The 144,179-nt window shown below is 37.6% G+C and overlaps 2 protein-coding genes across 5 annotated transcripts in view; both read left to right on the top strand.

Annotated features, from left to right (window-relative positions):
• The first annotated feature begins 33,697 nt into the window (after positions 1 to 33,697).
• Positions 33,698 to 108,001, top strand: tulp1a (TUB like protein 1a). The gene is given in 16 exon segments (XM_056450021.1): positions 33,698 to 33,819; positions 37,712 to 37,746; positions 38,522 to 38,555; positions 56,013 to 56,147; positions 62,114 to 62,218; positions 69,192 to 69,308; positions 73,993 to 74,103; positions 82,034 to 82,090; positions 82,093 to 82,191; positions 82,305 to 82,387; positions 85,419 to 85,588; positions 85,679 to 85,789; positions 93,158 to 93,266; positions 93,353 to 93,451; positions 96,184 to 96,355; positions 107,488 to 108,001. Coding segments are annotated over 14 exon segments (1,521 nt in total). The 5' UTR covers positions 33,698 to 33,819; positions 37,712 to 37,746; positions 38,522 to 38,536; the 3' UTR covers positions 107,622 to 108,001.
• Positions 108,002 to 112,523: 4,522 nt separating this feature from the next.
• The window catches only part of tead3a (TEA domain family member 3 a), a 94,587-nt gene continuing 62,931 nt past the window's right edge, over positions 112,524 to 144,179 (top strand). For 2 of the 4 annotated variants that reach the window (XM_056449528.1, XM_056449529.1), the window contains exons 1-2: positions 112,526 to 112,756; positions 125,284 to 125,392. In XM_056449528.1, the coding sequence (XP_056305503.1) occupies positions 125,301 to 125,392 (92 nt within the window). In that variant the 5' untranslated portion in view covers positions 112,526 to 112,756; positions 125,284 to 125,300. Of the gene's footprint in view, positions 112,757 to 125,283; positions 125,393 to 144,179 lie in introns of all 4 variants that reach the window. The other 2 variants (XM_056449530.1, XM_056449527.1) reach the window with 2 other exon arrangements.

The following is a 144,179-nucleotide window of genomic DNA, read 5'->3' on the forward strand; positions in this document are numbered from 1 at the left end:
CATTGAAACCATTAGTTGTTCCTCACACGCGTGGCAGTCAATTTTCAAAATAATTAAACCTTTGAGACTGTGTGGATTAATACTGAATGTGTCTCGTTGTTATTACTTGGGGTCAGAGTTCAGAGCAGAGTAATATGCTGGTGTTTAACTGCATTCCTTTAATGCATTTCTGCATTGGGCTCTCACATACCCTGTGCGACTTCATATCCGTGGTGTAAATTTCTCTCAGTCTTGCACTGAAGCCAGTAGACCAATAACAACAGACTGGTTCACCGGACCAATCACCGATTAGCCTCATGCAAAAGAGGGTTTGGGAACAAATAATCACTAAACAAATCATATGGGAGTCGTTGGGATAATTAGGTAAAAAAATGCATATTATGAAACAACAAAATAGTTTTTTGACCTTGCATACATATCAGCCGGTTGATGGAGACCACCAAAACCAAAAAATGACCTTTTATAATGCATAATAGGGGCTCTTTAAATCAATCACAATCATCACTAACTGCAAATTTTTTGTTTTCTTTTATGCCCATTCACCATTGTTTGGACACTATTATCTGCTTTGATTGAGTATTTTGGATCAATAGCTAAATTTCCATCCAATGATGCAAAGAGAACAAAATCGTTGCATCCTAATTAGGTGGTGCCAAATACTAATAGTAAAATCAGAATTTTCTGCAGTAGGAGAAGCCACTGTGGGCCTATTTTATACCAAAAAAATTACTTTGAGATGATCTTTAGGAACTTTGAGCGCTCAAAAGGTAATAATATTGAACCACTGTCATAACAAACTTCAGCTGAGAGATTTTAGAATACAACATTTCAGATTTGATCAGTTTGCTGGATTGTTCATAAATGCTGTCCCATTGCACACATTTTTGTTATAACAAGATCAAAAAAATGACTTTGATGTGCATACTGGAATTTATTCGGTAAATGTGTTTTGTGCAATTTTTTTCTTATTGTATAAAAAAGGTGGTCCTACTCAGTTGTGTGCATAGGTTAATGTGCAGTTTTGAAATGCAACCCAGGCTCATTATTGATACGTACGTTTTTTTGCAGTTTTTGTTTTCGCAAATCCACCAGAGGCCGCTAACAACTGATTGACTGACTGACTGACCAACTAACCAATACCCCAACCTTTTCCCTAAACCCGACCGATAGTGTTTTCAAAAGCACCAATTGACCCAATCACCCCCTTCCCTAAACCCAACCAACAGTCTTTTCAAAAGCAATCCAGAAAAAGAAAAGCCCTCATGGCTGTCTGATTTTTATCACATTTTCAGATCTTACCACATTTTCACCCTGTTATTTACTTTTTTGTTTAATTTTTTGCCTTTTGTATTTGTTTTATCTGCTTTCAGTAATTGTTCTTTGCTGGACTTGAACCCCACCACTGCAGTCGACTCCTCTCTGCATCTCAAGTCCTCCGACATATGTGGCGAGTTTCTGGGCAAACTGGATATAGCGGAAAAGCCATCGACACGGAGGTAAGCAGTTAGCTGGTAGCTCAAAAAGAAACAGAAGCCATCTGCGATGTCATACATTTTTGCATTTCTTTTTAAATACACTGCAGCTACGCTAATTATTTTCTTTATTCTCTATTTCCACCTGGGGATACTCATCCCGAGGCTTCTAGAGAATATGCAGCGTCATTGATGCGATCCAAGACCTGTGAAGAAATGATGCCAAGGTCTCCATAATCCTGGATGAGACTGTATCCTGAGCTAATGTTGTACTGGCCAGTATGATCACCCGCCAGTGACCTACTCACACCTGCAGTTAACCACAATGGACGTCCAATGTCCTCCAGCCTCCGACACCTAGACTGCAGCTCCGCACAGAAAGTTTCAACATAGGCTCATTCTGAAAACGTAGTAATATACATTTCTGGAGATCGCAAATTATGTAGCCAGAGGTACGTAAGGAGGAGTGTGGGTCAGTCGATTGGTAGTTCATCCAGTCAGTCATTCAGTCAGTCAAACAATCAGTCAACAGCAACCTCTGGTGGGTTTATGCGAGAACAGTAGGCGCAAATGTCACTTGCAAGAGAAATTTGAGATAAAAAAGCACACACAGTAGGCTCTCGTGTGTTCGAGAAAACAAAAACTGCAAAAAAACATACCTCCTAGGATGTATTTTGCAGTGTCAAGTAATGTAAATAGAGGTACGTTTTCAGAATTAGCCTGGGTTGGAAAGTTTGGCCAGAGGAGAAATGGCTGTGCTGAGCCTGGTTTCTGGTTTAATTTTTCTTTATTTTTTTCAATTTGTGAAGTTTTGTTTCTCACCACTGTGGCCACTGGCTTGCTTGGTTTTGGACTTGTGGAGCTGTGCATTGATGGATTTGCTCTCCAGGGTTTGGACTTTCAGCAGCGAATTTTAAAGCACACTGAGCTGAACTAAACTGAAATTAAACTCTGAAATCTGGACTGACACTGTTTCAATTAACTAGAATTCTATGTTAAGCTGCTTTGACACGATCTACAATGTAAAAGCGCTATAGCAATAAAGATGAATTGAATTGAATACCACCCCATAGTATTTGTTTAAAGATAAAATGCAGCCATACATAGCTCTGGCTACATAATTTGCGCTCTCCAGAAATGTATACAAGGGAACATTTTCACAATGTGCCTGTAATTCAAAAACGCAGGCACATATTGACATTTCTATTTAGATAATAATGAAAAATGTGCATAGTTGGATGGAAAGCTAATGTTGCACAATCCAGCCCAATCCTATGAAAAACAAGACTGTTTTACATATTGGAGAAAAAGTCACTAATTCATACTTCACATTGCCATTTACACTAACACATACAGCTTTTCAAAATAAGCCATACTCATTTGAGCTGTTCACAGTACAATAAAAGTGCATAAAATTGAACTTTTTAATCAATATTCAAACAAACAACAAGTGCCGACACAGAAGGCTCTCCTGATTTTACTTCATATTACTTGAGCACGCAAAAACGCAAATATTTTCTAAGGATAATGGGGTAACACTTTATTTTGATGGTCCATTTGAGTATTAGTAGACTGTGTGCTTAATATCTGTTGATACTACTTCTTCAACAGACGTTTAACTGACTATAAGAAACTTTGTAAGTACATGTCAACTCACAAACCCTAACCCCAACCTAACAGTCTGCGTATAATCTAATGAGAATTAGTTGGCATGTAGGTGCAATGTAACTTAAATTTAACAAGAGGACCATTGAAATAAACTTTGTTTACAAGTTTCCATACCTACTGACCGAAAGTAGTTTCTGTTTTTTTTTTGCATGGTTAATATAAACTACTGCCACCTGCTGGTGTCAACTGTTATTTCCTTTTAGACATTTCAAATTTACTATTTGATTTGGTAAAATACTGAAATTATGAAGAGTGACATTACATATATTCAGTTTAATTGTACGTAGGCAAACATGTCAGTGTTAAATTTGAGCAAGTTTTAGAGGATGCAATGTTACTTGTGTAGTCTTCATGCAATTGGCCCCTTTAGGTGTTTTTTGTCTTAGATGTTCTGATTTGGGGCGACATGGTGGCTCAGTGGTTAGCATCGTCTCCTCACAGCAAGAAGGTCCCTGCTTCGAGTCCCAGTTGGCATTTCTGTGTGGAGTTTGCATGTTCTCCCTGTGTTGACATAGGCTTTCTCCGGGTGCTCCGGTTTCCCAAAGACATGAGCTATAGGTGAACTGAATAAACTAAAATGGCCGTAGTGTATGTGTGTGCATGTGAGTATTTATGGGTGTTTCCCAGTACAGGGTTGCAGCTGGCATCCACTGCATAAAACATATGCTAGATAAGTTGGCGGTTCATTCCACTGTAACGACCCCGGTTGAATAAAGTTATTAAGCTGAAGGAAAATGAATGAACAGATGAATGTTCTGATTTGTAATTATTGAAGTTCACACACGACTCCATAGCTCTGCCTTGAGAGTCAACCACCATAAATTATTTCACCAACGGTCCAGCCTTCTCCTGTTTAGGTCCACCTGACATATTTTTGAAATATGAAGCGGCTAAGTAGTTTTAAGTGGCATGCTGAAAGCTCTGCTGGAGTGCTTGAGAAAGTGAAGTGGTCCTCACTCTTTCCAGAGAGTGTGGTGGAGTGTATTATCATTGCTGTAGAATAACACACTGTTGCAGCTTAATGGATTGCTAATCCACAATAAACTCTACGTACATATTTGAAATTTAATTGGTGACAGCCTGTTTTGAAGTTGCTTTGGAAAAACTATTCTAAATGCAAAGACAGGAGAAAACAGCAAAAAATGCTTGTAATATGTATAACCGTTGATTTCAGGACTGTCAGTCAGTAAGACTAATTGTGTTTGGACAGATGGACAAATGTGACATGACTTCCGCTCACAAAAATATGAACAAAAGTATTTAAATAAGTAATAATTGACAACAGGCGGCACTGTGGCTCAACGGCCTCACAGCAAGAAGGTTGCAAGGAGTCCCGGCTGAGCCAGTGGACTGTGTTTGCGTGGGCTTCCTCCAGGTGCTCCGGTTTCCCCCACAGTCCAAAGACATGCGGTATAGGTGATTTGAATTAACTAAATTTTCTGTAGTGTATAAGGCCATGTGTGAGATTTGAGAGTGTATGGGTGTTTCCCAGTACTGTGTTGCTGATGGATGGGCATCCACTGCGTAAAACATATGCTAGGATAGTTGCCGGTTCATTCTGTTATGGCAGAGATGCCCAATCTAGAGCCCACAGTAGAAAGATGACCTATGGTAACCTTAGATTTGGCCTGCCATGCCAACTGAGAAGAGGAGAATTTTGGGGAGTGTTGGAGCTAATGCATTTAATTGTTGTGATTGCCAGCGGTGTTTTCTCCGCTGGAAATTACTTCTGGCTTTCCTAACAAACTACAACTCCCAGAACTCTTTGCTCCCATCAACGCCTGTAACAGCTGACAATAATTGGAACACTCACATACAGACACACACTGTAAAACCCAAAAAGTTAAGGTAACTCAAATTGTTTGAGGAAACTGATTGCAACAAACCATTTAAGTTCAAAAACTAATCAATGAGTACTGTGAACTAAATCCATTTAAGTAAATGAAGCAATTTGAGCACAGTAAAACTCGATAAATGAAGAGAACTCAATTGAGTACTGTAAAATCCAATCCAAGTTAAGGCAACTCAAACCATTTGAGGAAACCTATTGCTACAAACCATTTGAGTTAAAAAAAACTAATCTAAATGAGTACTGTGAATTTACTCTATTTAAGTTGAATGAGGTATCTAATTAACTAATTATTTTCAACACTGAGTTCAAAACTCTTTTCAAATGAGTATAATTAACTTTCAGTTAATTTTGAGTCAACTACACTCATTTAATTTGATAAAGTTGACTGTTGGGTTTTACAGTGTAGCTGTAGGTCATATCACTGATTACATGGACTATATACACCTCACTTTCACAATGCTGAGTCTTGTTTCTCCCATGAACATTACAAAGCTTTTTTCCTTATTTGTTTTCCCGTGGTTTAATTTTTTCTTTGGCTGCCTATAGCCTAACCTTTCGCCTGTATTTTGACTACGTTTATTGGATTTACCTTTATGCTCCTGTTTTGCTCCTGTTTTCGACCATTGCCTGTACAACCTTTCCTTTAATAAACTGCATTTAGATCTGCATGTCTGTTGTCAGTGTCCACTTTGTAACATTACTTTGTAACACTTTGTTTCCAAGATGGCGCCAATGACGATGGCAGCCTCCGTGTCGTACTCTGCAGTAGTGTTTGTGTTTTTGTTAGTTTGTCCTGTCTCGAGTCATATTCCTACAATTAGTTTCACCAGAGACGAATTGTTGGACATTCGGGCACATACACCACCGAATATTTTTTCATACCTGGATTTATCTGATGTTCTGTTGGACATTGTAGTCGGAGGAGCCGCAGTGCTACTCAAACGCTTTCAAGCGCGCAGACGAGGAAAGCGTGCAAGCGCGCTTGTGAAACTCAGACAGCGCGGATTTCGGACCGCGCTGCCTAGCATCTATCTGGCAAATCTCCGCTCTCTACCCAACAAAATAGACGAACTCATTCTCCTCTCTCAGACAAACAGGGATTTTCTGCATTCAGCTGCTCTGTGTTTCACGGAAACCTGGCTGAACGACACCATACCGGACAACGCGCTTTACCTACCGGGCTATCAGCTGTTCAGAGCGGATCGCGACGAAGAATCAACGCGGAAATCACGTGGTGTCGGGACGTGCTTTTACATCAATGAAAGGTGGTGTACAGATGTAACAGTTTTAAAGAAGATGTGCTGTCCAGATCTCGAAGCACTGTTTATTAACTGTAAGCCTTTTTACTCCCCGTGCGAGTTCTGCTCGTTCATCCTCGTCAGTGTTTACATTTCTCCGCACGCGCACAAGAGCCTGGCGATACAGAAACTAGCTGATCAGATCACGGTGATCGAGCAACAACACCCGGACTCTGTTTTAATCATTCTTGGGGATTTTAACAAAGCAAAACTGTCCCGTGAACTGCCAAAATATAGACAGCATGTTACATGTCCCACAAGAGACAGCAATATACTGGATCACTGCTATACTACAATAAAGGATGCATACCGCTCCGTCCAACTAGCAGCTTTGGGACACTCTGACCATTGTTTGATTCATCTCATTTCAAAATACAGGCAGAAACTGAAAACAGCCAAACCTGTATTAAGATTTGTGAAAAGATGGACTAACGAAACAGAGCGGGATCTACAAGCCTGTTTCGACCTCACTGACTGGAGTGTTTTTGAAGCTGCTGCAAACGATCTGGATGAGCTCACAGAGACTGTAACATCTTATATCAGTTTCTGTGAAGACGTGTGCATTCCTACCAGGACTCAACTCACATACAACAATGACAAACCATGGTTCACTGTAAAACTCAGACAGCTACGTCAGGCCAAGGAGGTTGCTTACAGGAATGGGGATAGGGCCTTGTATAAGCAGGCCAAATACACACTGGAAAAGGAGATCAGAGTCGCAAAAAGGAACTATTCTGAGAAACTAAGGAGTCAGTTCTCTTCCAGCGACTCAGCATCTGTGTGGAAAAGTCTGAAAAACATCACAAACTACAAGACACCATCCCCCAGCACTGTAGACAATGAACGACTTGCAAACGACCTGAATGAGTTTTACTGACGGTTTGAGAAAACCCCCCACACTCACTCTGAACTGCTCTTCACGCCACCATTAACACCTCCACCACCTCCCGCCTCCCCCATACCTGCACTACAGTTTAACAAAGATGAGGTGCGCCAGGTCTTCCTGAAACAGAAGAGGAAAAAAGCACCAGGCCCAGATTTTATAACACCAGCCAGTTTAAAATCCTGTGCTGACCAACTGGCCCCCATCTTCACCCTGATCTTCAACAGATCACTGGAGCTGTGTGAAGTGCCCTCCTGCCTCAATTGCTCCACCATCATCCCCATCACAAAGAAACCCAAACTTACAGGACTAAATGACTACAGACCGGTGGCAGTAACATCTGTGGTCATGAAGTCCTTTGAAAAACTGATGCTGGCCCACCTGAAGGACATCACTGAACCCTCACTGGACTCTCTTCAGTTTGCCTACAGAGTAACAGGTCTGTGGATGATGCAGTAAATATGGGACTGCATTATGCTCTGCAACACCTAGACAGACCAGGGACCTATGTGAGGATCTTGTTTGTTGACTTCAGCTCGGCGTTTAACACTATCATCCCAAAACTTCTCCTGCCCAAATTAACTCAGCTCTCTGTGCCCACCTCTGTCTGTCAGTGGATCAACAGCTTCCTAACGGACAGTCAGCAGCTGGTGAAGCTGGGAAAATTCTCATCTAGCATCCGCACAATCAGCGCTGGCGCCCCCCCCAGGGGTGTGTCCTCTCCCCACTGCTCTTCTCCCTGTACACGAATGACTGCACATCAAAAGACTCCTCTGTGAAGCTCTTGAAGTTTGCAGACGACACCACACTTATCTGCCTCATTCAGGACGGTGACGAGTCTGCTTACAGACAGGAGGTTACGGAGTTGGCTGTCTGGTGTAGTCACAACAACCTGGAGCTCAACACGCTCAAAACAGTGGAGATGATAGTGGACTTCAGGAGAAACCCCCCTGCTTTCCCCCCACTGAGCATCATGGACAGCATTGTGGCAGCAGTGGAGTCATTCAGGTTCCTGGGCACCACCATCTCTCAGGACCTGAAGTAGGACACTCACATTGACTCCATTGTCAAAAAAGCTCAACAGAGGCTGTACTTTCTTCGTCAGCTGAGGAAGTTAAACTGTCTAGTTTAGCTCAGCTACTAAATACGACCCTCCAAAGACTACGTCGAATAGTTCGGACTGCTGAGCGAATCACTGGTACAACCCTTCCTACTCCCCAAGAACTGTACTTATCCAGAGCGAGCAGAAGTGCTGCCAAAATCACTCTGGACCCCTTACACCCAGCACACTGCCTCTTTGAACTTTTACCTTCTGGTCGACGCTACAGAGCACTGCGCACCAGAACAGCCCGACACAGAAACAGTTACTTCCCTCAGGCAATCCATCTCATGAACACTTGATGATAATAATTGTGGAACCAACATCACTACTTGCAATACACTTTTATACACATATACACTTATTTAACAACACACTTTACATGCCAATTTGCACAGCTGCACATATAACGTTGTATATAGTAATAAACATGTACATACACTTGTCAATCTGTATATTTGCACTCACTACTTACTTCTATTTTTTTTTTCAAAATATATTTATTATCTGTTTTTTTTTGTCCTGTCTCTGTAATTCTGTTGCACTGTAGAAGCTCTGTCACGAAAACAAATTCCTCGTATGTGTGAACATACCTGGCAATAAAGCTCTTTCTGATTCTGATTCTGATTAATACACATTGTCACTACTAATTTGATGTAACATTTTGTTAGTTTGTTTTATCGTTCAGCTGCAAAAAAAAAAAAAAAATTATTAAAAAAATCAAATAAATGTTGTAGATGATTAAATTTTTTTTAATGAACATACTGTTGCTCAACAGAGAGCACAATTTAGAAGTCCTCAGTAAGCAAATCAAGGCAAATGCAGGTGCGGCTCTGCATTAAAAACTCATTTGTGTTTAATTTGAGTTTTGTGAGTTAATGTGATTGAAGTAATGTTTTCTCTTTATTTTGAAATGAATGATGAAAAGATGATATTACAGTAGAGTTAGATATATTTACCTTCGGCTCGTGGCCCTCAATCAAGTTTGGTTTTTGGCCCTTCATAAGAAAAAGTTTGGGCACCCCTGCATTATTGTGACCCCTGATAAATAAATGACTAAGCTGAAGGAAAATAAATGAATAACATACAATGGGTCATTGCATTAGTTGAATTACACTTCATTCATTACACTTCATCTCGTTCAGTGAGATCAGCAAATGTTTTTCGAGTCATTTCGTTCAGTTTGCCAAAAAATCTTTAGAATTTCGCATTTCACATGCATTTTAATGACAACATTGTTACATTATTTAACATTAATTAATGACATCTAAATTCATCTGCAGCTGTCAGTAACACAGCTGTGACAAATCAAACCTCTCAGAAAATTCATTCATTAATTTTTCTTCAGCTTAGTCTCTATTTCAGAGGTCACCACAGTGTATTGAACAGATGCCCTTCCAGCCGCAACCCAGTACTGGGAAACACTCACACACACACTCATTCACACACACTTGTTCACTACGGCCAATTTAGTTTGCTTAATTCACCTATATACCGCAAGTCTTTGGACTGTGGGGGAAGCCAGAGGAAACCCACGCGAACACAGGGACAACATGCAAACTCCACAAAGAAATTTCAACTGGCCCAGCCAAGACTTCAACCAGCAACCTTCTTGCTGTGAGGCGACAGTGCTAACCAGTGAGCCATCGTGCCACCCCTCAGGAAATTCAAAGTTTAGAACTATTGAATTTAAATCATGTTTATTTCTATAGCGCTTTTACAATGTAGATTGTGTCAAAGCAACTTAACATAGAAGTTCTAGTTAATTGAAACTGTCAGTCCAATTTTCAGACTTAGTTTAGTTTAGTTTTGTGTGGTTTTAATTTTCACTGCTGAAAGTCCAAACAATGAAAAGCAAATCTATTGATGCGCAGCTTCACAAATCCCAAACCATGCAAGCCAGTGGCGAGAGCAGCGAAAAACAAACTTCACCAATTGACAAAAGTGAAGGAAAAAACCTAGAGAGAAACTAGGCTCAGTTAGGCACAACCATTTCTCTTCTGGCCAAACTTCTTGTGCAGTCTACAGTACAAGTTCACGGAGCATATTAATTTATCATATTTTTTTTTTACAATTTGGAAACTTTTAATTATGGCAATTGGGTAACACTCTACAATAAGGTTCACTAGTTAATGCGTTTACTAACATGAACTAATCATGAACAACACTTGTACAGCATTTATTAATCATAATTGGACATTTACTAATGCATTATTAACATCCAAGTCCATGCTTGTTAACATTAGTTAATGCACCGTGAGTTAACATGAACTAACAATGAACAACTGTATTTTCATTAACTAACGTTAACTAACAGGAACAAATACTGTAGTAAACGCATTGTTTATTGTTTGTTCATGTTAGTAAATGCATTAATTTACATTAACTAATGAACCTTATTGTAAAGTGTGACCAGCAATTGTTACACGACTTTAATACATAAACATAAAAAAATTTAAAGATTACAAAAAAAAGAAGAAAAAAAAAATTACAGCCAGTGGCTTATATTTACTTCATGGGTGTTCCATTTTTCAACGAGTAATTTATAGAAAATAAATGTTTTTGAGCCTAATATAGTAAAGTGTATTAAACTATATACTATATATTAAAGTATTCACAACCCATTGTTAATGAATGCTACCGCATACTTTTGTATTAATTTTAGTCAAGTTATAAAATGTAAAAATATACATACTGTTGTACACACTGTAATTTCTACTACAGAAAAATGTGGTGATTTTTGAAGAAATATTTTACATCATGGTTGTAGACAAGTTTGTACAGTATTGGGTTGATTATATAGTAGCTGTTTTAGCATAGCAATTGTATAATTACTGTACTATAACAACAGTATTTACTATTGACCTTAGGCCCATTCCCAATTCTACCCCTTAGCCCTTCCCCTTAATCCTCGTTTTGTGAGTTCATGTGAAGGGGTAGGGTTGTCCCAATTCTTTTTGGATTGAAGGCCTAGGGCTTAGGGGAAGTGCTAGATAGCCCTTGAAACGAAAATTTTTTAGGACCACACTCAAAACCAAGGCTAAGAAAAAAGAGGTAGGAAATATTTCCAGAATACACCATCTACAACGGCAGCATGGCTGCACACAGAAGAAAGGAGATTAGTAATATTTGTCATTATTACATAAGTTTACATCAAGCAAGCATATGTTTTAACACATTCATAACCGCGTTTGTGTTTTACCGTCATGTTTTTTTTTTTCAAATGGTAAAATAAAAACCGCTATATTTCGCTATCTATTATACCTAATAATAACTCTTGTATAGTAATCCCACAACATTCTGTCACTCAATGACACTTGAATAGCCTGTAAGAAAAGTCTAGCGGCTGTAAATGAGCTTTTTATGTTAATGTTGTTTTTGTGTGTTTACATAGATGAATATGGCCATGGTGTAAATGCACAGTACAGTTACGAGCTTACTGCCATATTATATCATTATGATAACATGATATTATAGCCTTCTGTGATTTCCTGAAGATAAATACCAAAAAATTACACAACTAGAATAACTACAGCAGTCGCAATTGTCGATCTCATATGAAGCAAGAAATCGCAATGACATGATGAAGTGTGCAGGTGCTGTTGTGCTGTCCCATTTCTTAGGGGTACATTTTGAAGCCCTTTAAAAGGGTACAAAAATAGAATTGGGATTGGTCCTAATCTTCAAGGAAGAGCAGGTGATGCCATTTGAAACCTTTTTGGCTCAAGACTTCTGGTCTCATTATCTTATATTGTTTTAAAAAAAAAACTGCTACTAGATGTAGCAAAAAGATATATTTTTTTGTATATATATATATATATATATATATATATATATATATATATATATATATATATATATATATATATATATATATATATATATATATATATTGTACAGTCATAAACACTTTTTTTGTAGAGCAGATTCAGTGCTCAGCATAATTGAGTACACCCCATTTTGAAAATCTATATTATTATCCATTTCTCAGTAAATACATGTATTTTGATTCATTTAAACAAAACAGATTTATTAAACAGATATATTTTATAAAATAAGATTTTAGTCACAGAGTATCTTTAGAAATTGAAAGATAATATGATTCAATTCAAGCTAAATATTGCAAAGAAAAAATTACAACCTACAAAATGTCAACTAAATTTTTCATATGTTTTGCTTTTCTTGATTTTTCCTCTTTTTTAAATTAGTATTTAATATTTTTTCTATATTTCTATATAAATTTGTATGTACTTGTTTTGGAACATTATTGTAAGTTATTTTGATAGGTAAGCTCCAGATTTGGCTTCAGTATTGACTAATCTAATACACAAATATTATATTGGATATAGCTTCCTATTAAAAATATGAATTTGAATGAAAGATTTGTGAGGGGTGTGCTCATATATGCTGAGCACTGTAGGTTGACCTTTTTCTGTCATTTGTTATTCCTAGTCATTTCTCCCATAGGGAACTGAATCTGAAGTTCTAAAACAGTAGCAGAGAAGAACTTGCTTCCGCATTACAGATTAAGGTCAATGATTTCTATACTTTTTATGGTGGGTATCACAACGCAGCTAGCACACAACATCACAAGACGTTAATATTAGGTTAGATTAGGTCATGATGTCAAGTGACCAAAATTCAATATCTAGCCAGCGTCTAAGGACAACGTTATTTTGACGTCCAATAACAACGTCAAATTATGCAGATATTTGGTTGATTTTAGGTTGTGTTGGAAAGTGACCAAAATCCAATGTCTGATAGATATCATAGTGGTAACGTCCACACAATGTCAAGGTGCAACATGATTAGAGGTTGATATTTTGGTTGATTTTAGGCTGGACATTGATGTCGGCCTGACATTGGGTTCTGACATCAACCCAATTTTAATTTTCAAACAAAATCCAACATCCCCACGATCTTGGAGTACGTTCGGACACAACATCAATATGATGTCATGTTGATTTCTTGTGCCTGCAGAGAACAATTGAAGAAATATTGTTAATGTCTCTACTGGGGTGAAATGACTGTGATTTTGAGGCCTATTTTGATACAATGTTTTAAAAAATCAAGTAAATTTACGAAAAATACTGACTGCTGTGGTTACCAGGATTTTTCCGTAAATAATGCAGACGTTTTATAGAACTGTTAAATTTACAGAAAATAACCGTATTTCACGGACTGATACAATGTTCAGTTCACAAAAACATAGCTTAGTGCACAAAAATGTAAAGCCATTAAATACACTAATGTGATCATATGTGATTACAACTAACAAACTGATTTTCACTGCTTTAGTAACTACACAGTTACATTTAAACAAAAGAAGATGCAGTATAACATCAGATGCCTTTAGTTCATCTTGGACTTGCACACAGACGCTAAAGTCCTCCACAATGGTAACACACACAAAAAAGATTTTACAGTATTTTGCTGTTTTTTTCTTTTCTTGATTTTACGGAAAAATACCGGCAGCTGTGGTTGCCAGTAATCTACTGTTTTTAACATTTTGCATTCGTAAATTCAATTTACAGAATATTTCTGTTAAAAATACATTCAACAGTCTTGAGTTTTTTCATCGAGCACATTTAACGTCTCAAATCCAGCAAAATCCTCACTAGTGTCCTCACTAAAGAGAGTTGAACATTTAGGCAGTAATGAAGTTAATGAGATAATTAAGTGTCTAATTAAAGGAGGATTGAGAATTATTGATGAACAACGGTTAACAAGCAGAATCACTGAAGGAAAGAAAAACACAAATTACAGCCAAATCCAAAGATGAAATCAACTGAGAATAAAACTCTAAATAAAATAATAATTAATAAAAATAAAAATAATTACACAATAAAACTTATATTTCTCAAGATTTTAGTAGGATCAGGATCATTAAATAACTCCACAAACATCAGGAGCTTCACTTTTTACTTATCTTTGACTTTATTTCTGTCATGTGAACAAAAGCTCTTAATGAAATATCTGTTGTTTCTGAGGTCAGCATCTGCTTTAGTTGGGTTCTTCAACTTCTTACTTAAAACTAAGTTTTATTTTGGTTGCTATAATTAATTGTGTTAATCACGCTATTTGAATAGCATGAAAAGCCAAAAGAAAATATAATAAAAAGTCTGATGAGTTTAACTATCATGTCAATACCACCCTCACCTAGTTTAATAGCAGTAGTTTAATCCTCTATTTTAATTCAGTTGGTTTGGTGTTAGGTTGTTGCTTTATAGTTTTATTTCTTGTTTTTTCCTTCAGTGACTGTGCTTGTTAACAGCAGGTGTTCATCAGTGTCTGAATTCACTTATTTGTGGTCATTCACATTGTCTAGTGGACTAAACTAATTGACTAATTTAGGGACTAGTGAATGAGGGTGTATGGTGAGATTTCAGACACTCTGATAACTTTTTCGAAAACAAAGGTTAGATCTTTTACAGTTCTTTTTCATATTTCTCCCTGCGTTCGCGTGGGTTTCCTCTGGGTGCTCTGGTTTCCCCCACAGTCCAAAGACATGTGGTATAGGTGAATTGGGGAGGCTAAATTGTCCGTAGTGTATGTGTGTGAAAGAGTGTGTGTGGATGTTTCCCAGAGATGGGTTAGTGGGTTAGATGGGTTAGATGCTGGGTAAGTTGGCGGTTCATTCCGCTGTGGCGACCCCAGATTAATAAAGGTACTAAGCCGACAAGAAAATGAATGAAAATGGCCTTAGAAAAATATATTACTGGTGTGCACCTGGAGACAAAAAAATGACACTGGCATATTTCAAGACATCTCACCGCAAGTTATTTTGAGTTGAGACAGCTCAAACATGCAATTTAATCTTGAGTTGCCTTAAACCTTGTTTGTGAACCCGGGGGTAAGACCAATTTTGTTGACCCAATTCACTTATAAAGCATGTCTTTGGACTGTGAACCAGAGCACTCAGAGGAAACCAATGCTAACATGGGGAGAACATGCAAACTCCACACACAAAAGCCAACTGGCCCAGCCAGTACTCGAACCAGCAACTTTCTTGCTGTGAGGTGACAGTGCTAACCACTGAGCCACCGTGCCACCCCTTAATCAGAAACTGTAAACATGTTTTGTCTTCTTAGTCTTAATCATTTAGTATGGTTCTTAGTATACTTAGCTACTAGCTAAATTTTAAATATATAAAAGCTAGTAGCTTCTTATCATGCTACATTAGGTGACACTGCCACAAGCCATCAGGTTCACCTCAGGACAGCGATTTCCACTCAGCTGCCCGGTCAATGTAAAGTATAATAAAATGACCTGTCGTTCAAGAGCAAGATAAATACATAGCCGAGTATGTGTTTGGGACAGACTCAATAGTGTCTCTGTACAAACAACAGAGCAGCCGATTGTCCCAGTTATTGCCAGTTACTCATCGACAGTGGCCCCGCCTGCGAAACGCCGGTCAAGTCAGGACACATGTCTCTCTCTCTCGCTCTAACCCATTTTCTCAGAGGCAGAGACAGAGACTGGAGAAAGAGCTTCATCACAACACCACCCCAATTCCCCGAGGGCCTCATGTTGTTGCAATACTGAAAGAGAGTGTCATGGTGTTGCTTTGAAAGCTGCCAAACACACCCTACAAATGTGGAAAGGGCGCAGGTGATGATCTATAAAAGTAAAATACGCTGACGTTTAAGGTTTTAATATGGCGTTTTTATATGCTCTATAATGCTGGGGCCAGTGCAGGCTGTCTGTGTTTACTCAAATGAGTTAGTGTATTCTGTTTGTGCACTTACAAGGAGATATTTTTCCAAATCCTACAGCCCCAGCACATGTAAACATATGGAATATTTTTAAGACATATTTTGTAGGATTTTGTTGGCCAGCGTTGCGAAAATGGCCATATATTAGTGTGCTTTTTATTTGGCTGTTGAGGTTCCTTAAAGAGGTTCATTCACAGTGAATATTATGTTATTAATCATGTCATTTCAATCTCTTGAGACCTTTGTTGATCTTCAGAAGACAAATTAACACATTTTAAATGAAATCTGAGAGCTCTCTTGTACACTTTAGCCTGCAAGAGTCCCAAGACATCATCAAACCATTCCATGTGACTTCAGTGGTTCAACTGTAACCATTTGTACCTCTGAGAACACTTTTGGGTTAATAAATAAATGGTAGGGATGGTGAAATCTTGATTAAAAAAATGTGACTCTAAATTTTTTCTTTAATCATAGTAAATATAATGAGGTATTACAGAGTCCGAAAGTCTGTTAACTAAAATTTGATTTACTCACATACACTACAAAGGTTTTGTTGCCTATCCAAGTTTTAGGAACAACAAATTATAACCTGACTTCTATTTGATCATGTGGTTTCAGAAGTGGGTTATATGAAAGGCAAGGGCCTTTAGATTGTTTATTTTACCAAAATAAAATACGACCATGCCCTGATTTTTAATTATTTAATTAGGACAATTGCTTAGACAAAAGTCTTGTCACTTAACAGAAATCAAGTACAGTATAAAATATAAAGTCATGGTGCAGTGGAAAAATTTATTTATATTATGTATGACTCCCATGAGCTTGACTGCATCCATACATCTCTGCGATGACTCCAATAACTTATTATTGAACTCATCTGGAACGGCAAAGAAAGCATTCTTGCAGGACTCCCAGAGTTTATCAAGATTTTTTGGATTTATCTTCAATGCCTCCTCCTTCATCTTACCCCAAACATGCTCAATAATGTTCATATATGGTGACTGGGCTAGCCAATCCTGGAGCACCTTGACCTTCTTTGCTTTCAGGAACTTTGATGTGGAGGCTGAAGTATGAGAAGGAGTGCTATCCTGCTCTAGAATTTGCCCTCTCTTGTGGTTTGTAATGTAAATGGCATCACAAAACTCTCGATACCTCAGGCTGTTCATGTTGCCATCCATTCTGCAGATCTCTTGCATGCCCCCATACTGAATGTAATCCCAAACCATGATTTTTTTTTCTTCACCAAACTTGACTGATGTCTATGAGAATCTTGTGTCCATGTGGGTTCCAATAGGTCTCTGCAGTATTGTGATGATGCAGTTCAGCAGATGATCTACCTTCTGCCACTTTTCCAAATGATCAACTAAGTCAAGTTATTATTTGTTGCTCTTACAAATGGGATCGACAACAAGATTTTTGTCAGGTAGTGTATATTCCGTTCATAACACTGTTTGTTTAAAACAAATCGTTTTGTGTGAGTACATGGTTTAATTTCAGAGAATGAACACACAATCATTTTATTTTAAGGTATTCAATAAAGTTATAAAGACTAAAGAAAAATCCAATACAGTGATAGTACTGTATATACAATTGAAATTTGAATCTTTTTTTTCCAACCCCATATTAATTTCTTTAGGAAAAAGTCTTTTTTCTTTTAGTTTGGCTTGAATAAAAGCAGTTTTTAATTTTTTAAAACTATTTATAAAGTCAATGTTATTATGATTTTTGTTTTATTCTATAGTTAAGCCTTTTTTTCTTTTAGTATGAAAAAAATAAAAGCACGCCATTTCACAACACAGTGTGGGAATCAACACAATGCTTGTTCACAGTGAGAAAAACAAATTCAATTCACAACTTAAAACATTCTTGCCCACAAAAAAAAAAAAATAATAATAATCTATCTTGCTTGTGTATTTTAAATGATCCAGAAAGAAAAGCTTGACAAGCTGCTTCAGTGTGTTCAAATCAACACAATCTCACAGTAATTCGTAACTTTTTGATTTAGCGGCTAATACGTATGAACTCATATGATCTCATTCGTACAATTAAATACAATTTTCTCATCCCCCAATGACGGTTGAGTTCAAGGGTGGTGTTGGGTGCTACGTCTCCTTTTTAAAACCGTAAATTTTTTTTTTTTTTACTTACGTACGAATTAGACACTAAACTGACAAATTGTAAAACAATTACATTTCCTCATGAGATCAGGCTGATTTAAATATGGTTGAGCTATATAAGATAGTGAGCATCCAGAAGCAGGGTAGAAGTTTTATTTTTCTTTTGTAAAAAAAATAAATAAATTAATTAATACTTAAAAAAAATTATATCTCTAAAGATACAGATACTTTTTGCCAATAATATTGTTATCACAATAATAATAAAAAAAACAGATAATATCATGCTATAATATAATCATGCCCATTCCTAAAAAAAAAACAACATAATTGCATGTTTATTATGAGCAATTCAGTGTTTTGCAATTATAGTCAATTCACCATAGTTAACACGCACCCTGACCTGATTCAGAAATTAAAGGCGAACATGTTTTTAGTTTTTGGCACACAAAAATGTTTTTGGAGCTTTGTATTTTATCTAGTCTAGTCCTAGTGTTTAGTAAGAAGTTCTCAAACCACAGTTTCCTGACATCTCTGTTTATGTTACTTTAAATAAGCCAATAAAAGCACTTCCCAGCATGCCCATACTCTAAAGTATCTCCCTCATGTTCTGCTAACTGGCTGACATTAATGACTCACCATATGAGCTGATAAGAGCAGCAGGAATTGTATCGTTTTTCTAGGGAAACATTAAAGAAATGACTTGCGTCTGCACTTTATTATTATTATTAATAGTGAAGGCAGAATTATTAGCCCCCCTGTTTATTTTTTCTTCCCAATTTCTGTTTAACGGAGAGAATATTTTTTTTCAACACATTTCTAAACATAATAGTTTTAATAACTCATTCTAATAACTGATTTCTTTATCTTTGCCATGATGACAGTAAATAATATTTTACTAGATATTTTTCAAGACACTTCTATACAGCTTAAAGTGACATTTAAAGGCTTAACTAGGTTAGTTAGGTTAACTAGGCAGGATAGGGTAATTAGGCAAGTTATTGTATAACAATGGTTTGTTCTGTAGACTATTGAAAAAAAAAATCTAGCTCAAAGGGACTAATAATTTTGACCTTAAAATGTTTTTTTTTCCTTTTATTATAGCCCAAAAAAACAAAACAAAACAAAACAAACAAACAAACAAAAAAACAAATAAGACTAAAACAAATAACACATCATTTGGAAAATATTTAAAAAAGAAAAAAAAAATTCCAATGGGGTGGCGGGGGATCTAATATATCTGACTTCAACTATATATATATATATATATATATATATATATATATATATATATATATATATATATATATATATATATTTATATATATACATACACACAGTTATTTTTTTGCGTAGTCATTTGCATCAGAAAAGCAGGTGTGTTTAGTCAGTTGCGTTCAGAGCCTCAGCGACTATAAATATCTCTAGTTAATGAATAACCGGAGCTGCATATCTGAACTACAAAGGCCAACACAAATCCATCTACTGGTTTATGAGGCCTTATAGTAAGTCTGCTTTACATAGACACAACTGACAACTTCAAGTGGGACTTAACAGGGTTTAACAGGATCAAACGTGATCGCAAATGTTCGGTGGGTTGCATTCATGAGATGTGAAAAGAAAAAGAAAAAAAGTAAATATTGTAATTGAATTTAATTGCACAGTGTACATAGACATGATTCTATATACTTGGGGTTTAACATATTTGCGTACTACTCATAACGGCATGACAATTCTCTTTAGCTAACATTCAATTTTTCAGTAATAATCGTAGCGCCACCTGTTAGCAAAAGGGAAAATGACAAGCAACATTATATGCCAAACATGCTACAAAAATGCTAAACGATGTTAGCAACTGTTAACTAAGTGTTAAAACCTGCTGTATGTTAAGCATACAATATCTAATCTGTTAAAAACTTCACTTAATTGATAAGACTCCAAGCCTGAAGAAATGTATGAAAAAAATTCATTTCACATGATTGTTGTATCACACTGTGACATGAAAAAATGTGCTGTCAAATGCCAAAAATGCTATCCCATGCTAGCAACATTTAGCTTAAGATAAGTCTTCAGAAAGTGTAATGTTTCAGCTCAAAATACTCATCAAATAATTTTAATAGATTTAATGGCCCGTTTCCACTGAGTGGCACGGTACGGTACGGTTCGGTTTGGTAAGCATTTATGGCCATTTCAACTGTTGAAAGGCGTACAGAACCGCAACCTACCACTTTTTCGGCACCCTATTGAAAGGGAACCAAAACACAATAAAGAGAACCAAAAGGCGGAGCTAAATGCGCAGCTGAATCTGTGTGAGGATAAAGAATGAGCCTCCTCCATTTGGCCTCTTTACTTTCTCTTTACTTTACTCCTTTACTTTCATGGAGTAAGGAAATGGTGGAAACTCACTCCACTGAAGACATTCATTATAGCCTGCAAATTTAATTTTGTTTGTTAAGCGCAAAGGTTTCTTTCAAAACTATTTTAAATTCAGTTCTAATTGTTCTAATAATCCAGTAAACCAACAAATGAACAATATTAAGTAAGTGTGGTCAAAAAATTTAGTTAAATCTAATTGAGTTATATCTCCTATTCTTATGCCCCATATGGTGATGCATACATCTCCAAAACTTGAAAGGTGGAGAAATCTAAACTTGTTTTTATTAAAACAAATATAAATATAATAAATAATAATACATTTAATAGATACTACTACTACTAATAATAATAATAACATTATACAAATTCAAATTGTCATGAATAAACTGAATCCTTTTCAGACCAGCACACCCATGAAGCCACAGAATGAACAGAACAGAAGAAACAACGTGGCACAAAACATGAAAATTACTGTTGTGCGGATCTGAAAATAGCAACAAATCGTGCCGTACATGTCTTGTGCCTTATTGCACCGGGTGTATGATAGGGCCCTAAAGTCAAAATATCAAGTAAGGTTATTTGATATATTTGTTTTGGAGTTTAGTCAAGCCTCACTGCAACAATGAGTCACACAAATGCCATTACAAAGTTCGCATTGCACACACACACAGAGACGCACACACACACACACACACACACACACACACACACACACACACACGCACACACAGATGTTTAACTTTTGTTAAAAGATAAAGTTCAGCTCTGTTTTTGCAAATCTACTTTCAGTAAATGTGACAGGACACAAGTTAATATACACTGATGTATGGATATCCATTATGCTACTGTACAAAATAAACCAGATTTAACATCCACAAACTGGGGCTCTTGTTGTGTGTTTGAAGCATTCTCATATATACTGTAGTTGTACTGATGCAGCGGTGCTGACTCCAGCAGATGAATTAAATAGGGTTTTTTCTGTCTTTTCTTTATTACAAACATGCACTGTTTTAAAAATGTTTTAAAGTTCTCATTTTTGAGGTGCAGCTGATCACAGAGAGTTGGAACAGATCTTTTAATCCCAGTTTCTTTGCAAATCCTGTTTTGGGAACATGTTTATGTGCATTACTGCAGAGACATGTCAATATGCTCCAGTCAATCAGTTTGGTGGGAGGGGAAAACCAGACATTTCTATGTCACTTTGAATCCTATTTTAAAATCAGGAAATTTTAAAAAAGACACTTGTTTATGTCACTCCAGTATGATTGTGGATGCATTATTCTGTCCAAACATATTTCAAAGGTTGATTTTGCATCATAGGTGATCTTTAAATAAAGCAAGTAAACCTACTGTAACTTGTTAGTACCTTCTCTAAATGTCTATATTTAATATGTATACAGCAGTTAATATAAAACCAATAAAATAAAAGGCCACTTTAAATAGAAAGACTAAAAAAAAATCCTCTTAGGAGGAACGAGTGTCAAGGAAAAAGCGGCTCAGTTCAGAAGTTATAAACAATAGCAGCACAATGTGACTATATTGTGGACACAAACACGCGTGTGTGTGGATACAGGATCATCTGAGATGGCCTCGAGGGAGAAATGTGCACTTGTTCACCCTGCCCTCCATCTGCTCTTGGAGAGGACGCCAGCATGGCAGAATTTGCCATCTTTCAAGCGCGAGGAGCCTGTTGTACTGTAACTCATGACAAATCGTCTGAAAGCCTTTTATTAGAAAGGAGAACACCTCCCGTGTGTCTTTTGTTCCCTTTCATTATATCGCCTGCACTCCTCTTTGTTTAACACCCTCCCGTTTGTGTGTGTGTGTGTGTGTGTATGTGTGTGTGTGTGTGCGTGCGTGCGTGCGTGCGTGTGTGTGTGTGTGTGAATAAGGCACACACTGCCCTGTTCTGCAGTCCCCCAAAAGCAGCTATAACATTATCTGTAGATCAGTGTCACGGCTCTGGACCAAAAACACACAAACTATTTGATATTTTGTCTGGTCAACTTTATTATATTAGTAAATATGTATCCTTTTCTGTCATTCAGACCTGCAATACATTGCAAAAAATGTTGGGACAGGAACCGTTTAGGCACGTATTTAGGTAAATTGGTTAAATAATGATGTGATTTAAAACAGGTGATGCCAACAGGTAATCCTAATTATGACTTTGTACAAAAGCAAAATCCAAGAAATGTCTAGTCCTTTAGGAACAAAGGTGGGCCGAGGATCGCCAGTTTGCCAACAAGTACAGTACATGAGAAAATTATAGAATTGTTTAAAAACAATGTTCCTCAAAGAAAGAAATGAAGAGATTTGGATATTTCAATTTCAACAGCCGGCACTGCATCAAGAATCATCATTCATCTATAAGCGATATCATCACATGGGCTTAGGACTACTTTGGCAAACCTTTATCAAGTACCACAATACGTAGTAACATCCACAAATGCCAATGAAAGGCTGTACTGTACCAAAACGAAGCCCTATGTTAACAGTGTCCAGAAGCCCTATGTTAACAGTGGGCATCAAATTCACTGGGCTCAGAGGCATCTGGGATTGATCATCACACAGTGGAAACGTTTACTGTGATCAGTGGAATCAGGATTTTGGGTATTTTTAGGGAGAAATGGACTACATGTGGTCCACAGAAGAAAAGGCTCATCCAGACTGTTACCAGCAACAAGTCCAAAAGCCAGGGTCTGTCATGGGGTTGTGTAATTACCACTTCTGGTATGGCTCCAATAATGCTAAAAAGTACATTGAGATTTTGTTTTCCAGGGATATGCATATTTCATATTTCCATGCATATTTCAACAAGACAATGCAAAACCATATTCTGCACACATTATAAAGTTCTGACTGCGGAGGAAGAGGGTACAGGTACTTGACTGGCCTGCCTGCAGTCCAGACCTGTCTTCAATAGAGAATGTATGTTCCATTTTGAAGCGCAAAATACGACAACGAAGACCCCATACTGTTGGGACAAAATTACACCTGAAACTTCATCACTTGGTGTTCAGTCCCTAAACGTATTTTAAGTGTTGTGAAAAGGAATGGCAAAATTACAAAGTGGTAAATACATCACTGTTCCAACTTTTTTTTAATGTGTTGCAAGTGTCAAAATTGGAATATGTGTTTAATAAATAAATAAAAGATCACAAGGAACACATTAAACAATGTGCTGTTGTATTGTCTGTAATTAAATAAATTGCTATAATTCAAATGAAAACTGACAGGAATTAATATCAACAGCTGCATAAACAGATGATGTTTAATAAAGTTAATTAACTGTTTTGACTTGACGGTAAGAGTTATATGGCACCATTTTTAAACCTCAATGGTGTAAAGTAACAAATTACATGTACTCAAATGACTATAATTGTTTTTTGTTTTTTTTCAGGAATGTACTAAGTAGTTTTAAAAATGTCTTCTTTTACTTCCTCTTAAGAACATTATTTTTAGTGCTGTATCTGTACTTTTACTCCACTACTTTTCTTCAACCTACAGTCACTACTTTATTTTTTCCTGTCTATGGGGATTGGCTGAGTAGAAAAATCAGTCCTGTGATTCCTGTGCAATCTAATTGCACATAGAAAGTAAAGCACATACTGAACATTCTCAAGACACAGGCCCACATAAATGCAGCAAACCATTTGGAAGCATTAAAAGTGTCCAAGAAGATGTCCTTAATCGTCACACGCAATGACCAAGAGACTGTTTAGACTGTCACGGATGAGAGTTTAGACTTACACTGATAAAAATATAACAGATGTTTACTGTATGATGATTGATATATGAAATGGTCTTAAACAATAGCTAAATGCACTACAGAACATTACGTTTACACACAAACACACACACACATATGCGCAAACTGCATGTAAACGCATCAGCTTTTCACAGTGTAATACTCAATACTCACTACTCTTGAGTACTTTTTAAATGTCAAATTTTTACTCACTTTGTGTAATATTTACAACAGATAGTTTTACTCTACATGCACTACAGGTTTGGGTAAGTAATGGTTCTTTTACTTGAGTATGATTTTTTCAGTATGCTTCCCACTACTGTTAAACATGCGTTTTATACTAAGTGCACACTTATGCTCTGAGTTCAATGTTAATTCATTACAAATATACAACTTTCACAATAAACACTAAAAATTAACAAAAGACACCATTAAACATACCTTATACCTCTCTACAAAAGTCAAATATATATTTTTATAATACTGGGAGATTCCAGTACCTCCATTTTGAGTCTATTAAGTTATAATGTACTTAAATTCAATTTTTTGTATATTGCTAAACTGCATTTATTACTATAAATTTAAATTACATTTAATACATTCTCATTTGGATATGATATGTCTGAAGATATGTATTTTAAGTATGCTTAAAAGGCCTAGTCATTTTTCAAAACAGTTATCTTGTCTGTGCCATTTTAATAACATCTTAGGCAAAAATAATAGGCCTACTTTAATTAATGAGCCATAAAACCTTTATTAAACTACTCTGTTTTTTTGCCCATCTGAGCACTTAGGTTGAGCATATTTAATCCACAATGACCTTAATATATATCTAATTCTTTCAAGAATTAAATTCTAAGGGCCCTATCATACACCCAGCGCAATTTTGCCCTGGTTTGCTTCGACAAGTTGCTATTTTTAGTGCAACCTTAATTTTCCCGTTTTCCGCCTCGTTGTTTAAATAGCAAATCCATTTGCACCACTTTGTGGACTCATGGGTGTTCCGGTCTAGAAAAGAGGTGTGTTAAGGCGCATTGTTGGCAAGTTGCTATTTTGAGGAACAAAAATAGAATGTGCAATAGACCAACTGAAAGCAGGTCTAAAGTCCAGCGCAAAACGCGTTAGTTGTGCGCCTCGCTTACAAATTGCTTAAAACACGCAGGATTTACAGCAATACGTAAATATCTTTACAAAAGAAAAAGAATTAAAGGAATAAAGTTGTATTAATTTTTTAAAAATACTTTTTTGAACACACTTCTGTTAGGGAAGCAGACGGACAAACAGGGTGAGTAAATGGTTATAATGGTTTATTGAAACAGCGGAGCATCTGAAGGAAAACAAGGGGAATGTGAATGGACTCCGGGATGATATTATTGTCCTTCTCCTTAGCAGGATGGATGATAGGCAAAGAGGGAGACCGAATGCACACACCAGATGACTTGCGGGGAAGACAGACAGATGACACACACACCTTTGACTGGACGCTGGGAACACTGGACAGACTGGAGACAAACAGAGATTAGGTAAGTTTTCAAATGGCAAGATAATGATAGCGAATACTTGGAGTATCCACTATGAGTCCACTTTGTATAAACGAGACCGGACACTGACTGAAGTGAGGTGTGTGCTTATATAGTGCCAAGGTGATAAGGTGCAGCTGTGCGTGATTAATACTCAGGTGATGATGGGCGCTGTGTGAAATTGGTGGAAGAGCCTGGCCAATCCGTGACATTACCCCCCTCCCCAGGGCCCGCTCCTGAGGGCCTAAACCTCCGACGTCGTGGTGGTCTACCTCGTCCACGAGGTGCCGGGAACTCGGGGTGACTGGAGTGGAACTCTTCCATAATTGCAGGATCTAAAATATCGGATCTGGGGACCCACGATCTCTCCTCTGGTCCATATCCCTCCCAATCCACGAGGTATTCTAGTTGACCACCACGACGCCGGGACCGTAGAATATCCTTGATGGTATAAATGGAACCTTCTTCCAGCATCAGTGGGGGAGGAGGTTCCTCCTCGTGGCCAGGCTCTGTGGAGGGAATCAGAGGTTCGTGATAGGGTTTAAGGAGTGAAACGTGAAATGTGGGGTGGATTCTGTATTGAGGTGGTAGTTGTAGTTTATAGGTGACGGGGTTGACCTGTTCCAGAATGGTGAAGGGACCAACAAATCTGGGACTAAGTTTTTTGGAGGGCAGTCGCAAGCGGATGTCTCTAGTGGAGAGCCAGACCTTCTGTCCAGGATTGTAGATGGGACCTGCAATCCTCCTCCTTCTCTGACACCTCCTTGGTTCTGCGAACTGCCCTCTGAAGATGGTGATGCGATTCGTCCCATACCCTCTCGCTTTCCCGAAACCAGTGATCCACTGCGGGTACATCAGATGGTTCGCCATCCCAGGGGAAGAGTGGAGGTTGGAATCCCAGAATACACTGGAATGGCGTGAGTCCAGTGGTAGGTTGTCGCAGTGAATTCTGGGCGTATTCTGCCCAGCCCAGAAACTGGTTCCAGGAATTTTGGTGACCGTGACAGAAGGTCCTGAGGAATCGTCCCACTTCTTGGATCTTCCTCTCCGTCTGGCCGTTGGTTTGAGGATGATAGCCAGACGAGAGGCTGACGGTCACACCTAGGAGTTTAAAGAATGCTTTCCATAGTCTGGAGATGAATTGGGGACCTCGATCCGAGACTATATCCTCTGGAAGACCAAAACATCGAAATACATGGTTAAAAAGACTTTAAGCCGTCTCTAGGGCTGTGGGAAGACCTTTCAGAGGAATTAAGCGACAGAATTTTGAGAATGGATCTACTATACCCAGAATGCAGGTATTACCATCCGATGAGGGAAGGTCCGTCATGAAATCTACTCCTAGGTGTGACCAGGGACGATTCGGGATGGGCAAGGGATGGAGTTTGCCTGCAGGTAAATGGCGAGGACTCTTTGACATGGCACATTCTCTACATCCTTGTACATACCTCCTCACATCCCTTGCCATATCAGGCCACCAAAAGCGTTGGGATAGCAGCGAGAGGGTGTTGTTGGCCCCGGGATGCCCAGTGCCCAGAGATGTATGAGTGGAGTGGATGAGATCTACCCGTTGATTCTCTGGAACAAACTGCCGATTAGGGGGGCAGCCCAGCGGAGGTATGGAGTCAGGAGTGGCGACGGCTGGAGGATAAGACCATGTGATGGGGCAGACAGAAATGTGATCTGGAAGGATTTTGGCTGGTGTGTCAATGATTACTTGAGGATCGTGAATTCTGGATAGTGCATCTGCTCGGATATTCCTTGATCCTGGTCGATAGGAAATGGAGAAATGGAATCTGGAAAAGAACAATGACCAGCGGGCCTGGCGAGGACAGAGTCGTTTAGCATCTTTGAGATATTGCAAATTCTTATGATCTGTGATTACCTGAAAGGGGTGTTTGGCACCCTCCAGCCAATGTCGCCACTCTTCCAGGGCGAGCTTGATGGCGAGAAGTTCGCGATTCCCAATGTCATAATTCCTCTCCGCCGGGCTAAGCTTCCAGGAGAAATAGGCACATGGATGGAGTAATTTGGGAGTACCGCGGAACTGAGAGAGGATAGCTCCTACTCCCGTGGTGGAGGCATCTACTTCTACCACGAACGGTAGGTCGGGATCAGGGTGAGTCAGGAGTGGAGCTTGAGTAAAGGCCTCTTTGAGGTTTTGGAAGGCTGCGGCGGCCTCGGTAGGCCAGGATAATTTTTTTGGTTTGTTCTTGAGAAGGTTGGTTAGTGGAGCGGTGACGATACTGTAATTGTGAATGAAACGTCGATAGAAATTTGCAAATCCTAGAAATCGTTGAAGTTCTTTGATGGTTGTGGGTTCTGGCCAGGAGACAACAGAAGTGACCTTCCCCTCGTCCATACGAACCCCTTGATGATCTATGATGTATCCAAAGAACTGAACAGAGGGTTGATGGAATGAGCATTTTTCAGCCTTGAGATAGAGGTGGTGTTGCCTGAGGGTTCGCAGGACCTCCGCAACATGTTGCCGATGGTCGGCCTCATTCCGGGAGTAAATCAAGATATCTATATAGACAATGACGAAGTGATGGAGGAACTCCCGGAGGACTTCATGGATGAAGTTCTGGAATACGGAGGGGGCGTTGACCAGACCATAGGACATGACCAAATATTCGTAGTGGCCAGTAGGGGTCACAAAAGCCGTTTTCCACTCGTCCCCCTCACGTATTCTCACCAGATTATACGCGCTGCGGAGGTCCAACTTAGTGAAGATCTTGGCGGATCGAAGTTGTTCTAGGGCCGCAGGGACGAGAGGAAGGGGATAACGGAACTTAACAGTACCTTGATTGAGAGTTCTATAGTCGATGCACGGCCGCAGCCCTCCATCCTTCTTTGCAAGAAGAAGAAGCTGGATGCTGCGGGTGAAGTGGAAGGACGGATATACCCCTGACTCAGAGCCTCCTGAATGTATTCATCCATGGCCTTAGTCTCCGGAAGCGACAATGGGTAGATTCTGCCTCTGGGCATTGGAACATCTGGAACTAGGTCTATGGCACAGTCCCATGGCCGATGTGGAGGTAGCTGGGAAGCTCTCTTGGGGCAAAACACATCTTTGTAAGAAGTGTAGACTTCAGGAATCTGGACGGATCATTTCTCGACGGGGCTTTCAACTGACGTGACGTAGACAGATAGGGGTTTACGACTCTGTAATGGGAGATCGGGAAAACAGCCTGGTGTACATCCTTTACCCCATTTCTTTATTTCTCCTGTGCCCCAAGAGAGGATAGGATCATGCTTCACCAGCCACGGTCGCCCTAGGATGATATCCATAGTGGCGCCCTCCAGAACCAGGAATTGAATCTCCTCTTTATGTAACAGCCCGATTTGGAGATTGATGGATTCACATTTACGATGAATACGTGCCTGTGGTTGAATATGGTTGGTTATGGGTTGAATCTGGTAGATTTGTGTCGAGGCTTCGGTGCGGAGCTGGAGTTGGCGACAGAGGGCATATGAGATGAAATTTCCAGCTGACCCGGAGTCGATAAGGGCAGTGGCTGAAACAGATAAAGATTGGGTAGTTAACTGAACATTGGTAGTGAGGGGATGCATCTTTTCAATGTCCGAACTGAACACACTCACCGAGGAGCGTATGGGACGGAGTGGACAGTCCAGCCTGACATGTCCTCCTACACCACACTATATACACAAACCCCGTGTCAGCCTCCTCTGTCGCTCAGCGGCCGTGAGTCTACCAGATTCAATGATCATGGGTTCTGGTTCTGGAGGGATTACTGGCGCAGATGGGCGGAGGAGTGTTTGAGGTGATAGAGTTGTTCTCCAGCTGCTACCTCTCCATCAGAGCGACCAAAAACCTCCTTGAAATGTTCAGTGAAAATTTGAATGGAATTAATTACCGGCCCAGCTTGTTGCAAAATGGTCTCAGCCCACCGGAGAGCAGATCCAGAGAGAAGCGATATAATGAAAGCAATTTTAGATCGATCTGTGGGGTATAAAGCAGGTTGCATGGTGAATACTAGAGAACACTGTAATAAAAATCCATTGCACTCCTCCGACCCGCCAGAGTAGGGCGCTGGTTGAGCCATGGGACTGGATGAGTTGGTGGGCAACGAAGAAGTGCTCGGTGCTGGTGGTGCATCGGGAAGTGGTGCTGACGGTAGCAAAATTCTCTTCAAAGAGTCCACCAGCTCTTGAATGGGATCGGGAGTGCTCATGCTGTTAACTGTAATAGGTCCGGTCTTCTGTTAGGGAAGCAGACGGACAAACAGGGTGAGTAAATGGTTATAAAGGTTTATTGAAACAGCGGAGCATCTGAAGGAAAACAAGGGGAATGTGAATGGAGTCCGGGATGATATTATTGTCCTTCTCCTAAGCAGGATGGATGATAGGCAAAGAGGGAGACCGAATGCACACACCAGATGACTTGCGGGGAAGACAGACAGATGACACACACACCTTTGACTGGACGCTGGGAACACTGGACAGACTGGAGACAAACAGAGATTAGGTAAGTTTTCAAATGGCAAGATAATGATAGCGAATACTTGGAGAGTATCCACTATGAGTCCACTTCGTATAAAACGAGACCGGACACTGACTGAAGTGAGGTGTGTGCTTATATAGTGCCAAGGTGATAAGGTGCAGCTGTGCGTGATTAATACTCAGGTGATGATGGGCGCTGTGTGAAATTGGTGGAAGAGCCTGGCCAATCCGTGACAACTTTGTTATTATTGTTCATTTATTCATTTGCTGGAAATTAGAACTGAATTTAGAAATAGTTTTGAAACAAATCTTTGCACTTAACAAGCGAAATTAATTATGTAGGCTAATGGATATCTTCAGTATAGTGTACAACACCGCTTCCTCATCTATGAAAGAGAGAAAGAAAAAGTGAAAGTAAAGGCCCATTAGAGGAGGCTCATTTTTATCATCCTCGTGCTGCAGATGGTCTGTTTAACTGTTTTCTCACTAGTTATGTGTTCAGTTTTTCCACTCACAAAGTCCGCCATGTAAATAGCAAATGCACGTGCAACTGACTCTTAAAGGGAATGAGAGATGAGACTGTTTTTTTCCCAAAACACACCCATCCTTAAAATAGCAAAAGTGGATTTGAACATGTCCCTAAAGCTTTTGCATCTTAAGCACCCTGTGCTTTAGACTTTGTGCTTTGATTGTTAAAATAGAGCTCTACTCAAAACAATTGTAGAAATTGTTAAAACAGAGCAGTTTTAGAAGATATTTTCTTTTGCAAATGTGATTTACATTATCTTTTCTCTGATGTTGTGAACTTTATTTTGTCAATGGGTAAATATAATACTCATTTGCAGTGTTGGAAGTGAGGCATTACAAGTAGCTCGAGTTGCGTAAGCATATAACTTTCACAAGTAATGAGTTAAGTAACGCATTACTGTAAAAAAATTAAGTAATAAAGTTGGAGTTCATTCATTCATTTGCTTTTTCGGTTTAGTCCCTTTATTAATCTGGGGTTGCCACAGCGGAATAAATTGCCAACCTATCCAGCATATATTTTATGCAGCGAATGACCTTCCAGCCGCAACCCATCACTGGGAAACCCCAATAAACATTAATTCACTATGGTCAATTTTAGCATACCCAATTCACTTATACCACATGTCTTTGGACTTTGAAAACCCACGCGAACATCTGGAGAACATGCAAATTCCACACAGAGATGCCAACTGACCCAGCTGAAGCTCGAACCAGCAACCTTCTTGCTTTGAGGTGAACGTGCTACCCACTGCGCCACTGCGTCGCCGAGAATTTGAGTTAATTTTTTTTTTTTTATTTAGTGGGAGTTAAATAGCTGAAATAAAGCTAATGTAGTCATGAATAAATGAGAGAATGTGCTCTCTGTGGGGGCAGACAAAAACCAAGATGGCAGGCCAGAGCTTTAGATTTGTATGATGAAAGTCATTCATTCGATTTCTTTTCGGCTTAGTCCCTTTATTAACCTGGGGTCGCCAGAGCGGAATGAACCGCCAACCTATCCAGCACATGTTTTACGCAGTGGATGCCCTTCCAACTGCAACCCATCTCAGGGAAACATCCATACACACGCATTCACTACAAACAATTTAGCCTATCCAATTCACCTGTACCGCATGTCTTTGGACTGTGGGTGAAACCGGAGCACCCGGAGGAAACCCACGCCAATGCAGAGAGAACATGCAAACTCCACACAGAAACGTCAACTGACCCAGCTGAGGCTCGAACCAGCGACCTTTTTGCTGTAAGGCGACAGCACTACTGCACCACTGCATCACCTATGATGGAAGTTTTCCATCATATTATTTCAAAAGTTCCAAGTGTACTGTACTGTATGTAAACTTTTGTAATAGTAATGCTAATCATAATTTTAACACCAGGCATGCATCAAAAGGATTTTTCTTCAAAAACGAATGCAAAGCAACGGACTGTCATATATAGAGGAATGAAAACATGGAATGAATTTCCATTAGACATTACATGGTTTGTAACAAGTAAAATGAGGTTTAAAAATTGTTAAAGAAATATATAAAGGCACAATATTAAGTGGATTGTTGATCTGGATTTTTATTGGTCTTTGTTGTTATGTATTAATGTAATTTTGTTCTGTGTTCGATGGGCCCCAGGAAGAATAGCCACTACCTTGATAGTGGCTAATGGGGATTCTGATAAATAAATGAAAGATTCTCAATATTAAAGCATTGAAGAAAAGAAAAGGGGCATTGTCTCAACAGTGAACAGTGGACAGTGAGTTTACTTCACTAAAAAGACAAAAAAAGTACTAGCACACACATAAACTTTCATTACGGCATGTATAGCTGCAGAAGTTCTCAGAAAATAACATTATCCTAAATTATAGTTGTTTTAGGTGTGTTGTTAATTCCAGAGCTACTCTAATAAAAAAAGGAAAACAAGTTCTGAAATATATCAAGAAAGAAAAAGTAATGCAAATATATAATTATATATATACCTCGAAAGTAACGTAACGCTTCACTTTCCATAAAAGTAACGCAACTAATTACTTTTTTGTTGAGTAACTCAATATTGTAATGGAATACTTTCAAAAGTAACTTTTCCCAATAATGCTCATTCTTGTAAATGAAAAATAAAATAAAATAAAAAATAAATAAATGTAGGCCATCATTTAATTGTTTTCATTTTGAGATAGGATAAGAGGGATTGAGATAGGTTCAAATATTCAAAGCTATAATAAGGCTTTATGAACAAAAAAATTAAATAAATATAAACAAAATAAAATAACGGAAGCTTTTTGTACTTCATTATCAAAATATGTATTTATTCCTTGATGTTGTTTTGTTTGAAGTACATTGATTGTTCAAATGTGTGAATGCAATGCTTCTGATATTGATTGTTCCCTGTTTTGTGTTGTAGGCCAACAATTTGCGACAAACAAAAATAAATAAATAAATACTACCGTGCGCTACTCTGGCTCTTTAAGGCCGGAGGGTCTTCAGCACAGTGGGTCAAACCGAGCGCTTCTCTCCCGGGCGCGGTGCCAGTCGAGAGAGAGAGAGAGAGAGAGAGAGAGAGAGAGAGAGAGAGAGAGAGAGAGAGAGAGAGAGAGAGAGAGAGAGAGAGAGAGAGAGAGAGAGAGAGAGAGAGAGAGAGAGAGAGAGAGAGAGAGAGAGAGAGAGAGAGAGAGAGAGAGAGAGAGAGAGAGAGAGAGAGAGAGAGAGAGAGAGAGAGAGAGAGAGAGAGAGAGAGAGAGAGAGAGAGAGAGAGAGAGAGAGAGAGAGAGAGAGAGAGAGAGAGAGAGAGAGAGAGAGAGAGAGAGAGAGAGAGAGAGAGAGAGAGAGAGAGAGAGAGAGAGAGAGAGAGAGAGAGAGAGAGAGAGAGGAGAGAGAGAGAGAGAGAGAGAGAGAGAGAGAGAGAGAGAGAGAGAGAGAGTTTCAGCCAGGAGATCCATTAGTCTAGACTGTCATAATCAGTGCAGAGGACAGAGCGGGACCCTCGGGTCAGGAGGAGATGTGTGTCGGGCCACTGAACTCCAACACTTCCAACACGCAGAATGTAGCTCTAGTGGCCAATTAAACGGACACGTTGATGCACGAGTGGCCTTAAAGTAAGCTACACATGTTTTTAGACGTTGCTTTTTTATGTAAAAGGTGTATGTGGGTCCTATGAAGTGACATGAAAGGTGTGTTGAATGTACCTTATTAATTCTAAAACCATAATATTTGCTTCGTAATGCACTCGTTGCTTGATAGAAGTAGTCTCCATGTTGTGCTGTAGTAATGTAGCAAATTTGAAGTATATTCAAGCCCACTGGAAACATAGATATTCATTTATTTATCTATGCACTGGAAGGAGATATCTCTTCACCATGACGTATGCTTTAATACTGCTCCCTCTTGTGACAAATAATGGTAACTTCACAGATAAATAGAATAAGTACACAGTTAATAGTTACTCTGTTGAACACAAAAGAAGATATTTTGAAAAATGATGGAATCCTGTAACCATTCACTTTAATTGTAGGAATAATTGTTTCTCCTACGAAGTATGTCAATGGCTGTCAGTTCTTTTTTTTTAATATCTTATTTTGTGTTCAACAGCATAAAGAAACTCAAAGGTTTGGAACTACTTGAAGGCAAGTAAATAGTGAGTATTTTTATATGAACTGAGTTTCTCTAGATTTCTCACTTATACTGTAGTTATGTGTTTGGGGAATAAGTTGAAAGAAAAGTGTGTTTAAAAAACAAACAAAAAATTATTCTAGCCGAAATAAAACAAATAAGACTTTCTCCACAATAAAAAATATTATCAGACATACTGTGAACATGTCCTTGCTCTGTTAAACATCATTTGTGAAATATTTAAAAAAGAAAACCAATCAAAGGGGGGCTAATAATTCTGACTTCAATTGTATACAACAGTCACATAATAGCAACACTCATCAAGACAACAACATGAATTAAAAACATATTAGCCCCATACATAATACTGCAGATCATTCTTAACAACCGCACCATTCACATTAAACAGTGATCTGATTTAATACAACAACTGCAATAGTGATAAATTACTTTTTATAAGCATTTCTTTGGGCTATAGGGATTTTAAACCTGCGTCCTGATGGTAACATTTCAAAAGTTGAGTTAAGGGTATGTCTATCATCTTTAAAAATCACAATTGCTGTTTTTTCAATAAAGAAGTCAAAGAAAATCTGCAGGGAATGTTGTTTGCAGTTATCTTATTTGCCTCATTGATAATTTGCGATAATTTCTTCTTCTGTTTAAGTGTTGTGTTACCAAACTATGAAACAAGATTATTTGTTAGAACACTCTCTATTAATGATCTATGTTTAAAGTCTGTGTACTAATATTAAAACTTCTCAACTTGCAGAGGAGACTAAGGCGCTGACAGGGGCGGATTTAGTGATATGGGGGCTCTAAGCAATTCCGGCCATGGAGCCCAAAAGTTCTAAAATGCATCTTTGTTCTTTAATTTATTTTTCATTTATTTATTTTGCAGTTTTTTTTTCTTAAATTACTCAATTACACCTTTTCTACATTTTGTCTAAATGCAAAATAATAATAACAACTAAAGCATCTTGTAAAACTTTTTAAATGATTTGTTTTCTTAAGATGAATTTACAACTAATAACTATATATAAACTATTTCGTTTTAAAACTAAATCTTTACCTAATTTGACTGCTAGACTTCTCCATTATTGAGGGTGGGGGATAGATTTGCACAGATGTAATAAACATTCAACTTTTATTTTTTTACACACTCATCATATAAAATATGATAGAATGCTATGTTATATATCTAATTTATAGGCATAATTTATACTTCTAAGTATTTATTTGGGGGACCTCAGATTTCCTGAGTCCTTAGTGGCTGCTTATCTTGCTTATTGGTTAAATTAGCCCCTGGGTGCTGACTTGCCTTCTTATAAACAGCCTCTACTTTACTATCAAATTTTAGTTTATTGTCAATAATTGTGCCAAAATACTTAAAATTTGAGACTTGCTCTACTATTTTTTCCATGTAGTATTTTTTAAATGTAGTATTTGCTACTCTTGTTTGACTCCCCAGACAGCTCTCTTGTTTTTACAATATTAAGATGTAATGAACTTTTACCAATCTGTGTTACTATTAATACAGTATATTTAAAATATAAGGAGCTATTCATTTCTTCCTGACAGGAAACCAATGCCTGATCATTGGCGTATTTTATAGGAGCGAGTTATCATTATCATTATTGCTCTGCAGTTCATTAATATAAATACAATAGGAGATAATACACATCCCTAAGCTACCCCGATATTTAAAACAGAGCAGTCAGACATACCATAAATTAACACAGACACATTGTGGTAGTTTTTTTTTATTCTCTGATCCATATAATCAACCAACTGCTTATGCCTTTTTATTACATGTTGTTGTTGTTGTTGTTGCAGGATTAATGAAAAATATGCCATGTTTACATGTTTATATTTGTTTCTAAACAACACTAACTTCACTTAATAAAATGCAAATTAACATTTGATTAAAAAAAATATTCATGGCAAAATTAATAGAAATTAAAATAGTTTTAAAGTGGCCTCTTTTTCCCCCCAGAGCTGTACATTGTGTGTGTGTGTTTTATAATTTAATGGTTAAGTATTAATTGTAAAAAATGTTGTAAATAAAGTGTACTGTACTCTGTTTTTACAAAATAATAAATAAATGAATAAATAAATTAAATGCCTGTCTTTATTTAACTGTTTCAAGCTTAATTTAATGTTACTTTCAGGTTCTTTGTAAGTGAAAATCATTTATACACTACAATATTTTTCATTATAGGTATTTGGCCTATAGGGTCATTACTACAAAGCTGTTATTGCTACAACATTTAAGATATATATTTTCTGTTTTATTTTATGATCTTTCCTAAAGTGCACTTTTACCCTTTTATATTCATAACCAATGTTCTGACAAAAAACAGTGTTAAGAATTATTATTATTTTTAATTTATCTATTTATTTTTATTTTTATTTATTGTAAAAAAAAGCACATGAACTCTCCCCATCCCTCCACAAACCATCCAAATGCAGTTAAACAGGTAAATATGTTGTTATCTAAGACAAATAAAACCAAATTGTATTACTCATACAAAAATACATGTACACATATCAATCAATTAATCAGTAAAGTGAGAGGCAATTGCTTGTGCCAATGTATGGCTTTGTTCCAAAAACTTCCCAAATTTTTAATTTTGCCCCTGATACCGTAGGTAATTCTTTCCAGTGCAATGTAATGTCAAATGTTTCAGCCAGTGGTCAATAGATGGACTTTCTATATTCTTCCAATAACGTCTTGCAATAATAAGCCACATGTCAGTGATTTTCGTTTGATAACCTGGTAATGACAAACTTACATGAAATAAACCCGAAGTACATATTTTAGTGATAACTGGAATTGGTTTTAAAATTATTGAGGACAGTAATGTTATAACATTTTGCCAGAAAATATTCTCCACCTCACATTCCCAGATATATGAATGTTACAAAGAATATGAAGAGGTAATGACTCTGTACTGTATATGTGAGCTTCACCTCGTCAATCCCCCATGGAGAGACATGTGGCTCCCCTTTAAATCTGAGCCCAATCCTCTTAAATGTGTGCAGGTGAGGGCTGGACCTCCAGTGCTGGTTTGATCATAGAGAGATGAGTGATTGGTCTTCATTAACAGATGGCGCACTAAAGCTAAAGGCATGCTGGGAAACAGTATTTTCCTTTAAGACGACTAGTAAAACCCAATGTACCTGCTTTTATACACAATAAGACACAGTCAATGTGTTTGAAATGTCTTTTATGCTTTTATGCTTGAAAATGAGGGAAAACTATACTGGATGGAGGGGAAAAGCACTCACATTAGTACACTTGTTTTGATATATTGAGCTGTGGAGATTTTTTTTTTTTTTGAGAAGATTTCCAGTAATCTCCACTTTATGCCTCTGCAGAAAGAGATATTAAAGGAGGTTTTGACAGAAGACTGGTGAGTAGAGATTTTCTGTCTAATATATATATCTATATATATATTAGGGTTGTCGCGTTACCATTAATTAATCTGACGATACTATACCATATTCATTCATTTTAATTAGTAGATAACTAACCAACAAAAATACATTAAATACTGTAAAGATACAAATTATACAGAATGAAATTTGTTACAAAAGAGCATTTTTCCAAAAAAATTAGGCTATATGAAGTGGTCAAAAATTGTTTCAAAGTTTCCTGTTGCTGTTTTGGGTTTTTCGTCTATATTTTTTCCCAGTCTTATCAGGTAACAATGCAAAGTAATTCAGAATTTCACTTTGTAAATCGTTCTTTTAAAAAGATTGTCACAGTTGCTAATAAATCATATTAACAGGAACAGAAATGAAGCGATTCAGATGTGTGTTCGAACTGAAGCAGTAGAAAATGTGCAATAGGCTACCATAAAAGGCATGAATTCTACACAGTTTTGCAACTTTAAAGGGCTCCACAGACTATTCAAATAAAAAAGTTTATTATTGCACAAATGTGTGAGCATTTTAGTGACTTTTCCACATGCAACATGATCTAGTGTTATAAACCACTAATGACGATACTACCGTTTACATACTATCGTGGCATGGTATTTTGGAACCATAATATGGCTATACTATCATAATACCTGTAAACCGTGCAACCCTAATATGCATATGTGTATATATATATATAAATATATATATACACACACACACACGTTGTGTTCGTTTTGCTAATAATGCTGATTTATCTCTTAGTCTTCCTCATGATGAATGCAAAAGGTCATTACAGGTGAGTTACAACCTTTCTGTCATTTCTGTCTACTGGACACTAGCTGATGAAAATAAGAATGTTTCGTTAATGATAACTAAAACTAAAGTTAATCTAAAAACTATTTAATCAACATTTACTCAGTGATTCCAAACCTGTTTGCGTTGTGTTCTTCTGTTAAACACAAAATAAGATATTTTGAAGAATGTTGGTAACCGGTAGCCATTGACATCCATAGAAGATTCTACAGAAGTCAAATGGCCACCAAATTTCAACATTATAAAAAATATTATATTTTGAAAAGAAAAAAGAAACAAACTGGTTTGCAAAAAGTGGATGTTCAGTAAACTGTTGGGTAAAAAATATTTGATAAAAGACTAAAGTTTTAAAGGCTTTAAAAACTTTCTATTGTGGTTGTTTGTTTGCTTGTTTTTGTGTTTGCCTTTTTGTCTAGAAATGTTACACATACATTCTGTAAACATTTTGAAACAAGTAATAAAATGTATAAATTGTAAGTCAAACATCCAACTAAAACATTTGTATGAAAAAAATGTTCAATAACAATGTATATTTAACTTTTATTAGGTTTTAAGAAGATTGGTAAAGCAATAGTTCAACCAAAAAAATGACATTGAAAATTACACGTGTGCTCCGGTTTCTCCCACAGCTCAAATACATAGGGTATAGGTGAATTGAATAAACTAAATTGTCCATGGCGTATGAGTGTGTGTGAAAGAGTGTGTATAAGTGTTTCCCAGTACTGAAAGGAAGGGCATCCGCTGTGTAAAACATATGCTGGAATGGTTGCCGCTTCATTCCGCTATGGTGACCTCTGAAATAGAGACTAAGTTGAAGGAAATAACTTAATTTAATTTCTTTCTGTTTTCACTCTGCAATCGATTTTTCCCCTGTGTGTGTTTTTTTAATTTTTATTTAATTTTTTTTTTATTTGGTTTGTTTGTTCTTCCCTGGACATTTTACTATCTATAGTTCAGCATTTGGATGTAAATGTCTATAGTTATTATAACTTCGCTAATTGATTTGGAATGTTTTCAATTTTTGTTACTGTCTTGTAAAATCTTTCTTAACTTATAAACTTTTAAACACCAATTAATAAATACAGTTTTAATAGTATTACTAAACTACAGCAGAAGAAGCTCTTTAGAACATCTTAAATCATCCTGTAGAACGTGATGATTATTGTTTACAATCTGATGGTTAACACACCTTAAAGTGTAAGTTAACAATTTCCTTACCATTTACTCACCATAACTTCCAAACTTTTAGGATTTCAAATACCTATACCAAAAAACATCTTAACGAGTTTTATGATTTATTTATTTTTTAATCAAATGTGTTTGTACCATATGGACAGCTTTTCAATCATGGTCTGTTTGCTTGGAAGCTTAATGTTTTACAGTGTTCCAGGCAGTGCCATAGTGTAAACTGCGTAGGCCCACCCACAAGATTGAAGGTGCCTCCCCCATATATATAGAATCCAACAAGCATTTTACCTTGTAAAAAATACCTTTATAAAAATGTCCATGACGTCCCTTTCTTGAAGCAAAGGGACAAAGTTCACAAGGTAAAATGCCCATTGGACGCATAATTTTAGTGCTGAAAATGGTACGTTTGTAAAGACTGGCACTAGCACAATGGAGGTTTTTGTCATTAACAGCAAAAACAGTTAAAAACAGGCCAAGCTGCTGGTTTATTTTTGGTTATACAGTTAATAATAAGACATTACTCGTGAATGATTGTCTTGAACAGTTTGTGTTTGGCCCATTTGTTTTTGGCCGCTGAATGGAAGTGGTCTTTGAATGCAATTTGTTTCACTTTAAATGTTATTCGTTCTTTTTGTGCTGTAAGCCGCCTTTCCACTGCACACAACATTTGGACACGAAACTCATAGACCACAAAAAATTTTGGAGGGAATGTGGAGACAGCATGATTTGTTTCATTTTTATTACTCATTTATGAATAGAAATGTTTTTTTTTTAATATAGACTTTTTTCTGATTCAAAAAATAACGAAAAATCTCCTATTTCTCATCTCGTGCACACAAACCTGCTTGGATAACACTGGAATACATCACATCCGGTCGGCCAGTCGCATACGGTCTAGTCGTAGGAGTTCAAATATTTCAACGTAACTGCAGCTCAATTCGGATCCGAATTTTCCGCATGCGGAGATGATCGAAATTCCACGCAGCTCCCGGACTACTCTCCATTGGAAATGAATGACTTTAAGTCAGTCGCTTGTCGTTTGTCTTGTGTAGTGCAAAGGAGGCCTTAGCCCTTCCCCTTACCCTTTCATGCGTTCATGTGAAAGGGTATGGGTGTCCCAATTCTCTTTAGCTTGAAGGCGTAGGCCTAATGCTGTCTTCACACCAGACACGACAAGCTCAGATAAATCGCGATATTCATTCGTAAATAGACTCGTGAACATTTTAAGTTTACTTGCTTTATTCGCGCATCAAATTCCCTTCAGAACAGATGCGGATTCGCGTGATGGGCAGGGCTTCTGTCTGTCTGGTGACTCTAGCTTCGTTGCTAAATGGCTGGATTTTATAGAGAGAGTAGCTGTGTTTATGTGCTTTATGAAGACTGAAAAACAGCATCAGTTTGTTTGGAGCCATATCTGAGTCCACTAGATCCTTTCAGAGGTGCACCCATCTCTGTGAGCATAAACTCTTACAGAAACGTAACCTGGATGATGGAGGCTTTCAGCACCTTTTCAGTCGCACCTTTGCATTGACTTAACATGTAAATCACTCGCGCTTGATGCTTCTTCCGCGTCTGGTGTGAACGCAGCATAAGGGGCAGGGCTAGATAGCCCTTGAAACTGAGATTTTCCAGGACCGGACTCGTAATCAAGGGCTACAAAAATTTCCCAGAATACACTAGCTACAACAGCAACATGGCTGCACACGCGAGTCAGGAGATGCACAAATTAGTATTTTTTGGCAATATTACAAATTTTTACAACAAACAAGCTTATGTTTTCATACATTAATAAGCGCGTTCATGTTTTACTGTCATGCTTTAAAAAAAAACACGCTAAAATGAAAAAACTTTCGCTATCTATAATCCCTAATAATCACTCCTGTACAGTGGCATAGCGCAAAATGCGGGGATCCCCTTGCACGGATTGTTGATTGTGACAGTCTCAGAAATCATGCTAAGTGGGGGTGGGGGTTGTGACGGTTTGGATGCGCCATACGGAGATCACATACCAAAGACTGGGGGGAGGGTGATGAGCAATCACATACTGATGGGAGGGGGGGGGGTGATCAAGGGGGTGACCTTGTGGGCCCATCCGCTACGCCACTGCTCCTGTATAGTAGTCCCACAACAATTTGTTACTCAGTGACACTCAAATACTCTGTTACAATATTCTAGTGGCTGGGAATGACCTTTTTACAGTGTCTGATATAATGTTGATGTTGTTTTCATGTGTTTACATAGATGAATATGGCCATGGTGTAAATGTACAGTACAGTTACAAACTTATTGCCACATTATATCATTATGATAACATGATATCATTGCCTTCTGTGATTTCCTGAAGATGAATACCAAAAAATAACACAACTGGAATAACTACAGCAGTCACCGTTGTCAACTCATATGAAGTAAAAGCTTGTGATAACATGATGACTTGTGGAGGTGTTGTAATGCTGTCCCATTTCTTAGGGGTAAATTTTGAAGCCATTTCCCCTCACACCTTATTTCAAGGGCCAAGGGGTATTGGTAGGGGTAAAAAACTAAAATTGGGATTGGGCCCAGTTACCTATTTCCATTGATCCTGGGTTGAAAAAAATCCCTTTAACTGCAAGTAATTAAACCAAAAAACATATTATTACAAATTAATAATAATTTAATAACTTTAATAACGTTTTTAAAATAAGTTTGCTGATATTTGATTGAGTAGTGAACAGTGTAGCTTGGTGTCAGTATATGATGGTGCTGTTGCTTTGGTTCCTCCTGAAGCAGATGGGCTTTACACTGAATCCTATTATCAACTTCTCCGGACTAAACTAGCTTTCATAATCAGGGAGACTGAACATACACACACACACACACACTTACATAAACACACATGACAGCTTCATCTGCTCTCCTGCTGGGACATTTACTGTACAACCGATGCAGTCTCAATAGCCATGTCTGCAGAGAAGGTATATCTGAGTTGAAAATAATGTTTATAGATGTTGTAAATGTCTAGAGCTGTTTTAGATTGTACTAGGAGTAATGTTGTATGGAGAGCAGATTTCTAAAATTATCTAGTTCAGTGGTAGAAAGAGTACAGATATCTCATTTATGATGGTTTAAAATGGAGACAATGCATTTTGTGTGGTTTAATGTTCAAGTAAAACAGGTTCAGATCAGAGCAAGACAACAATAATGTGCTCTGTCCTCAGAAAACAAGGACATCTGGTCACTGAGAAGAGATTTGTTCAGTTTATACCACAGTAAATTTAAATGATCTAGAATGGGCTAAAGAAATTTAAAGTAGTCATATGAAGATAACGCAAGTCTGTTTGATTAGTTTTAGTTTTGTGTGTGTTGTGTTTTTGTGTGTGTTTTGTTTTTGTGTGTGTTTTGTTTGTGGTTTCGTTTTTTGTGTTTTGTTTAGCTTTTTATATGTGTTTTTGCTTTGTGTTGGATTTGTTGTTGGGCAAGTTTTGATTTGTGTCTGTTTGTTTTGTTATGATTGTTTTGTTTTGTTTTGATTGCGTTTTTTGTGTTTTTGATGTGTGTTTTGTGTGCATTTTGTATTGTTTTGTTTTCTGTCTGTGTGTTTTATTTATTTTGTTTTCTTGTGTGTGCTTTGTGTGTTTTCACATCTAGTTTACCTTTCAAATGTAATCGATTGCTTTAATTTATATTCTGCTGGTTCTAGTTTTGTTCAGTATATACAACAGTAAATATAAAAGCTGTTTTGATCTAGAATGTTCTAAAGAAGTCTAATATAGTCATATGAAGATAATGCAAGTTTGTTTAATTGATTAGTTTTTAGTTGTGTGTGTGGGTTTTGTTTTTTGTGTGTGTTTTGTTTGTGGTTTTATTGTGTGTGTTTTTGCTTTGTGTGTGGTTTGGTGAGTTTTGTTTTGTGCTTTTTATGTGTTTTTCTTTTCTTTTTTCTTTTCTTTTCTTGTGCAAGTATCCAGTTTTCCTTTCAAATGTAATTGATTGCACATTTAATCTATATTCTGACTATTCTAACATATTTCATACATTAAATATCAGTCAGAATCTGAATTTGGCTATATTTTATACCACCTTTAGTAAAAAAAAGTTTCATAGTATTATCTGCAAATTAATTTCACTCTTGTTGTTTTAAAAGTGTTAGGCTCTTTATTGGTATATGCAATGAGTCAAATTGAAAAACAACAACAACAACAATAATAATAATAATAATAATAATAATATTAAGCGGCTCATTCTGCTGTAGCCGAAAAGAAAATAAATGAATGAATGAATGAATAATAATAATAATAATAATAATAATAATAATAATAATAATAATAATAATAATAATAATAATAATAATAATTAAATAATAATAATTATTTAATTAATAAATATTAATAATAATAATAATAATAATAATAATAATAGTAATAATAATTAATAATAAAGTAATAAATCATAATGTTAATAATTAAGATTTCAAGTTCAATTTAATAATGAATTTACTGTCATAATAATTGCTTTATTTCTATTCATTATATTACTGTTTTTTATTGGTCCTGTAACTGTTTATTTAATAAATAATAATTAACTTATAAAAAATAATATAATAAACTGGAACAAAATTGATTCACAAAACTGAACACTGTTAAACACCCAAATTGATTTTAAAATCAGGGTTAATGTCAGAATGACTAGCCGAGGAAAGCCTCCTTCGCAGTAAAATATAGTTAATTCTACAAGATAATACTGTGAAATCACAGTACTGGACTTTATTATCTACTGTGCAGTTACACTTTATGTATGTAAGTTCACAGTAATTTAATGTAACAAAATCAAAGTAAATTACTGTTACATACCTCACAGTAATTTGATGTGAATTTACATACAGTAATGCAATGATTAGGCAGTAATTTACTGTGAATTTAAGGTCTTTTTTTGCAGTGTAGTGTTTTTTAGTTATTGTGTACTATTTAGCTATATTATTTAGTTACTGTATTTTATTAATTATTATTAAAACATTTTTTTATTATATTATATAAATTTTTATTATATTAATACTTTCAATAAGAACTAAATTTACGTTTCATAATGTTAGCTGCAAACGCCTCCAGTTTGCTATTGGCATTTTTAAATGTGCCCTGTAGCTGTTTTTTTTTCTAGGTAGAATTTATGTTGTATTTTTTTTTTTCACAAATTGCTTCTATTTTACATTTATTTCTTAAAGAGCACATAGTTTACCTCTTTTTTATGATTTAATATTAATATTATGGTTCTTCTGAGTGTGCCAGTTTAGGTTCAGTTTAAAACACAATTTAGATTTTTTTATTATAATGTGTTAAAAAGTGTCATGTTGGGGGCGTGTCCACAGTTTGCTGATTTATGGGTGTGTTGCTTCACATGTAGATTAGTTTCGGCTTCCCGCCAATGTAACAAGGGGCGGGGCCATGAGCTCACCCACTCTGCGTTTGCAACAGAGTCTAACAGGCAGACAGAGAAGGAGCAGGAGTGAGACGTTCAGCAATCAGTCGTACATGTACGACTCGGACACAGACAAAGCAGAGAGTACAAAATCATTTGTGTCTTTGTACAGTTTTACAGCCAACTGTGTGCTAGTTTCAAGTGTCGAGCTTGTACACAGAAACTAATAATCACGCACACTGAATTAACTTTGACTGAGGCACCGGATGCGCCGCTCGAAGCCGCAACACGGCACACCAGACACTCTCTGTGGCGCGGCAAAAACATGAAGTGTCCCGAATCGTCGCGCCACGCATTTTTGAATTCTAAACATAGGTTTCTATCAGGGTACACACAACGGCAATTCAAGTCTGCAGCGGTCCGCAGTGCACAGCCGTCGACTTGAGTGTACCCTGATAGAAACCTATGTTTAGAATTCTAAAACGCATGCTAGTTAAAATCACAGGGAGCTTCTGGGATCGCGAGAAATGCAAACGGCTGAAGTATAAGGTAGACTCAATGAGAAGTACACATGTTTGCAAACCTACCTAAAGATACAACTAATAATTCTGATTAGAGCGATAATGTGGAGAATATTGCTCTTGTGTTGATCCCAATGAGCCTTGCACCTAAAAATAGAGCAAGGGTGTTCCTTTGGTAATATAGCTTCGACAAAATGGCGGACGTGAATCAACAAACTGCGGATATGATGACGCGCCTGTCAATCAATATTAGTGGGCGGGGGGACCGCACTCCTACGCAAAATTGCGGTCAGTTTGAAAACCGCTCCAATCGGTCCACCGTTTTTTATGTTGTTAAATAAAAAAAAAAGCACTGGGTGTGCTTATATCACCCAAATATGACGTCTATACACCATACATGCACATATGTCTGTCCAAACAGCTTGAAAAGTAGATTTTTTTACCATAGGTGCCCTTTAAGTTACGATGCTAACTAATTAGATTTTTTATCATTTTTTAAATGTCTTTTTTTATGTCTGTACACTGTAAAAATGTTTCTGCTTTAAATTTTGTAAGCTGAATCAAATAAACATTGTTTTTTCAATTTAAATCAGTCAAACTGACTTAAAACAAGTTGTAATCAACAGTTTAAAGTTGTATAGCTTAAAAAATACAGTTAAAAACATAAATTAAGTTAAAGTAACATAAAAACAGGTTGTCATGACTTTTTGATTATATAATTTTTACAATGTTGTACTGTACTGGACATATCTTACTATCGAAAAATGTCAACAACACAGATTTCCAAATAGATTTAAAAATAATTGTTTTTTCAAAAACAGGAAACTTTTTTTCATGTTTGCTTTTCCCTAAATAACCTGTTACATTTTAAACCATAAACTCTATAGAGTAGAGATGCCCAAACTAGGGCCCACTGGCCAAAGTTGACCCTTTTTACATTTAATTTGGCCCCTCATCCCATTTTAGAATTGTTTTGGTAGTTTGATTTATTATTGAGGTACCAAAAATTTAACAGAAATTATTATTTCAATTAAATGTAAAATTAATCAGATTTGAAAAAAACACTGTCACTGATGGATAGAAGCCAATGCAGAAGACATCGGCAGAGTCAGCTTTACTAGTGTAAGGAATTATGTTTTTATTAATATGCAATAAATTAAGAAATTATCCATGGCAACTTTAATGTAAAAAACACTTTAAAAATATTTTGCTCTTTGTTCAACCTACTTATGTAAAATGAACTTATACAACACAATTATTGGCATTTTTTGGGGGCAACTAAATTGTTTTAAGTTTATTCCACTTCAATGTGTTAACTTAATTGACTTGTGTTGAACCCGACAGTTTTTACAGTGCAGCTTAGTATATTTACCTTTGGCCCACATTCCTCAATCAAGTTAGTTTTTTGGCTCTTCATAAGAAAAAGGGGCACCCCTGCTATAGAGTGAGAAGAAGACGTCATTTGATCAAGGCCACTGGAGCATAAAAAAAACTCTCCGAAACTTGCTGACCCAGAAGAGCTTTTCCAGGTTTAAATTATGAAACATTAACTCCAATTAAAAATTAACCAATCAATATCTCTCAGCCGGCAGAGCAGATGTCAAAAAAACCTCAATGGTTTAAGGGGCTTTCCATATAGTCTGAGTAAAATCCCCATGGCTTCAGTAATCAAGGATCCCAGTGTCTTTGTCAAACTGAGGTCTATAAATACTCATTTAAATTTGGCTTAATCAGATTATATGCTCCCCAGTCCGTGCAGTACGGAAGCAGGCTGTGACGTCCAGCCTACATTGTGTAAGAATTAGACTTTCTCCATATCCTTCACAGACTCTAGCCTCCCTCGGCGTTCAGTATGTAACAGGTCACGTCTTAAACCAATGTGCCATGGCCAGTTAAACAGATTTAACTGCTTTGTTTGAGCAAGGGTTGAATGCACAGAAAACCTTGACTGAATATTTGTCTTTAAGAAAGTTGAAGACAGGATTGTTGAATTAAAAACTCATCATCTGCAAAAATAAATAAATAATTAAATAAATACAAATACATAATAAGTTGTGTAAACATTGTTTCTGAAAGTGAAACACAATAAATAAATGTTGCATTTTAATGTTAACTTTTTTAATTAAAACTATTTTAGCAACAGGTGATGCGGTGCCGAATTAGGTAGTGCTGTCGCCTCACAGCAAGATGGTTGCTGGTTTGAGCCTAGGCTAGGTCAGTTGGCGTTTCAGTGTGGATTTAAATGAATGAATTTTAGCAACATTTAAAAAAATGTTAGATAAACATTTAGCTAACATTTCAGAAACAAAATGTTTAATAACACAGAACTTTGCTGGGAATAATATTTCTTAACGAGCTGTCTACATGGGATTGAACCAGATTTTGGTAAAAACACAAAGAATACAAACATTAAAAAAAAAAAAATAAATAAAAAAATAAAAAAATTCGGAAAAAACTAGTTATGCGTAATAACAATGAAATGACACAAGGAAAACATGCTAAACTACTGAAACATATTTACTACATTATATAAAAGGCTTTTTTTTGGTGATGGCAGCTTAAAGACACCTCTCATTTGGAGAATGAATTTCAACAGGGTGTAAAAATCTTGATGGCTCTGTGGGTCTTGTCTATCAAATCTGATCTTTAATTTGTATTTTATATTGGATTCAAGTCAGGTGATTGGCTAGGCCATTCCACAGCTTGATTTTCTTACTTTGAAAGCATTTAAGAGTTTCCATGGCTGTGTTTTGGATGATTGTCTTGCTGAAATGTTCACCCTGGTTTCATCTTCATCATCCTGCTAATGTAGATATTGGACTGAAGCAGCTAATCGTCATCTTGGTTCTATCTGCGTTCTAAATGATTTTGAGACATTGAACTTTAAAGTTTTTGCATTCCATACAGCAAACAATATGTATGTAACAGTTTTCTTTCATACATTTACATGACAGAGACCCTAAGGGTAAAATGTAAATTATTAAAATTCTCTTAAATTTGCAAATTGGAGTAAAATAAACAGGGCAAATGCAGATCGAAGCTTCTTATTCTAAACAGTCATTTTCCGCTTGAAATTAAGATTCTATCTGGCAGATCATTAATTGAAGCATTACTTTACAAGAAATACATTCAACCTGCTTATTAATTTAATAATGTATTTATGAATTAGTATTGTAACCATATGTTGAAATTTTTGCTTTCTTTAACATTTATTTAATGTTTTAGGATGATTTGTTTATTTTTTTTTTTTTTTTTCAAATTAAGCACACAAGGCTGTGCTAATTTTTTTGTGCAGATGTTAATTTTATTTAAGTAATATGTAATTTTTTTTGTTGAAATTAAGAAACAAAAGTAAAACAAAACAAAACAAATGGGAAAAATTAACTTACATTGAATTTAGACTGCTTTAGAATTTAGAATTTAGACTGCTTTGGAATTTAGAATTTAGACTGCTTTAGAATTTAGAATTTAGACTGCTTTGAAATTTAGAATTTAGACTGCTTTAGAATTTAGAATTTAGACTGCTTTAGAATTTAGAATTTAGACTGCTGTCCTTGACAAGATTGTCTAAAAAATAGTCAACAGAGAGATTTATTCAAAATTTTGTGTGGCGCAGCATCATTTAGTCGATTCTGATTTTGTGTTTCTTTCCTGCTGTTAATGGAGCAGTCTGGTGGAATGACGAAAAGAAAGCTGATCCCGATTGGTCCTCGAACATGCTTTCAAAATGCTGATTGGCTCACAGAAAGAGCCTTAGAGTCAAGCTAGAGTTCCACTTTGTAGATAAAACCTTTATTTTTTATATAAAAATCTTAAAAATGTAAACAACTTATAAAAAAATCACATAATGTAAATAAAGTCGTCATTTTATAAGAAGAGTAACTTAATTTTGACAAAAATGCCAGATAGAACCATATAATTCTAAGGTGACGTAATATTAATTTACAATGACGAAGGGCTATCGTGGCCTTTCTACACCTAACTTTCTTCATGTGTTCAATACTTTTTCCCTGTGTCATTTCATTTTATAACACATAACTTCATTTGTAAACTAATTAAATTAGTTTTCCTTGCACATATTGATTTCTTTGGTTGTTACCAACATTAAGTTTTCTAAGAAAAATGGTGATGTGTTCAATACATCTTGCTGTATTATATATCGTTTTGTCTATTGTCTTGCAAATTCCTTGTATCATACAGAGAACATTGATATAATTTATTCCCAACTGGCACAACTTCATGTCCACCATCCTGAATTAGTTTGAAAATCTGTTGTTTTGAACTTTCCATAGATCGTTAGTCCACCAAACTTGGCTCAGACCATGCTGCTAAAAAGTTATAGAATTCAATCCACTTAAATGTGTTAACTTAATTGACTTGTGTTGAACCCGACAGTTTTTACAGTGCAGTTTAGTATATTTACCTTTATAATTGCTGCTTGCAACTGTATTATATTATATATATATATATATATATATATATATATATATATATATATATATATATATTATAATTTATAAAAATAAAAAAAAACTTTAAAATCGCACACTGTTTGTGCATGCATGTGTATACCCTCATTTTTAAGTTGACTCAAATAAATGATATGAGTTATTTTAACTTAAATTACATTAAACTGACTTAAAATAGCTTGTTTATAGACTGCTCAGCATACATGAGTACAGCCTTCACAACTGATCTGTTTAATTAATATTTTTAAAAGATGCTATATAGTATTATATTTGTGCATATACTGTACATTAGAGTAGTCAGTACTGATGCAAAATCAGGAGATAATTTTTCAAAAAAACGTACAATAACGGTCCAAAAATTAGTACACCCTAAATTATATGTTAGATAAAAACTTAGATAAAAAATAAAAACTTTTAAAAGAGGAAAAAACAAGAGAAACAGTATATATAGTTGAAGTCAGAATTATTAGCCCCCCAGAATTATTAGCCCCCTGTTAATTTTTTTCCCCCAATTTCTGTTTAATGGAGAAAAAAAAAATCAACACATTTCTAAATATAATAGTTTTAATAACTCATTTCTAATAACTGATTTATTTTATCTTTGCCATGATGACAGTAAATAATATTTTACTAGATATTTTTCAAGATACTAGTATTCAGCTTAAAGTGACATTTAAAGGCTTAACTATGTTAATTAGGTAGGCAGGTTAGGGTAATTCAGCAAGTCATTGTATAAAGATGATTTGTTCTGTACAACATAGAAAAAATATAAAGCTTAAAGAGGCTAATAATTTTGAGCTTAAAATGTTTTAAAAAAAAAATAAAAACTGCCTTTATTCTAGCTGAAATAAAACAAATAAGACTTTCCCCAGAAGAAAAAATATTATCAGACATACTGTAAAAAATGTCCTTGCTTTGTTAAACATCATTTGGGAAATATTTAAAAAAGAAAAAAAAAATCAAAGGGGGACTAATAATTCTGACTTCAACTATATATATATATATATATATATATATATATATATATATATATATATATATATATATATATATATATATATATATATATTAGTAAAAAAAAATTGTATTTTTCACTTGAATTTACATATATTATTCATTATTATTATTCGACTCTATTTCGGAGGTCGCCACAGCAGAATGAGCCGCCAACTATTCCAGCATATGCCCTTTTGGCTGCAAAATTAAATTAAATTAAATGTATTATCTTTCTGTTTATAAATATGTTGATTAAAGTGTTATTGTGAGAAAGTAGTTGTTTAGATTGCAACTATGCAGTTTATTTTAAAATAGTGCTAATTTTAAATATTTATAATTTCTGATTCAGCGCATCAGTAACCATTAGCCTGTCATTAAGCAGAGCAAAGTGGGTTGACATTCCACCACAGAATGGCAACAGAGACCGCATAATAAGTAGGGGAGAAAAATTCAGTGTAAATTTCAAATTATAGCTGATCATATCATTAAAAACTGGTGACACGCTTAGTCGATATCTCTCTTTTGTATGTTGTAGAGCTGTATTTATACTACAATAATCTGGTAGTGTTTGCTTTGACTTTTTTGGGGTTAATTATTGTGTGTTTTAACCCTTGTGTGGTGTTCGTATTTTTGTTACTCAGCCAGTGTTCACGGGTCTAGTGGACCCGCTAGAGTTTTGGCTTTCCAAATGAACACTATCAAACAGTTTTATGTTAAATTACTCAACAAATGTGTACTTCATCCCAATTACAAGCCATATAAACTGCAAGCATGGTTAATTTTTCCCCTTAATCTTTGTAAGATCACATTGATGAATTAATGTGCTTCTCGTTTTTTTTTTTTTTTTATTAATGTTATGAAAAAAATAAATCAGCTATAATCAAGTGGAGTGAGTGGAAAGACACAATACATTCACACATGAAACAATATGTTTTACAACTATTGATTTTTATTAATTTGAACTTCATTAGACATATAATTCATATAACAGAACATTTTACAAAGCACAAGTTGGGGTAGGAGCTCAGATTTGTTTTTTTCGTATTGTTCCCACCATGGTCAGCTTTGTCTTTAGAAGCTCCTGTCCTAGCTTGTGTGAGGTAAAAAAAATTGTCACATGTGATATTGTGTCCACTGAGTCAGGTCCAGGACAACTCTAATCCCTTGATTTTTCTCAGGGGCTCCTCCATCAGGTTTCCCTGTGTAGACTTATAAGTTCCAAGCATATGAGGAAGTGGCATCACAGGCAGCCCAGATCTTTACTCCATATCTTGCAGGTTTCGATGGTATATACTGTCTAAAAGGGCAGCAGCCTCTAAATGGCATCAGCTGCTCATCAATGGTGACATTAGGCCTAGGGTTGTAAAACGCAGAGGCTGTGCACCCACTTATCCCACACTGTCCTGATGGCAGCTAGCTTGTCTCTCTGCCGCTGAGCTGGTCTGTCATCTCGGTTAACAAAACGAATAATCCTGGAAATTTTGTGGAAGTTTTCCAGAGACATTGTTGCATGGAAAAGTTCTCTGCTGGTTTCTGCATCCCACAGCAATTCTGTGGATTCCCCTTTGGACCTGAAAACTCCAGCATGGATAAGAACCCCAAAGTAGGCCTGTAAATCAATTTGGTACATCTCCTATCACCTCTTTCCAAAAACATGCCTTCCTTCTAGATTACAGCAATCCAGAATAATTTTCTGAATAGAATCTGGGATGAAAAGCTCAAATGAAGACTTGATGTCCTACACATGAGTAACTGCCAGCCGCGTTGGCCCTGGCTGCATCATTATCACATTAGGATCTAGGATCATTAGGACCCTGCACACTCTGCAGGGTGGCTCATTCCTTGGGCAAGAAGACCATTCAATTTCACCATCCTTTGATATCCATATTTCTTCAATTGCTGTCTGGTGGGCTTGCTCTGGTCCTGGAGCTGGCTGCTGACGGGGTATCATCTTCGTTTTGTTACTAAATGGTGCTCAACCTCATACTCTTCTTCAAAGTCACTGTCAGACTCTGAATTTTCAGAAATGTGATCCTCATATTCTGAAACCTCTTACTCGACATTATCATCAGAAGCTCCTCTCTCTTCCAAAATCAATTGCAAGGCCCTCGCAGCAGATAATCTTTTGGCCATCTTGATCAGTTGTGATAAGGAACCACACTGGCAATGTCTTATTTATAGTATTATGCCCCTAATTCGCAGATGGGACAGGGTATGAGAAAATAAATCTTGGTTCCCGCAAGAGAGAGGGTAAAATGTGCAGTAATGTAAAACCAGTGTTGATAGTTGAATTTTCAACAATGTTGCAACTTTGTGCGGGAGCAGGAGGGGGAGAGGAAAAAAACAGCAGCACCAGAAAGGAGGAAGACGGAGTATAGGAACACTGGACCTACACTTTCAACACTTTTACTAGACCTGGGTCCAGTGGACCCGAACACCTTGTATGTAATGTAAATGCGTGGGGGGAGGTATAGTATGCGGTCATTGAAAATTTGAAGATAAGAAAATAAGCCAAAGCCAATGAATTTCAGGTTGAAAAAATAATTAATTGTTTAATTTTTCTTTTGAAAAAAACTGAAAACGGGTCTCACAGACCCGAACACCATACAAGGGTTAATTATATATCTTGATTGAAAATGTGAGCATACAAATGTGGGCGACTTTAGGCAGTTATGTGGCACTAGTGGTATTCCTTCGGTCCAGACAAAATTAATTTGAGCCTGGAGTGGCCCACCGGTACAATGGCAAAGGGGGGCCAAAGATTCAAATTCATATATGGGCCATTTAAGGCAAAGATTTGGCACTTATGGCAAAATGTAATCTAAAGGTAAACCTAATGTGACCCATGTGAAAAATTATATATTTGGCCCAAATGATGGAGGACAAATGTGGGCTACAGTCGGCAAAAATGTGGCATAGTCATTTATGGGTAATCTGGGTCTAAACCTAAAGTGGCTCACATGTGTAAGGTCAAATGTGGCCCAGTTATCTTAAAACATATGTGGGCCACTTTTGGCAAATATTTGGCACAGTAAACTCTGGCTAATGCGGCTTTGAGCCTAATGTGGCCCAGAGAAAATATGGCAAATGTGGCCCAGTTATTTTAAAACATATGTGGGCCACTTTTGGCAAATATTCAGAACAGTAAACTCTGGCTAATGCAGCCATTAGCCTATAGTGGCCCAGAGAAGATATGGCAAATGTGGCCCAGTTATGCTAAAACAAATGTGGGCCACTTTTAGGAAATATTTGGCACAGTTAGCTCTGGCTAACGTGGCTGTGAGCCTAAAGCGGCCCAAAGAAGATATGGCAAATGTGGCCCAGTTATCTTAAAACATATGTGGGCCACAAAGACTAAAGTCACCATCATGGAGAAAAATGTGTGCTTTAGTTGGGCTCATAGACCTGAACCTCATAATATAAATTTTCATTTGGGCTGCTGTAACTTTTTAGAACTTTGCTTGAAAAGTTTATTTATTACAGCAAACAAGCTGAGTAAAAAAACCAAAAACAAACAAACAAAAAAATAAATAAATAAAATTAAGTGAGGCACAACCTCTGATGAAATAATATAATTCACAGATGTTAAACAATTATTACCCATAACCCATTATGTTTAATCCATTATTAGAAGTAACGTGATAACATACTTGCACATGTAACCGAATTAGGAAGGTTTATAAGCTAAAAAAATTCTATGGTTCAACTTCTGCTCACAGAGAGATCAATAATCAGCATATGAACCTCAAAAACGGTGACATTTAACAAAATAAACAAAACTCACAAACATCACAAACAGGATACTAAAAGCTATGAAATCAACAACGTCAACATAAACAGCAGAATCAACAGCAAATAATGAAAACTGTAGCATCACTAAGCTATATAATGTTTTCATACTGCAAAGCATGCTGGGATTTTTGTACTTTGCCACACACAGCAAGTGTAAGGTGTAGGCCGGAACTGGGCCAGAATAAAAGCAAACTGTGGCCCAGAATAGGGTCACTTCTGGTTCATTTGGTTGAATTGTGGCTGATATGTGGTATTGCTTTAACTTAATTGTGGCCCAGATCTGACAAACAGGAGCGGACTGCCCAAGTGCCAACATTCCATGCGGTATGTGGGCCGGATGCAAGTGTCTAGTGTGGGCCGGATCTGGGCCAGAACAACAGCAAACTGTGGCCCAGAATAGGATCAGTTCTGTTTCATTTGGTTGAATTCTGGCTGCCATGTGGTATGGCTATGGTTTAATTGTGGCCCAGATCTGGCAAACAGGGGTGGACCGCCCAATTGCCATCATTCCATGCGGTATGTGTAGGCCGGATTTAAGTGTCTGGTGTGGGCCGGATTTGAGCCACGTGAATTTTGCTAGCTGGGCTCCCATCAGTGCTGTTAAAGAGCCATATCGCACTGCTACTCATGTGATATATACACACAGTATATATAGTGCTCAGCATAAATGAGTTCATAAATTTTGAAAACGACTATTTTTATCTATTTCTAAGGCTAACACATGCCTCCCACATATGCCACTATTCAGCCATATCATACCATAACTGCTACGGGTGTGATAGTGCTCATACATATGCTTTGTGTATATATATATATATATATATATATATATATATATATATATATATATATATATATATATATATATATATATATATTCGTTTGTAAGTTGTTGTTTTTTTCTATAAAACTAGTGTAATGTATTGATTTCTAATGTATACTATGTGTCTCTTTGCTTGCTTTCATTGATGTGTGACAATCGGTAAGTTCAAAACTGTTGCTTAAATTTACACAACAATGCACAGAAATGTAGGATTTTGCAAAACAGGGCCGTGAAATTTGATTCATTGTCATCATTAACAGCCATGAAGAAGACAAAGAAGAAGAAGCCAGAGGCAGACTCTGGAAAAGCCAATGGAGCTGAAGCCAAACCCAAAAAAAGCAAAACTAAGAAGAGTGAAGAACCGTCGGGTGATGAGGAGAGCACACCCTCAAAAAGTCAGTCTGATACACTTTACACTTGATTTTCTTGCTGTATTGAGATTGTCTTCATGCTGAGATTATTTGGATGTTTCCAAAATAATGGTGACACAAACTGAACTGAATGTTTACATAACTTCATTTTAAAAAGCATGTTATTAAGCAAAATACATAATTTTGATATTACTTTATTAAAGTCGTGAGCATGTTCACAGTTAATGTGGTGCTGTGTTAAGGTGTGGTGTCAACCTGAGGGTAAATGACATCATGCATTAGGACTACTAAAAAAACATTGGGAAATGTTGATCAGTTACTGAATATCATTTAGATATTTTTAACCATTATACTATGTTGGGTACAACGTTTTTATCCACTATGGGGTGCTGTTGAGTCTTAATTTGGCCACAACTTTCTTTGTTTCGGCAAATGGAATGAATTTCGATGACAAATCTTATTTTGACACATATTTTGGGAAAATACTTTAAAATTTGGTAACACTTTATTTTGATGGTCCATTTGAGTATTAGTAGACTGTCTGCTAAATATTTTCTGATATGCTCCTTCTACTTACATTTAACTGACTATAAGAAACTTAGCAAGTACATGTCAACTTACACTAACCCTAACCCCAATCTAACAGTCTACTTATAATCTAATGATAATTAGATGGCATGTACATGCAATGTAACTTATATTCAACAAACTGACCATCAAAATAAAGTGTGACCTAAAATTTTTCAAAACCTCAACAAAACGCTGAGCAAATTTACAAACTTTTGTTTTATTCATGAATGTTTTTGCTCCATTGACTTGCATTATAATGACATAATTTGATTGCAAAGCCATGACACTATATAATCAAATAATATGAGAAGTACAAATTTATACAACCCCAAATCAGAAAATTTTGGAACAGCATGGAAAACGCAAATAAAATATATATTTTTTTGTAAATATACATTCTTTCTTGTCATTCAGACCTGCAACACATTCCAATAAAGGTTGTGACTGGAGCAATTTTAGGGCTAGTAATCAGGTACATTGGTTAAATATAATGTGATTTAAAACAGGTGATGTCAACAGGGAGTTAAAATTATGAATTGGTACAAAAGCAGCATCCAAGAAGGTCTACAGCTTTAGGAGCAAAGATGGGCCAAGGATCGCCAGTTTGCCAACAAATATGTCAGGAAATTATTTAAATGTTTTAAAACAGAGTTCCTCAAAGAAAGATAGGAAGACATTTGGATATTTCACCTCCAATAGTACATAACATCATTAAAAAATTCAAGGAATCTGGAGGACTTTCAGTGCGTAAAGGACAACAGTGCAAACATAAGCTGAACTACTGTGATCTCCGATCCCTCAGGCAGCACTGCATCAAGACTCATCATTTATCTATTACCAATATCACCACAAGGGCTCAAGTATACTTTGACATTTGACATTTGACGTACCACAATTTGTAGTTACATCCACAAGTGTGACAAAAAGAAGAGCAACTTTTATAGTGTCCTGGTATCTTGGATGGACCATCACGCAGTGGAAATGGGTATTGTGGGTAGTTGAATCAGTATTTAAATTTTTGGGGGGGAGAAAAGGATGCTGTGTGCTCCGGACTAAAGAAAAAAAGAATCATCCAATTGTTACCAGCAACAATTCCAAAAGCCAGGGTCTGTCATGGTATTGGGTTCTGTCAGTGCCTTTGGCAAAGGTAACGTCCTAGTTACGTACGTAACCCACCTTCCCCGAATAGGGAACGGAGACGTGTGTCTGTATAAACAGACTTTGGGAGTGCTTTAGATGACCAATCACTTCTGAAGATAAGAAAACAGGCCAATGAAAAGCCAATTGAATTGGCGGAGCTTAGCTCCACAGCTATGGGCTATATCAGTCGGCTGCTTGAGCCAGCTCATCAGAATTTGCCTGCTGAAGAGCCGATCGCTCAGCTCCCAGCTGGAGACTCAGGTGCTGTGGCAATGGAGACACACGTCTCTGTTCCCTATTCGGGGAACGTGGGTTACGTACGTAACCAGGACATTCCCCTTCATAAGGGAACTTCTAAGTGTGTCTGTATAAACAGACTTTTTGAATACTGTATGGAAAGCGCCACAGCAGCTAAGCCCGTCGCGTTCGTGTGTAGTTTGCCAAGCCAAAGCCTGAGCGCACTGACATCACCAATAGCGCAACCTTCTAATGTCCCCTTGACCCAACATATTACTATTACATGGGAATAAAAGTTTTAAATCGGGGGTTGTAAGTGTGCTTTTACCTAGCTAATATAGACTAGGGATTTTGGAAATACGACAGTATGTTGGGAAAGCGTGCCATTCCCCGAACGGGGAGGACGCAGCGGAGACCACCTGCTACCCTAGAAGGGGAGACCTGATGGTAAGGAGACATATGGACTAGCCCTAATGAGGGGGAGTGCTGCATATGATAAGCTGGTTAGCGGTTTAGGGAAGACACGGGACAGGCTAATAAGGGGGAACACACCGTGGTAATAATGCATATGGCATCACCAAATGGGGATGCACATCGCTGGCACCTATCCTCAATATGCGTGTAGACCAAGTGCGCATACCAACCGCACACTGAGCCATGCACTCGACTCCTCTGCTGAGTCGATGCTTGGGGCCTCTAGGGTTCGCCTGGGAAGGGGAACTTACTAGTAGAGTAGGAAAAGCGCACGCATCTGTGGGTTGGAGAGCCTGGCGCAGCAAGCGTTTGTGACACAGAGCTTCATTCCCCCCCTGATTGATTGGGATTACCCAATAACCGGGAGGAAATTGGCTCCACTTGAAGGTTAAAGAACCTCACAAATGTGTTAGGTGTCGCCCAACCCGCAGCTCTGCAGATATCTGTGAGAGAGGTGCCGCATGCTAATGCCCATGAGGAAGCGACACCCCTAGTAAAGTGCGCTCTTACGTTTGGGGGACCCGGCTTGCCCTGTCATTGATAAGCGAGGGTAATGGCATCAACTAACCAGTGGGCCAACCTTTGTTTTGATACGGCACTTCCCTTCTGCCGACCACAGTAACAGATAAAGAGCTGTTCACATGATCTTACATTTTGCATTCGTTCCCTGTAAAGGTGCAAATCGCGAACGGGACAAAGCAGTGAGTGGGCAGGCCCTGCCTCCTCCACAGGCAGCGCTTGCAGGTTCACCACCTGTTCTCTAAATGGGGTGTTAGGAACCTTGGTCACATAGCCAGGTCGGGGTCTCAGGACAATGTGAGAGTAACCCGGCCCGGATTCAAGGCACGATTCGCTGACCGAAAATGCCTCCAGATCCACAACTCTCTTGAAAGACGCCAATGCGATCAGCAGAGCTGTTTTTAATGACAGAGTTTTAAGTGATACAGAATCGAGTGGCTCAAACGAATCTCTCTGCAGACCCACCAGGACTATAGAGAGATCCCAAGAGGGACCATCCACCGTGACATGATGAGCGGAGATCGCAGCCACATAAACCTTCAGTGTGGAGGGTGACAGCTTATGCTCCACCTTATACTGAAGGAAGGATAACACAATACTAATCTGGCAAGTTCAGGGGTCTTCTCGGCGAGAATAGACTCCACTTTAGGGCATAGGCATGCCTCGTACAGGGTGCTCTAGCCTGAGTGATGGTGTACCGATGGATACCGCGGGCGGTAAGTCACCTTAGTCCTCCGCGCTCCATCTATGGACCACACATGGAAGTTCCAGAGATCTGGGCGTGGGTGCCAGATGGTGCGCCGTCCAAGAGAGAGGAGGTCCTCCCTTAGGGGAATGCACCAAGGAGGGGCCACTGCGAGGAGTGTGAGCTCCGAAATCCAGGTCCGGTTGGGCCAAAGGGGACGCAACAAACAAGACCTGCTTCTCGTCCTCCCTGACTTTGCACAAAGTTTGTGCGATTAGGCTCACTGGGGGAAGTGCATATTTGTGCATGCCCAATGGCCAGATTAATCTGGGCTTCCCCCGAAGCGCGCCCATATCAGCTGGACCGAATCGGGGTGGAGTCTCTACTGTCCTCAGGACACTAGCTGACGGAATGAGCTCGCACGGAATGTGAATGGCACCAGAGATTTCAGCCGCGTATGACTCCAAAGGAGCAGATGGCGAGCGAGCTGAGACATGCGGCGAGAGTGTATACCCTCCATACGGTTGATATAAGCCACCATCGCCATGCTGTCCGTCCTGACCAGCACGTGTTTCTGCTCCAGCACCTGAAAAAAACGGCGGAGAGCCAGATACACTGATAAAAGAATAATAAAAGAGCTCATCGCAACATCAGTTGCGCAACAGTCAAACCATCGCAATGCGGGCAAGAACTGTTCGCGAGCACCGCATCAACATGTTGGACCCCAAAGCATGTGACGCAGTACTCGTGCCTGTCATCCGGGGCAAGGAACCCACCGCATCCAGAAACGCACGGTCGAAACGACATCTTTAAAAAGACGCGCTACACGACGTGTGCTCTCTTAGGGAATTCTGCTCTTTGTAGAAACTGCTCTTTTAGATCACCAGTGAAACGCCAAGGGTACAGGAAACCCAGCTCGCAAAACGCAAAAAAAGCATCTTCCCCCGCACTGGTGAAGGGAATGCTTCCTTCAGCGTTGGAAGTCAGCTCAGCAAAAGGGTTCTTCAGTCTCAGATCGCGTCTGAAGCAACAATTCTGATGAGCCGGCATCAGTTTCAGCTGTGGAGCTAAGCTCCGCCAATTCAATTGGCATTTCATTGGCCCGTTTTCTTAACTTCAGAAGTGATTGGTCGCCTTAAGCCCTCCTTAAGTTTGTTTATACAGACACACGTAGAAGTTCCCTTATGAAGGGGAACTTGCTCTTCTGTGATGGTACCATTAATGCTGAAAAGTACATAGATATTTTGGAGCACAATATGCTGACTTCTTTTCCTAGGACACTCATGCTTATTTCAACAAGACAATGCAAAACCGCATCCTGCATACATTACAAAGCCCTGGCAGCAGAGGAAGAGGATACAGGTACCTGACTGGCCTGCATGCAGTCCCGACCTTTCTCCAATTGAAAATGTGTGGGGCATTTTGAAATGCAAAATGCGACAACGAAGACCCATTCTGTTGCCCACCTTAAGACTTGTTTGCAGGACAAATGGGACAAACCTGAAACGCTTCATCACATACAGTAGTGTGTTCGGTCCCGAAATATCTTTGAAGTGTTGAGAAAAAGAATGGCAACATTATAAAGTGGTAAATGCTTTACTATTCCAACTTTTTTTTTTAACGTTTCGCAGAAAACAAAATTGAAATGCGTGTTTTGGTTTTTTTTTTTTCAAAATAAACAATAAAAATCACAAAGAACACATTAAATAATGTTTGTTGGATTGTCTTCAATGAAATACAAGTCAAAGTAAATTGCAAAATCATATTCTTTTTGTATTTGCATTTCCCATACTGTCTCAACTTTTTCTGATTTAAGGGTTGTAATTTTTACTATACCTCTTCTACTGTATCTTCTATTATACATTTTCCCAAAGGGAAAACCACCAACAATCTAGAATGCATGGTTAAATGGTGTCATGGCTTTGCAATAAAAAGAAGTTCATTATAATGGAAGTCAATGGGGCAAAAACAGCCACAAACACTAAATGATCTGTTGCTGCATAAAAATTAATGCATCAAAGCCAGTGTTGTTACTAAACTTTTATATGTCCACTGCTGTCATAAAATAGCAATAAAAATAAAATAAAAAATCTGTCCACAATTATATTTCATATTAAAAATAATATTTAACAATAATTTCATATTGACATTTTGTGTTTTTATTCATTTGAGTGACATAAAAAAGAAAAAAAAAGTATCTGATACATTTATACAGCAGTTTAGTTCAGTGGATGTTTTCATCCCAAATACAACAAAAGTGTAATAAAAATGAGCAATTCACAAAAGTTAATTTTTTGAATTTTAAGAATAGATATTTTGTACTTATGTAAAATGTTTGCTTAAACAACCATTGTTCACCTTTTAGAAGAGAGCAAAATAGTAAAGAAGAAGAAAACTGAGAAGGAGAAAGAAGAAACAGCAGAAAAGAACACAAAAAAGAAGACCAAGAGCACTCCAAAGAAGAAGAAAGGTAAGTTAAAGAGACTTTAACTGGTTATACAAATATTTATTTTTGTCATATTTTATGTGCTAAACTGTAAAAACGATGGCCTGTTTAAATGCAAATTTTGTTAAATATGGAGAAACAAATATTGGTTAAAAATAAATAAATGCAATTTAACAGTTGGTTCGTCTAGTTTTGATCCAAAATGGATGTGAAACAACCCAATCAAACAAATTTGAAAAACCTTTTTATTAGTATTTTTGCATTATCACTGTAATGTACATAATTTTCATGTATGTGTCCATACCTGGAGTGTTTTTATTTTGAAAAACTTTTACATTTCAAAGCATTGAAATGGTTTACTTTAATAATTGTATTGCCCAAGTCTCCGATGAATGGGTAATTGATTCCTTTGAAGCAGTCAGAGGTGTGTCTTAATTTATTGATTCTCTGATCCAAACGATCCAGTCAGAGCGAGTCTCCAGTTAACCAATCACTGATTCACATGATCTGGTCAGAGCAAGTCTCCAGTTAACGAATCACTGATTGATTTGATCAGGTCAGAGTGACTCTCTAGTACACAGAACAGAATAGTCAACTTATTTAAAATAAAATTATTCCCCTGATCAGAAATTACCATTTTGAGCCATTTTCTTATAACTGTTTCATGTTTTGTGTAGCTTAACAACCTCTTATCATAGCTCACATATCTGTTATTTTGTTTTACCCACTGATGAATAACTGAATGAGTTTGGTGTGTGTGTTTCCTCATATTTATAGCCAGGGTGCGAATTACAGGGGGTTTTGGAGGTAACTGAACCCCCTAATTAATGCTTGATCTTCCCCTGAAGTACGTCAAAACAATATTACCTCATCGCTCTAAATAATGAGAAATAATTTGCTATGATCTGTATCTTAAATACTAATGTTACTAATTAAAATAATGACCACCCCTATAATGGATTATACCATTGTGATTGCATATTCGCGTCAGTCAATCTACACCGATAGACATGGTAAATGACCACATTTTTCTTGTAAAATAGTTGTTTGTTTCTACATATAGTTTAAAAGTAAAGTACAATTAGTTGCATAGTTTGTAGTTTTTCTATGTATCCTTTGAAATAGCTAATCAGAGGATACTGTAGGTCAGAATACAAAACATATTCTACAAAACAATGAAAACATATATGTTTAATTAATAAAATAGATGTAATTTAAATAAATACATTTGACTGACTATATTACACAAAATAACTCTAGATAGCATGCGAATATGGGCTACTTTAGGCAGTTATGCAGCACTGATGGTATTCCTCCGGTCCAGACAAAATGAATGTGAGCCTGAAGTGGCCCACCCGTACAATGGTAAAGGGGGGCCAAATATTCAAATTCATATATGGGCCATTTAAGGCAAAGATCTGGCACTTATGGCAAAATGTAATCTGAATGTGAGCCTAATGTGACCCATGTGGAAAATGATAAATTTGGCCCAAATGATGGAGAACAAATGTGGGCAACAGTTGGCAAAAATGTGGCATAGTCATTTAACGGTAATCTGGGTCTAAACCTATAGTGGGTCATGTGTAAGTGCAAATGTGGCCCAGTTATTTTAAGACATATGTGTGCTACTTTTGGCAAATATTTGGCACAGTAAGCTCTGACTATTGCGCCTTTGAGCCTAATGTGGCCCAGAGAAAATATGGCAAATGTGGCCAAGTTATTTTAAAACATATGTTGGCCACTTTTGGCAAATATTCGGCAAAGTAAACTCTGGCTAAAGCAGCCGTTAGCCTATAGTGGCCCAGAGAAGATATGGCAAATGTGGCCTAGTTATCCTAAAACAAATGTGGGCCACAAAGACTAAAGTCACCATCATAGAGAAAAGTGTTTGCTTTAGTTGGGCTCAGAGCCCTGAACTTCTTTATTTAAATTTTATTTTGGGCTGCTGTAGCTTTTAAGAACTTGAAAAGTTTATTCATTACAGCAAACAAGACAAGTAAAAAAATACTATAAAATGAATTGAGGCACAACTTGTGATGAAATAATAAAATTCACTGATGTTAACCAATGTTTAATACATTATTAGAAGTAACGTAATAACATGCTTGCACATGCCACAGAATTATGAAGGCTTATAAGCTTAAAATATTCTATGGTTCAACATCTGCTCACAGAGACATTAATAATCAGCGCATGAACCTCGTCAATGGTGACAATTGACAAAACTCACAAACACCACAAACAGGATACTAAAAGTAACAAAATCAACAACGTCAACATAAACAGCAGAATCAACAGCAAATAAGAATCAACAGCAAATAATGAAAACTGTACCACCAATAAGCTATAGAATGTATTCATACAGCAAAGCATGCTGGGATTTCTGTACTTTGCCACACCCAGCAAGTGTAAGGTGTAGGCCGGATCTGGGCCAGAATAAAAGCAATTGTGGCCCAGAATAGGGTCAGTTCTGGTTCATTTGGTTGAATTGTAGCTGATATGTGGTATTGCTTTAGCTTATTTGTAGCCCAGATCTGACAAACAGGAGCGGACCGCACTAGAGCCATCATTCCATTCAGTATGTGGTCCAGATATAAGTGTCTGGTGTGGGCCAAATCTGGGCCAGAATAAAAGCAAACTGTGGCCCAGAATAGGGTCAGTTCTGGTTCATTTATTTGAATTTTGGTTGAAATGTGATATTGCAATGACTTAATTGCGGCCCAGATCTTGAAAACAGGAGCAGACCGCCCAAGTACTATAATTCCATGCGGAATGTGGGCCGGATGTAAGTGTCTGGTGTGGGCTGAATTTGAGCCACATGAGTTTTGCTAGCTGGGACATTACAGAAAAAGTTGACCCCCCTGATCAACAGTGTCTAATTCGCACCGTGTTTACAGCCCTGGTAAACAATTTTCAGTTTGAGGCCAAACCTGATAAAAACGAACAAACGAATGAACAAATTAATAAGTAAATAAATAAAATAGCAGTGCAATATATATTTTAAAATGGGTGGCGCGGTGGTGCAGTGGGTAGCACTGTCGATTCACAGCAAGAAGGTCGCTGGTTCGAGCCTCGGCTGGGTCAGTTGGCATTTCTGTGTGGAGTGTGCATGTTCTCCTCGTGTTCGCGTGGGTTTCCTCCGAGTGCTCCGGTTTACCCCACAAGTCCAAAGACATGCACTATAGGTGAATTGGGTAAGCTAAACTGGCCATAGTGAATGAGAGTGTATGGGTGTTCCAGTGATAAGTTGCGGCTGAAAGAGCATCCGCTGCGTAAAACATGTGCTCGATAAGTTGGCGGTTCATTCCGCTGTGGTGACCCCTGATTAATAAAGGGACTAAGCCAAAAGAAAATGAATGAATTAATATATTTTAAAATAAAGTTGCTCATAAGAATTTATAGGGGTGCCAATAATTGTGACACACAAATGATTTTAGTTATTTGACAAAACTGTATTCCGGCCTGTAGCCGGGGGGTTTGGGTGGTTTGAAAGATCCACCCCTCATTGTCAAACATCTAGAATTTGTCCTATACATGAGCTCATTTGTGCTATTTTGACTGCTATGCCATAATAAATAGTTAAAATAACTCATCAAAAAAATCTTTAAGATCAAGCAGAATCATGTTTTGGTATAGAATTTATGAAACCAAATTTGGCACGGCATGACTTGCCGTTCTGAAGTATCCCAAATTCTAACTGAGGAAAGTTGTGTGATGGCCAGTTTGCTAGTTGTCTGTTTTTTGTTTTGTTTTTTTTTACTTTAACAGGTTGCTATTTTTTATGATATATGATGTAAGAAATTTTTATTTAAAAAAAAGTAGCATATCTTTATTCTAAATCTTTAGGAGATGTTTTTGGTATATCAAAAGTGTGGTTATCCAACAAGCTAATCCAGCAAAGATGTGCTTAAAATGTCACAAAATTGCAATATTTAAACATCATAATTAAATAGAAAATGAGGTAAATGGTCCAAAAAATTGTTCTCAATTAGAGTTGAGTTGTTTTGTTAAAATTTTGAGCAAAAAATCAAATGGTGAAACAGTAGTAAGTTTTTTTTTTTTACAGTTGCTCATATTTATTCAGCCCAAAATAAAAATTAATTCACCAGTTACTCAGCTTTCATACACCTGGTGCAATAAGGCGCAAGACATGCTTCCACGATGTGTTGATGTGATTTTCAGACCAAACGCAACCGTAATTTTCCCATTTTCCACCACGTTGTTTAAATAGCAAATCCATTTGTGCCACTCTGTGGACTCATGTTCTGTTCTAGAAAAGTGGTGTGTTAAGGTGTATTGTTGGCGCATTGCTATTTTGAGGAACTAAAATAGACTGAGCAATAGACCAGCTGAAAGCAGGTCTAAAGTCCAGTGCAGAACATGTTAGTTGTGCGCCTCGCTTACACATTGCTTCAAACATGCAGGATGCACAGTAATACACAAATATCTTTACAAATGAAAAAGATATTTTTGAAAAAATATTACAAAAATTATTACTTTCTACATAAATATAAAAACCACTGCCTCCATGCCTTCTTCATCTCGGGGGGCTTTTTCAGTTTATTCATGACAACTTGCTTTTGTATAATGTTATTATTATTAGTAGTAGTATTTATTATATGCATATTTATATTTGTTTTATTAAAAACAAGCTTAGATTTGTCCACCTGTTGGGTTTTGGACCATATGTGGCATAGGACGTGTGTTTGGATATAGCTCAGTTTTTTGTTATTATTGTTCATTTATAAATTTTCTAGAAATTAAAACTGAATTTTGAAATTGTTTTGAAACAAATCGTTGTGCATAACAAACAAAATTAATTCTGTAGGCTAATGGATGTCCTCAACGGAATGTGTCCAACACCGTTTCCTTATCCACAAAAGATAGAAAGTGAAAGTAAAGGCCGATTATTGGTGGCTCGTTCTTTATTCTTGTGCTGCAGATGCTCCGTTTAACTTTTTTCCCGCTAGTGAAGCGTTCAGTTTTTCCACTTAAGTCCACCATGTAAATAGCAAATAGATTCGGACACACCCTTAATGTTTTTGCACCCTGCGCTTTAGACTTTGTGCCTAGACCATTAAAATAGAGCCCTTAAGGGCGTATCTGAATCCACTTTTGCTATTTTAAGGACTGAAAAACCTGCTCTGCGCCGCTGCACATTGTCTAACAGGTTAAGCTTCTTCTTTTAATGAGTTGTGAGTGTGTTTCGAGATTAAATCAATCAGAGTCTCATCTCCTATTCCCTTTAAGAGTCAGTTGCATCATGCCATGGCGCATTTGCTTTTTACATGGCGGACTTTGTTAGTGGAAAAACTGAATGCTTCACTAGTGAGAAAACAGTTAAACAGCATCTGCAGCGAGAGGATAAAGAATAATCCTCCTCCAATAGGCCTTTACTTTAACTTTATCTTTCTCTCCTTCATGGATAAGGAAACAGTGTTGTACGCACAATTACATCCATTAGCCTACATAATTCATTTTGTTTGTTAAGCGCAAAGATTTGTTTCAAAACTACTTCAAAATTCAGTTCTAATTTCCAGCAAATGACTAAATGAACAATAATAACGAAGTGTTCAAAAAACTGAGCTATATCCAAATACACATGCTATGCCCCATATGGTCCAAAACCTGACAGGTGGACAAATTTAACTAGTTTTTATTAAAATGAATAGAAATATGCTTAAAATAAATAATACTGCCAATGATAATAACAATATGCAACTGCAAATTGTCTTAAATAAACAAAAAAAAAAAAGCCCCCCGAGATGAAGAAGGCAAGGAGGCAGTGGTTTTTATATTTATGTAGAAAGCAATATTTTTTTTCTTTAATTCGTTTTCATTTGTAAAGATATTTGTGTATTGCTGTACACATCCTGTGTGTATTAAGCAATGTGTAAGCGAGGTGCACAACTAACGCGCTCTGCACTGCTTTCAGCTGGTCTATTGCAAAGTCTATTTTAGTTCCTTAAAAAAGCAACCCCGTTTCAGGGTCACAGTAAGCGAGGCCGGGTGTCAGTCACCTTTCCTGGCCTTAGTCTCAGCCCAGGAGGCCCCCCTTTGCCTCCTCTTTCCAAGTTCTCTGGCCACAGTGACGGAGCCCAAGGGGCCTGTCACCTTCCCTGGGCTTAGTTTAAGCCCTGGAGGGCCCGTTTTGCCACCCACTTCAATGGTCTCTGGCCACACCAATTGGTCAAGGGGGCCAGTCACTTTTCCTGGGCTTAGTCTCAGCCCTGGAGCTCCCCCTTAAGGCTCTGGCCTTAACGAGTGGGCCCGGGGGCCAGTCACCTTCCCTGGGCTTAGTCTCAGCCCTGAAGGGCCTGAAGGACCCCCAACAAAGTGCCTTAGCACACCTCTTTTCTAAACCAGAACACCCATGAGTCCACAAAGTGATTCAAATGGATTTGCTATTTAAACAACATGGCGGAAACGGGAAAATTAAGATTGCGTTGGTCTGAAAATAGCAAAACGTTGTGGAAACATGTCTTGCGCCTTATTGCGCTGAGTGTATGATAGAGTTCTTTAAGTTTGAAGAATGTAAGAAAATACTACATAAGTTAATGGTAACCAGTTTCCAGCCTTTTTCAAAATAGCTTACTTTGTGTTCAAGGGAAGAAAGAAACTCATGCAAGTTCTGCAGTAAAGGGTGAGTAAATGATGACAAAATTTTAGTTTTTTGGTGACCTTTCATTTTTAACAAGGTCGCCAATATCAGTGAATGGGGTTGTTGTTATGTCATCAACCAACAGGGGATTATCGGTCAGTAATCAGTCAAAGCATGACCCAATGGTGACTCAATTCCATTCTAATGAAAGATATTAAAGACAAGCATATTTTTATGGGTTTAACACATACACACTAATAATATATATATATATATATATATATATATATATATATATATATATATATATATATATATATATATATATATATATATATATAAAGATATCAAGACTGATTTCATTGTTAATGAAAACATTTTTATCATTTTTATCAGATTCTGATGATGAAGATGATGATGATGATGAAGAGACCTCACAGAAGAAGACAAAGAAAAAAACTACCAAAGAAAGCACTCCCGCTGGCACCAAAGAAAAGAAACCAAAGCCTAAAGGTCAGATGAGCGTATTCACACTCCAACGCATGATAAAGAGCGAGGCCAGGGTTCATTCTCAGCTTTTTTCCACAGGCCTCAACAGTCAAGTGCTATTTATGTTATTATAAGAGTCACTTTGAACTTTACGGGGTGAGGGTTTTCAAACAGACACCATTTTGGTCCCTTAAAACTTTTTGGGTGTTTGGTTTTCTCCCCTCGGAGTGAAACACTTTAGATAGGGAGGAAACGGTTAGACAATGGCTTCAGTGTGTGTAACTCTTAATGTGGTTATGTACACACGCATGGGGGTTTGCTGCTCAGGAAGAGGATTAGCGCTCGATCTCGTGAGCTAAGAAGATTAGCCTGAACAATAAAGCAGAGCAGTTTTAAAGATCACCCTCCTGTTTATCTGAGAGCTGAAGTCGGGGACCTTTAAGTGAAATGAACTCTTGTTTTTAGTTATGCTGTGGAGGATTCGTTTGTTCGCTTTGGCCTCATTTTCACTGCTGTTAAAAGACAGATGGTAAGCTCCTCGGGGGGGGCGTTTGATCAAGCCCCTCAGATAAAGTGGAGAAATGACTTTAACAAATGGAAAATAAAGTCCAGCTGCTAACCAGTATGTTTCAACAGACAATCTGCAATGGCATGGCCCTGCTTTGACCTACAATGTATAAAGTTAAAATTTACTTACTTATTGGGGTTGGGGGTTAAATTCCGGGAGTTTTCCAGGAGACAGAACAAAATGGGAGATGGGTTTGAAATTCGGGAGACTTCTGGGAAAAACAGGAGTGTTGGCAGGTATAATGGACGGAGGGGATGTGTCCCCACCAATATCCATGATTTATTGAAATGTCCCCACTAATAATTTAATCACCTTCAAAAAAAAATATTGCTAAGTTTGAGCTACTTGCACATTAAGCAGTGGAGAAAAGAGTACTGAAAAATCATGCTCAAGAAAAAGTTCCATTACTTACCTAAAAATGTAGAGCAAGTAGAGTTAAAGTATCTGTTGTAACAATTACTCAAAGTATGAGTAAAAAGTAAAGCTTTTAAAAGTACTCAAGTAGTGAGTATTACGCTGTAAAAAAAGGTGATTAATTTACATGTATTTTGTGATTGTGTGTAAACATAACATTCTGTAGTGCATTTAGTTATTGCCCAGCAGGCACACAATGTCATAAAACATTAATATTAGGTTAGATCTAGGTTGTGAGGTCAAGTGACCAAAATTCAATGTTTAGCCAGTGTCTGAGTGTCATATGCCTCCCCCTTTCCAAAAGTCTGGATTCATTCCTTATCAAAGTAAAGTCATGTAAATATACTTTTGCACTATAAGACATGCTTGATGTAATGTTGTTGTTTTTTTATTACTTATTGTATTTGATTTATTTTAATTTTTTTAAAGTGTTAAATATAGTGTGTTGTTCTGTTTACATGCTCAGAGAAGGAACAGAACATGGACATGTAAATTCATCTTTTAGTTTAAGGTGCATAAATGGCTATATACTTGCAAAACTGTGTTCAGATGCGGTGTTAAGTGATGCACAAATAAGTCTTCAGTAAACGGAAAGTATTTATTAAACTACCTTTTTGTCAGACATTACCTTTACATTTTAAATGTGAAGTTACATTTAAGGCGGCACGGTAGCTCAATGGTTAGCCACTGAGCAAGATGGTCACTGGTTTGAATCCTAGCTAGGCCAGTTGCATTTCTGTGTGTAGTTTCCATCTTCACCCCATGTTGGCATGGGTTTCCTCCACTGTCCAAACATATGCGCTATAGGCAGGGGTGGACTGGCCATAGGGACCACCGTGACTCTAGCCCGCTGCCTAAAACCACTCCTTTCCATCCCCAAAGCCCCCCTCCTGCCCCCCCCCCCCTCATTACCAATAACTTAACTTGAAAATGTTGTCCCAAACTGCTATACTAAATTGTCCTTAGTGTATGATTGTGTGCGAAGGAGTGTGTATATAATATACGCCCTTGGTGCCGCTTTACTTTAAAGGGCACCTATGGTGAAAAATCTACTTTTCAAGCTGTTTGGACAGAAATGTGTGTAAGTATAGTGTATAAACTGTCATATTGGGGTGAAATAAACACACCTAGTCCTTTTTTTTTTCAAATTTAACAACATAAAAACAGTGGACCAATTGAAGCAGTTTTCAGATCGACCGCAACTTTACGTAGGAGTGCTGTCCCCCGGCCCACCAATATTGATTGACTGCTGCGCACATTAACATGTCCGGTTGTCACGTGTATAATAATATCATCAAGAGAGGACAAGCGCAAAGCAGCCGGCAATAAAAGGTGTGTTCAGTTCGCTAGGATCATCAATCATCATCAAACGTGATCAAGAGTGAGTTTCACAAGTTTAAAATGTTTTAAAACAGAGCATGTGTGTAATGAATTACAGCGATTCACTTCAGATGCACTTAATCCGCACAGCCGCGTGTCAGAACAATTATAAAGGAAGACGCTTCAATCGTGGTTTGTGGACGTTAAATCAGGTTTATTTTGTACATTAATATAAGAGATATCCATACAGCAGTGGATATTACCAGTATCATGTCACATATGCATGCAAAACGAGTGCAAAGCTTAACGCGCTGTCTCTCTCTCTCTCTCTGTGTGTGTCTGTGTGTCTGAGCTATGTGTGTGTGTGTACGAGTCTGCGCTAAGTGTTTGTGCCCTTGCTGTGTGTGTGCGTGAACTTTGTAATGACATTGTGTGTGACTCATTGTTGCAAAATCCACAAAAATATGCATCAAATAGTGATTGTTAAAGTTCTTACTGTAGTATTTCTCACACACGTTACGTGAGATCTGCTTCCTGAGGCAGCCGAGGGCGGCGATTGCTGACAGGCACGTGGGAACGGTGGGCGGGGAGGACTAGCCTTAAAGGGCCAGTACAAAAAAGCAGCAAAACCTTTTTTCCAGCTATAATATAGACACTTCAAACAGCTATAATAAATAATCTGATGGGTGTTTTGAGTTGAAACGTTACAGACACATTCTGGGGACACAAAAATCTTATATTAAATATGAAAAAGGAGTAACCTATGTGCCCTTTAAACAAAATCAAAGAACAAACTAAGATGATGTAATTTCGAACAAAATCTGGCCAAAATGGAGTATGTTTTGAGTTTGTTTTGGCAGTTTGAAAGCAAACATTCTAGGGGAGATTGTTTAGCTCCTTAACACTTTTGAACTACTATTAGTCCATGGTGATTATGCAATGGATGTGTGTGTTCTGGAACTCTGCTTCCTTTGATGTGCGATTGATTCATATCTCGTATTCTCAGAGGTCAGACAGGAAAACAACATTGAAAACAACAATACCAAGTTAGCCACATAAATACTGGAGAGATGTAGATGTATCCGCACCTGTACAGTAGTTAATGGTTTTCAAAAAATAAAACTGCTTTTATTCTAGCCAAAATAAAGCAAATAAGACTTTACCGGAAGGACAAAAATGATCAGACATACTGTGAAAATTTCCTTGCTCTGTTAAACATCATTTGGGAAATATTTAAAAAGATAAAAATTCAAAGGGGGCTAATAATTCTGACTTCAACTGTAAATCGATTTCAAATTTGAAAAAGAACTTTGTATAAAGACAGAAATTTCCCTCTACAGCCATCTATCAAATGCCTTACAATAAAATTTAAAATTTGAAAGGGCACACTGATGAAAACTAACACCAACTTTCTCATAAATTCAAATCATGACAAATTGAATTTGTTCAGGTTGCCCAAGCTAATGCTATTGCACACTTGAAAGGAATGAATTCATGACACCAACCTCCTTTTATAGATGTTTCTGGAGGATGTGATCAGACATCATTCTGTCTATGTATCTACCATAAGAATCAAAATCTTATGTGTTACACAATATCATTCTCTGAACAGCCCAGTGTCTGATTGCACTGGTTTTCTGAGATAATTTTTTAATTATTCTTGATGGCAAATCTCCTCGCAAAATGTTTACACCATGTTGGCGTAAGTTTCTTCCGGGTGGAAACATACATAGTTGCCATTATGTGATGTGTTTGAATGGCAAGGGTGGGAAATTATAATTTATTATTTAATATTTAATAATAATATTTACAATATAAAAAAAAAAATAATATACGTATTATTTATATAAATAAATATATTATGAAATCATGTTGACATTCATGGTCAGTATGTATGCACTAAATGACTTCATTTGTTGAAATCCACTGGATAGTTTTTAGAAGGCATACAGCTCCAGCCAGAAATTACTGAATTATTTAGAATATTTATTAAGTTACTTATTACATTGTGTTTTTAATGTCAACCACTACCCCAAACCTACACCTACCCCTCACAATATAAAAATAGTAATTATTGTTGTACAGTGTCACAAAAATGATGCTATATTGATATGTACATGCACAAGTATCCACTCTCTCTTTTAGACTTTACCAATTCACTGCTCTTCAACTATAAGCTCTGCTGATTATGTGTATTTGGCACACCTGAATAACCCCAGGGGGTTCTGGGAACTGGTCCTGACTTGACTGTCACACAAGGACACTCAGCTAAATTACCCTGTGAATGAATTCTACATTCACTTCAGCTCATCAACTCCAACTAAACCACCAGAATGATAAAATAACTCATATATTTATTCTAAATATGTCAATGTTTGACCATTTTCTCATTGTGAATCTTTGCAGAGAATAAAGGAGAATCAGAAAGCAAAGGAAAAACAGCCAAGGCTAAAAAGGAGCCAGCTTCCATGTTTCAGATAAATGGAGACAAACCAGATTTTATCGCAAAAAAGAAAGGTAATTTCACTTTTCTTTAATACTGTAGCTTGTAAATTTGCATACACTGTAAAACAAATTTACCTAAGTCATGACTTCAAAGGTTTTTTTTTATGTTATTTAACTTATTTAAATAAGTTAATGAAGTTTCAACTACTTTTTTTGAAGTTATGCAAAGTCTAACTTAATATTTTAGTATTTTAGTTTGATAAGTTCAGATGACAAGTAAATTTGATTTAACTAAAAAAAATTATAAATAAATAAGGCAACAAAAAATGTTTAAAGTCTATGAAAAACATATCTGGGTCACATTATCCTCCAAATGAAAGTAAAGTAAGAATGTTGCAAATATGACTATTATGTTTTTTATGCTTTGTTACAATTTTTAGCACAATTATGTAATAATATGAGAAACTATAAAGAATATAAGCTATAAGTGTAAAGAAACAAACATACACTCACCGGCCACTTTATTAGATACACCTGTCCTGGTAACGCAAATTTCTAATCAGCCAATCACATGGCAGCAACTTAATGCGTTTAGGCATGTCGGCATGGTCAAGATGATCTGCTGCAGTTCAAACTGAGCTTCAGAATAGGGAAGAAAGGTGATTTAACTGACTTTGAATGGGGCATAATTGTTGGTGCCAGATGGGCTGGTCTGAGTATTTCAGAAACTACTGATCTATTGGGGTTTTCACGCACAACCATTTCTAGGGTTTACAGAGAATGGTCTGAAAAAGAGGAAATATTCAGTGAGCGGCAGTTCTGTGGGCACAAATACCTTGTTGATGCCTGAGGTCAGAGGAGAACGACCAGACGGATAGAAAGGCAATAATAACTCAATTAACCACTTGTTACAACCAAGGTATACAGAGGAGCATCTCTAAACGCACAACACGTCCAACCTTGAGGCGGATGGACTACAGCAGCAGAACATCACACCGGTGCCACTCCTGTCAGATAAGAACAGGAAACTGAGGCTACAATTTACACAAGCTCACCAAAATTGAACAATAAAAGATTGGAAAAACGTTGCCTGGTCTGCTGAGTCTCGATTTCTGCTGCAACATTTGGATGGTAGGGTCAGACTTTGATGTCAACAACATGAAAGCATGGATCCATCCTGTCTTGTGTCAACAGTTTAGGCTGGTGATGGTGGTGTAATGCTGTGGGAGATATTTTTTTGGCACACTTTGGGCCCATTAGTACCAATTGAGCATTGTGTCAATGCCACAGCCTACCTGAGTATTATTGGTGACCATGTCCATTGCTTTATGACCACAGTTTACCCATCTTCTGATGGCTACTTCCAGTAGGATAAAGTGCCATGTCATAAATCATAAATCATCTCAGACTGATTTCTTGCATGATCCATGACAATGAGTTCCCTGTACTCAAACGCCCTCCATAGTCACCAGAGATCAATCCAATAGAGCATATTTGGGATGTGGCGGAACGAGAGATTTGTATCATGGATGTGCAACCAAGAAATCTGCAGCAACTGCGTGATGCTAATAATAAAGTGATAATAATAATAATAATAACAATAATAATAATAATAAATTTTATGCAATGTAGTGAAACCCCTTTTAAGTTGTTTGTGTAGGCTTGTAATTTACATACTGTTAAAGTACTCATATGTCTCTGTAATCTTTTTCAAACAATTTTATTTGATATACCCAAGTCACACCAGTGCGAATTTTGCATCTGTCATATTCATAACACAGACATGTCACATGTATGGCAAATGTGATTAAATATACTTTCACATACACATTCTCCGTGAATTATGCTTCAAGTTTTTACAGTAATTGTCAAATCCATAATGCTGGAATTGCTCAAATTTGTGTTGTACAAATATGGGAAAAAATAAATAAAAAGGTAACACTTTAGAATAATGGTCCACTGGTTCATGTTAATTAATGCATTAACTAACAATAACTAAGTATGAATAATATTATAAACCAATAATTAATATAGTTCAACATTTAGTAATGCATTATTAAAACTCAAGTTGTGATTGTGGTCACACTTTATTTTGATGGTCCGTTTGTTAAATTTACATTACTGTACATTGCATCTACATGCCAACTAATTCTCATTAGATTATAAGTAAACTGTTAGGTTGGGGTTAGGGTGTGGGTTGGGGTTAGGGTACATGTACAGTGCAAAGTTTCTTATAGTCAGTTTAATATCTGTTTAGCAGCAATATCAACAGATATTAAGCAGACAGTCTACTAATACTCAAATGGACCATCAAAATAAAGTGTTGCCGTGATTGTTAACATTACTTAATGCACTTTCAGTTAACAATGTTATTTAACTTAAATAGCATTAACTAACATTAACAAATATGAATGAATACCCTAATAAATGCAAAACTATCATGTTAGTAAATACATTAACTAATTGACCATTATTGTTATGGGAAGCAGACGGACAAAGGAGGTGAGTGAATTATCAACGATGTTTATTTACAACATATAAGCACACAAGGAGAACGGAGGAGAAGCGAGTGGAGTTAGGTTGGTCTGATGATCCGTTGCGGCAGGTTGGATGACTGATACTGAGGAGGACCGAATGCACACACCAGAGGGCTTGCGGGGAAGACAGACTGACGATAAACACAAGGCAGACAGGATACCGGGAACACTGGACAAACTAGGAGAGACAGAGAGCAGATAAGTACAAGATACTGAGATCGAAGGCTAGTGATTACCAGGAGGTGTTCACTCAGAGTCCGCTTCGTAGGAACGAGACCGGACCCTGAGTGAAGTGAGGTGTGTGCTTATGTAGTGACTATAAGTGATTGGGTGCAGCTGTGTGTGGTTAATACTCAGGTGATGGTGATCTTTGCGTGATGCTGGTGGAAGAGCCTGGCCAATCCGTGACATTACCACCCTCCCCAGGGCCCGCTCCTGAGGGCCTATACCTCCGACGCCGTGGTGGTCTACCACGTCCACGAGGTGCTGGAAACTCGGGGTGATTGGAGTGGAACTCCTCCATAAGTGCAGGATCTAATATATCTGATCTGGCGACCCAAGATCTCTCCTCCGGACCGTATCCCTCCCAGTCGACAAGATATTCCAGCTGACCACCACGACGTCAGGACCGTAGAATGTCCTTGACCTTGTAGATGGATCCAACTTCCGACATCAGTGGGGGAGGAGGTTCCTCTTCATGGCCAGGCTCTGTGGAGGGAATCAGAGGGTCGTGAAAGGGTTTGAGGAGTGACACGTGGAATGTGGGGTGGATTCTATATTGTGGTGGTAACTGTAACTTAAACGTGACGGGGTTGACCTGCTCCAGGATGGTGAAGGGACCAACAAATCTGGGACTAAGTTTTTGGGTGGGCAGTCGCAAGCGGATGTCTCTGGTGGAGAGCCAAACTTTCTGCCCCCGCGCATAGCTAGGACCTGGAATCCTCCTCTTGTCGGAGACCTCCTTGGCTCTGCGAACTGCCCTCTGGAGATGGTGATGAGCATCGTCCCAGACCCTCTCGCTCTCCCGGAACCAGTAATCCACTGCGGGGACATCAGAAGGTTCGCCATCCCAGGGAAAGAGTGGAGGTTGGAAGCCCAGAATATACTGGAATGGCGTAAGTCCGGTGGTAGGTTGCCGCAGGGAATTCTGGGCGTATTCCGCCCAGCCCAGAAACTAGCTCCAGGAGTTGATGACCGTGACAGAATGTTCTGAGGAACCGCCCCACTTCTTGGATCTTCCTCTCTGTCTGGCCGTTGGTCTGTGGATGATAGCCAGACGAGAGGCTGACGGTCACACCTAGGAGTCTGAAGAAGGCTTTCCATAGTCTGGAGATTAACTGGGGTCCTCGGTCCGAGACTATGTCTTCAGGTAACCCAAAGCATCGGAAGACATGGTTGAATAGGGTTTCGGCGGTTTCTAGGGCTGTGGGCAGACCCTTCAAGGGAATCAGACGGCAGAATTTGGAAAATCGATCGACAATGACTAAAATGCAGGTATTACCTTCAGATGATGGGAGATCTGTCATGAAGTCAACTCCTAGGTGTGACCAGGGGCGGTTTGGAATGGGCAAGGGATGGAGTTTACCTGCAGGTAGATGGCGAGGACTCTTCGACATAGCGCACTCTCTACAGCCTTGAACGTATCTCCTCACATCCCTCGCCATGTGCGGCCACCAAAAGCGTTGGGATAGCAGCGAGAGGGTGTTGTTGGCCCCGGGATGCCCTGTGCCCAAAGATGTATGGGTGGAATGAATCAGATCTACCCGTTGGTTTTCAGGAATGAAGCGACGATTGGGGGGACAGCCCGGCGGAGTCCTGGATTCGGGAGTGGCGACGACTGTAGGAGCGGACCAGGTGATGGGACAGACCGTGATCTGTTCTGGGAGGATTTTGGCTGGGGTCTCCATGATTTCCGGCTGATCATAAATACGGGAAAGTGCGTCCGCTAGGATGTTCTTTGACCCAGGTTGGTAAGATATTGAGAATTGGAATCGGGAGAAGAACAGGGACCATCGGGCCTGACGAGGACAGAGTCTTTTGGCTTCTTTGAGGTACTGGAGATTCTTATGGTCTGTAATCACCTGGAAAGGATGTTTGGCTCCCTCCAGCCAGTGTCGCCATTCTTCCAGGGCAAGCTTGATAGCCAATAGCTCCCGATTTCCGATGTCATAGTTTCTCTCCGCCGGGCTGAGCTTCCTTGAGAAATAGGCGCATGGATGGAGTAATGCTGGTGTACCTTGATGTTGTGACAGGATGGCTCCCACTCCAGTTGTCGAGGCATCTACCTCGACCACGAACGGGATTTCAGGATCGGGGTGAGTCAGGAGTGGAGCTTGAGTGAAGGATTGTTTGAGGGTTTGGAAGGCTGCATCGGCTTCGGGAGGCCAGGAGAGTTTCTTGGGGTGGTTTTTGAGTAGGTTGGTCAGCGGAGCGGTAATGAGACTGTAGTTGTGGATGAAACGTCTATAGAAATTGGCAAACCCTAGAAAAATCGCTGGAGTTCTTTAATAGTTGTTGGTTTTGGCCAGGAGACAACGGCAGTGACCTTCCCCTCGTCCATGCGAACCCCTTTCTGATCAATAATGTACCCCAAGAACTGAACAGACGGTAGGTGGAAGGAACATTTTTCAGCCTTGAGGTACAATTGATGGTCTCTGAGGGTTTGTAGGACCTCCGCAACGTGGTGGCGGTGTTCGGCCTCACTCCGGGAGTAAATCAGGATGTCATCAATGTAGACTATGACGGAGATATGGAGGAACTCCCGGAGGACTTCGTGAATGAAGTTCTGGAATACGGAGGGGGCGTTGACCAGACCATAGGGCATGACCAGGTATTCGTAGTGCCCTGTAGGGGTCACAAACGCCGTCTTCCACTCGTCCCCCTCACGTATTCTGACCAGATTGTAGGCGCTGCGGAGGTCCAACTTCGTGAATACCTTGGCGGATCGGAGTTGTTCCAGGGCCGCAGGGACGAGAGGAAGGGGATACCGGAACTTTGTTCCTTGATTCAGAACTCGATAGTCGATGCAAGGACGCAGCCCTCCATCCTTTTTGGCTACAAAGAAAAAGCTTGAGGCAGCGGGCGGATATACCCCTGACTCAGTGCTTCCTGAATATACTCCTCCATGGCCTTATTTTCTGGAAGGGACAACGGGTAGATCCTACCTTTGGGCATAGGAGCGTCTGGCAGCAGGTCTATGGCGCAGTCCCATGGCCGATGTGGAGGTAGCTGGGAAGCTCTCTTGGGGCAAAAAACGTCTTTATATGCGGAGTAGATCTTCGGGATTTGAATGGATCGTTTATCGACTGGACTTTCGACAGACGTGACATAGATGGTAAGGGGTTTCTGAAGTTGAACAGGTAGGTCGGGAAAACATCTGGGTTTGCAGTCTTCACCCCATTTCTTTATTTCTCCTGTGCCCCAAGAGAGGATGGGATCGTGCTTCACCAGCCACGGGCGCCCTAGAATGATGTCCATAGATGCACCCTCCAGAACCAGAAATTGGATCTCCTCCTTGTGGAGCAATCCCACTTGGAGATTGATAGGTTCACATTTGCGATGGATACGTGCCTGGGAATGGATTGCGTTGGTTATGGGTTGGATCTGGTAGACGTGCGTCGAGGCTTCGGTGTTAAGTTGGAGCTGGCGACAGAGGGCGTACGAGATGAAATTTCCAGCTGACCCGGAGTCGATGAGGGCCGTGACTGAAACAGATACAGAAGGGGTAGTTAACTGGACATTGGTGGTGAGAGGATGCATTTTTTCAATGGGAGAACTGAACACACTCACCAAGGGACGTGCTGGACGAATGGGACAGTCCAGCCTGACATGTCCTTCGGCACCACAGTACATACATAGACCCCGGGTCAGCCTCCTCTGTCGCTCAGTGATGGTGAGTCTACCAGATTCCACGATCATTGGTTCAGGTTCTGGAGGGACTGCTGGCTCTGGCGAACGGAGGAGTGCTTGGGGTACAGGTGGAAGATCGTGCTGGTAGGCCCTCAGACGATCTGAACAGCGGAGGGATTGTTGGATGAATTTCTCCAACCCCATGGTATCGTCGAGGGCTGCTAGCTGTAGTCGGAAGCTGGGCTCCAGTCCAAACCGGTAGGTGGTGAGGAGAGATCGCTCATTCCATCCGCTAGCAGCAGCCAGAGTACGGAACCGGAGCGCATAATCCTGAGTGGACATGGCTCCCTGTTTGAGATGGTATAACTGTTCTCCAGCTGCTAATTCTGCATCTGCGCGACCAAAAACCTCCTTAAAGTACTTGATGAAAGCTTGAATGGAGCTGGTTACCGGCCCAGACTGTTGCCAGATGGTTTCTGCCCACCGAAGAGCCGATCCAGAGAGAAGGGAGATGATGAACGCGATTTTGGACCGATCTGTGGGATATAACTCAGGTTGCATGGTGAATATTAGAGAACATTGTAAAAGAAATCCATTGCACTCCTCCGCCCCGCCAGAGTAGGGCGCTGGTCGAGCCATGGGACTGGATGAGTGGGTGGACGGAGAAGAAGTGCTCGGTGCTGCTTCGGGAAGTGGAGTAGATGACAATAACACTCTCTTCAGTGAGTCCACCAACTCTTGAATGGGATCGTGAGTGCTCATGCTGTTGATTGTAGAGGTCCGGTCTTCTGTTATGGGAAGCAGACGGACAAAGGAGGTGAGTGAATTATCAACGATGTTTATTTACAACATATAAGCACACAAGGAGAACGGAGGAGAAGTGAGTGGAGTTAGGTTGGTCTGATGATCCGTTGCGGCAGGTTGGATGACTGATACTGAGGAGGACCGAATGCACACACCAGAGGGCTTGCGGGGAAGACAGACTGACGATAAACACAAGGCAGACAGGATACCGGGAACACTGGACAAACTAGGAGAGACAGAAAGCAGATAAGTGCAAGATACTGAGATCGAAGGCTAGTGATTACCAGGAGGTGTTCACTCAGAGTCCGCTTCGTAGGAACGAGACCGGACCCTGAGTGAAGTGAGGTGTGTGCTTATGTAGTGACTATAAGTGATTGGGTGCAGCTGTGTGTGGTTAATACTCAGGTGATGGTGATCTTTGCGTGATGCTGGTGGAAGAGCCTGGCCAATCCGTGACAATTATTTTAAAGCATTACCAATAAAAATTGTAAAAATACAAAACGAAACTACAGCTGCAAATGTAATTGCAATATACAGTAAAGTTATGCTATATATTTCATATATTTTTTTCTTTATTTATTTTGGGATTAAATATGACCTGGAGTCATTAAAATGTAAAAAAAAAAAATATAATAATAATAATAATTATATATATATATATATATATATATATATATATATATATATATATATATATATATATATATATATATATATATATGGCTAATTAATTGTGTGTATTTTGATTATGGTGTTTTTAAATGTATTTAATAATTTCAAGCAATTGCTCAATTTGTAAATATTAGCTGCAGCCACCAAGTCGGACAGTGAGGAAAGTGAACCAGAAACTAAACCCAGCAAGAGCAAAAGAAATCTGCCACCTCCACCTCCATGTTTAACGCTGAAGGAGACAAAGAGAAGAAAAAAGAAAAGAACAGTAAAGACAAGGACAAGAATAACAAGAAGAAGAGTAAGTCCAAAATACTGTCTTTGTTTGTTTGCAACTTTTGAAAAAAAGGTTGAGTATTATAGCATATAATTATCCCTATAAATGTTTTTTTAATTTATTAATTTCACATGTAGATGCTGCTAAATCTGATGAAAGTGATGACGAGGATGCAGAAGGGTCCAAAAAGAAGAAAGGCAAAGGAAAGAAAAGTAAAAAGGTCAGACTCTGCTAAACTGAGGAAATGTATGGAAGCCTGTTCCCGTCTCTTTTAACTTTTTTCTCAGAATTGCAAGATATAAACTAGGGCTGCACAATACATTGTTTCAGCATTTACATATCGCAATGTCTGTGTCCGCAATAGTTGAATCTCAGGTTATGCGATGTTGAGTTGGTATTATAATTGATCAACAGTTGAGAATACATGAGATTTGTGGAGTCGTTGCAACGTATAACCATAAGAGAATGAAACTTTGTCATTTGCATGTGTTTTAAAGGCATTTTAAAACAGTGTAAAGCATTCAGCACAATGATGTACAACATTTGTAACTTTAATGAAAAAAATCAATGAATTATTAATTTAAATGAAGACTATACAGTTTTATTTTACATTTTATTATTCCATTTCTGTTCCTGAATACTGATTGACTCTCCGGAAAACCATAAAGTACTTATCCAGAAAACCATAAAGTACTGACACTTCTGATTGACTCTCTGGAAAACCATAAAGCATGGAGGATGCGGTGGCACAGTATGTAGTGCTGTCGCCTCACAAGAAAGTCGCTGGTTCGAGCCTTGGCTGGGTCAGTTGGCATTTTTGTGTGGAGTTTGCATGTTCTCCGCGCATTTGCGTGGGTTTTCACTGGGTGCTTTGGTTTTCCCCAACAAGTTCAAAGACATACAGGTGAATTGGGTAAGCTAAAATTGTCTGTAGTGTATTCAAACAATCTTGTGAAATTATATTCATATTGCAATATATATTGCAGAAAAACAAAATATCGCATTGTCAGATTTTTTCCAATATGGTGCAGCCCTAAAAGGAACTGACAATTCTAAAAATAAAGTCAGAATTCTGAGAAAAAAGCTGAAGAAAGTGTATTTTACACTGTATTTATGATCAGTCTCCATAATAAGAAATACTTTATAACTCACAACTCTGTGTTTATAACTCGCAATTGCAACTTTTACCTTAGAATTATGACTTTTTTTCTGTCAATTATGTTATATAAACTCGCAATTGTGAGAGAAAAGTCAGAATTCTTAGATTAAAAATCACAATTGCAAGTTATAAAGTCCAAATTGTGAGTTATGAAGTCAGAATTGTGAGATACAAATTCTGAATTTATTACTCGTAATTGTGACTTTTTATCTCAGAATTCTGACTTTACGTCATGCAACTGATTATTTCTTAGAATTCTGACTTTATTTCTCAGAATTCTGAGTTTGTATTACTTAATTCTGAGATAAGTCGTAATAACTCTTTTTAAAAAGATCAGAGGCAAGAACAGGCTTTCATAGAAATGAGATCACAAAGAACAGTTTTAGCAGATTTTTAAAATGACTTTCTCATTGTATGTTATTTTGACAGAATGTGTTGTAAAAATTCTATCATTTTTTTATTACGCAGCAATTTCATTGTTATATATTTTTTACATAGATTTTAATAGATTTGGTTCCATTCATGTTTTCATTTTAAACATTGCAGGATCAGCATTAAAATTTATACAAAGACAAGAAAAGGAACTGTACATCATCTTTTAATTTCAATAGCACATTGAGCAGATTAATGTGTGTTTCTTTGTTTGTTGTTTTTGTTTGTTTGTTTGTCTGTTTTTACACTAAATAGATTCTAATACAATTTCTGTAACTGAACTTTTCGATAACCAGCACTTGTTTGCCAATCATTATCCACTAACTGACTGCATTTTAGCTAATGTTAATTGTGTATTGTTAAATTTAAAATATATTTTATAGTTTTATGCAGATTTAAAGGGGCATATGGTTTTTATTTCAGATTGTACTAACTGTGTGGTGTGCAATGTTGTTATTTAAGCATAAACGACATCTGCAAAGTTACAACATACAAAATTCAATGTAAAGGGACATTTATTTATTTTATTATATAAATACATTTATTTATTTATTTTTTTTTTTTTTCGATAATGGGCTATATAGATACGGACTTTTAATTTTCAGCCAGGCCACGGGCTTCCGGTGAACTGTCTTTCCATTACAAACTTGTCACATTTAAGATCTGATTTCTTTAAAAAAGCCTGTCAGATATACGATATAAAGTGGGTCTCAGATTGGACAAGAAGCACTGCATTAAATTCCATTTCAACCCAGCAAGTTTTTGCCAAATTTTTGCCAAAGTTTTTGCTAGCCTGTTGCTAATGACGGCGCTAGTGATTACAACCGTATTTCATCTCGTTTTACGCCTGAACGACTAAATGAATGCTTAAGTCTATTTAACTGAATGTGTTGTAATGAAACACAAAAGCTGTAAAAACAAACTTGTGAAACTGAAAATAGTCCGATTAAGCTTTTACTGGAAGTTTATCGTTGGTTTTAAAACTCTAGCTGTGCATTTACATTTTAAAACCATATCAAACAGGTGGTAGAATGTGTAACTCTTATCAACCCTAATATACTATTATTTGCACCCTTGTGTGTAGTGTTTCCTTCAACATGCACAGTATGAGCAAATTAGAACACACTAAGACAGTTGACCAATCAGAGCAAATTGCAGATTTCTGTGAGCTAGTAAGCAGACAGTTGTAGTTTATTTATTTATTTATTATTTAATAATTTTTTTAGGGGTTTTCACCTTTAATGACAGGACAGTGAAGATTTACAGTACATACAAAAAAGCATGTGAAGAAGAGAGAGGGGAAGGATCGGCCAAGGACCTTGAGCCGAGAATCGCACTCAGGTCGCCGCGCAGGGCCGTGCACATGGGGTGCGGCCCAGTGGCTAGAGCCACTGCCCCTCCCTTTCCCTCCAATGCGTCCATGCCCCACCCCTCCACTTAGCATGATTTCCGCAACTGTCACACCCCAAGCCCCCAAATTTCTTGGACAAAAACAACCCTCATTTTGATTTATTACCTTTACACAAATCTCAAAGCCATGCGGATTTCTATTTCAATGACTGGATTTCACCTGCAAAATCCTTCTGAGTGCCAGTAATGGGACATAATGTATGTCTTTTAACTTTGTATGATCTGATCAGTGTGTTTCCTCATATGACAGGAGGAGAGACCTCCATCTCCAGAGATTGAGTTTGATGATCTTGAGGAGTTTGTTCTTCAACCTGCACCTCAGGGAACCACCATTAAGTGCAAAGTGACGCGAGACAAGCGTGGGATGGACAGAGGCTTCTACCCTACATATTACCTCCATTTAGACAATGAAAAGAAGGTAACTGAAGTCAAACTACAAGTGGCATATACATATTTTGAAATGAAAATCACAAATTGATGACTCTTTCCCGTTTCACCCTATTCTGCAGGTTTCCTATTGGCTGGTCGAAAAAGAAAAAAGAGTGCGACATCGAATTATTTGATTTCCATAGATGCCACTGATCTGTCACGGGGTGGAGATAACTTTATTGGAAAGTTAAGGTAACTTGCTTCCAGACCTGGGTAGATGACTTACTGACTTACTCAGTTACTGATTACAAATTACATAACAAAATGTGTAGTCAGCCTTTTAATCTAATTAGATTACACATTTATGGTTATGTAATCTATTATTGGATTACATTTAGATTACTTTTGAGCTAACGCATATTTCATGTCACATTCTGAAGTAGAATAATGTTCTGTTTTCGACAGTGGTGAAAAGAATAATGAAAAATCATGCTCAAGTAGAGTAAAAGTATCTGTTGTAAACATTACTCAAAGTATGAGTGAAAAGTAACCCTTTTAAAAGCACTCAAGAGTAGTGAGTAGTAACTATTATACTGTAAAAGATTAAAGCGTTTACATGCAATGTGTGTGTTTGTGTGTAAAAGTAACATTCTGTAGTGCATTTAGATATTATTCAAGGATATTCCAGTCATCATACAGTAGGAATCTGTCATCTTCTCATCAGTAACATGCAGTCAGCTTCTTGGTCATTGCCTGTAACGATATTGTGTCTTCAGGTTGTTCTGTATGATGCGATTTGATTGGACAGGAATTACAGACTGATTATTCTAATTTAGCCAATCACCACAGACAAGAAAAAAATAAAGTAGAGACTGCAGGTTGAAGCAAAAAGTAAAAAGTACTGATACAGCACTAAAATTTACTTAAGGAAAATTAAAAGTACACATTTTTAAAACTACTCAGTGAAGTACAATTCCAGAGAAAACCTACTCAATTACAATAATTTGCGTATTTGTAATTTATTACACCAATGACTTATATGGGTTCAAAGAAAAATATATTAAAGGTGCTGTGTAAGTTTTTGACTCTTCTAAAGCATAAAAATACCTTAATATGTTTGCAGATATTTAAGAAACATGCTAAGTGAACATTCTTGTTTATCTGGAAAAACAATGTGAATGTCAGATATTCTGCTTTGAAAATGTCTGTTACATGCCGGAAAGCTGTCTTTGTTTTGGTACTTTTAACCTGTCCAATGCTTACCTGCTTACTCATTTATAATTTAGCACCCCAGGTTGTCTTGTTGGAGCACCACATATTTCATTCACTCAGTCAGGAAAACTCTCAAAGCATGCGTCTGTGATTGAAATGCCACCTCCGGTGGACAGTAGCAGACTCCGAAATTAGATGCGGATTCAGAGTTATACATGAGGTTATTAATTAGCAAATAATATAAATATTAAAAACGTAAACATTAGGTGAGCAGGTTACATTGTAACCCCGTGTCCTAACAACAAGCTAAGTGATGAGATTTGCAGTGATGAAGAGTTTGACTCTTTGCACCAGACAAAACATGACAGAAATTTAAATACAGTCATTCAGAAGCACATCATTTGCACTCACTCACAAAATGATAAGGTTTTTAATCTAATTGATACATATTAAACCTCTTTAACATTATTAAATGTACATGCTGAATCACTATGTGTTGGTTTTAAGCAGTGCTTAATTTGTAAGGATCCGGCATGTTACCCGAGGATGGAGAGGTGTCTCGTACCAAAGTGGGGAGGGGGTGGGTGTTGCAGGCGAAAGCGGGACAGAGGTGTCAAGGACGACAGTGAAGAGGGTTGGGGAGTCGCAGAAGAAAGCGAAAGTGAACAGCGGATGTGGGAAAAGGGTTGAGGAGGGGGATCGGTAAAATGAGGTGCCGGATCAGATTTTAGAGGTGCCGGATCCGGATTCGGCATGTTTTCGGCACAAATTAAGCCCTGGTTTTGAGTCACAGTTCTAAAGTTAAATTTCAAACACATTTAATTAGCATTTAACACTGAATAAAGCACATGAGGTGTACCTGAGGTGATCATTGTCAGATTTCTGTTGTTCAGCTGCAAGAAATAGATGCCTTTAATCATATACAAATTTGAGGTGTTGGTTAGAACAAAAACATCTTTTAATATGGAAAATATTTCTTCTATTGCATGCCGTTGCTTTTAGTTAGAACACGGTTTAAATCAGGCTTTAGGCTCGATCGTCAGACTTGCTCCTGTTGGTCGTCAATCTGGCAACCTACGTTTGCATTTGTTTTGATCCCGGAATGCAATACCTAGTTTAACCACTACAATACAACAAACTTACATACTGCACCTTTAATTCTTTAAAAGCATTAAAAGCCTCAACAGCGTCTCTCTTTTTTGCAAATTGCAACTGCAATGATGGACAGATGATATTCAAAAATACAAAAATGTATATACCTTACTGTGTCTCCTGATAGTAACCCAGAATAACACAACATCACAACTTTTGGTTTTAGACTATTTTAATTAAAATGATACGCACTTAAAAAACTCCATAAAATTTACAGCTATCCAATTTTTTTATCTAAAAACGCAATCAATGCAACACATCAAGCAATAGCTATATTGCAAACATGCAACATCTTGAACATTTATAGGCAGCAGGTTTATTTAAAAAAAAAGAAAAAAATCAGCAAAATCATTGAATTATGAACAGTTTACTGCTACTGTGCAAATAATAAGTAATCATGTTAGGGCTTAAGGATATATGCAGGATATATGCAATGTTGAGTTTGCATTTTAATTTATCATTTGCATGTGTTTTTATGCCTGTTATTGTATAATGATTTTAAAAGCATTCAGGTATAATAAATTGTACCATTTGTGAACTTAACTATGATTAATTTTATTGAGTTTTTTTTATTTTTATCATTCACTTACAGTACTTGAATACTGTTAGACTCTTGAAATGATAAAACTTTATTTCAATTGTATATACAAATATAGATATGCACTGCAAATAGCACAGACAATTAAAAAAAACTGTGTCGGGGGACCCCACAAATTTTATATTTTGTTTATTAGATTTTATGGAGATGCAAATAGTAAACATTAATTCATCATCAGTCTCTGACTAAACATGTGCATGAAAATACTCACAGCGCATGCACATACAGAAATGCACTGCAAATAGCACAGACAACAAGTAAAATGTGTTGGAGGACACCAAAAAATGTAAAGACTGCACTGCAGTCACTGCAGAATCATCCCAATCGATCTAACATTACAAATTATTTCCAAACAGAGATATTAAGTCATCTTGACCAGGTCTTAATTCAATTCAATTCAATTCAATTCAATTCACCTTTATTTGTATAGCGCTTATACAATGTAGATTGTGTCAAAGCAGCTTCACATAAAAGGTAACAGTAAATAGGAACAGTGTAGTTCAGTTTGTAGTGTTTAAGTTCAGTTCAGTTTAGCTCAGTTCAGTGTGGTTTAATAATCACTACTGAGAATCCAAATACTGAAGAGCAAATCCAACGATGCGCAGCTCTACAGATCCCGAACCATGCAAGCCAGTGGCGACAGCGGAGAGGGAAAAAAAAAACTTCACTAAAGGCGGAAGTGAAGAAAAAAAAAAAACCTTGAGAGAAACCAGGCTCAGTTGGGCACGACCATTTTAATTTCTCCGCTGGCCAAACGTCTTGTGCAGAGCTGCAGTCTCAGTGGCGGAGGCTGGAAGCTGGCCTCAGCGAAGACTCGTCTGTCTCTGTCACAGGAATCAGTCTCATGTTCTCCACTCTTCCATGACCATCACAGTAGCTGCTCAGGATTCGGCCAGGTCCAGGATATAAAAAACCTTGGGATCATCTCGTCGTTGGTCATGGATCGAATCAGTGACTCTGCATAGTCTGAGGGCCTCGGGAAGAGTATCCCCAGGTGGAAATGGAGAATAAAGAAAATAATTAGCGTAGCTGATGTTCACAGTGTATATCAACAAGATGCATAACCTGTGTGGAAGCCCCCTAAGTGGTGCACTAGGTGTATGCTTTACTGAACAGATAGGTATTTAATCTAGTTTTGAATTGGGAGAGTGTGTCTGAGCCTCGGACGTTATCAGGGTATTCCAGAGTTTAGGAGCCATAAATGAGAAGGCTCGACCTCCTTTACTCGACTTTGCTATTCTAGGTACTACCAGAAGCCCTGAGTTTTGAGACCTTAAAGAGCGAGTTGGATTGTAGCGAGACAGAAGATTGGTTAGATAAACAGGAGCTAGATTATTTAAAGCTTTATATGTAAGAAGCAACATTTTAAATTCAATACGAAACTTAACAGGCAGCCAGTGTAAGGAGGATAAAATTGGGGTGATGTGATCAAATTTTCTAGACCTGGTAAGAACTCTGGCAGCTGCATTTTGTACTAATTGAAGTTTGTTAATAGAGGATGCTGGGCAGCCAGCAAACAGTGCATTACAGTAGTCCAGCCTAGAAGTCATAAAAGCATGGACTAGCTTTTCTGCATCTGAGATGGATAGCATACTTCGTAACTTAGCGATATTTCTCAGATGAAAGAAAGCAGTTTTTGTGACATGGGATATATGATTTTTAAAAGTTAAATTGCTGTCTAATATGACACCCAGATCTTTTATAGTAGAGCTAACGCTAACTTTGTATCCCTCTAATTGTAGGTCGAGTTGTGAGATCTGCTGTGTACAGGATTTAGGCCCAATAAGTAATAATTCTGTTTTGTCTGAGTTTAAGAGAAGATAATTGTTGGTCATCCAGTCTTTAACATCTTTAATACACTCAGTTAGCTTGGACAGATTAGACGTCTCGTCAGGTTTAGTTGAAATATATAATTGAGTATCATCTGCATAGCAGTGAAAGCTGATCCCATGTCTTCTAATAATGTCTCCCAGGGGTAGCATGTATATTGTAAACAGCAAAGGGTCTAAAACTGATCCTTGAGGCACCCTGTATTTTACTGGGCTGATTTGTGAAGGCTGTCCATTAATATTCACAAACTGGTAACGGTCAGATAAGTATGACTTAAACCATTGTAGGGCATGTCCCTGGACACCTGCAGACTTTAAGTGATTAATAAGGATACCATGGTCAATGGTGTCAAATGCCGCACTAAGATCGAGTAGAACTAATAGCGAGATGCACCCTTGGTCAGCAGCTAAGAGTAAATCGTTGGTTATTTTCACTAATGCAGTTTCTGTACTGTGATGAGCTCTGAAACCTGACTGAAACACTTCAAAAACATTGTTGGTCTGCAGAAAGGAGCATAATTGAGCAGAAACAACTTTTTCTAGTATTTTAGATATAAATGGAAGGTTTGAAATAGGCCTATAATTAGCTAAGTTGCTGGGTTCCAGTTGTGGTTTCTTAATAATAGGTTTAATAACAGCTAACTTGTAAGGATTTGGAACATGGCTTAAAGATAAAGAAGAGTTGATAATGTTAAGAAGAGGTTCTCCTATAACAGGTAGCAATTCTTTCAGTAACTTTGTTGGAATTGGGTCCAATATACACGTAGCTGATTTAGAGCTATTTATAATTTTGTCTAGCTCTTCCTGTTTTATGATTTTAAAGCACTTGAAGAAGAGACAGTACCATCTCAATGTGATCTCCTGACTAAATAAAGGAAATTAAGGTAATTGTAGTCACATTGCTACATTTTTTAGATTAGATTAGATTCAACTATTGTCATTACACATGTACAAGTGTACAAGTACAAAGCAACGAAATTAAGTTTAGGTCTAATCAGGAGTGCAATAGCTGCAAGTGCAGGATATAGGTAAAAGGTATCAAGTGCACTTATAGAAAAACTTTAGATAATATTTACAGATGGATGTACTATGAACATTATATACAGATTGTATTAGCTATGAACAGAGATTTCTGATAGATGCATATATGTGCAGGTTGCTATTAATAATAAGAGGTATGCAGATAGATATGAACATAATTACAAATGTATATGTACAGTGGGTATGTACAATTCACAATGAATCAATGCAATGTAATGCGATGAATGTGCAATTTTAAATGTGCAAATATTAAGTAGTGCAATGATTATGGGGAATATAAGGAGAGCATATGAGAAGGCAAAGAATCAGTGGGGGGAGTTCAAAAATGAGACAGCTCTGGGAAAAAAAGCTGTTCCTTAGGGCATATTCACACTATGTGCAGTTGCCTTGAACCGTGCTGAATCACGCTTGTACCCCCTCCCCTCTGCCCCGACGACCTGCACTCACATTGCATCCGAGCCAAAGCACGCTCAGTTTAACAGAAGCGAAACGCTCTCACTCAGCACTGTGGTGATTTCTATTGTTATATAATTTTAGTTGTTTGATATTCAGTGGCACACAGTTAAATATTTCACCGAACAGATCAGCCACTTTTGACGCTCATAAATAATCATAAAAGTCCTTGTGCTGCAGGTATTAGGAGGTTTGCTAAAGGTGCAGCTGACATGCAGTGAGGGGTTTGCGTCTTTAATAAACTATGACAGTTCGCGTTCATTGAAAAGTAAGAATGATTAATAAATCCATATGAATCAGTCCCTAAAATGTTACGTCTCATCTTTAGATTTTGGCTCAGGCGTGCTTTCCATTCACACTACAAGCGTACTGCGTCTAAGCCCTCTGGCACACCTCTTTCAACCGGGCCAACTGAACCGCGCCTGAGCCTGATTCAGAACACTCACACTTCTCAAACGAACAGGGAAACTGGGCATGGTTCAGATAGCGTAGTGTGAGTGCACCCTCAGTCTTCTGGTTTTTGTCCGAGGGAGTCTGAAGCACCTGCCGGAAGACAGAATAGAAAACAGAATGTGAGCAGGGTGAGAGGAGTCCTTAAATTACTTTGTGCTCGGCGCAGACAGTGTTTCTTTTAGATGTCCTCTATGGCTAAAAGTTGGGTCCCTGTGATGCGTTGGGCAGTTTTTACCACCCACTGCAGTGCCTTATGCTCAGCAATAAAGCAGCTTCCATACCAGACTGGGATGCAGTTGGTCAGGATGCGCTCTATTGCGCATTGATAGAAGTTCACCAAGATGGCTAAGGACAGCTGGTTCGTCTTAAGTTGTCTTAAGAGAAAGAGACGCCGATGAGACCTCGTGACTAGGCTGGAGGTGTTGGTGGACACCAGGACAAGTCCTTTAAGATGTTGGTTCCCAGGAACTTGAAGGATAAGACAGGCTCAACTGCCATCCCAGTGATGTGAATGGGATCATGTGACCCTACTCGTCCCTCCCTGAAGTTCACAATGAGCTCCTTAGTCCTGGTGGTGTTAAGTAGCAAACTATTGTCTGTACTCCAAGTGACCAGATGCTGTATCTGTGTATATATATATATATATATATTTTTTTTTTTTTCCAATATATGCACCCCTAAATCATGTTATCCATAAAAAGTAACTGTAGTCTTATTTTAATTATGTTTAGTTTCCAAAGTAGTTCACTCTAGTTACAAAGTTACAAGTACAGTACTTGATTTTTGTAATCTGATTACTTAATCCAGATTGCATTTAATCGATTAATTACCCAGCTATGCATTATTACTGAGCAACCAAACTTTTTTTTATATTCCTTTCAGGTCCAATCTTATGGGTACAAAATTCACAGTGTTTGACAACGGCCTCAACCCTGACCGCGCCCTCAGAGACATGTCTAACGCCAGGCAGGAGCTAGTGGCTATCATTTATGTGAGTTTTCACTTCTACTGCACAACAGTTTACATGGAGGTAAATGGACAGTCTGTTTTAAAATAGATGCTTGTATTTGTGTGCAGGAGACAAATGTATTGGGGTTTAAAGGGCCCAGAAAAATGTCAGTGGTCATCCCGGGCATGGATGATGAAAATGAGCGAGTGCCGATACGTCCACGAACTGTGAGTTACTGCTGTATATTTGAATTCTGATATGTAACAGCAAGTATATTACAACTACTGACTACAACCCCAAATTAGAAAAAGGTTGAGACAGTATGGAAAAAGCAAATAAAAAAGAAAGTACATTTGGACATTTCACAGTCAACAGTGCATAACATAATTAAAAGATTCAGGGAATATGGAGGAATTTTATTGCGTAAAGGACAAGGGCGCAATCCTATGCTGAATAACTATGATTTCTGATCCCTTAGTCAGCACTGCATCAATAATCGTCATTCGTCTATAAGCGAGATCACCATTGGCTCAGGACTGCTTTGGCAAACTTTTGTCAAGCACCACAATACATTGTTACATCCACAGATCCCAGTTAAAACTGTACTGTACCTAAAAGAAGCCCTATGTTAATAATGTCCGGAAGCACAGTCGAGTCCACTTCTCTGGGCTCAGTGGCTCCTTGGATGGACCATCACACAGTGAAAATGTGTACTGTGGTCAGATAAATAAGTATTTAAGGTATTTTTGGGGAGAAATGGAAGTCGTGTGCTCCGGACCAATGAATACAGGGATATTGGCATTTCCCATACTGTCCCAACTTTTTGGGGTTTGGGGTTGTAGTATAAATACTCGATTTGTATGAAAATGTATGATATATATACAGTATATATATATATATATATATATATATATATATATATATATATATATATATATATATATATATATATATATATATATATGTGTGTGTATATATATGTGTATATATATGTGTGTGTGTGTGTGCGTGCGTGCGTGCGTGCGTGCGTGCGTGTGTGTGTGCGCGTGTGTGTGTACAGTTTAAGTCAGAATTATTAGCCACCTTGGAATTTTTGAAACCTCTTTGAAAGTCCCCTTGTTTTTATTTTTTAAGTATTTCCCAAATGATGTTTAACAGAGCAAGATAATATTTTTTTGTTTTGGAAAAAGTCTTATTTGTTTTATTTCGGCTAGAATAAAAGCAGTTTTAATATTTTTTTAAATCCATTTTAAGGTCAAAATTATTAGTCCCTTTAAGCTATTTTTTATTATATATTTTTTTGATATTATGATTAGAAATGTGTTGAAAAAAACTCCATTAAACAGAAATTAGGGTAAAAATAAACAGGGGGGCTAATAATTCTGACTTTAACTAATATATATATATATATATATATATATATATATATATATATATATATATATATATATATATATATATATATATATATATATATATATATATATATATATATATATATAAGGCCAACTTATAAAAGGTCAACGCAGATTGCAAATAAATATACTAATTAGCTACAAAATGTAAAAAAATTTACTAATTAGCAAAAATTTAAATTTTTTAAATAATAAATATTTTTTGTGATAAATGTAATTTGTACGATCTCATTTGTACACTTTAGTATGATTTTCTCATCTTCCAATGAACCCTGTTTGGTTTAGGATTGTTTTGAAATTGTATATTTTTTTACAAATGAAATTTTAAGAATTTGCATGAATTACCCTGACAAAATGTTAAATAGTTACGTTTCCTCTTGAAATTGGTTTGGATTGTGTTGGTAAAATCACAGCATAGGCTTATTGGCAAAATGTGCTCCTTCAAATACATATCTATCAAAAAATCACTGAAGTTAAAGCTGAAAAAAAAAACACTGATGCCAATAAAACACTATAAACTGTAATGTTTTATTATTATTGTTTTTTTTTTTACAAAAGTGATTACAGGGCCAAATTATTATGCATGTCTGTAAAGCCAGCATCATGCAATTATAAAATTTTGCTAACTTATTAAAACATTATTATTATTATTATTATTATTATTATTATTATTATTATTATTATTATTATTTAATAATGCATAACCATTTAAAAAGCGATAGTTCACCAAAAATTTAAAATAAAAATTACTATTTATTCATCCTCAAGTGGTAGGTAATGAGTTTCTTTATTCTGTTGAACACAAAAGAGGAATTTGGTGTCACGGTGTTGCAGTGGGAAGCATGATGTCCTCACAGCAAGAAGGTCACTGGTTCGAGCCTTGGCTGGGTCAGTTGGCATTTCTGTATGTAGTTTGCATGTTCTCCTCACGTGAGTTTCCTCCGGGTGCTCTGGTTTCCCCAACAAATCCAAAGACATGTGGTATTGGTGAATTTGGAAGGCTAAATCATCCATAGTGTATGTGTGTAAACAAGTGTGCATGGATGTTTTCCAGTGATGGGTTGCAGCTGGAAGGTTATGCGCTGTGTAAAAACATATGCTGGATAAGTTGGTGGTTTATTCCACTGTAGCGACCTCCGATTAATAAAGGGACTATGCTGAGTAGAAAATGAATGAATGAATGAATGAAAAGAAGATGTTTTTAATAAAGCTAATAACTGATAAAGAATGACATTTATAGTAGGAAAAAACAAATAATATGGAAGACAATGGTTACTAGTGTCCAGTTTTCTTCAAAATTTCTCTTTTTGCATCCAACAAAAGAAAGAAACAGGTTTTGAACAAGTAAAGGAAAAGTAAATGATGACAGAATATAATATCGAGTGAACTATCCCTTTAAAGCCATTGAAGAAACGTTTATATTAATATGTACTAATAAAATCTTTAATGATCATAATGGTAAGAAACTTGACTTTTTACAGAAAAAGGAAAAAGTACTAGATTTAAAAATTAGAGGAGCATACCTTTTTTTCTTTTTCTTTCAGGAGAACGACACTATACTTGTGCGCTACCAGAACAGACAGATGGACAACCTGATTGAACTTCACAACAAAACTCCTGTTTGGAATGACGACACGGCATCATATGTGCTCAATTTCTCCGGTCGAGTCACGCAGGCCTCAGTGAAGAACTTCCAGATCGTTCACAGCAAAGACAGTGAGTGATACTGCACATTTTCTTATTCTTCGGTTTCTTTTTATAACTCTTAATATCCTTCAACTCTTAAAGTATGCCCATGCCTTCAGGGAAGAAAAAAATCCATTGATGGAATTACCTGATCATTCAGTATATTCAGGTAGTCAGCAGACCTCCATCTTTGGGCACATAATGCTGCTGAATCTAAAGTAGACCTGACCACATGATGCATTTCTAGATTACAACACTGCCTCCACAGGCTCGTATTATAGACAATAAGCATGATGGGTGCAATACTTCATCCCCCTTTCTTCTTACCCTGAGGCACCCATCACTCTGGAACAATGAAATCAATTAATCTTTATTTCTATAGCACTTTTACAATGTAGATTGTGTCAAAGCAACTTAACATAGAAATTCTAGTAAATTGAAACTGTGTCAGTCCAGTTTTCAAAGTTGAAGTTCAGTTTAGATTAGTTCAGTGTAGATTAAATTTCATTCCTGAAAGTCCAAACACTGAAGAGCAAATCCATCCAAATGCTCAGCTCCACAAGTCCCAAACCAACCAAGTCAGTAGCGACAGTGGCAAGAAACAAACTTCACCAATTAACGAAAGTGAAGGAACAAACCTCGAGCGAAACCAGGCTCAGTTGGGCACGACCATTTCTCCCCTTGCCAAGCTTACTGTACAGAGATGCAGTCTAGGCACCGGAGGCTGTAGAACACTGGTTGTCCATCATGGAGAAGCTGCAGGTGTGTATAGGTCACTGGCAGCTGTTCAGGCTGGCCCACAAGATCAGTGCAGAGACTTGTCTGTCACTGGCATCTTACAGGAATCAGTTCTTCTTCGGGAGGGGAACTTCAATGCTATGTGGAAACTTCCACCATGGGGGATTTCATCAGAATCCAATCATCTGGAGGATACAATTGGGCCAATGAAATGCCAATGAGTTGGCAGCATCAGCATGCACAACATTAGTGGTCCAGAAGCACCATCTCTGGCTAAGCCTGGCAGATATGCGCGAAGTTGACAAAGTTCGCTTTCTTTACTCGCCCATGTCCCAGGCTGGCCTGTTTGGCGACACCGTCGGTGAATTCACCCAGGAATTCACAGCGATGCAGTTGGATGCGATGGGCAGAGTAATATATCGGCGGGAACGTAAAACCCCCCCCGCCGAACAATCCACTGCTCCTGCGCTTCCGGGCAAGCGGCAGTGTCGAGCACCTCGCAGGCAACCAGCGCTTCTCACCCCAGGGCGCCGCTAAGTCTGGTAAATGGACCATGAAGCGTCCCTGTGATGGGCCATCTGGAGAAGAGGGAACTTGCTTTTTCCCCGGCACTTCCTCCAACGGTGCTTAAAAACGCCATCAAACTCCAAAGAAGCCTTTTTTTCTTTCACTGGATGTGACAGCCCGAACACTGTCAGTCTGGAACGCTATGCCTTCCAGTTCACAGGATTAGTGCACTTCGTCAGTGGCTTGCGAAGTGTGGGAGGACGGTCTCCCTTCTCTCAGACTCCCAGCCGCTCCCCCCTGCACTCCCCGGATCAACCCTCCCACTCCGCGCTGCCCCACCACTGGTGGCGCTCATGCCGATGATGCCACTAGCGAGGGCTCTGCCTACCTGGTTAGCGTGGGTCGCATTGACTCATTTTGCGCGATCAGACTCAGCTACGCGATTCAATTCACGAAACAGCCTCCCAAGTTCACGAGCATGTATTTCTCCAGGGGCAGCCCTGTGTCCTCCCCTGTCTTACGAGAGGAGATTTCAGTCCTCCTGGCGAAGGATACAATCGAGCCGGTCCCTCCAGCCAAGATGGAGAGCGGGTTTTTAGCCCATACTTCATCGTACCCAAAAAGAGCGGTGGGCTACGGCCAATCCTTGATCTGCGCATTTTGAACCACTGTCTTCACAAGCTACTGTTCAGAATGCTTATGCAGAAGCGTATCCTCTGGTGCATTCGTCCTTGGGAACTGGTCCCACCAATATTATTTCAGAGGCTCCTGGAGCATATGGCATATGCAGCTGCCATCTCTTCGCTCGGGTGCCCCATATGAGACCGCTTCTGCATTGGCTTCATGTGAGCGCGCACCGGGTGCCTGTCACTCCGCTGTGTAGCAGCACCCTCAACCTCTAGACGGACCCTGCATTTCTACAGGCCTGTGTGCATCTAAAACAAGTGTCCAGGCATGTCATTGTTTTGACGCATGATTCCACTTGCGCTGGGGGGCCAGGTGTTGTGGGCATGCAGCTGTGGGTCTGTGGTAGGAACCTGGTTGCATTGACATTTTAATCGCCTGGAGCTGTTGGCAATGTATCTCACGCTGCACCGTTTTTTAACTGTGCTGGAGGAAAAACACATGCTGGTCAGGATGGACAGCATGGCGACATTGGCTTATATCAACCCCACGGGGGTAGCCGCTGAGTTAAACAGGACGAGGAACAGGTCTGTTTATTGCACCTCCCTGACTCAAGCGGACCTGTATTTCAACTCTCCTCGTGATGGCCCCACCCTGGCACATCCCCTGGAAGAAGCTTCTTCTCTGGGACAGGTACCATTTGGCACCAGCGCCCAGATCTATGCAACCTCACGTATGGTCCATAGATGGTGTGCAGAGGACTTAGGTGACCTACCGATTAGGTGATTAACACCATCAATCAGGCTAGAGCACCGTCTATGAGGCATGTCTACACCTAGAAGTGGAGTTTATTTGCTGTGTGGTATACTTTTCCCCAAGAAGGACCCCGAACATGCCAGTTCAGTGTGATGTTATCCTCCTTCAGTTGGTTGGAGCTAAGGCTGTCCCCTCCACACTGAGGGGTTGGTGTTATGATCATCCCCACTCTGAGGATGCAGCAATAATGGAACACTGGGAAAACATCACCTCCAGGTCACAGAGGCACGAGACGTGGATATTAATTCTATCCTGTTCCCCTCTCATACCCACTTGGAGATCTCTCTTAGGAGAGGCTTGCTCGATCCACTCAACTCAGTATCTTTAAGATTTCTGTCCAGGTAGACAGCTCTGCTGGCCGTGTTGGCATCAGTCAAATGAGCAGGTATCTGGAGGCATTTTCGGTCAGCGAAATGTGACAGCGTTTTGGGCCAACCCACTCGTATGTTTTTCCTCTTTTATGAGACCCCGGCCCACCTAGGTGTCCTAGGTTCCTACAGCATTCTTTTTAGCTATGTAGTGAACCTGCAAGTGCTGCCCATGGGGGAGGCAGAACCCAGTCCCTTTATTGCTGTGTCCTGTTCGTGCTTTGCGTATTATACGGACTGTACTCAGAGCTTTAGATCCTCTGAGCAGCATTTTATCTGTTATGGTGATTGGCAAGGGAAGTGCTGTATCCAAACTGAGGTTGGAACAAACCCACTGAACAGTGGATGCCATCCCCCTCGCTTATCAGACTCAGGGCGAGCAGTGTCCCCCAGGAGTGAGAGCGCACTCCACTCAGAGCACGCATCCTTTTGGGCGTTAACACGCAGCGCCTCTCTAACAGACATTGTAGAGCTGCGGGCTGGGTGGCACCTAATACATTTGCGAGATTTTTTTAATCTTGAGTAAAGTTGATTTCCTCATGTGTGCTGGGAAACCCCGATGAATGAGGAAATTTGGTTAGGTGTTGTAAAACGCTTGCTGCGCCTTTCTCTCTAACACAGAGCTATGTGCTCTTTCTCACTGTCAGTTGAGTTCCCCACTTGGCGAACTCTGCAGAGATTCCTCCGAGGTCCCCAGTATCTGACTCAGCGGAGGAGTCAGGTAATGGCCCGTTATGTTGTTGGCATGCCCTCTGGTCAGCCAGCATTCTGGGTAAAAGTGCCTGCTATGTGTGATCCCCACTGGCGATGCCATATGCTTACTCAGCCACAATGTAGTCCCCTCTCTTAGGCGGGCTTGTGTCTTCCCTCCCTGCTATCTTTTCATATGAGCACTCCCCCTTCTCAGGGCTAGTCCATATGTCTTCTCATCACCAGGTCTCCCCATTCGGGCAGCAGGTGGCCTCTGCAGCATTCTTCTTATCTGGACCGCACACTTTCCCAATGTACTGTCGTATTAAAATTCCTAGAGTTTAACTAGGTGAATTTTACGATTCCAGAAAAATATATCTAAATATGTAAAACTTCTTAATAAGTGTGATAAGTAAGGGCCAGGGAACACATTGGAGGACTGCACCTCTGGTAATGCAGGTGCGCTCACGCTCTTGGCTTCAATCATTGTGACATTTTCCATAGATTTCCCCATAGTGGAAGTTTCCACATAGCATTGAAGTTCCTCTACCTGTTCCTTCGGCACCATGATCGCCCCTTAACTGTTAGCCGTGAAAGGCTCTTCAGCTAGAAATGGATGCCCCAGCTTGGCACGTGCATTGCTTATATGCAAGATGAATTGTAAGTAGCACCAGCTGTGCATGCTAACGCTGCCAACTCATTGGCATTTCATTGGCCGGATTGTATCCTCTTTCAGATGGTTGGATTTTGACAAAATCCCCCATAGTTACATCTTTAAGCATCATATCAAACTGAAGCCATATTTTTTCTGATAAGCCTTGCTGATACTGTAAGTGATTTTCTACACAACTCTTTAGTCCCAATCCATTGAGTTCCCTTTGTGTTATGTGCATGTGAAATGCTCATACTTTTACATTTACTCAGGGGCCATATGCATCTATGTAAACACATGAAAACAACACTAACATTATAGCAGACACTGTAAAAAGGTCATTCCCAGCCCGTAGACTTTTCTGACAGGGTATTTAAGTGTCATGGAGTGTCTGTATGTTGTGGAACTGCTGTACAAGAGTTATTATAATGGATTATAGACAGCGAAATTTAACGTTTTTTTTTTCAGCATTTTTTTTCTTTAAATACATAAAGGTAAAACATGAACGCAGTTATGAATATATTAAAACATATGCTTGTTTGTTATAAAAATTCATAATCCTTACTTTCGGGTTCAGCTATACTGCCGTTGTGGCTGGTGTGTTCTGGGAAATTTTCTTACCCATTGGTTTCAAGTTTGATCCTGAAAAATCTCCATTCGAAAGGCTATTCACCCCTTCCTCTTAGCCCTACGCCTTCATGCTAAAGAGAATTGGGACACCCCATCCCTTGACATGAACGCACAAAATGAAGGGACGGGGTAAGGGGAAGGGCTAAGGGGTAGAATTGGGATTGGGCCTAACAATCATATTACATTCAAATCCCCCCTTTTCACCATTCTGATGCTCAGTGTAACTTTCAGCAGATCATCTCAACCACATCTGCATACTCGCTGCTTTTATCATTGGCTGATTATACATTTGCTTTACCAACTAATAAAGAGGCCAGATCCAGAATATAAAAGACTTATGTAGAATTAATTTTTACATTTTCATTGATTTGCTGGTTTGTCTTTTTAAAGGTTAAACAAACAAACAAAAAAACTCCTTTTCAAATATTTAAAATATTGCAGCAAAGTGTTGGGAATAAAATTAACTGGGTTATTATATTTTTATGAAATACAAGTGTTAAAGAGCCCCTTTTATGGGTTAGTGAAAATTTTCTTACATGACTTGTAGGGTTGGATATCGTTTGGGTTTTTTTTCGATACCAGTGCTAAATCGATACATTTAAAACGTGTGCCTGAACCGAAACGGTGCTAAAACGGTGCCTGAACCGATACTTTTTAGCAACAAAATTATGGTGGATGACTCTAGAAAAATCTTTATTTGACAAAATCTTTTAAAGAATAATTTTAATAGAACAATATAATTTAAGTTTAAAGTAAATATCAATTCATATTTTATATATTTAAATTACATTAATATATTTCCTTTGATAATTTGTTGGTTAGCATGAATTTAAGATTTGCATCATGACATTACATTAGCTTACTACTAACCTGTGCAGGGGAAACGTACTTTTGGGAGCACATTTTAACATATATATCACAAAATACTTTAAAAATTATTCAAAGACATTTTTTTGTGCACCACTCTGCAGTCTTCATAAACAAGATTATTAAATTACTTAAACTCATAATCTTCCTTTTTAATTTATTTGTCAAGTAACTTTGTACTGGTTTAGGATAACACATTTCTAACATTCAAGTACATCAAGGCACATTGTTGCATCCGTAAACTATAACAGATAGGCCTACAGTTGAAGTCAATTTATTTTGCCCTCCCATTCATTTAAAATAATGTTTCTGAAAATTTTCATAGTGTTTCCTAAAGAAATAATTATTCTGGAGTCATAATAAATCCTATTTCTTATTGTTTATTTCGTAAATAAAAGCAGTTTTTAATTTAAATAAAATAAGGTCAGTATTATTAGCCTCCTTTATATTTCCTGTATATTTTTGATATACACAACAAATCAGTTACAGATTAATTTGACAAATTATTTCAACTTTCGTAGTTAACTGATTACACTTTAATCTGAATAAAAGACTATTAAACACATAAAGGAATTTTGTCTGAAAACAACTGTCTTGCAAAATAACTAGTAAAATGTTATGCCCTAACTGTCACTATGGGGAAGATAAAAAAATATTAGATATTATAAAATTGTTATTTAAACTATTATGTTTAAAAATGTGCTGTAAATTAAGATAAAAAATTAATGAAGGCAAAACTAAATGAGTTGTATATGACTTACATGAGCGTGACTGAAAACTACATTTGATCAATGTGTTACATCTGTTCTTTGGTACTTGCCGACTGTTTGTAAATTCAATACTGCATTTCCTAACATAAAATTATGTACACTCTATTTCTGATTCATAATAGTCTCTGCAAGATTGACAAGATTGAAAGTGTTAAAATCGCTTTTGAAAACAGAAGTCTAATATCATCAACAGTGGATATTTTGATAGTGTTTCACAACATGAACATGACTGAAGTTTAATCTTTTTATTACCTGTGTCAATTTGGGCATCAACTTCTGATGAATGCGGGGAACTGATGCACGCATCACCTTAACAGAGAGAGCAAGTACCGTGAAAGCAGAGGGAGCGAGTGCCCGAGGGAGCGATTGCATGTGATACCTAGAGCACGCGAGAGAGACATTCCTTTGCATATTTGAGCCATCAAATGTGTCATTAAGTTTGACATGATTCCCCCTTACACACAACTTTTGTAAAGCTTGTTGCTGTGTCAGAATCCTTGCTTGTAAAATATGCTATAGAGTGCTTAGTTTAAGCAAATTCGATGAATCATGTGTGTTGATCTGAAGAGTGTCGCTCTCGCTCACCAAAAACCTAAGTTTTGTTCTCTAAGCAACATTAACAATTGCCAGACATCGCCTGTCTGTATTTCTCAAAGTTGTTTAGAAATAAATGTTTAGAGATGGTGTGACACAACGCCTATGTGTGCCTCTGATGCACCCCTTGATGCTTCTTACGTCCTAGTCGCAGCACCAGTGGCACCGAAATTCATTTGCTGACTTGATCCGGTACAAACCGGTTACAAAAGTACTGGTGCTATAATGGCACCTGGTTTCGGTACCCAACCCTAATGACTTGTGTAACACAGCTCTAAGATAATTGAAACCATCCAATTGAGGTTTAAATCTGAAAGTGCACAGTGTTTAAAATTGTTGTTTCTCAAAAAAAAAAAAAAAAGAGTTGACTCAGTTGTTTGAAAGATTCACCACATTTGGATCTTTAGCCATTTCAATGTGACGTTCGACACAAACATTGCCACGCCCATTTGATGCACATGTCGATGCCACGGTCAAAGTTCAAAATAGTTAAACATTTACAACTGCTTTTGATTAATACTGACTGTTATTGTTATCACTTGAAGTTATGGTTAAGAATAGAGCAATATGCTGGTGTTACTGCATTGCTTTAAAAAGTTTGAATTGGGCTCACACATATACTTTGTGAGACAACTTTATATCTCCTCTCAACCTGATAACTTGTATGAATTTACGAAATTAACAGATTGTATAGCTGATTTCAAAAATTGGATGACTAATAACTTCTTATTACTAAATTCAGATAAAACTGAGGTCTTGCTTATTGGACCCAAAAACCTCACACACAAAAACCTAGAACACTGTTTAACCTTTGATGAATTCTTAGTTCAGTCCTCATCTTCAGTCATAAATCTGGTTTAAAATGGTTGGCCCAACTGAGCCTGGTTTCTCTCAGGGTTTTTTAATTCTTTACTTTCGCCAGTTGGTGATTTTTTTTCTTCGCCACTGTCTTGCATGGTTCGGGACCTGTAGAGCTGTGCATCGATGGATTGCTTTTCAGTGTTTGAACTGTGAATAATAAACCACACTGAACTGAACTAAACTGAACTTCAACACTGAAATCTGGACTGACAATTTTTCAATTTACTATAATCTATAATATAGCTGCTTTGACACAATCTACATTGTAAAAACGCTATAGAAATAAAGATTAATTGAATTGCATGGCCGCTGTCTATAAATAAGAACAGTCTGGGTCTTAAAATCAATCACCGCAGATTAGCATCATGAAAATGAGTGGTTTGGAAAAAATGTTTGCAACATAGGCTCATTCTGAAAATGTAGCCTATATACATTTCTAGAGATTGTGAATTATGTAGACAGAAGTATATGGCTGCATTTCGTCATTAAAACCAAAGCTACAGGGCGGTATGACGCCATTCTTTTTTGCGCTTACCAGCTGACGGCTTTCACACTGTTACCAGTTCGTCCCGTTAGCTTGCCATATATGTCGGCAGACTTAGATGCAGAGAGGAGTTGACCATGACAACGGGGTTCGAGTCTGTCGAAGAATGGTATCAGAAAGTGGGTTAGACAAAACAGAATCGGATCGGGTCAATTGGTGCTTTTGAAAACACTATTGGTTGGGTTTAGGGAGGTTGGTCAGTCGATCAGTCAGTCAGTCTCTCAGTCTCTCAGTCAGTTTAATTAGTGTGGCCTCTAGTGAATTTATGCAAGAACAGCAGGCGTGAATGGCACTCACAAGAGAATTTTGACATCTCAAAAAGTGCACACAGAGGCCTCTGGTGGATTCATGAAAAACAAAAACTGCAAAAAAACAAAGCTCCTGGGATGTATTTGGCGCTCTCCAGAAATGTATATAGCAGTATGTTCTCAGATCGAGCCTGAGCTGAATGTATTGCTTGTCAAATCATATAGGAGTCATTGGGATAATTAGCGAAAAAAGTGTTTTTTAATTAGTGTAGTTAGTGGAAGTGTTTTTTTTAACCTTGCATGCATATCAGCATGTTGTTGGAGACCCGCAATACCAAACTATGAACTTTTATAGTGCATTATAGGGGCTTATTAAAAAAGGGTCTCTCTTTACAATAAGGTTCATTAGTTAAAGGGCACCTAGGTTACCCCTTTTTCAGGTTTATTTTGAATCTTTTGTGTCTCCAGAATGTGTCTGTAAAATTTCAGCTCAAAACAACCATCAGATTTTTTATTATACCTTTTATTATACCTATAAGTTCTAATTTATACATTTTTGCACCAGGAGGCAGTTTTGTTGTACTGCTCCTTTAAGGCTAGTCCTCCCCGCCCATGTTTCTACGTGCCTTTCTGCGTGCCTTAATCTCCTCCCTTGGCAGATTCAGACAACAGACAGACATAAAGGAAGAAGATATAGCTTTTGTGAGAAATACTTCAGTGAGAACTTACCAATGAGTATTTGTTGTAGAGTTGCTACGATGAGTCACACACAAGTTCACGCACACACACACAGATACACACACAGACACAGCGTGGACAAGACACGCACACACAGATACACACACACACAGCGCGGACACGACACGCACACACACAGATACACATAAACAGACACAGCGCGGACATGACACGCACACACACACACAGAGACACAGCGCGGACACGACAAGCAGAGATTTGCACTCTTTTTGCACGCAAATGTGACAGGCTACAGGTTAACCTCCGCTGCTGTATGGATATCTGTTATGTTAATGTACAAAATAAACCTGATTTAACGTCCACAAAGTGGGATTGAAGCGTCTTCTTTTATAATTGTTCTGACACGCGGCTGTGCTGATGAAGTAAATCTGAAGCGAATCGCTATAATTCATTACACACATGCACTGTTTTAAAACATTTTAAACTTGTAAAACTCACTCTTGATCACATTTGATGATGATTGATGATCCTAGCGAATTGAACAGACCTTTTATTCCCGGTTGCTTTGCGCTCATCCTCTCTTGTTGATTTGATTATACACGTGACTACTGGGACATGTTAATACGCGCAGCTGTCAATCAATTTAGTGGGCGGGGGGACCGCACTCCTACGTCGTTGCAGTCGGTCTGAAAACCGCTCCAATTGTACCACCGTTTTTATGTTGTTAAATTGAAAAAAAAGGACTGGGTGTGTTTATATCACCCCAAAATGACGGTCTATACACCATACATGCACATATGTCTGTCCAAACAGCTTGAAAAGTAGATTTTTCACCATAGGTGCCCTTTAATGTTAATTAATGCATTTACTAACATGAACAAACAATGAACAATACATTTACTAAAGTATTTGTTCATGTTAGTTAACATTAGTTAATGAAAATACAGTTGTTCATTGTTAGTTCATGTTAACTCACGGTGCATTAACTAATGTTAACAAGCATGGACTTGGATGTTAATAATGCATTAGTAAATGTTCAATTATGATTAATAAATGCTGTACAAGTGTTGTTCATGATTAGTTCATGTTAGTAAATGCATTAACTAATGAACCTTATTTTAAAGTGTTACCAAAAACAGAAAGTACATTAGATTACATTTGACATATCTCATTCGCCTTTTGATTAATTTCAAACTCTTCCCTCAGGATCTATAGTGTCCCCTTGACAAAGACACATTTAAATTTTCATTTGTTTCTCATGCTATTGGCTACTTTGGAAGAGGTAGTTGATGTTTGTAGTACTATTATTGTTGCGTATTGTCTTTTATGTGTGTTATGAACTCTGACAATCCACTAGGCTGCAGAACAAATCATGTCAAAGGGGGACAATTATGTTTACAGTAACAGTAACACATACCTGTCAACATTGGGATGTGAAAATAAGGGATATACCTTTACAGGATGACAGCGAGATACGGGAGAATCCAGGGAAAAACGGGATGGTTGACAGGTATGGCAGCAGTAAAACCTAACTGTAAACCCTTTCTTTTTCAGACAGCTACATTGTGATGCAGTTCGGGAGAGTGGCAGATGACATGTTCACTCTGGACTATAATTACCCCATGTGTGCGGTGCAGGCCTTTGCTATTGCTCTGTCCAGCTTTGATGGCAAATTGGCCTGTGAATGAACACACGACACACAATTTTTCATAAGCTGGAGTTTCTATGTAACAAGGAAATTGTGATGATGTGGGACATTTTTGGGGGGATTTTCACTGTGCCTGAATGTGATGAACATAGGCATTGCGCATGCATATGTGCTGCATAGATAAGATGAATGCAGGGTACATAAAATGACTGTATGACTTTATCTTATGTAGTATTGAGATTTATAAGTGTTCTGATGATTTTTTTTTTTTTTACATCAAAGGTAAATAATTAGTGCACTATATGTTTCGGTTGTCAAACATATGACAATACTCTGGGGTGTAAAGCATATGAAAACATATAGTACATGAGTGTGCATTTAAGTTTCTTTCAAAAATAAAAAAAATCCAAATGACTTTCTATAAATCCTTCTGTTATGTCTGTTTTGTTCTGTTTATGACTTTTTATTTTATTTATTTTTTTTGAGCATGCATTAAAAAAATCAAGGAAATGTGTTTTTTTTTTCAAGAAACAGTGTATTTAAGCTACATGATTGCATAAAAGATCATATGACACATTTTAATGCTGTAAAACATGGCTTAATGCTAGTGTCATTCTTTGCTCACTAATTAAAAATGATGAGAAATGTATGAATTATTCTATAATAATAATTATTTGTACATTTTTGGTCACCACTTATTTTATCACACAATGCTCACTACTAACAAACCATGAACTTTATCTTTTATTTATTTCTATAAGTACCTTATGATGAATTGGAGAAGTTGTCCTTAGGGTGGTGCTGTTTCAACAAGTCTTTATATAGTCAATGCACCACCTGTTTGAAGGTTTGAATGTGTTCAGTAAACTTTTCCTCTCCATAATTAATATTGAAATAAAAAGTAAAAATGACACCTTTTTTCTCTCTGAATTCTTCAACTATCAACAAATATATCAGTTTGACACTTTTAATTGCTCCTTTGAGTTGTAAACCATGCACTGTGCAAAAAAGTCACTTTTAACATCAGCCAGTGCATCGGCTATAGTTATCTGTTTGACCATCTATTAGGGAATAGGATATGGGAAACCTGTTTGGAAACAGTTGCTATTGCAATTTCTTTTTTTTTTTTTTTTTTGGAAGTTTGGGGTCACTTAAATTAGATGTAAATTGGATATATCTTATACAATGTATATATAATTTTTTTATCATGATAGAGTTTACAGTGTTTTATGTATGTGATGGCACTACAAGATAGTTTTACTGTTAACTAGTTTACAAAACAAAAGCCTGAACAAAATTCATGTTAATTTCAATTTCATTTTAACCTTTACTATTATATTATTACAATCAGTCATTAGAACTATTAGAAATGCAATCAAATTTCAGTTATCATCATGTGTTAATAAACTTTCATAAAGTTGAGCCTAACATGCAGTGCTGCATTTAAATAATCAATGTTTACAAGGAAAATTCTGTAACAAATGCATTTGTCATTGTTAGTTAATGATACTTTATAGCATTTCATTTATACAAAACTTCTGAAATTGTCATTGTTAAATTACATCACATAAAATAAAAATACTGAAGGGTTACATTACAATTATTCAAAGTAGGCTACAATTTGTATTTATGAAAGAATATATTTAGAAATAGCAAAATATCAATAATTAATTTAGAGTAAAAAACACCTAATTAAAAATATAACCAAATATACATAGATAAGTAAATAAATAAAAAATGCAAATACAGAATTTCAATGAAGACAATTCTTACTATTTATTTAACTATATATACTGTATATATATATATATATATATATATATATATATATATATATATATATATATATATATATATATATATATATATATATATATATATATTTATTTTTTTTTGTATTATTATTATTATATATTTATTTAACTTTTTTTTTTTTTGCTTTAATTACAATTGAACAGTAGCTGAATAATAAGTTAGGGGTGGGGGGTGCACAAGCCGGGATTCAAACTGGGCTTTTGCCGCACTATCCATGAGGCTAACAGTGCCGAATTACAGAAGTCTCCAATAGTATCTGGATGCAGCTTGTCAGACACAATGCACTCAATGGAGCTAGAGAAGTCACTGTGATGGATAGGGTTTGGGATGGGGTTACTTGAGCACACCAAGTCACTACAACACTATTTGCAATAAGCTATTCATTCATTTTCCTTCGGCTTAGTATCTATTTCAGTGGTCACCACAGCGGAATGTAGTGTCAACTATTCCAGCATATGTTTTACACAGCGGATGCCCTTCCAGCTGCAACCCAGTGTTAGGTAAACACCCATACACACTCCTTCACACACGCACTCATACACTACGGACAATTTAGTTTATTCAGTTCACCTATAGCGCATGTCTTTGGACTGTGGGAGTGCCAACTGGCCCAGCCGGGACTCGAACCAGCAACCTTTTTGCTGTGAGGCGACAATGCTAACCACTGAGCCCCCCGATTTGCAATAAGTTAAACTTCAAAACCGCAATTTTGTGAAAAAAAATTACATGATAATAGTTGTTTCTGTTTCATTGCCAACTTCTCTCTTGGCAAGAAGAATTATTCATGTTAAAGAAGTTGCGTGAATGAGGATGGTTTGGACAGTGTTAGAGCGTCGAAAAAATACATTTTGTTATTGATTAATCACCCTCATGTTGTTCATTGTTGATATTCAAAACATGAATGAAGATCTTTTTGATGAAATCTGAGAGAGAGCTCTCTGATTCTCCATAGACAGCAACATGTTCAGTATTCAGAAAAAAAATTACCAAAAACAGTCAAACCACTCAATATGAATTTAGTGGTTCAACTGGTTGGATACACTCACTCCTCTCCATTTGCACCAGACACTTTCTTATCAACAGTCAATGTTGATAAGAAAAAAAACATAAGACCTGTAATAGCATTTATATAAGTTGTTTGTCTGCTAAATGCAACAGACTCATTCTGATAAAGTAGCCCTATATACATTTCTGTAGAGCGACAATACTTTTTTTGCAGTTTTTTTTTTTCGAATCCACCAGAGGCCGCTGTGTACGCTTTTTCAGATCTCAAATTTCTATTGCGAGTGCCATTTGTGTCTGGTGTTCTTGCGGAAATCCATCAGAGGCCACTGTTGACTGACTGACTGACTGACCCACCCTCCTCCTTCCATAAACCCAACCAATAATGTTTTCAAAAGCACTGATTGACCCGCCCATCCACTTTTTTAACTCAACCAAGTTTCCAAAAAAATCCAGAAAATGCCCCCTGATTTTACTACATTTTCAGATTTTACCACATTCTCACCTTGTTATTTACTTGTTTATTTTATGTTTTTGGGCATTGTTTTTGTCTCACCCACTTTTTAAAACCGTTCTTTGCTGGAGTCTAACCCAATTGTCATGCTCAACTCCTCTCTGTGCCTATGTTGGCTAAATGAGTGAAAGTAAAGTAACATACAAAGCTCGAATAACACTTTTGTGTGCCAACCCCCCCCCCCCCCCCCCCCCCCCCCCCCCCCAAAAAAAAAAAAAAACAAACAAACTGTGAACTATGTGAAAACTGTGAGCTATGTTTACCAACTATGATCTTCTGCATCAGGTCAGAGTACGCATTTACTACGGACAATACAATGCTTGTGTGTTGCGCTGCTGACTCTAATGGCAATACATCGTACTGCCCGTATACGTAAAACCTGATGATCTGATGTGAAAGAGAAGATATTAGAGATGTTCTTTGAGCTTTACATGACTACGGTTGAACCGCTAAGGTCACATGAAACGTTTTGAAAATGTTTTTGGTTTATTTTCTGTACTTCTTAGAACTCTTGGTGACAATGGAGGATTGGGGGCTCTCGGATTTCATCTATATTCTGCTGATCATATTTTTTGGAATTGCCCTCAAACACAATGCTCTTTGATTGAACAATCTTGGTTATTCATCGCAAAATGCTACTGGGATTCCTGTTATCTTTTAAGGATATCCTGTTTTTTTTTTGTTTTTTTTTCAATACTCCTGATGATAAAAGTAAGGAATATTTCATTTTTAACCTCCTTTTAATTCTTGCAAAATGCCATACACAGCTGTACATTCTCAAAACATACCTTCTTTTATTACTTCCTCTAAAAATCTTAAAGCTATTACAACCGTAAACTTATTTTCCATTTTTAATATTGTTTATCAAATGATTTTATATCTGTTTTTTTCTTGTGTGTGTTTTTTTTCTTGTGTGTGCTAATGTTTTTCCTCTCTGTAAAACTCCATCTATGTTACAATTTTTTATGATGCTGTTTTTGTTACCCTGACAATAATAATAATAATAATAATAATAATAATAATAATAATAATAATAATAAATCTAAAATATATATATTTTTATTCATATGACATGAGGGTGCGTAATTCATAACAATTTTTGGGTGAACTAATACTTCAGTCCATTGTTATCATGTTAACCTATGTATCTAAAAGACTTCAAACAAGGAAAAATATTTAATAAAATGACATCTGTTTATAAAGTTTGCAATTTAATAGTAATTGTTATATTAATTACTAAGCTGAGTCAGTTAAGAAAACACCACGCATCTCTTTTAGAGAAGTAGCATCTCATTTGTTTTAACATACACACGCACATGCATTCCTTAAGTTTCCATTGTTTTTTTTTGTTTTTGTTTTTTGTCTATTGCCGTACCCCTACCCTATCCCTAAACCCAACCCTCACAGGGAACTGTGGAAAACAATTCAGATACGCCTTTTGAGAAATGGGGACACCAGCAATGCCGTCAGAATTCACAATCTCCTTGTAATACCACTTTCGTAATACCATGTCATTATACACATTCTGATATGTCCCAAAAACACGCACGCGCTGGCACACACACACGCGGAGCGCATCTCGGCTGTGGTTTGCTGGTGAAGTTGGAGCGGGTGGAGGTTTGTCCTCCTCCTCCTCCTCCTTCTCGATTGACTCCTCCTCCAGCGCTCCGCTCGAGTTCGCCGTGATTTCATACCGAAGTCATACTTCACATTCCAGCTTTACTGTCAAATCAGGAGAAATATTTCTTCAAAAACATCAGCGTGGTTTGCGTTTGTAAATGAGCTCCTGCGATAAAGCCTGAAATCCCCTTTTTGCGCGCAGCAAAGCAGAGCTTGCGTTTAAGGTAAGTTCAAAAACTCTTATTGCGCTCCTTTGTCTCATACAGTCTCTGCGCTCGCGCTGCCTGCAGTTTTTACATCATTCTCATTTTTGGCATTTTTTCGGAGCTTCTACAGTGATCTTGCATTGCACGCTCACACGTGAGTTCACAGATGAAAACGTATTATTGATATTTTAATACACACATGCACGCGTATCAGCAATGTATGGGTATGAGAAAGTTTGTACTACTAATTCAGCGGAGCAAGTTTTTTTTTTTTAAATAGCCTAACACAGAATTGTGGATCCAACAGTCTCCAAAATATTTTTAATGAGGTTCAGAGTGTATGCTTTACATATAGTTAAATACAGCATTTTAACTTTTATCTAGCGTATATTTTTTCAAGAGTTTATTTTTTATTAACATTATATTTTTGTTTGTATATCTGACGTCACATTTTGGTGTTGTATCCATGTCCTAAATTGATTTCACACACATAGAAGTATATTATACGCAAGTTAAACCTTCACTTTAATCAAAATAACATTTGTGGAGGGAAAAAATCCCTTAAAAAATTGGTGAAACAATGTTCATTTAGCATAATACAGTTAGATAAAAATGAAACAACATACACAGTCTTACCTGTACTTATTAAAATATAGAAAAGAAAAAGTGTTCATTGCTTACAAATGGCAAAGTATAAAGATTTAAAATGACAATTAATGAGTATTTTAGTTCTGCACTGTGATCCTTAACTGAAGTCTTAATATTTCTTCAAATTACTCTTGCCTTTAAATACGTCTCACAAGATTTTTTGACATATAAACTATTGTTATGCTGACCTTATATAAACCATTTTTGTTGTAAACTGCTTAATTTCATTTAGTTTAGCTATGAAGCTGTAAGTTAACAAGAACAAGCTTTTAAAACCACTGGTTATTATTCTAAATCAAACTGGTTTGTGTTTGAATCATTTATTTATAAGTGTAAATGTGTGTGAAGAAAAATGGCTGTAAAGACGTCATGTAATACTGGCCACGTCTTTGTGTTTTATGTAGGTTAATGAGCTTTAAGTCTTTAAGAATGACTCCAAAAACCAGCTTGTTCTTGATAAAATGAAAATCTCCCTGCTCAGTCTTTCTCTCTTGAGTTATAAAAGCCGGTGTTGAGTGTAAAAATGGATCCTTCACTGGTATGATTCGTTTACAGCTGTTAAAGGGAGTGCATTAATCCCATTCTTCAGAAGTAGTCCTTTAAGATCACTTGGTTCGGTCATCACACGTGTCCATTCAGCCCCTCGGTTTTGCTGTGCACTGATTGAGCAGGTTTTTCAGGTTGTGTGAGGTTACGGTGAGCAATCGGAGGAGAATGTCTTGTAACAAATGTGACAGGCTATAAAAATACTTTAGAAGTTCCTTTCAGAGGACTTGTTGAAGTAGGAACTGTTCTGTCACATAAATGATCCCCAGTAGACTCTGTCCTAACAGAATATACAATGATCAGCTCGTAATATAGCTATATATACTTAGATGCTTTTACATTCATCCTATTATATAATTTTTTATTATTATTACAAAACAATATTATGATTGTCCTTTTTTCTTTGTCCATCTGTTAAGCAAGAACATTGTTCATTCACGTAGGCAAAATATTTCTAATTATTTATAATATACATTGTTTCTGGATAGGGATGTTCATTTCGGTTAATTTTGCCAACCCACAACTGCCGCTTGTTAATCGAATATTAACAGTTAACTGATCAGATTAGTATTAAATTATTATTTAATTAAAAAAAAAATTGTCGTGTCTATTTTGTGTCTGACATTAAATATTGCATTTTAAAATACTGATTTATTTTAACATGTGAACAACAGCCTACAGAACACCTTCTAGCACCTGCAGTGTTTCCAACAACAATATTTTTCACTTAAATGACAGATTTAGATTGCAAGGTAAAAACACTGACTGAATCCCTTTTAAGTATTAGCATATACTGTTTGTCCAATCATTTGTTTTGATTTTTCTTCTGTCAAATAAAAATAGCAGGCTACCTCAAATCGATAGCTCCATAGAAAATATGCATTTGATTTATGCTCTGCTGTAATCATTACATTACAAATCTCTCTCAACATTTATTATATAAGTCATTAGTTTAAAGATTATGTCTTTAGCATCTGATTTGATCTTAGAGCTTGTGTACTTTTATTTTCTCTCTCGTGGTTCATGTGCACGCTGCGCATGATGAAAGACAATGACAAGGCGTATATGTTGACTTTTTGTAAAGTATAGGCTACTATAGAATATAATAATTTTGTTTTTTACATATGATATTGCATAAATTGCTCGGTGTGATCGGCCCCTGAATCAGCTGCATATTGTGCACGAGTGTTGCTGTTGATGTTGTTATAACTGTAATATTTAATAATATTGTGATATTCAAGATTTGTACAGTAAAAAAGCTCTGAATAACTTGAAACAGCGACCACTAGTCTCTCCTCCATCTTTAAAAGTTCTTCATAGTCATCCTGACAAAACAAATACTGCTGTCACCTCAGCGGAAACCCCACCTCTGCTTTTATTTGATTGAAGAATGGAAAAGACACGACTGATGTAATGTGTTTTTTCGACTCAGAGTTGACTTTATTTCAACTGCGAGTGCACAGCACGCAATGGCAAAAACCCAAGGCATGCAGGGCATATAAGCAGTGCACAAAACGCTCGCCGCCATAAGTTAACCATTCAAGAGATGCGCCTTTCAACGCAAAACGCGTTTTCAGTGTGATCAGCCACTTATGCAGCCAAACTTTTAAAAAATATCAAGTAATATTTTTTTAATCATTTAACTGATACCATTAATCAGTTAAAATGCATCCTTCGGTTAACAGTTAATCAGTTATTATGAGCAGCCTTATTTCTGGATTAAATTATCTTTATAACACATGTAAATAGTGTTGGCTAAGTTGCTTAAAAAAAGTAATTATTTACTAATGACAGCATCAATATTGTATTTATATGTGTTTTCCAAATACTTTGTTGGCAAAGTAACTTAGTTTCTCAATAAGAAACGTAATTAATATATATATATATATATATATATATATATATATATATATATATATATATATATATATATATATATATATATATATATTATTTTAAATTATTTTAATTTGACTCAAACAGTGACACGTTTTAGAAATTCAACGTTTGGTATGAAAGAAATTAATAAAAATATATACACACAATTAAATTTTTTTGTGTCTTTATACATATACTGTTTAAAAAAATGTATCAAGGAAATTCAAATGATATTTATATATTTTATTAATTTCTTGCATACCGTATATTAAATTTCTGAAACATGTCATTGTTTTTTAGGCATGTGCAATTGTCAGACAAAATAAAACCTTCTTTAATTATGATTAAATATATAGGTAAATAATTTATTTGGAATGAAAAGTAATCCTTGATTTAAGTAGAGTAACTACTTATCTTTTAACTAATTACACCCAACACTGCTAACAATAATTCTGAATATTTAAAAACTAAGTTCATCACAGTGTTGATGACAATCAATCAAATGTATTCGTAATAATGTTATAATAATCAAACAATAATCAAACAGCACTGTGGCAATATTCCATTACTGTCTATAATTATCAGATTTAAATGGTGAAATATCATTATCATGTAGAATAGAAGTGCTGTGAGAAACCAGTGTTGATAATAGTCGCAGTATTTAAAGAGCCCCTATTATGGATTTTTTCTAAATAACCCTTCATGCAGTTTAAGACAGCTCTAAGTGAATGAAAAGATCCAGCTAAGCGTTAAACTAAAAGTGCACCATTTTGAGTCTTAATAAGAAAGAATTGCCTCAGAATTGTTGGCATGAGTTGCTCTTCAAATGGATCTTTAGCCATTTCTTCATGACATCTGAATGAAACATTGGCTGCCCATTTGTTGAGGATGCAGACCTGAGAAAACTTGAAACCCTCAAACACTGTAACGGATTCAGGCAGATTGGATTGCATGTTGTGAAGATGCTGTGCTTTGTAGTGTAAGAAAAATCTTTTTTACTGCCTAAAGACGAGGCTTCAAACAATGGTTAATGTATAGCTTTAAGCAATATATGAAACCCATTCATTTCAATAGCTTAAGCTACACTGACCAATGCGTACATTCAGCTAAATAAACTTTGATGAAGTTCAAAGTATAGTTATGCCACTTTTGCCACTGTGGTGAAATTTGTTGATTACTTCTGAATGTTTGTTGTCATTATTAGTCATATATAAAGAGTTATGATTAAAAAAAGAGCAATACACAGGTGTTTTATCACTGCAGTGTTTTATCAATACATTCCTACATTAGGTTCACTCATTTTAACTAGTCTATGATCATGGAATAAGAGGGATAATCAACGGCTTGCTGTGTTTTAAAGAATTGTAAATGCACATTGCGTAGACAACCACTTTCTCTTGGATGTTATCTGAAACGTACAACAAAATGTATTGTAAGTAATGCATTTCAGAATTGCAAAAATGTAGACAGCATTTCTGTTTACATGTTCTCCCATGTTCGCGTGGGTTTCCTCCGGGTGCTCCGGTTTTCACCACAGTCCGAAGACATGTGCTATAGGTGAATTGAATTAGCTAAATTGGCTGTAGCATATGATTGTGAATGCAAGAGTGTATAGATATTTCCCAGTGTTGGGTTGCGTCTGGAAGGGCATCCACTGCGTGAAACATATGCTGGATAAGTTTAATTCCTCTGTGGCGACCCCTGATTAATAAAGGGACTTAGCCGAAAATAAAATGAATAAATGATGAATGTTTTGCAAAAATGTAGACCAAGGTGTTCTTTAACTTAAATATGAAGTGAATGGTATGTATAGGAACGTGTTAGTAGAGGTCCGTTTTTCCAACGTGCTTGTAGCGATTTTCTTAACACTGTCTTTGAAGCTTCAAGAGGATCTGCAGAACATGACAAGTGTGTTAAATGAGCTCAGCTTTTTAAATAGCATTGCAGTGTGTTCTTTGTGCTTCTGGCCAGGACACTGCATGAGGAACGCTCACTTACTGATCTACACAAGCACTTCTGTCATCTAAAATTTAGGCTTGACCTTTTGTGTGTATCTTTCAGCACCTGCGGCTGGAGGTCAGGTGTGCTCTGTCTGTAAATCCAGACTTCAGGATTGTCACTCTTTCTCTAATTTCCTGTTGATCATCTGCTGTTGTCTGTTTTAGTCTGAACTTCGACATGTGTGACGAATTCTTTCCACATGCTACTGCATTGTTTTTTTAGCCATGTGCAAGAATTTAAGTTTGGGTTCTGGGCTAAAGGTCTATTTGGAGGGCATTTTTGGAGATGGCCTTTTATATGAAGTTTTAAAACATTGTTTTAAGAGCATATTTTACCCCAAAATAAAAAGTCTGACTTTTTTCAACCTCGTGTTTTTTCAAATCTCATCTTTAGAACACAAATGAAGATATTTTTTAGTACTGTTCATCATTCTTGTTCCTATGGAAGACACAGAATAAAAAAAATGAATTACTTAATAAAAAGAAAATATATATATAAAGTCAGAATTGTGAGTTTTAAAGTCCGAATTGCGAGTTATGAGGTTAGAAATGCAAGTTATAAAGTCAGAATTCTGAGTTATAAAGTCAGAATTGCAAGTTATAAAGTTAGAATTGCAAGATATAAAGTCAGAATTATAAAGTTAGAATTCTAAAAGAAAGACAATTCTGACTTTAAAACTTGCAATTCTGACTTTAAAACTCACAATTCTGACTTAAAACTTGCAATTCTGACTTTAAAACTCGCAATTCTGACTTTTTAACTCAGAATTCTGACTTTAAAACTCGCAATTCTGACTTTAAAACTCGCAATTCTGACTTTAAAACTTGCCATTCTGACTTTTTAACTCGCAATTCTGACTTTAAAACTCGCACTTTTCACTTTATAACTTGCAATTCTCACTTTATAACTTGCAATTTTGACTTTTTATAACTCAGAATTCAGACTTCAAAACTCGCAATTCAAACTTTAAAACTCGCAATTTTCACTTTATAACTTGCAATTCTCACTTTATAACTTGCAATTTTGACTTTTTATAACTCAGAATTCAGACTTCAAAACTCGCAATTCAGACTTTAAAACTCGCAATTCTGACTTTAAACTTGCAATTCTGACTTTTTAACTCGAAATACTGACTTTATAGCTCAGAATTCTGACTTTAAAACTTGCAATTCTGACTTTATAATATTAATTAATTATTTATTTATTTATTTATTCATTTATTCATTTATTTATTTATTTATTTATTTATTTATTTATTTATTTATATTCAGTGATGGGAACAGGCTTCCATATGTTCCATTAAAAATCAAAACAACTAAAATTTTTAAAGGTGCCTTACGTAAGTTTCACACCCAGTGGTTGTACTAGGCATTGCATTCCCAGTTCAAAACAAATGCAAGTGCAGGTTGCCAGATTGACGACATCAAAAGGAGCGTGCCTGACTATCCAGCCTAAAGGTTGATTTTCTAAATAAAAGCAATGACACACGATAGAAGTAATATTTTCCACATTAGAAGAAATTTTTGTCCTAACCAACACCTGAAATGTATATTTTAGAAATGTTTTTTATTTCTTGCAGCTGAACAACAGAAATCTGACAATGATCACCTCAGGTACACCTCATGTGCTTTATTCGGTGTTAAATGCTAATAGTTTAAGTAATAGTTTACCTCAGTGATTTAGCATCTACATTTAAAAATGTTAAATCTAATAATGTTTATTATGTATTAATTAGATTATAAACCTTACCATTTCGTTGGGTTGCAGTAAGTGCACTATTCTGTGCTTCTGAAAGGCTTTATTTAAATTTCTGTTGTGTTTCGTCTGGAGCAAACAGCCAAATTGCTTATCACATAGCGTGTGGTTAGGACACGGGGTTACAATGAAACCTGCTCACCTAATGTTTAAGTTTGTAATATTTATATTACTTGCTAATAAATAACCTCTCAACATGCGTCTCATTTCGGAGTCTGCTACTCTCCACCGAATGTTTCAGTGGCGGATACATACTTTGAGAGCAGCAGAGCAACCATCATCAAGTCCATCATCAAAGTATTCAGTATTATTAACTCCAGAACTGTCTTGATCATCTGCACTCCCAAAGAGCGGCTCACATTAACTCTTGTTCTCTTTGACTTACTGGATGGAAAGCCGCCAGCATGCTGGTCAGGATCTAGAGTGTATGAATGTCTGGAGAGGAAATTGTGTGATGGACAGTGAACATCTGGGATTCTGAGAGGAAGCCCTGTTGGAGATCATTATGAATCACATGCAAATATGCATCAGACAAAACATGTTGATATTTTTGGGCGGCTTCATATTTAGATCACAAAACTGAAAAACAAGGATTTGTGGATTTGTTGCTTGGTCAAACATTTAAGTTTTTGAGAAGGGCAGCCAAACTTTTGACATCCTGCAGTTTAATAAATTTGTCCATTTATAAGCAAGGATAACCCAACAAGTCTAGCCAGCTTCTATGGACAACTTTTTTTACGTCCAATAATGACGTCAATTTACGCTGAGACTTGGTTGGTTTTAGGTTGTGTTGTAAAGTGACAAAAATCCAACATCTGATAGATGTCATAGTGGTAACGTCCACACAAAGTCAAGGTGTAACATGATTAGACATTGATATTTGGTTGATTGTAGGCTGGACATTGGACATTGACGTTGGCATGACCTTGGGTTCTGACATCAACCCAATTTTCATATCCTAACAAAATCCAATGTCAATATGACGTTATGTTGACGTCCTGTGCATGCAGGTAAGCTTCTTTGCTCTTTCAGCATCCTCAGCTTAGATTCTGCCAGAGCTTTCTATGGCCCTTTTTTACACCTAGAAGTACAATTTATTTTTTGAATAGGTGCAAATTGGGTCTATAATGTTTAGCACTTGTCCTGAGTAGGCCTGTCACAATATCTAATTTTTGTTGTATGCTATACTACACCAAAATATATTGCAATAAAGGATATTATTGTTATTTTAAGACCATTTTATGCCACTCATTATATACTGCCAGAATGACAAAATAATAACACAACGCAAGTACACTCTTCCAAAGAACACATAATATTTTATTCTTAAGAATATTTCATTTAATTCTAGTCATTTGAACAATTTAATAATTAGGAATTGGCGTCAGATTTTAAAAACGCATATCCCAACTAAAAATAAGAAATCTTAACAAAAAAGCCTGAATTGGTAGCTGGAATTGTTTTTTTTTTATGTATGGGCGATATACACTCACTGGCCACTTTAATAGGTGCACCTTACTAGTACCAGGTTGGACCCCCTTTAGCCTTCAGAACTGCCTTAACATAGTCTCAACAGGGTACTGGAAATATTCCTCAGAGATTTTGGTCCAAATTGACATGACAGCATCACACGGGTTGCTTTAGATTTTTCAGCTGCACATCCATAATGTGAATGTCCCATTCCACCACATCCCAAAGGTACTTTCCGAAGTTGACACCAAATTCTGCTTCTACCATCCAAATGTCACAGCAGAAATCGAAACTCCTAAGACCAGGCAACATTTTTCCAATCTTCTTTAGTCAAAGTTTGGTGAGCATGTGTGAATTTTAGCCTTAGTTTCTTGTTCTTAGCTGACAGGAATGGCACATGGTGTGGTCTTCTGCTGATGTAGCCCATCCACCTCAAGGTTGGACATGTTGTGCATTCAGAGATGCTCTTCTGCATAGCTCGGTTGTAACAAATGGCAATTTGAGTTACTGTTGCCTTTCTATCAGCTCGAATCAGTCTGACTATTCACCTATGACCTCTGGCATCAACAAGAAATTTGTGTGAAAATCCCAGCAGATCAGCAGTTTCTGAAATACTCAGACGAGCCCATCTGGCACCAACAACCATGCCACATTCAAAGTCACTTAAATCACCTTTCTTCCCCATTCTGATGCTCGGGTTTGAACTGTAGCAGATCATCTTGACCATGTCTGCCTAAATGCACAGAGTTGCTGCCATGTGATTGGCTGATTAGAAATTTGCATCAAAGAGCAGTCGGACAGGTGTACCTAATAAAGTGGCCGGTGAATGTATATTGCATCGTCAAAAATGATTGAGGTCATGTCCATGTGTTGTGCAATAAGTTGATATATTGATTACTATGACAGGCCTAGTCCTAAGCAGATTGTTTAAAATCACATGCGTTTGTACATATTAGCACATGTCAGCTGCCAACTGCTACAACGTAAATAGTCTATGAAAACTATGTTGATACTGTTTGTCCTATAACTATTTTTTTTTACATTTGTGATATAATACTGTTTGCAATCCACTAATTTATTACACCATTTTGGGTTTATTTTATTAAAATAAAAATAATAAATTGGGTTTATTTTATTTTATTTTATTATGTTCCTATACATACCATTCAATTTACACTCATGTTTGTTGTGATCTCATCAAAACAAATAATTGGTGTCTTGTAATGTCAACTTAAAAGAAATAACTGGTTTTCTTGTGATCACAACTTATTTTTTTACTTGAAAAAATTTTAAACCATTTTAAAGAATAGCTTCTCAACCGCATAGTCAATATAAAAGTGCAAGTAGCTTTTATTTAGTTTAGATGACAAATTCCTCAGATGACACTTCAAAAATTGTTTAGCTTCTTGTATTTCATTATTGTCCTCATTTGTTTCAATTACATTTTTATCATTATTACATGTTGTCATATATAATATACCATATATTATATTACATTTATTTATTTAAAAGAAATACCAGTGTGATGTTTGTAATATTATTCAAGATGTAACAGATCATGTAACAAATTTGAGATTTGATGCTTTATTTACTCTCAGACATGTGCCTTGACTAGTATCTTGACTTTTGCAGTTGGCAAACTGGTTGGGGTTATGTCACGTTCAAATGAAAACAGGTAGACCCATTTTGTCAAGATCGCAAGAAAATAGCCGAACGTTTATTTTCTCTCACTCAAGGAAGTGAAAAAATGCAGTAAATATGAATGATGTTCCTTGAGGAACGAGGGGGTTGGGATTGTGTTAAACTCTGAGAAAACTGCAGCAGCAGGTCGTACAGGTTTGACAAGGGTTGGGTCCACAGAAGGAAGAGAGATGTTCAATCTTCACCCCGTACTAACAGGTTTTTGTCTCTTTATAGCAAGACTTCACCTGTCACATGTGAAGTTTTTAATATGACAGTCTGTTATTGTAGAAACCATTCTGTTCAATCACTGTCATACAAAATATAGAGTTTTTCTTTGCAGTTTAGAAAATGGGCATTAGATATGACAAGAATTAAGTTAAATTTTGTCAGAACTAATTTATCGGTCACACTTTACAATAAGGTTTCATTAGTTAATGTATTAATAGCAAGAACTAATAATGAGCAATACATGTACAGCATTTATTAACTAGCATGTTGTTAGCATGTTTTTATAAGAATTAGCATGTTTCTAGTATGAATTAGCATGTTTTTAGAATGAATAGTATGTTTTTAGAATGTTTGTTAGTATGATTCTAGTATGGATTAGTATATTGTTAGTATGGAGTGGTATATTGTTAGTCTGTTTCTAGTATGGATTAGTAGATTGTTAGTATGGATTAGTGTGTTGTATATCAAATGTAACGTCAGTTTTTTTTTTTTTACAATGGAAGTCTATGGGACAGTTGCTAGGGTGTCATAAGGGGTTGCTAAAGTGTGGTTAGTAAGTTAAAAGGTCATCAGTGATTGGCAGATTGGTAGTCTGAGTTAAATGAGCCCAACCTTAAGTCTGTATGACAGTCTGGTGCAAAGTAATGAAGTCACAAATTTCGGTCCAATGTTAAGCCAATGGGACTTTTCCAAATTTTCTGAGTGAGTTTTAGGAAAACCATAAGTTGGATCAGTTAGAAAAGATATAGAAACCTGGGTCAGAGCAGTTTGAAGGTTTGGTGTTAGGTTGTTTTTTGTAGCTTGAACAGTTTAGGAAGAGATGCAAATAGAAATTAGTCTCAGAAGAAGAAGTTTATGTAGTATAACAGTATGCTGCCTTTCTCAAGCCGCGATTCATCAGTGTATCGGTCATATGTCAGCTTATAGAAAAAACAGCTAATCGTCGTGACTTTGAAGCCTTCCAGTGTCCCTGTTTCTGTTACACTCAGTAAACAGTGGTTAGTTTGGTGAACTGTAGACCTTCACGGCCAGTCACAGTCATTTCTGTTGAAACCTTCAGTGCCGATTGTTCCCGAATTTCAGTATCGTGAAAACACTAGTAGGAAATGGCCTTATGAAGTCCATTTCATTTATATTTTACAAATTTTCCATGAATTTCAGTGTACCCATGCAAATGAATCGTTTGCCTTTTAATATTTTTGTATTTGTATTTTGAATTTTTTGAACTTAGGATTTTAATGGTTAAATTAGGTTTTAGTAAAAACATTTAAATCATAAAATCAATACATGTTTAAAATGCAGAATTTTGAATTCCAGTCATTTGAAACACTCAACATTTCTTCCCACTGATATTGTTTAGTACAACTTCAGTTGTTTCTCAAATGCTACTGTACTTGCTATACTACATTGTAAGGATAAGTTCTTGACTTGTAGCTTTTCCTTCTTTCACATGTGTGTTTTTTACTTCATGTTGACATCACAGGTGGCCCTTCATGTCCTGTTGATTATGTATTGATAGGACTTGAAAAACAGTTGCTGTTTCTTTCTTTCTTTCTTTCTTTCTTTCTTTCTTTCTTTCTTTCTTTCTTTCTTTCTTTCTTTCTTTCTTTGAAACGGTCTCAGATTGTTTCAACTTTGAACCAATGTTTATAAATGTAACAGAATTTCATGCCTTACTAATGTAACCTCTTTACGCAAACAATGAAAATGCATTTATATCATTGCATTTATCAGTAAATGCTACCATGGCAAAAAAATAGGCTTTTGTAAATGAGCTCAAATGAATTTTGAAAACGATTTAACTCAAAATTTGACAAATTTTGTAACAGTTTGTGTAATATCTATGGGGATTTCAGAATCCATTCAGAAATCATCATTCAGAAATGAAAAAAAACAGTCATCATTTACTCACTTATTTCAAACCTTTACTTGTTTTTGTTTTTTTTCTTTTGAACACAAAAGAAGATATTTTATCCAGGCTCATTCTGGAAATGTACCACTATATACATTTCTGGAGAGCGCCAAATACATCCCAGGAGCTACGTTTTTTGCAGTTTTTGTTTTCGTGAATCCACCAGAGGCCATTGTGTATGTTTTTTGAGATCTCAAATTTCTCTCCCGAGTGCTATTTGCACCTGCTTGTCTCGTGTAAATTCATAAATTCACCAGAGGCCGCTATCAACTGTCTGGCTGATCAACCAACCGATCACCCCTCGCCTCATTTTTATCACATTTTCAAATTGTACCTCATTCTCACCGTTATTTACTTGTTTATTTTATTATTTTTTTTGCTTCTGTTTTTGTCTTACTCACTTTCTGGAACCGTTCTTCGCCAGACTTGAACCCCGTAGTCATGGTCAACTCCTCTCTGCAACTCAAGTCCACCGACATACAAGGCGAGCTACTGGACAAACTGGTAACAGCAGGAAAAGCGTCCATACGGAGGTAAGCGGTCAACGGATAAGCGTGAAAAGAAACAGCCTCATACTGCCCCGTAGTGTTCGTTTTAAAGACGAAATGCAGCCATACATACTTCTGGGTTCATAATTTGTGATATCCAGAAACGTATATAGGGCTACGTTTTCTGAATGAGCCTATGTTGGAAAAATCTGTAACCATTGACTTATTATTTACAAATAACATATTATTTGATATTCCTTATGTCTTCTGTGTCTCTCATATTTTGAACCACTTGAGAGTGAGTAAATAGTGAGTCAATTTTCATTTTTGAGTGAACTATCTCTTTAAATTCTTGTTTTTATTTCTGAATTGCACAATTCTGATTGTGTTTTCTGCATTGCAGACATTGTAGTGCTCTAATAATGCAATATTTAGACCATGAGTTTCAAACTTGATTCATGGACGGCCTTAGCTCTGCACAGTTTTTTCACCTACCCTAATCAAACACAGCTGATCCAACTAATCAAGGTCATACCTGTCAACCCTCCCATTTTTCCCAGAATTCTCCCATATTTCACAGGTCTATCCCGCTATCCTCCCGTAAAAGTATTTTCCCGTATTTCTCCTGTATTTACAGTCTTTCTCTGAAGGGTGGCAAATAAACTTTAAAGAACCAAGCCTCCCTATATGCAATTCATACCACCGAACCACCAGGGGCCGCCCCTTGCTCTTAAATGTGAGTCTGTTCTGTGCGTTCGCTTTGTTTAGGCATGAAAACACTTTGAAATAAACATAAAAACGGCGGGATTCCCTTTCCTTTTCATTACAGATGCCGTCTCCACTTCATATGCAATCATCAAAACAGTCAAATAACGGTGCAAGACTGTCAGCTGACATGCTCTATAGTGATAAATAGATGCTGTTTCCCAAACGAATTCCGTACACGTGATTTGAAGCGGAGCGAAAGTCTGGGTTTTGGGTGTGTGTTTAAACAGACATATACACATAATTAATAATAATAACATCTAAAGATGTCGATCTTGGTGTTTATTTTTTTTTATAAACACAACTAATTTCGTCCTGTGTGCATTTTTAAAGTGACACTGTACATTCATGACAATTTAATGAAAATAAAAAAATCTAAATAAATAAGAGATTCATTTGTTGCTCTTTAATCAGAATGCGTTAGTTATACAGGGAAGAAATGGCTAATGAGATTTGATAGCTTGATTCTATTTCATTAGAATAGCTATTCATTTTAATAAGCTGAACTGTTTGCTAATGTATTTGCTGCTAATGTATACTATTTAATTTTACTTTTGTAAATAATAATATTACTCTCAATGACAGCCTGTAGTCTCTGCTGTCAAACAGATTCATCAAACCTGAACTTCAGTATTTACAGACATGCTACAGCAGCTTCTTGAATGATTATTTTTTTAGTCTATAATATATCTCAGTTTACTATGTTTTACTATCCTCACATATATAAATGTACTTTAGAGCCCTGCAACCACTACTAGTAAAAAAAATATAAAAATCTGATTCCCTGAATTATTACATATCTGAATAATTTTTGGTTTGACTTTTTGTATTTGAGCATAATTGTGCGCATTCCATACAAATGGTCTTCTGAACATATTTCAGGAGACATTTTGAAGGTATTTGTCAAAGCCTCAATGTTTTGCTTCAGGCATTTTTGACGATCGTGCTCTAAAGTAGGCAACACACTTCTCCATGTAGGGCAGTGTTAGCAGGATCTTGTCAAGTTGCCTGGTGAAATAAAACACACTTAAAACCTCAGAACACCATTCAGATTCATATATTCTCTCAACCGGCCATTAAACCATCAGAGGGTTGAGCATTACTTGCGCGTGCCTTAAAACGCCCTCCTTATCTGTAACCCGATCCCGGGTAGCAGCTGCCGTCTACTTGTTGCCCTGTTGTTCTTTGTGAAAGGGTGTGTGTGCGTGTGTGCGTGTGTGTGTGTGTGTGTGTGTGTGTGTGTGCAAGCGGAGAGTTGTTGATGAGCAAAAGCCTTTTCCCTGTTGACAAGCATTGCAGCTGTTTTTCCAAGTCTCAGAGGAGAACCGTCTCCTGTCTGAAGACCAGTCCAAAAAACTCATACACAAATCTGCTATTCGCTCCTTAATGCTTATTTATACACTAAGATGTGTGTGTGTGTGTTTTTTATAGATTGTAATGTAACAGAAAGTTAAGCTTTTGCTAAGCATTGGCCTGATTTCTCTCATAAAATATCTGGCTTAGTTAAAACTATAAATAAATAAATAAATGAGAGCGTCATGGTGGCGCAGTGGGTAGCACAATCGCCTCATAGCAAGAAGGTCGCTGGTTGGAGCCCCGGGTGGGTCAGTTGGTATATCTGTGTGGAGTTTGCATGATCTCCCCTTGTTTCTTCTAGGTGCTCCGCCACAGTCCAAAGACATGTGCTATAGGTGAATTGAATAATCTAAATTGGCCTTAGTGTATGTTTATGAATGCAAGAGTGTATGGGTGTTTCCCAGTGTTGGTTTGTGGCTGAAAGGGCATCCGCTGCGTAAAACACGTGCTGGATAAGTTGGCGGTTCATTCTGCTATGGCGACCCCAGATTAATAAAGGGACAAAGCTAAAAAGAAAGAAGAAATTAAATAAATAAATAAATAAATAATTAAGTGAGTTAATAACATCACTGCAGGCATGACGTCATTTTGACGTTGTACGCCAACGTACCCCAACAATGTGGGGACGTTGGATTTTGTTTGGAAAGGAAAATCAGGTTGACGTCAGAACCCAATGTCAGGCTGACGTAAATGTCCAACGTCCAACCTAAAATCAACCAAATATCAACGTCTAATCATGTTGCACCTTGATGTTGTGTGGACGTTATCATTATGACATCTATCAGATGTTGGATTTTGGTCACTTTCCAACACAACCTAAAATCAACCAAATATAAACGTTATTTTTTGCCATTGTTATTGGACGTCAAAATAACGTTGTCCTTAGACGCTGGCTAGATATTGAATTTTGGTCACCTGACGTCATGATCTAATCTAACATAATATTAACATCTTATGATGCTGTGTGCCTGCTGGGATTAGTCTGGTAATTCTTTAGAAAATGTAATATGTATTGTTTAAGAAATTATTTTTTTTAAAAAAGCATATAATATATATATATATATATATATATAATAATATTTAAGTTATTTGTCCTTTGAAATTCTGTAAAAATCCAATATTTTAGGGATCTACTGATGTATCTGTGTCTGATATAGTATTCATTTAAAGCAGTGTTCTCAAACTCAATTCCTGGAGGGACACCTGCTTAATAGTCTCTAGTAGTCTTAAACACCTTGATTAGTAGGAACAGCTGTATTTGATTTGGCGTGGAGCAAAACTGTGCAGAGCTGCAGCCCTCCATGAATCGAGTTTGAGACCCAAAGCTATTGGAAATATTAAAGAAAAGGCAGATACCAATGGCTTATTATTTACATAGAGGCAATAAGCTGCACAGCCTTTAAAAAATCCAATGTTTTTCCTCAAATCAAAATCATTAAATATCAAAAAAAATTTGCACTGGCTAATTGTTTTTAAAATTATCATGCTACCTTATAGGGCAGCATGTGTGTTCAGTGGTTAGCATGATCGCCTCACAGCAAGGAGGCCGCTGGTTCGAGTGCCGGCTGGGTCAGTTGGCATTTCTGTGAGGAGTTTGCATGTTCTCCCCATGTTGGCATGGGTTTCCTCTGGGTGCTCCCGTTTCCCCCATAGTTCAAAGATATTTGCCGGTTTGTAAACATTCAGGATGCGCACGCATCGAGGTTGCGTATAAAAACCGGGAGCGCTAGCATTTACAGCGAGAGTATGACAACCGATGCGGTGCAGAGTTTGTTATTGTATTGGAGATAAGTTATATTGATTACATATTATATATATATTATTTACATAATGCTTTCAACGTATTATAACAGCTTGTCACCCAGTGAAAAGCACATTTATTCGGAAAAATTAACATTAAAGTGAGCAGCGTTCATCTGACAGATTCATCTGTGATAGCATCCTCCTAATGGATATTGGATAAGGCAAAATGACCAAGCATCCAGCCTGAAATATACAACTATCTCATTGAAACTCCAAGTAATTTTACAAGAGAGAAGTTAAAGGCCTAAAATTCACCATATTGAACTGTTTTTGCTGAAATCTAACATTGCTGGAATCAAAAACGAGTAAAGTGTATGACTCAGCAGAGAGTCGAGCACTTTTATTTAGTTCCTCACTCCATTCAGCTCTTCTGACGTCTGCGGTAGGCATTAAAAGCAGTGTGGGTAGATGTTGTACGGTAAAATTTAAGTTTTCTATTTTTGGACTTTCGATTTTGCAAACATGTTTCAAAACACGACATGTTTGCTATTTGTCTTTTGCAACTGGTATGCATGGTTGAACCTGTGTGATGTCATGTGTGACGTAGGTTGGTAATTCCCCTATAGAGTGTGTGTATGGGTGTTTCCCAGTACTGGGTTGTGGCTGGAAGGGCATCCGCTGCATAAAACATGCTGAATTAGTTGGCGGTTCATTCCGCTGTGATGACCTCTAAAATAGAGACTAAGCCAAAGGAAAATGAATGAATGAAGGCTAACTTATAAAACCTTGAATGATCTGACACCACAATATTTGTCTGAGCTTTTAATACCCTTACCCCTGCATGTGCTTCACGCTCGTCTGATGCTGGCCTTTTAACTGTTAACTCCACGCAGCTAAAATCTATGGGGCATTCTCTTCATTGGTGTAACACGATAGTTTATGTCAAAACATTTATGGTAGATTCAAAGCGTGTAATTTAAGGATCACGGTGCAGCCACATTTGCCACATTCTTTTAAATTAGGATTAGGTTTACCATATTTGTCAAAAGTTATATTTTGTAACGCTAAGCATGTGTAATTCCATGGTTCACTACAGTACAAATGTGTGATTTCTTCATTCATTTTTCCTTCAGCTTAGTCCCTTATATATCAGGTGTCACAACAGCGGAATGAACCGCCATCTATTCCAGAATAAGTTTTACGCAGTGGATGCCCTTCCAGCCGCAACCCAGTATTGGGAAACACTGATACACTCTCACATTCACACACACATACACTACGGCCAATTTTGTTTATCCAATTCACCTGTAGTGCATGTCTTTGGACTGTAAGGAAAAGCGGAGCATGCTGGGTAAAGCAGAGCACATGGAGGAAACCCATGCAAACACAGGAATACCATGCAAACTCCACACAGAAATGCTAACTGGCCCAGCTGGGCCTCCAACCATAGACCTTCTTGCTGTGAGGTGACAGTGCTAACCACTGAGCCACCGTGCTGCCCATTTGTGATTGTTTATTACTATTATTATCTCTACAAATTAATATTAATACTACTAATAAAACAAGTAAAACAAAATCATATGCAGAGCGCAGATCTAAATGCAAGTCTGCATATTGATAGCTTTTTTTTCATTGTTAAATTGACTTTAATTTGAACAGTCACAACAGACATGTTTTTAAATACTGTGGCATTTTTGGAATGCCATTTGATTATTGTAAACAATGGACCGATCACAACAGAATGGAGCATCTGACCAACCAGAGCAGAATAGACTGTCCTGAAAAAAAGAAACAACTCTCACAAAATACATCTCTGAATGAATCTTTGGAAACTCTTGGAGAAATAAGGTGATAAGTCTTGAGATAAACATAAAGGAAACATAAGGCACGGAAGAGCGAGGACAAAAGTAACATTTTTCATAAAAACCTCATTTTAAGAAATGTTTTTAGCAGAAATATATATTTTTGCTTTGGTTCCTAACTTACAACTGTGGTGTATAAAAATCAGGTATTGTTTTGTATCAGTGTAGAACAACTTAAATATAATTTCACTTTAATCAAAAGTTGCACATTGTTATTTTGACCCCATTGGCAGAGATGAAAGTAAAAGGGTCAAAAGTAACACAACAACATTTGCTAGATTTACTGGCTTAATTTTGTTTATTTGAAATATATCTGACTATGACCTTGTTAATGTTCATTGCAAACAAATTTTGTCCTTTATGGTACAGGTCAGTACAGGTCACCTTTATCAGGCTTGTGTTTCCACTTCTAAAAGTGTACCAATGTTTTGCTGGGCATGGTGTACAACAGAAAATTTCAGTCGACTTCATTCTCGCTGAGGAAATCTCACTCTAAGCAAAGCTGTATGGGTCGTTCACATATCGTATGAGAAGCACTTCCACAAAGCAGATGCTTTATACACACATGGAAACAGGCCATTAAACTGCATTTTTATTTTAAATTTCACCTCGAGCAAATGTTTCATAGAAATCCAACAATGCAAAATGTTAAAATTTCTACAATTTATATATATATTTATTTATTATATATATATTTATTTATATATATATATATAATTATATTTATTTATTATATATATATATTTATTTATTTATTTATTTATTTATTTATTTATTTATAATATATATATTTTAATTATTATTGGCAATATACAATAATTTTATTAAACAACTGAATCCAAACACTACAAACTCTAATGTGGAAGTGTAAAAAAGGTATGGTTATTAGCAGTGGGACATAAATAACAGTGTTACTTTTGTCCGCACCTTGCCATCTAAACCTGATTTACTTTTAAACTGAAAAACTCAGACATTTCAAACTTAAGGGTGTGTTATTGCACTAAATAACTGGTAGATTGATCATTCATGTGACACATGAAAAAAGAAGCACAACTCATAACAAAAAAAATAAACACTACAATAATTTACTTTTTGGACTTAAAGGGCCATGAAACTCCCCTCTTTCGGTTCAAGTCTACCTCAGAATTTAAAACAATAAACGCTTCATAACATGTGCAAACACAGCAGCATGGATATAGGCGATGTGTCTGAATGGTAACGAACTCAACTGATAAAAGAGAAAGTCCGCCATTCTCCAATTCTCATACAGCTCTCTCGTCAGAAATGCTTGCTGCAAACAGCTTTGCTGTATCAGCCTTAAAAGCATCGCAGGGAAACACATGCAACAAACCCTGTGAATCATAGAAACATCACATAACATTACGACCCTTTATAAACGGCTAAATACTGCTTGCCATAGGTGGACACAGTCTCACCCTGTCATTGGGTCTCACAGCTTGGCGATCTGCCTTGCCTTCAGAAAGCCTATGCTCTTATGAATAATTAAGAAGTAGGGTCTTCTTATAGGATAAGAAAACTCAGCTATGAATAATAATGAGAAACCGACGTGTCATTACTTCAATAGCAGATTTGCACTACGTCACTGATTTTGATCCCTACACTGATCCCTAACCCAGAAGATTTTTCATCCAGTTTTCCTAACATTTAAAGCTGACAGGTGCTAACGTTGTCTTAAATGATGCTCAACACACACAAATCTGTTAAAATAAAAAAAATAAAAAGTAATCCACAGTGTCATAAAAACAGATGTTCGGACCTAACCGCAGGACATGGTCCTGAAATCTGTTGATATTTGGCAGCTCCATCAAGGGATTCATGAAAAGTGTGCTGTTATAGCCTGGAAATCAAATGTTGTCAGGGCTTCTAGAAAATCGCTTTGTTACTTTCATCCCACATTACTTTCGTCCTCACTCTCTCCTATAGGAGACCTCTGTGTATGGAAAAATGTGTACTTTTACTTTCCCTTGAGTACATTTTTAGTGCAGTATTGGTACTTTTACTCCTCTACTTTCCTTCAACCTGCAGTCACTACTTTATTTTTCTTGTCTATGGGGATTAAAAAAATAAGTATTGTGATTCCTGTCCAATCAAATCGCACATAGAAAGTAAATTACATCATAATGTACTACCTCAATACATGGGCGCTTTATAATTGCAGCAAACAGTTTGAAAGCATTAAAAGTGTCCAAGTGGATGTCCAAAGTTTTTACATGCATCGATGAGAAAATGACAGATGTTTACTGTATGATTACCGAAATTGCCTTAAACACCCAGCAGGCACAAGAAGTCAACATGATGTCAGATTTACGTTGTACCTTAATGTTGTGGAGACGTTGCATTTTGTTTGGAAATGAAAATCAGGTTGACGTCAGAACTCAATGTCAGCCCAACATCAATGTCCAACCTAAAACCAACCAAATATAAACGTCTAATGATGTTACAACTTGACCTTGTGTTGACATTACCACTATGACGTCTATCAGACGTTGGATTTTCTTTGCCATACCTAATGAATAAATGTCATATTTGACGTCAACATGATGTTGGTTTAAGATGTTGGCTCGACGTTGGATTTTGGTCACATTCTAACAACCTAAAATCAACCAAATATCAACATCATCAACATCAACCTCGTTATTGGGCATCAAAATAACGTTGTCCTTAGACACTGGCTACACGTTGAATTTTGGTAACTTGAAGTCACAACCTAAATCTAACCTAATATTACCATCTTTTTGATGTTGTGTGCCGGCTGGGCAATGACTAAATGCACTACTGAATGTTACGTTTACACACATCCACAAATTACATGTAAATGCATCAGCTTTTTACAGCGTAATACTCACTACTCACCACTCTTTAGTACTTTTGAAAGGTATACTTTTTACTCCTACTTTGAGTAATATTTACAACAAATACTTTTACTCTACTTGCACTATATTTTTAGGCAAGTAATGGTACTTGAGTTTAATTTTTCAGTACTCTTTCCAGCACTGTATATATGGTTATATGAAGAGACAATTTTGAGTAAGGCAGATGTCATTCCTACCGGTAAATGTGTGTTTCATGTAAAATACGAAAGTGAAAGCATGCAGAACTATTAACGAGAGCTGTTTATCCGTTAGGAAAATTGACCGATCTGCAGTCTTGATTTCTCTGTTATTTCTCTCTATAATGTAAAGCCTATAATGCATAAGCCAACTGCTATGTATGAGAAAGTCTTTCCTCTGATTTATAGTCTGATTTATTGGTGACGACAACTGTAGGTGTCACCATTTAAAATGAAAGCGCAGCTTTTTGCTTATAATGTCTTATTTCTCATCGTCATAAATCAAAATAAGAACAAAATATCTGTGAAACTGTGACCAATGTGAGGAAAGTTTACTCGCAGGTGACTTGTTTTAGCTATTCTGGTGCATTTAGAAACTTTGCCATGTGAAAGTGAACCGCACCAAGAATTAAGAGCAGCACTGTAACTATTTTAATCCCTGTTTCAGGACAAAATAATTGGATCGTGTGTGACAGGTGTGAAAGCACCCTAAAACAAAACATGGGCACATTAATTGTACTTGATTGAATGAATTGAAATTTGGTATAAAATGACCTCTGAAATTCAATCAGTGAAAACATCCTTTATTTCACTTTAAATTTACTCAGACACATAAACCCTCTCTTAAAGGAATAGTTCACCAAAAAATTAAATCTGTCTCTCACTTTTCACTTTCACAAAACCTGTTTGACTTACTTTCCTGCAGGTTACTGTCACTCATTGACTTCCACAGAATTTTTATTTCCTACTATGAAAGTCGATGAGTGCCAGCAACCAACATTCTTTAAAATATAATAATTTGTGTTCAACAGAAGAAAGGAACTCATAAAAGTTTAAAACCACATGAGCAAGAGTGAACATTGAGGTCATTTTCATTTTTGGGTGAACCATCACTTTAAAATGTTTATAATAGCACATTGTGACGGTTAAAGGTTTAGACAAGATGCTTCTTTAATGAACACTGGTCATCCATCAAGTGCGCTGAATGCTTTTGGTTTGTCACTTGATTCTGTAACCCGATGTCTCTTCAGAGGCCAGGCGCTGCGGTGACCTTTTCATGATGTCTGCTCACAGATAAGGCAACATGTTTGAAACCAAGGTCAATATTTACTATAGTCCATCAGCAATACACACCAAGCATAAGCAAGAAAATGCATAGAATTACTAATGCTTATCATTAGTATAACTCTGCCACATGGTTCAGTATGTGAATTGACTTAGGTCTAGTTGGATAACATTTGATCTCATAGTTTCATATGGAAAGCTGATGTATGTGATACATCCATGAACCATGAAGTGAATCAAAACCTTCTTTCAAAGTCATCCTAAATCTATTGAACAACACTTGTTCTTGTCTTAGGACACTTTAGGAAAATTTTTATGATGTTGACTACTGTTGACTACTAGATATGAATATGGATCATTAGAATATTTGTTTATTTGTGTTTTATTTGTCTACTGTAGGTTTTGATATTTATTCTCAGTCATTTTTAGCTAGCAGGAGAGCTGTGTTATGAACCCAGTACACCTAAAACAGCAGTATTGTCCTTGGGGAAGGGATCTGTGTGTTTCCTGAGCCTTACTGGATGCCTAAATTGGTCAGGCAACCCTTACTCCCACTCCCACCCCCTACGATTTCCCTGTTATTCAGGCCTTTTTTGGACTGTGGTGCTTGTAAGCGAGAGGGAAGGAGAGAAGCGGACAGCAGGGGAAGGACGGAGGTGTGGGTGACACAACAGATCTCCTGACACACAGTGAGAGAGAGAGAGAGAGAGAGAGAGAGACAGTGTGTTAGCGTCACTGTAGCTTTCTTAATAAGGGCATGTCTGGAATGTCAGCCCTTCGCTCTCAGTAGGTCTTCTAGTACCTCCTCATGACAACCACTGGGGCTGTTTATTAAGTCTCTAGTGCTTTTGTTTTTGTGGCATTTCTTGCATATTGTGGTTACAGGTTGGCACGAGCCTTTAAAATGAACCCTTTATGCTTTTTCAGATATTATTTGTCCTTGTAAGGTGTAACAAAGCTGTTTGTAGATGTAAAATGTTTGTACTTTTTAAAAGTAATTAGCACTTCTTGTGTGTATTGCATAATCTTGTTAAATCGCTGAATTCCTCCTTAATTGTATGTTGCTTTAGACAAAATTGTCTGCTAAATGACTAAATGTAAATGTAGTGTAATGTAGTTTTAAAGAGCCCATATTATACATGAAATAGGGTCATATTTAGGTTGTAAGGGTCTCCAACAACAGTCTAATATGCATGCAAGGTCAAAAAACACTTTGATGGTCTTATAATCTGCATTTATTTTTACCTAATTATCCCACCGACTCCCATATGAATCGTTCAGCGATTCATTTGTTCCCAAACCCCTCCTCAGCGCGAAACTAATCTGCGCTGATTGGACCGATGACAGCCTGCTGCGATTGGTCGACACGGACAAGGCTTCAGCGTGAGACAGAGTGAAATGCTCAGCTGCTAATCTACAATATAAAAGTAGTCACAGTGCATACACGCTTCATAGTGGATTTTGGCTGCCAGTGGGTGAATGTAAACACAGACGATGGACTAGAAAATACTGACGACTAACTATTTTATTGAGCAAAAAGTCCAAGAACTGGTGAGGAGATCTCCTAGCCTCCTAGTCACAGTCTTCTTGCTCTTTTCACACACACACAGGGCCTGCGCGTCCATAGAGAAGCGGCTGAATAGAGAGGGCGCGGCGCTCAGTTATATCCGCGAATACCCATGCGTTACACACACGAGGAGACACACACACACACAGGGCAGGCGCGTTCATAGAGGAGCGGCTGAATTGAGAGGGCGCGGCGCGGCGCTCAGTTGTATCCGCGAATACCCGTGCGTTACACACACGAGGAGACACAGACACACACAGACACATTACTTCTACCCGAGGACACGACACACACGCCTAGAGCGCTAGTTCAGCTTGCTGGGTGCAATTTAGACACCTTACCTCGAACCTGAGCTGAAATATTTTGAAACTTGACAGTTGCATGTGTGTAAACAGCTGACGATCCGTAATCAAAGCGGCACGCGTCGCGTTTTCAACGTGGCTTTACACGCGATATGAGAATATAAAGAGTTAACCTGATACAGTACACGCAGTTACAAGTAACAAAACACAACTAAATACATAATTTGCAAGATAGAGTAAACGAGGCAATAATTTTAATCGCACGTACTTACACTGGTGAAATGGGGGTAGAAACTGATTCATGATCCACTGATCCATGTTCAGACAGTCTTCACTGATCCTTCCTTTAACAAACTGAAGAAGTCTTCTTTGAAAGCATATAGTTTTCAGAAGCACTCAGAACTGCTCAAGGCTGGGCTATATTGCTGATGTTTCATCTTTGATTAGACTGTCCATAATATCCATCTGCACAGCGTGACTTCATTCGACCGGTGTCTGTCTGTGTGTGTGTGTGTGAGACTTTTTTTTTATGTTAGTGGGCGGGGCCGCAGGTTTCAAATCTCCCGGGTTTGCGCGCCCAACTACTTGTGTTTCGTAGCTGCGTCATTGCGAAACACCTAATGACTCGTTATCAAGACGACTCGTTTGAAGCACTATGAGTCGACTCTTTTATAGATGAATCAATAGTTTTAAACACTGTACACTTACAGATTTAAGCCTTAGCTGGATATTTCACTTCACTTAGAGCTGTGTGACACACTACATGGAAGGGCATTTTCAAAAACCCATAATATGGGCTCTTTAAAGATATTGAAGTTATTTTCTGTCAAAAGAATGAAGGGATTCTGAACTAGGGCTGAAATGCAATATCGATAATTATTTTCCATATCGAACGATAACGATAAATATATTTCGATATAAGTTGTTAACGTTTCCAGATTTACAAGAGTACCCCAACAATGACTGAAGCCACAAAAATTAGAGGGTCCATTAAATAGCATAACATATTTCCGGCCGATAAATTTTCGGTGGCCGAAAATTCGGTCCATCTCTAATATCAACACACTTTTAGATTCCCATTGTTGCACATTTCTGCTATGTGATTGGCTCTTGGATCAATATAGAGTAAAAATGTCCAGAGCTTATCACTGTTATTGACAGAAATTTTATCGCAATAAAATATTTATAGTTTATCATTTATACGGTTCAATTCTGAATCACACAACTTCATGTAGGTGTGTAACAAAATTTGTATTATGTCAGTCAGTGTCTTCATTGGCTGCTCATGAACAATGTCTACTTTGAGCCTCAATGTCTGTATTTTTAGCTGAGAACTAGAGCTGGTTTGTGTTGTTGACATGTCGAAATCAAAATGCTGTTTTCAGTATTGAGAAAGCAAATCAATGACCAACCACAACAGCCTAGACCATCTGACCAAGCATAACTTCTGATCAGTTAGAGTGTTCTGACCAATCAGAGTGATGTAATCTGATGTAATCAAAGCAGAATAGTGTCATCTGACCAGTCAGGGTAAAGTAGGGCCATTTGACCAATCAAAGTGAAGTAGACACATTTAACCAATCAGAGCAGAGTCATCTCACCAATTAAAGAAGGGTAGGGTCATGTGACCAATCATAACAGAGAAAAGTCGTCTGACCAGTCATTGCTGAGTAGAGTCGTCTCACCAATCAGAGAGAAGTAGATTCATCTAACCCTTCAGAACAGAGAATTGTCATTTTACTAATCAGAGCAGAGACATCTGACCAATCAGAGTAGAGCAGAGTCATCTCACTAAACAGAGAAAAGTAGATTTATCTGACCGCTCAGTGCAGAGTAGACTCATCTGACATATCTGAGAATTGTCATCTAATCATTCAGAACAGAGTTGGGCCATCTGACTTATTACAACAGATAATTATTATTTCACCAATTGGAGCACACCAGAGACAGAGTGCCAATCAGAGAAAAGTGATCTCACCAGTCAGAGAACAGTGGAGTCATCTCACCAATCAGAGCAGAAAAGACTCATATGACTAATCAGAGCAGAGTAGACTCATCTGACTAACCAGAGCAGAGAAATATCATCTCACCAATAAAAGCAGACTAGACTTGTCTGGCCAATCAGAGCAGAGAAGTCTCAATTCACAAATCGGAGCAGAGTCATCTCACCAATTAGAGCAGATAAAATGTATCACACACGTTAGAGCAGAGTACATCCACCTGACCAATCAGAGCAGAGTAGGCTCTTGGAAAGATGGGGTTTAAGGAGACTGGATCCCTGTAACAATAGTTATAGTCAATTTGAAAAAAGAAATGATGCTACAGTGTATATATATATATATATATTTATATATATATATATATATATATATATATATATATATATATATATTATTTTCTTTTTTAAATATTTCCCAAATGATGTTTAACAGAGCAAAGAAAATTTTGCAGTATGTCTGATAATATTTTTTCTTATGGAGAAAGTCTTATTTGTTTTATTTCGGCTAGAATAAAAGCAGTTTTATTTTTTTTTATTTATGAACTATTTTAAGGTCAAAATTATTAGCTCCTTTAAGCGACATTTTTTTCGATAGTCTACTTAACAAACAATCGTTATACAATAACTTGCCTAATTACCCTAACCTGCCTAGCTAAGGTAGTTAAGGCCTGACTACTTGAAGTGTCTTGAAAAATATCAAGTCAAAATTGTCATCATGGCAAAGATAAAAGAAATCAGTTATTAGAAATGAGTTATCAAAACTATTATGTTTAGAAATGTGTTGAAAAAAATCTTTTCTCCATTCCCACCAAAATTGGGGGAAAAAATAAACAGGAGGGCTAATAATTCTGACTTCAACTATATATATATATATATATATATATATATATATATATATATATATATATATATATATATATATATATATATATATTCTTTGAATAGTTGTCCCACCAAAATTGGGGGAAAAAATAAACAGGAGGGCTAATAATTCTGACTTCAACTATATATACAACTATATATATATATATATATATATATATATATATATATATATATATATATATATATATATATATATATATATATTCTTTGAATAGTTGTTTGAGACCTTTAAAACTAAAGTTGTAACCTTTAATATAAAATAATGGACATAATAGGGATAGCATTACATTTTCAGTTCTTCCAAGTCAACATTTCAGACTGGGCAAGTAAATTAATGCTAATGTGGTCACAAAGGAATTCTGTTCAATTTGTATTGATGTTTTTATTCCCCCCACCATTTAGCACAGTTAAATATAGCTTAGCAAAGATGAATCTATTGAAAACATTTTTGTGTCAGGGAATGCTGCAGGATCATTGAATGCAGAGGAGAGAGCGCTCACCAAATCCATGGCCACAAATATGCTTTGTGGGCAGTTCTTAATAGTTTACTCTGCTTTTCAGATTCATTTTGCATTTGGACTCAATGACTTCAGAACAGAATGAAAGTCCAAATGGTAATTTCTCTAAGAGCAATGCTAGTCAGATGGTGGTTTGCAGAGAAATTAAAGAGACAGCACACCCCCAAAAAAAAAAAAATTTACTCAGGCCAATTTACCCTCAGGCCAAGATGTTGTGTCTTTTTTATTCAGCAGAACATTAACCCTCTACTGCACGCATTATGATAAATTTTAATATATATATATATATATATATATATATATATATATATATATATATATATATATACAGTATATATATATATATATATATATATATATATATATATATATATGCATATGACTGTTTTTCTTTTCTTAGAAAGGTGTAAAAACAATTTGGGCAATTGTTTAAGGTACTTTATGATATGTTGCCATATGGCAACAACGTCCAATAGTGGATCTAACTTATAAATTCCAAATTTAGAACTTTCCTTATAATTAATAATTTTGTTGTTGTTTAATTGGTGTTGTAGTATTATAAGCTTTAACACAGAACATATAAATGACACCTTATACATACTTTCCAACAACTGATATTCCAACAGCTTTTATTTATTCCATAATTTTTTGCTGAATATTATTGAAAACAAGCTTAATATTGTATTATCATGTATACAACATACAGCAACATATTATCATGTATACAACATACCAAGATGGCGCCGATGACGATGGCAGCCTCCGTGTCGTGCTCTGCAGTAGTGTTTGTGTTTTTGTTAGTTTGTCCTGTCTCGAGTCATTTTCCTACAATTAGTTTCACCAGAGACGAATTGTTGGACATTCGGGCACATACACCACCGAATATTTTTCCATACCTGGATTTATCTGATGTTCTGTTGGACATCGTAGTCGGAGGAGCCGCGGTGCTGCTCAAACGCTTTCAAGCGCGCAGACGAGGAAAGCGTGCAGGCGCGCTTGTGAAACTCAGACAGCGCGGATTTCGGACCGCGCTGCCTAGCATTCATCTAGCAAATCTCCGCTCTCTACCCAACAAAATAGACGAACTCATTCTGCTCTCTCAGACAAACAGGGATTTTCTGCATTCAGCTGCTCTGTGTTTCACGGAAACCTGGCTGAACGACACCATACCGGACAACGCGCTTCACCTACCGGGCTATCAGCTGTTCAGAGCGGATCGCGACGAAGAATCAACGCGGAAATCACGCGGTGGCGGGACGTGCTTTTACATCAATGAAAGGTGGTGTACAGATGTAACAGTTTTAAAGAAGATGTGCTGTCCAGATCTCGAAGCACTGTTTATTAACTGTAAGCCTTTTTACTCCCCGCGCGAGTTCTGCTCGTTCATCCTCGTCAGTGTTTACGTTCCTCCGCTCGCGCACGCGAGTCTGGCGATACAGAAACTAGCTGATCAGATCACGGTGTTAGAGCAACAACACCCGGACTCTGCTTTAATCATTCTCGGGGACTTTAACAAAGCAAAACTGTCCCGTGAACTGCCAAAATATAGACAGCATGTTACATGTCCCACAAGAGACAGAAATATACTGGATCACTGTTATACTACAATAAAGGATGCATACCGCTCCGTCCAACGAGCAGCTTTGGGACACTCTGACCATTGTTTGATTCATCTCATTCCAACCTACAGGCAGAAACTGAAAACAGCCAAACCTGTATTAAGATCTGTGAAAAGATGGACTAACGAAACAGAGCGAGATCTACAAGCCTGTTTCGACCTCACTGACTGGAGTGTTTTTGAAGCTGCTGCAAACGATCTGGATGAGCTCACAGAGACTGTAACATCTTATATCAGTTTCTGTGAAGACGTGTGCATTCCTACCAGGACTCATCTCACATACAACAATGACAAACCATGGTTCACTGTAAAACTCAGACAGCTACGTCAGGCCAAGGAGGTTGCTTACAGAAATGGGGATAGGGCCTTGTATAAACAGGCCAAATACACACTGGAAAAGGAGATCAGAGTCGCAAAAAGGAACTATTCTGAGAAACTAAGGAGTCAGTTCTCTTCCAGCGACTCAGCATCCGTGTGGAAAAGTTTGAAAAACATCACAAACTACAAGACACCATCCCCCAGCACTGTAGACAATGAACGACTTGCAAATGACCTGAATGAGTTTTACTGCCGGTTTGAGAAAACCCCCCACACCCACTCTGAACTGCTCTTCACGCCACCATTAACACCACCATCCCCCGCCTCCCTCATACCTGCCCTACAGTTCAGTGAAGAGGAGGTGTGCCAGGTCTTCCGGAAACAGAAGAGGAAAAAAGCACCAGGCCCAGATTTTATAACACCAGCCTGTTTAAAATCCTGTGCTGACCAACTGGCCCCCATCTTCACCCTGATCTTCAACAGATCACTGGAGCTGTGTGAAGTGCCCTCCTGCCTCAAACGCTCCACCATCATCCCCATCCCAAAGAAACCCAAACTTACAGGACTAAATGACTACAGACCGGTGGCGCTAACATCTGTGGTCATGAAGTCTTTTGAAAAACTGATGCTGGCTCACCTGAAGGACATCACTGAACCCTCACTGGATTCTCTTCAGTTTGCCTACAGAGCAAACAGGTCTGTGGATGATGCGGTTAATATGGGACTGCATTATGCTCTGCAACACCTAGACAGACCAGGGACCTATGTGAGGATGTTGTTTGTTGACTTCAGCTCGGCGTTTAACACCATCATCCCAAAACTTCTCCTGCCCAAATTAACTCAGCTCTCTGTGCCCACCTCTGTCTGTCATTGGATCAACAGCTTCCTAACGGACAGGCAGCAGCTGGTGAAGCTGGGAAAATTCTCATCTAGCATCCACACAATCAGCACTGGCGCCCCCCAGGGGTGTGTCCTCTCCCCACTGCTCTTCTCCCTGTACACGAATGACTGCACATCAAAAGACTCCTCTGTGAAGCTCTTGAAGTTTGCAGACGACACCACACTTATCGGCCTCATTCAGGACGGTGATGAGTCTGCCTACAGACAGGAGGTTAAGGAGTTGGCTGTCTGGTGCAGTAACAACAACCTGGAGCTCAACACGCTCAAAACAGTGGAGATGATAGTGGACTTCAGGAGAAACCCCCCTGCTCTCCCCCCACTGAGCATCATGGACAGCATTGTGGCAGCAGTGGAGTCATTCAAGTTCCTGGGCACCACCATCTCTAAGGACCTGAAGTGGGACACTCACATTGACTCCATTGTCAAAAAAGCTCAACAGAGGATGTACTTTCTTCGTCAGCTGAGGAAGTTTAACCTCCCAAAGGAGCTGCTGAAACAGTTCTACACCTCCATCATTGAATCAGTCATCTGCACATCAATAACTGTCTGGTTTAGCTCAGCTACTAAATACGACCTCCAAAGACTACGTCGAATAGTTCGGACTGCTGAGCGAATCACTGGTACAACCCTTCCTACTCCCCAAGAACTGTACTTATCCAGAGCGAGCAGAAGGGCTGCCAAAATCACTCTGGACCCCTCACACCCAGCACACTGCCTCTTTGAACTTTTACCTTCTGGTCGACGCTACAGAGCACTGCGCACCAGAACAGCCCGACACAGAAACAGTTTCTTCCCTCAGGCAATCCATCTCATGAACACTTGATGATAATAATTGTGGAACCAACATCACTACTTGCTATACAC

The sequence above is a fragment of the Danio aesculapii genome, chromosome 23 (genome assembly GCF_903798145.1).
Source record: "Danio aesculapii chromosome 23, fDanAes4.1, whole genome shotgun sequence".
NCBI lineage: Eukaryota > Metazoa > Chordata > Actinopteri > Cypriniformes > Danionidae > Danio > Danio aesculapii.